At 39.7% G+C, this 120,404-nt stretch overlaps 13 protein-coding genes across 16 annotated transcripts; 8 read left to right on the top strand and 5 right to left on the bottom strand.

Annotated features, from left to right (window-relative positions):
- Window positions 1-503: 503 nt before the first annotated feature.
- rps24 (ribosomal protein S24) lies at window positions 504-5,258 on the bottom strand. The gene is given in 6 exon segments (XM_055030267.1): window positions 504-584; window positions 1,935-2,048; window positions 3,951-4,160; window positions 4,246-4,311; window positions 5,128-5,216; window positions 5,219-5,258. Coding segments are annotated over 6 exon segments (522 nt in total). The 3' UTR covers window positions 504-581.
- A 94-nt stretch (window positions 5,259-5,352) lies between these two features.
- Window positions 5,353-10,339, bottom strand: eif4ebp2 (eukaryotic translation initiation factor 4E binding protein 2). Its single transcript, XM_055030216.1, has 3 exons — window positions 10,023-10,339; window positions 8,396-8,575; window positions 5,353-7,152 (listed from the first exon to the last, which is right to left on the bottom strand). Exons 1-3 carry the CDS (start codon window positions 10,153-10,155, stop codon window positions 7,121-7,123), a joined length of 345 nt encoding a protein of 114 aa, XP_054886191.1. The 5' UTR covers window positions 10,156-10,339; the 3' UTR covers window positions 5,353-7,120.
- Window positions 10,340-11,229: 890 nt separating this feature from the next.
- On the top strand, window positions 11,230-15,848 carry ppa1b (inorganic pyrophosphatase 1b). 2 transcript variants are annotated; one of them, XM_055029816.1, is made up of 11 exons: window positions 11,230-11,380; window positions 12,165-12,229; window positions 12,575-12,628; window positions 13,808-13,927; window positions 14,023-14,109; window positions 14,195-14,321; window positions 14,428-14,555; window positions 15,001-15,086; window positions 15,198-15,273; window positions 15,363-15,402; window positions 15,513-15,848. In XM_055029816.1, exons 1-11 carry the CDS (start codon window positions 11,320-11,322, stop codon window positions 15,542-15,544), a joined length of 876 nt encoding a protein of 291 aa, XP_054885791.1. In that variant the 5' UTR covers window positions 11,230-11,319; the 3' UTR covers window positions 15,545-15,848. The 2 variants fall into 2 exon arrangements, with proteins under 2 accessions (XP_054885791.1, XP_054885792.1); XM_055029817.1 differs by lacking the exons at window positions 11,230-11,380; window positions 12,165-12,229 and adding an exon at window positions 12,444-12,490.
- Window positions 15,849-16,371: 523 nt separating this feature from the next.
- sar1ab (secretion associated, Ras related GTPase 1Ab) lies at window positions 16,372-20,776 on the top strand. The gene is made up of 7 exons (XM_055029822.1): window positions 16,372-16,443; window positions 17,379-17,449; window positions 18,887-19,006; window positions 19,095-19,160; window positions 19,263-19,366; window positions 19,449-19,580; window positions 19,693-20,776. The coding sequence occupies exons 2-7, from the start codon at window positions 17,392-17,394 to the stop codon at window positions 19,807-19,809; spliced, it is 597 nt and encodes a 198-aa protein (XP_054885797.1). The 5' UTR covers window positions 16,372-16,443; window positions 17,379-17,391; the 3' UTR covers window positions 19,810-20,776.
- A 940-nt stretch (window positions 20,777-21,716) lies between these two features.
- Window positions 21,717-24,268, top strand: tysnd1 (trypsin like peroxisomal matrix peptidase 1). Its single transcript, XM_055029807.1, has 4 exons — window positions 21,717-22,936; window positions 23,378-23,508; window positions 23,591-23,776; window positions 23,864-24,268. The coding sequence occupies exons 1-4, from the start codon at window positions 21,906-21,908 to the stop codon at window positions 24,064-24,066; spliced, it is 1,551 nt and encodes a 516-aa protein (XP_054885782.1). The 5' UTR covers window positions 21,717-21,905; the 3' UTR covers window positions 24,067-24,268.
- A 2,174-nt stretch (window positions 24,269-26,442) lies between these two features.
- spock2 (SPARC (osteonectin), cwcv and kazal like domains proteoglycan 2) lies at window positions 26,443-55,103 on the bottom strand. Its single transcript, XM_055029811.1, has 10 exons — window positions 54,687-55,103; window positions 38,567-38,612; window positions 32,464-32,578; window positions 32,026-32,131; window positions 30,512-30,620; window positions 30,217-30,351; window positions 28,846-29,064; window positions 28,609-28,671; window positions 27,949-28,080; window positions 26,443-27,483 (listed from the first exon to the last, which is right to left on the bottom strand). The coding sequence occupies exons 1-10, from the start codon at window positions 54,873-54,875 to the stop codon at window positions 27,338-27,340; spliced, it is 1,260 nt and encodes a 419-aa protein (XP_054885786.1). The 5' UTR covers window positions 54,876-55,103; the 3' UTR covers window positions 26,443-27,337.
- Window positions 55,104-62,668: 7,565 nt separating this feature from the next.
- Window positions 62,669-64,020, top strand: LOC129359883 (DNA damage-inducible transcript 4 protein-like). Its single transcript, XM_055029821.1, has 2 exons — window positions 62,669-63,067; window positions 63,255-64,020. The coding sequence occupies exons 1-2, from the start codon at window positions 62,902-62,904 to the stop codon at window positions 63,761-63,763; spliced, it is 675 nt and encodes a 224-aa protein (XP_054885796.1). The 5' UTR covers window positions 62,669-62,901; the 3' UTR covers window positions 63,764-64,020.
- A 1,173-nt stretch (window positions 64,021-65,193) lies between these two features.
- On the bottom strand, window positions 65,194-72,258 carry dnajb12a (DnaJ heat shock protein family (Hsp40) member B12a). The gene is made up of 9 exons (XM_055029812.1): window positions 72,099-72,258; window positions 71,598-71,772; window positions 69,423-69,568; window positions 69,173-69,343; window positions 67,440-67,519; window positions 67,240-67,349; window positions 66,984-67,156; window positions 66,717-66,859; window positions 65,194-65,808 (listed from the first exon to the last, which is right to left on the bottom strand). The coding sequence occupies exons 1-8, from the start codon at window positions 72,229-72,231 to the stop codon at window positions 66,738-66,740; spliced, it is 1,110 nt and encodes a 369-aa protein (XP_054885787.1). The 5' UTR covers window positions 72,232-72,258; the 3' UTR covers window positions 65,194-65,808; window positions 66,717-66,737.
- A 593-nt stretch (window positions 72,259-72,851) lies between these two features.
- trmt2b (tRNA methyltransferase 2 homolog B) lies at window positions 72,852-75,573 on the top strand. Of its 2 annotated transcripts, XM_055029809.1 has the most exons (3): window positions 72,852-73,371; window positions 73,474-73,912; window positions 74,651-75,573. In XM_055029809.1, exons 1-3 carry the CDS (start codon window positions 73,055-73,057, stop codon window positions 75,257-75,259), a joined length of 1,365 nt encoding a protein of 454 aa, XP_054885784.1. In that variant the 5' UTR covers window positions 72,852-73,054; the 3' UTR covers window positions 75,260-75,573. The 2 variants fall into 2 exon arrangements, with proteins under 2 accessions (XP_054885784.1, XP_054885783.1); XM_055029808.1 differs by having other exon boundaries at window positions 72,852-73,912.
- A 1,140-nt stretch (window positions 75,574-76,713) lies between these two features.
- scdb (stearoyl-CoA desaturase b) lies at window positions 76,714-85,638 on the top strand. The gene is made up of 6 exons (XM_055029815.1): window positions 76,714-76,846; window positions 78,140-78,372; window positions 80,360-80,490; window positions 81,746-81,951; window positions 82,458-82,690; window positions 84,251-85,638. Exons 2-6 carry the CDS (start codon window positions 78,144-78,146, stop codon window positions 84,448-84,450), a joined length of 999 nt encoding a protein of 332 aa, XP_054885790.1. The 5' UTR covers window positions 76,714-76,846; window positions 78,140-78,143; the 3' UTR covers window positions 84,451-85,638.
- Window positions 85,639-89,548: 3,910 nt separating this feature from the next.
- wnt8b (wingless-type MMTV integration site family, member 8b) lies at window positions 89,549-98,328 on the top strand. The gene is made up of 6 exons (XM_055029813.1): window positions 89,549-89,619; window positions 91,111-91,144; window positions 92,065-92,203; window positions 94,521-94,646; window positions 94,747-94,889; window positions 97,189-98,328. Exons 1-6 carry the CDS (start codon window positions 89,549-89,551, stop codon window positions 97,756-97,758), a joined length of 1,083 nt encoding a protein of 360 aa, XP_054885788.1. The 3' UTR covers window positions 97,759-98,328.
- A 4,901-nt stretch (window positions 98,329-103,229) lies between these two features.
- On the top strand, window positions 103,230-112,957 carry hif1an (hypoxia inducible factor 1 subunit alpha inhibitor). Its single transcript, XM_055029814.1, has 8 exons — window positions 103,230-103,649; window positions 108,133-108,383; window positions 108,791-108,939; window positions 109,587-109,732; window positions 109,823-109,929; window positions 110,811-110,874; window positions 110,963-111,073; window positions 111,368-112,957. Exons 1-8 carry the CDS (start codon window positions 103,470-103,472, stop codon window positions 111,422-111,424), a joined length of 1,065 nt encoding a protein of 354 aa, XP_054885789.1. The 5' UTR covers window positions 103,230-103,469; the 3' UTR covers window positions 111,425-112,957.
- Window positions 112,958-113,406: 449 nt separating this feature from the next.
- Window positions 113,407-119,106, bottom strand: cuedc2 (CUE domain containing 2). 2 transcript variants are annotated; one of them, XM_055029819.1, is made up of 9 exons: window positions 118,977-119,106; window positions 118,312-118,400; window positions 117,665-117,808; window positions 117,506-117,567; window positions 117,286-117,410; window positions 117,013-117,180; window positions 116,417-116,481; window positions 116,274-116,334; window positions 113,407-116,194 (listed from the first exon to the last, which is right to left on the bottom strand). In XM_055029819.1, the coding sequence occupies exons 2-9, from the start codon at window positions 118,383-118,385 to the stop codon at window positions 116,048-116,050; spliced, it is 846 nt and encodes a 281-aa protein (XP_054885794.1). In that variant the 5' UTR covers window positions 118,386-118,400; window positions 118,977-119,106; the 3' UTR covers window positions 113,407-116,047. The 2 variants fall into 2 exon arrangements, with proteins under 2 accessions (XP_054885794.1, XP_054885795.1); XM_055029820.1 differs by lacking the exon at window positions 118,977-119,106 and adding an exon at window positions 118,557-118,906.
- Window positions 119,107-120,404: the final 1,298 nt, after the last annotated feature.

The following is a 120,404-nucleotide window of genomic DNA, read 5'->3' as shown; positions in this document are numbered from 1 at the left end:
ATGGCTTGGAAAATGTTCCGGTTGTGCCACTCCACTGTAGCTACAGATAGGAAATTGTGCAACAGCAATATTCTGGTTTCAAATCGTGGAGTCAGTCATAATAAAAGCTTTTGGCATTTTCTTTTCCCAGCACTCTGTGACCTTTTTGCACCCTGAGCACACATCCCTTAAAGTTACAAGGCTCAGCTGCAGTCAGTTTGTCCAACAGCATGGATATTTCAGGAACATCCGAAGTGGGAAACTCTCATGTTCGGGAATGGTTTTAAAGTCAGAAAAATTGAATACATTTAGCTTCTTAAAGTGATATACACAAGTTTATACAGCAATGCTGTTCCTGAATTCCAAGAAATGTAATATAGTGATACCCCTAAACAACAAATTATGAAACAAGTGTAACTTTCTTTTTGTTATTTTACATAAAAACAATATATCAAAAACATGATGTGCACTGAACTTAATTACATAACTGTGAAAAGACAACATAAATGAAGAGTCACAGGGAGTCTTTTTTCCCAAAACTTTATTTGATGACAATATACAAGACCATCTTGAGCACGAGGACACCCGCTGGCCGTCTGGGCTCACTGCAGGGGAAAAGCAACAGCATTAGCGTCACAGCAAACTGAACTGCTAAGAATGAGAGCAAGGTTTCTACTTTCATTATTTTGAGGTTAGACTAACAAACAGCAAAAATAAAAATAATGATATTATTAAACAATAACGTTCTTCACAGGTTTTAGACTTTACATTTCAGAGAAAATGTTTCACACACAAGCAATCTTTAGATTCAGATACCCCAGCCCCACAAACACACACCACAAAACTTTCTACCAACATGCGGCTCTTAATCTTGGGTTCAGTTAACTTCATGGTCTAATAAAAGCAGTTGTGTTTAATTTTAAGTGAAAACAGGGGAAAGCCTAATAGATAATCCCACTACATCAGAAAAGTCTAAGACACAGAAGAAGAATCACTGAAGGAAAGCTACTGGGAAAAGTAGTGACATGCATGGCACAGCTCATGGCTACCAGTTTAGGATGTGCAACACAATGGCACACCATGCTTTACTGCTTTGATACCTGCAAAACTGAAAACTTCACTTCTGCAAAAGAAATCCACGGGAAGCCAAGTGAAGAACGAAAAGTGGAACAAAAATAAAGTTGACATGTTAAGAAGTTCAAATGTGGAATAGAAAAGATTTCTGAATGGACCTGCATCACATCCAAGAGCTACGACAATATACACAATATGTTAGAATATGTTTCTTAGTGCTACTTAAGCAACCAGCTTGAACAGCACAAAGCCAAGCAAGATTTGTAAATCCAGAGTTTAGAGTTAAAACACGTGGATCACAGACTGATGCTACAAGGGTGAGGGGTAGGAATATACACTACGAAAACTGCACCAGGGGCTGCAACTGGTTAGTGCATCTGTAAAAACACATCAACTAGTGAGAATCTCCTTTTACCATCATCACTTTTCCAAAAAATAAACATCTACTAAATTAGTTTTACTGATTAGTACTAGGAGGAGGGAGCAGACAGCTCAGTAATAATCCAAGGCTAAAACATTGGATGCAGAAAATACATCCAAATAGGAAAAGTGTTATGGCTTCTCTGTTAGGCCAGAGTACAGAGGCAGGAGTTAGCTGCCGTCTAGGACTCCAGAATGATCAACACGATGCAGTTAATCCTCTTAAAGACTACATTTACCTTCTACAGTTCCCGAAGACAATGTGACAAAGTTGGAAAGATGAGAAACAAATTAAAATGGGGAAAAGGAGGAGAAAGACACAAGAATAATGATGTTGAAAAAAAATAGGGTGCAAGGAAATGCCATAGAAGATTACAGGTTGTTTGTAAAAATATTCTTCTGACAAACTTTCACCGGCATAACCATTTTGATTTCATAAATGTGCTTCAGTGTCACTGTACCTTTTTGCCAGCAGCTCCAACACTGGCCTTCTTGATGCCTCGTACTTTCTTCATTCTGTTCTTGCGTTCCTTGCGTTGTTTCCTGGAGGTCTTCTTTTTCTCATACAGACCATGCTAGAGGAAAAGACGGAACATTATTACTACTGCAGCTCTTTATTATCAGCATGCAGACATGCAGCTGTCAAAGTGCAGACATGTAGCTGTCAAAGTGCAGACATGTAGATCATGAGAGGTCAATAAAAATCTACTTTAACACAGCAGGCCCTTGGAGAGATCACACCCAAAGAGTTGCTGTTTTATTAATCACCAACTACTAATCTCTCAATTAAACTAAAATGTTAAACCTTCAGAGAGTAAAAGTTATCCTGAGATAACTTATTCTTTGGAGAATATCTATGGACAATTAATGTGCTGAATGACTAAAAGAAAAATACATTTTTGCTTCTCCCTTTGTTGTTTTGATCTGTTTAAGGGAGAATAATATAAACCATATGTTACTTGTACTTCTAGGTACTACAGGCAGGATATCCATCTGACATCTGGTCATTTTTTCACATTTTATAGTTGTTTAAATCTCTCTTTTTTTCACCCATTTTGACAAAAAAAAAAAAAATAGAAGATGCTTAATAACCTTGATGTATGGCTCTGATCTCTTTAGGCCCCACCCTCCCTCATTGCACATCATCTGCTTTGCTTAAATCCATTTAACATTCCAATTTAATCAACTTGGAGTTTGAAAAAATGCCTAAAAATGATAGTCAAACGATTCACTTGCCTAATAATTGTTTACATGGTACTATATGAATTATGGAGAAAACAGTTAAAAATCTCAAATCTCAGCTTAAATTTTGTTGTATATAAAAAGTTTGATCACATTTGGCTCCCATTTATTGTGCATCTGATTCCTGTTTGGACCAGTCGACTGATGAAATACCACAAATTATGATGAAAATAAATGAGTAACTCCTACTAATATGTATGATTTGAGGGTAATTACTTTAAATCACTGCTTATCAATGCAAGATGTCTCCCTAGCAACAATGATTTGATACACGATTGAAAACTAAATTATCAAAAACCTGCAAATGTATGAAATGGGCAAAGGCAAACATAAGAAGCAGCTGTAATATTTCCATAAATAAGAACATTTAACACAATTTAAACACTGAAGAATGTACAGCTTGGTAACTTTGAAACATAGAAATGAAAGAAACTGAATATATGACCAATACTAACGGTGCACTTATGGTGACTAAAATCTGAATTATAATCTTCAGAATCTTGTAAAAATATATTCATACTGTTACAAGTATGAATATATAAAAGTATGAACATAGTTTTACATATATTCATTTATGTAAAACTATTACATATTTGTAATATACATATATGTATATTATATACACACATGATTGTGTGTTCAAGGTTTTGCCATCAACAAGCCCCTCTCTGCGCAGACCGAGCCGCTTTTTGCTTTAAATCATATCACACTGATTTTACTCTGATTTGATCCGTAAGATCAAATCGGAGTAAAATTCGTGACTACTTCCCCAAGATGGATTAGAAGTATAAAAACCAGAATGGCTTTTGGGACAAGATTCAAACCGCTTCAGTGCAGTACCGACTACTGCAGGACACAACCCTAGGAGAGGCACATGGGACTTTTGAAGCAGCACTCCATCACCAAAACATGAAAATACAAGGTGAAGGTCTGCAAAATGTGCTCACAACAAAGAATAGTTACACATTTATCAATACACACGCTCATGCTCTGTTTAACTACTCCTTCCAGCATAGGCAGCATAAAGGAGACCCACCAGAAAGTAATTTTATTGCTACATACAAACTTTCTAAGAAACTGCATGCATGCACAGAATTGCATTATTATTCTGCTGAATATCAAACAGGGGAGCATCAATAACCTATATATTAAAAGTTGGGCAAGAAAAACACCAAAAAGTTGTTTCATTTTTCTGTTTCCTCAAATGTAGAGAAAAAAAAAAGTTCCACACTCACCCTGGCAAGTCTGTGTTTGGGTTCATTCTTCTTGGCATAGTCTAAAGAGTCGTAGACCATAGCAAAGCCTGTTGTCTTGCCACCGCCGAACTGAGTCCTGAAGCCAAAGACAAATACAACATCGGGGGTGGTCTTGTACATCTTGGCAAGCTTCTCCCTGATTTCAGTCTTTGGGACTGTGGCCTTGCCAGGATGGAGGACATCAACAACCTACAAAGACATTAGAGCACTTTGTAAACATCTTTGCTTGACAAGACTAACTACAAAGATGGTGGCAGAACATGTGAAAACTTACCATCTGCTTCCTCTGAAGCAGTCGGTTTGTCATAAACTTGCGGGTCCTGACTGTTACTGTGTCGTTCTGTAAATGAAGGAAAAGATTAACTACACAAGCTGTAGGTGTTAGCTGAAAGGTTTACTGGTGAGGGACAGCTCACATATTTTGATGCAAGTTTCTGAGGAAAGTGTCCTAACTCAAGTACCTCTACAGGTAAGATGTTATATGCATGTGAAAACCTACCTCACCTGTCATGTGAACAGACTGCAATTTCAAACAAGCCAAGTGAAACTGTTCATTTGTCTATGAGACATATTGCCAAGCATGCAACTACCATACTCCAGGCATTTGGTTGAAAGTAGCAAAAATACATTTATATCCGATTATCTGTTTCTAAGCCAAAAACAAAAGGTGAAAATCTGAATAAGTTTTAACCTAAATTTGCTTGATTTCTATCTTTCTAATACCCCGGTTTGGCAGTTAAGTGCATTTTACTGTCTTCTCACACATGCACCGCGTTATTAGCATATTTAGGGAGCGCATGCTAACGTTAGCGACATTAGGCTAACAGTTTTGTGTTTTACCAGTTAAAAACGGCACAAATTACAAAAACCTTCGTTGACAATGTCTGACCACAAATACGAAAAAAAGAAAAGTAACTGATTCAAACTCATTTAAAGCAGGGAAGACGGGCGTGTGTATCTGTCGGACAGGTATCAGTTAGGCTAAATTGTGAAATATACTGTGTAACTTAGTCAAAATTTCGTATTGCTGATTGATATTGCCAGGATCTAAAAAAAGGAAAAACAACGTGTCCATTAATATATGGTACGAGTGTGTTGGTGTACGGATGGCTTCGATATTGAACGGATTTTAATTGTATTTTTCCCCGACACTCACCATTTTGACGCCGGCCTCGCTCAGGGACGTAAAAGAGAAAGAAGGACCAGCGGCAGCCCGGATTATTGCCTGCACAAAATGACGAGGGAGTGTAGCGGGAGTGCCTGATGTAAAACACGCATAATAAACATATCTACCGTACTGTACATACCTAGTCTAAATATTCGTTAAGCATTTTCGTAATAATTGAATAAAATTAAATTAAAAAAAGACAATGACACAAAATCTGTTACAGAATTTTATTGATCTTGCAGCAACAGTGTCCACTGGCATTGGAGTTTCATTTGAAATAAAAGTTATTTTAAATCTGAACAGAAGGTTACAGTAAATTTGTGTCCAATCTCTTTCAAAGCAAACTGTTTAACCCTCATCAAATCAAATGGATTGGAAATAAATCTGCCACATGGATTGCAATACCTTAATAGCCTTGTCGGCCAAAGGGTGCGATGCAAACATAATTTTAAGCAACCTGTGGATGAAATTTTCAACAGACTTTTTCAAATATAATTACAAAGCTAAAAGAAATGAAAAATAATATTTGACAAACATCAGTCAGTGTCTCCTGTCAAACAGAGAAAGAAAATTGAATGAAAAACACAATTACTTGTTTGCCAAGTAGCAGAGAAGAACTTTAGAATAAAACAAATGAACATTGGATTAAAATGAGTGAGTGGCACTTTTACCATGTTGTCATGTAACACATCAGCCTCACATGCGCAATCACGCTTCCAAACTTTATACCAATCCGAGGAAGAAAATCATCAAGAAAATAAAATACCTTTTGTTCACTGACCAAGCAAAATATAACCTGTTTTAACGCTACTGTGAAAAAATAAACATCTGTCAGAAAATACAAATAGATGGCAAGGAAACTAGTCACTGCATTTCATGTTGAATAAGGCATGGGCAGGCAGGATGCATGGAGATAAGAATATTAATGTCAGATCAGTTTATGGAGAGCATCTATCAAGCCCAATGCGCACATTGTTATCCGTTTCGTTGACATAAAATCTAAAGGGCTTGGACAGAGTTAACGCCCCGGCAAAGCCTTAATACTAAAATTGTACTCAAATATAATAATAAATGTTTAGAAAACATTTAAATTGATTCAAGTTTTAAAATGGATTTTGTGGCATCCCACAAAATCCTCCTCCTTAGTCTTATTTGCCATTATAACATATCTGAGAAAAAGGCTGGGTTTATATAAAGTCTTAAATTACTTGATATTATTGTACTTTGCTGAAATTAAATTCAAGAAATATTTTAAGCTAATTATGTCTACGCTTCATTTGATACTCAATTATCTGATGATTTATATCTGTTTAATTTTGCCCTAAATTTGTTTGTAAGCATTTTTTCCTGGAGACTCACAAATAAAATATTGCAGCAAACTGTTTTGGGACTAAAATCTTGGAATGATGTTAGGTCCTTTCCTAATAGAAAAGCAAGAATAATACAGCATTTCTTCAGGTACCGTTACTGGAATCAAAGCCGTCCCAAGTGGTTATGGATCCTGGAGTAACTGCAGTAGTTTTAATAAAGAAACAAACAGAAAACCAGAGGTCTTTAAAAACAAAGACAGAGGAATATCAAAGCTTTTTAAAATGATTCCAAATTCTTTTTTAAAAGTACTTCTTCTTGGTCAAATGAGTTTATATTTCCAGTTTGGTCTCACGGAAAGCTGTAAAATGAGCACTAAAACTGATTAATTTTTGGCTGCAAAATATTTGGGTCCCATTTACTGAAAATGGTTGAAATTTGTACTGCGATCCATTGTTACACAGATAACCGTAGTTTTCGGACTTTGCTGCTCTGTATGTGCATGTAAGGTATACCGAATCGCCCGGGGGTTTACAAACATTACATCCAGCAGTGAGACAAAGAGCTAACAAAGATGGCTGCCATGAGGGCTCACAACATTGGTTTCTACAAGCCAAGCCACTGACACACACAGTGCCAGGTCATTTCCTTATGCTGGTGTGACTCCAGGTGGTTAGATGTCCATTTCAAACTGGGCGTCGTCACCTTAAAGATAAAGGAAAACCAGAGAAATTTGTCAAAAAAAAAAAAAAAAAGAACTACAGGAACACTTTTAATAATGCACTTGACTAAGAAACAAAAACAGCAAGTAGTGATCATTTAGAGATTTTCAACTGAAATATTTCTTCTTCTCGACGTCAGCAAATACTTTAGCTGGTACAAGACTCGGTTTTAAAGACAATTGTTTTGTTTTTTCCACGGGTAAATAGCCAACGTGTGCCCCCTGCTGGACGTCACATGAAGCATTTCTGGGCCGCTTCGTTCATCAATTCAGCCCTTTGTTGATTTACATGGATCCTTTGACTCTTGTGACACTGAAAAATAAAACCCCTCTTCATCTTCTGCTTTCTAGTAGAAGCCCTGGTGCTCTTGGTCAAACTGACCGGTTGGAGAACTGGTAACTTTTGAGGCCCAAAAAAGGTCCAATTTGTTCTTTTTGGCAATAACATGTTCTCCCACGAGGTTTTAGGAGACTAACTCTAAAATATATTTACAGGATCTACAGGAGCCTCTCGCTTCTGTTAATATAGAAGGAGGAAGTTTTAACTCTCAAGAAAAACAAAAAAATATACTTGGCACGAGCAAACTTTTTCCAGAGAGAACATAGATAAAAACCAAGAGATCTGGAACAATGTTCTTTGGATAGAGGAGGTAAAATTGTATCTGTTTGGCCACCATAACAGAAGACATGTTTGGCAGGAACAAAATACAACTTTTAATAGATTGTATGGTTATAACTTATAAATCTCTTCATAAATTATCCAATAAGTATTTTTGGTTTCATAAATTCACCCATCTTAATACTTTTTTTTCTCTGTGTGATAATTACATATACAATTTATAAGAACAATGCCTTACCGTTCTTACATGACAAAAACAGCTATGCTGCTCAGCTGGTTTCTATATCTGCATAATCTATTACATCAGGTTTGGCCTGAATGGTTGTAACTTGGGTCTTTGTTCCCACCTCATACTGGGTGTTGCCATTTGTTTTCTGAAGTATTTTTGATTCTTGCCAGTTCTTTTTCCTCCTGTCATGTGTCCAAAGGCGTGAACGTCACTTAAAAAGCTGCAGATTTCTGATCTTGGTCTGTCCATGTAAATATTGCTCTAATGCTAGTTGTGGTTTTGTGGCAGTCTGGCTCTAGTTTTCCATCTAGATCCCATCACCTTCATAAATAAATAACACTTATTGAAAACAAGCACAATCTTTTTATGTAACTCTGACCTGTAGTGGGTTTGCCATCATGGTTGTTGATGTGGTTGTTGGCTTCGTTCTTCTGGTTCTCAGTCAGGATATGTTGGCTGGTCACTCCAGGGATGACAGGCAGATGTGCAGGAGGAGTCTGAGCGATGGGGGAATTCCGCCTGTCCAGCAGAAACTTGCGGTCGTAAATGATCCGAGTTCCTTCAATGAGACGCAAGTAGATTATTTTCCTGATCTTCCCTCCAAGTACCCTGAGGGATACTCTGAGTGGGTACAGCTAACACTTGTTTACACACATTTATGTGTCTTCAAACGCATTGAATTATCCCATATGGAGTGTTCAGCAGTAGATGCAGAAACTTGATGATCAAACACAAACGACAAAAATATTCACAGGAACAATATGCCTCAAGTGGATTTTTGCATGCTTATTTTTTCAGATGTCTCATGCAAGATTCTGTTGTGACTAAAAGGTACATCAGGTTTAAGTTTGAATACATGAAAGTCCTTTAACTTCAAGGCTCTTAAAAATGATCTCTTGTTTCATTGTCAAATTTTTGGTTAAAGCTTAATACTTTTACCATTTTTAGTTTTAGTAGTTTATTATCTTTAGAATTCCTTTATCTTCCTCAACAAGTAAAAAAAATAAAAAATGCAGTTAGGAATACATCGCTAAGTTCGTTGCAAGCACGAAAAAAAAGATGGAATCCTTCATAAGTCAATATGCATTAATGTAAAGTTCTTATGTAGAGTTCAGAAATTACAAAGTATTTTTTACATTTTAACCAGTAGTCAATATGCTTGGAGATTATGAGTATGGTATTGTGAAACAGCAACGCATAAAGTAATTTGCTTCCTTGTATAAAATAATATGTGCTACCTGCATAATATTTGTGAGCATACAAGTCGCAACTTGCCCTCCACTAATCGCTTCCTAATTCCTAATTTAACAGAATCACTTATCAGATTCTATAGCTAGACTAGGGGTAGTCATTTTTCATATCATTTATTGTAATAAACTTCCTATTACGATAAGAATTTATTTATTATTATGAGAAATTCCAAGTATTTAAAAAAAAACCCAAAGCTCTCTGTATTCTCAGAATTGTTAGTTTTACGATTTTCTTCACTTTGTTCAATGAATATCAGCAATTAGAAAATATGATTACTGTAGTTATTGTGCGTAGTTTAGTGACGCAAATCACGCATCTTTATGTGACTGTCCTAAAGTAGCGCACTGAATGTTTTTCAACAGCAGTATATGTGTTTGTGAGGTTATATGACACCCAGGCGCATTCATACAGTTATATCGAAAAGAAGCAATAATTATCGTTTTTATCGCCACATTTATCGTTATCACAATAGCTCAACTAAATATCGAGATGAAACGTTCAGTCTATAATACCAACGCTACTAATTTAGACCTGTGCAAGTCCAATGTCAGGTAACGCAACCATGAGACGCTCTACGACGTTAAAAGGCCAATCAGGAAGCAGCCAGAGACCAGAGGGGTGGGTCTAATCTTTGTTTTTGTTTTGATCAGGATGACAACCCGGGCTAGGCCACGCAGATAGACAACATTACCCGTTAAGTGAGACCGAAACAAACACATTTGATTAAACCGCAGAGGAAAAGCAGGTGTTCTCACCTCCAGGGGTGGTGGAGAATAAAGTGCCTCCAGGAGTGGTACAGTAGTCATGAGGTAGCTGCGTTGTGTCGTTGATCAACACCGTCCTGGTCGGGATGGCCCTGCTCTCGCTCAGCTGACGACTGGTCGACATTTTTCGGCGCCTGTTCGGTGACAAATCCGAGCGGCTGCGGAAAACTGCGGTGCTTATCTCCCGACGGACGGTGGAAACCCGGGCCGTTTTCCACTTCTTTGCGGCTTCCAGAAAGCTTTCTCGGCTCTCCGTTCGTCCTCCCAGCCGTCAGCACCGTCCCCTCCCTCAGCAAGGCAGGAAGCACGACGGGCTGAGGGGGGATGTGACGTAGTGAGCGCTACGTCACCATCTGTTTGGGAAAATCTGAAACGGTTGCACGATATGAGCTATTGCTATCTATCAATTTTCTTCTGCTTTGTTCGGGTACAAACATTTTCTGATGTTCAAGGCAATTTATTTAAGAGACGTCTGTGTTCATGACATTTGTCAAAAACAAAAAGATCACTCACAACATGAGAGACACTGATAACTCATAAAAATAAATATATTCATTATCTGATATAGATGACACATATTCCCAGAAAACCTTTTGAATGTGACTGGCCTATGAGCAAAAGTATGAGTTTTTTTTTTTTTAAATTCAATCTGAAAGTGTTCATTATACTAACACGACGCATGTCCCCAGTTAAATCTTACAAGGCCCTGCTTCTATTTTTAGAAATATTTTTTGGAAACCAAACATAATAAAACATACAATTGGGATAGAGAAAGAAAATCAGAAAATATTTTAATAGGCCAAAAATTTTCAAAGTGGTAGTTATATATATATAAAAAAACTATATTTATTTGTTTTACTTTTGTAAAATTTTACTCCATAATCTATTATTCTGAATTAATTTACTAACAGTATTTCTGATTAGTTCAAATTTCATAGGAACTGAGATTGAAAACTCAAATATGTTAAGAAACAAAATTTAAAAGATTTATAAATGACCTAAACTTGAATTAGACTGAAGTTGCTATTTTTAGACAAGTATCAGTAATAAATATTATCTCTTTTTTTCTGCGTTGCGTTTATTTCCTCAAAATTATTTCAACATGTTCGAGTCAAAACTTTCATAATCTTCATTATCAAACATTTCCAACAGCTCCTGAAGGCACCATAAACGAAAACGGCAGACGCATGCGCAATGGCTCCAGTTGCTTACCAACCGGGGTCTGCCGTGTTCTTCCGCCGTCATCCTCCATCCGCAAGCAGGCAACTTCAGAAGCCCACACTTCAAAATGAACTTCACGGTCGAAGAGAGGGGAAACGCGAACTCTCTCAGCTACCGCTTGTTCTTTAGTAAGTAAGCAATGAGTAAAAATAGCAGAGTTTTATCTTTGTTTGCCACTTTGGGGACACTGTTGACACCGCAGGCCAGCCGCAACCTCCCACGTGTCAGTAATTCATTTATTCTCGTAGGATTTAGCGCAGGGGAACCTAAAGAAATGTAGAGATTCTGTTTTGTATGTCCTGCGGGGCGACGTTTGAGTCATCCTCACGTCTCAGATCTATTTTGTTGTTGTTTTTACAAAGTTAATACAATTTAGCGATCCTTCTTCACGTTTTATATGAATTTCTCAGACATTGTTCTGTAAAAGAACACCGCCCATTCAACTTTATTTCTGGAAACCTCCCAAGGTGTTTTAACACGTCATGTAGAAAGCTAAAGGGGCGGGGCATCATTCTCTGTATACAATAAGGGCATTGATAAATGTGATCTTTGAGACAAACAGCTCTTTGTGTTTTCTGGTAGACAAATGGTTAAATGCCAATTTTTGTGCCCAAACTTAAAGAATTTCTGGTACAATATAAGTTTTCAAAAAGAGTTATAAATGCTGATTCCAGGTATTCCAGTCATAAAATGGAGCCCAATATTGGCAAAGTGTAATTGGTAGGAAGTAGTTGGTACTTTTTAAGTAATCCACACAATAATCTGAGGCGTTGAAGTGAAAGTAAAAGTTTGGGACATTATGTGTCATTTCTTTTATTGTGTAGAACGCCTGCCTGCTGATATAAAATGTTTCAGATTCCTTTGATTACTTACCTGCTGTGGTAATTGGTGTTCAATCTGACTACTTCACAGAAAATGCGGAAGGAAAGTACATCTCCCCATTCCATGACATACCAATATATGCTGACGAAAGCCAGGTAAGGAAGCGATTTCACCCTTTGGACAAATAAATGTGCATATTTAAACTTTTATGCACAATTTAAGGCCACACAGTGGTTCGGTTATAGCAATAATGCTGCAGTAAATGCATTTCTCAGGCTCATCTATCCCAGCACACAACTGCTTTGGATAATACTCTGCACAACATCAAGGTCATAGTCTGTTTAGAAAGCTGCACCCTTTACTCTTTGCTTTCCATGGGCTATGTCAATATCGCTCATGGCTGCCGATGAACAATTGTAAGATTACAAAACAGTTCATTTAGTTAATATTTTTAATGCAGAAGGTGTAATTGAAAGTGAATGTTTTCTTTCCTCTCTTAGAACATCTTCCACATGGTTGTTGAAGTACCCAGATGGACAAATGCAAAGATGGAGGTAAGAGACTGTCTTTTTTACGCCCTAGTTTGTCAAACTATAACAGATTCTTCTGTATCACAGAAATGCAGACCAAACACCAAAGTTTACATAAAGAAAATGTTTATTGTTATAAAAAACTACAGTTATTGTCATGGGGTTAAAGTGCACAAGAAACATCTTCTGTAAGAGTTTAGTGAGCTCTTATCAACACCTTATCAGGTTTTTATTAAGATGTTAAAGTTCTTGCACCACTCTAAACACAAATTTGCGGAAAGTAAATGCATTTATTTAAGTGTTGCACAGATATGAGCTATTGCTATCTATCAATTTTCTTCTGCTTTGTTCGGGTACAAACATTTTCTGATGTTTCAAGGCAATTTATTTATACAGCACCAAGTCGCAAGGAATGTTATCTCTGGGCTCCTAACTAGACAACCTGGTCCACCTCCTAAATCACTGTCCTGCCTAATTCATGCCCAATTACAGAAAGTCTGATTTGATTATCTACTAATGATGATGAATTATTTCCCTTGCAACAATCCCTTCTATTAAGAAGTCGCGTGGATACAGCAGAGAGGACGTGTCTCATTTTACAAAAAGAAACTTGCAGCAGAACAAGGCTCGGCGCTCTGACGTTTGTTGCAATGTGATAAGAATTGAGATTGCAGGAAGGCAAAAATCACTGCAATATTATTCTTGAACTTCAGGATCTCAGAACGTACATCCTCTGTGGACTTCAAAGTGTCAGCCGGCCAAATAAATTGATCAGTCCACGAAACGGATCGATCAAAGTTCATTTTTGATCAATCAAAAATGATGGACTGATCAATCAATCATTTACAATATAATATACATCCAAATATTGATTCTAAGCAGTCCATTGCTTTTCAAATTGCACACACTGATAGTGTGATAATGGTGGTGAATCAGTTTATTGTGTTGCTCCAGAGGACAGGAATAAAGTGCTGATCATGACTATTTTATGTGATAAAGAAAACGAAAGAAAGTCAGTGCAGCAGTGGCTCCATACTCATCGGATTCATGTGATAACTGAAGCTGAACCTGAAATTCTGGCTGTAATTATTACTAACGGCTGCAACATCACACCTACCTATTTTGATTTTTAGCCACATTAATGACACATTTTTAACAGACAATTACATCTCTAATTTTAAAATGTCTGATTTTGTTTTCCAGATTGCTACAAAAGACATTCTAAATCCAATAAAGCAGGACGTGAAGAAGGGGAAGCTACGCTACGTGGCTAATGTTTTTCCTCACAAAGGCTACATATGGAACTACGGTGCAATCCCTCAGGTCTGTGTGCTCCGTCATTATTTTGTTGTGTGCGTTAGTTATCACCATGTAACAGTAAACATTAAGTGGTAATACGTTCCGTTACGGTGTTTCAGACTTGGGAGGATCCTGCCCATAAGGATGGAGACACTGACTGCTGCGGTGACAACGATCCCATTGATGTCTGTGAAATTGGAAGCAGGGTACATGTTTCACTTTAACGTCTGTCTGTACGTATTCCTTTGACATTTTATAAATGATTGACAACCTGAAAACTTCCTCATGAAGGTGTGCACCCGAGGAGAGGTCATCAAGGTGAAGGTGCTCGGTATCTTGGCCATGATTGATGAGGGAGAAACTGATTGGAAAGTGATTGCAATCAACGTAGAGGACCCCGAAGCCAAAGACTTCAGCAGTAAGTTTTCTCCTCTTTTTTTTTTTTCTTCTTTTTTTTAAAAAATGCAACTGCTCTCCTGAATTGGCTAAATCATGATTGCTACACCGTCCTTGTCGATGTTCAGACATCAGCGACGTCCAGCGCCTGAAACCTGGTTACCTGGAGGCCACGGTGGACTGGTTCAGGAGGTACAAAGTGCCAGATGGGAAACCAGAGAACCGCTTTGCTTTCAACGAGGAGTTCAAGGACAAGGTTGCTCATGCCAACACACCTCATTTATCTTCATTTAAGCTGTTTATAAGGTATTCTGATTAAATAGAAGTTGTTAATTAGGATTGATCATTTTCCTTCTGGGCATCTTCATGTTCTGCCGGGGGAAAAAAAAAAAAAGTTTTTTTTAGCAATATTCAGAAGTTCCTACATAGCCTGAAAAAGTTTGAATCTTAAACATTATTCTGTTTTAAATAAGAATGAAAAAAGAAATTAAGAACACAGTTAGGATATTTGTATTTCCAGACTGTATCACCTAACTCACTGCCTATAAGTAGCATCTATTGATCCATCAATTGTACCAATCGTTTAGTAGTGAAAGTTTCATATTTAACTTCTGACCACTGTAATATTGTAATATGAAGGTAGCTTGAGGCTTGTCTGGATGCTTCGCTCCCACATTGATGATTTCTCTTTTCTGTTTTAGGACTTTGCCATTGAAGTGATCAAGAGCACTCACAGCTTCTGGAAAGCCCTCATTGGCCAGCAGACTAAAGCTGGTGAACTCAACTGGTAAACACTGCAGTTCAGTTGCTGTATTGATTTTAGTTTAAGCAACTGAATGTGATAGATTCACATTCATTAAAATGTCAACTCTGTGTTCTAACACTGTCTCACGAACAGCAAAAACACGTGCGTCTCATCTGGGGACAGTCCGTACTGCTGCTCAGCAGACGAGGCCAAAGCTGCTGTTGGTGAGGTAAGATTTCTCTCTCCTGATTCCAAATTGCAACACAGCAGAAGTTTCAACACAGAGACTCATAATTTATCATTTCACTATGATTTCAGACATGTCCCTGTGGAAAAGGAGACCCTATCCCAGCATCAGGTAGAGATTTTTAAATACTCCTGTCTCTAATGGAAAGATTGTTTTAAATTCCTGTTGAATATTATTGATATGTTTCCTGTTTTTTTTATTTATTTATTTTACATTTCCAGTCGATAAATGGTTCTACTATGAGAGGAAGTGATCCTGGAGCTGAATGGTTTCATGAACAAAAATGATCATCTCTGACAGTCTTACTAAAAGATGAATTTAAATTGGACTCCAGTGAGAACTTGGGTGTAGGACCTCTGTCTTCCTGTAGATGGCGTGCTAGTGGTACTGACTCAAAGATTTCATCATGTCGTGAAAAACAACTTTTGTTTTCCTAATTTAAACAAAGATCTCTGTGGAGATGTGCTGTCTGATAATGTACTGGCAATGTGCCTCATAAAAATGTGTAATGCTGTGAGATGCTGGCCTGCGTGAATAAACCCTCTCTGCTTAATGTACTGAGTGTGTGTTAATAAATGAGTAATAACACTAAAGTGGAACTGTTGTGCCATGATTACGTACTTAGTACTAAATATTCCCTATTTCTAAAAATGAATATCTTAAAGATTGTTAAAATAAATTTCAATAAATGCTTCTAAGCTGCTTTCAAAGGTTGATTGTAATAGAGAAAATAACATGCTTTCTATTAGCCCTACGTGGCTCTTTTTTTAAATGTTCTTATGGGATATTCTTACCTTAAATGTCATATTTTCACTGGCTATCAGCAGAAAGTCACAACAGAAATAAAGGCTCAAAATTATCAGTCTTGTGCAACTTATAGGCTCCTTGGTTACGTAGTGAGACAAATAATCTTCTCACTAATATATAAATTTGAGATTTACCTGCATTTCTAACGTTTTTTTTAACTGGGTAAATAACGCTTTTGGTTTGACGGCGTAAAAATACCTGAAATGACGTTTTAAAAAAAGTGAACAAGATGCATTTGAATGCATCATGACGTCATCGCCGCCGACCATAAAACGCCGTATAGAAGCGCACTTTCTGGACCAAATCTAACGGACGACGGGGGTTTCACGACTTCGCTGGACCAAGGTAAGGCTGAGAAACAGTGGAAGAAGTTCCGCTTCCACGTTTATCTGTTGAGGTTTTTTTTCTTTTTAATTATCTCCCCTGACAGAAAACATTGACTTATTTCGGCCTTTTAGCATCACTTCCCACTCGTGTTTTCCAGTTAGACAGTTTATTTGCTGACAGCTGATGCGCTACAAACCGACAGACAGTAGTTATTGAGAAATGAGCAAAACAAGTAGTCGCGTTTCTTTGTATTATACGTCTTTTTGCGCTGGTGTTTTTAATAATAATAACAATAAAAGTTGCGGCACTTCTTTTTCAAGGCAGCAGCCATGTTAGGCTTTAAGCAGGAGTTCCATTTCTCTGTTAATCCACGCAGGACGGACACAAACATCGTGTTTGGTAGCTCTCTCTTGGCCTCCCGGCTTCAATAATCAACAGCTGGGGGATTTTCTGGAAGCCTCCACGCACCGAAAGTCTCCATTCAACAAGAACATTGAGTTACCAGAGTGACAGGTGCCGGTGTGTCCACGAGGCAGAGGCAGGGGACACTGTCCAGATCAAATGTCTTTCTCCAAACTTACCATTAAAAATAGTCAGGGGAAGATCAGTGCCGCGGAGAGAGGCAGAGAAACAGAGACAGAGAAACACAGGGAGAGAGAGAAACAGACAGAGAAATAGAGAGAGAGAAACAGAGAGAATAAACACTTGGCTGCTTTCCTTTCACGTTTCTAAAACTTTGAAAGTGATTACTCAGAGCTTATGCATACCAGTGGGGTAATCCAGGGCCAGAAATAACAATTACCAGTGAGTCTCAGTGCTGGGCTCCATAGTACAACAAGGCCTCTTAAATTGCTAAATATTAAATTCTGGTTTTGAATTCTAACCCAAATTTGAAATCCACAGAAATAACTCTGCTTCTTTTATGAAAGTGTAATAGTGTGTCTTCATTTTAGATTGTGAACAGAGATGTCTTTTATATTTGACTGGATCTACAAGAGCTTCAGCAGTGTCCTGCAGTTATTAGGTATTGTATCATGCAGAATTGCTGTCTGTTTCTTTTCAACTACTTGATCCCGACCTATTTAAGTGTGTTTACATGCATGCGTCCAACAAGTACTGTGTTCTTCACATTTAGTTAACTTTTTTTTTTAGCAGATTTATTTATTTTTATCTTGGCCTTTCCTAGATAAAGTGACATATTTTGGAGACTAAAGCTTAAAGTGGGTCTAAGAGCATACTGCTTCCACTCTAATATTCTCATAATGTGTTTATATCTTGCTTTGTAGTTGTTTCCCCCCCAACCCATCCTCTGATTTTCACTTTTATGATATTTGGCATTATGGACTTTACTTGATTGGTTTGCAAGGTTATAGAAACCCTTTACACTGAAATTAAGTTCTAAATATTGCAATTAAAATATTGACTATTTTGCCTCACTATACTTTTACTTTCACATCATCTAAATGTTCTTAATTGTAAACCTCAATTTTCTGATGGACATCACTAATAACTATTTAAATAAATGACTTATCACCAATAATGACTAATAACGACATTGCTAATAACAATTCATCACATGTGAAGAAAGTGCATCAAAGTTGAGATATTATCTAAGCAGTCGTTTGCCACTGCATTATTGGACAACGTGAATGTAATAAGGGAAATGATCTGATACGTTACGTCGCTCCAGCTCCCATTTGCTTCTAGTTTGAAGTTTAAAACCACAGCATCCATGCACAGCGTGACAACAGCTGGGTCACTGAAAAGCATCCACTGCCAATTAATAGAAGACATAACAGGTGGCAACCGCAGCCCGAGATAGAGCGCGTGTCTCTGAACGCCTGAATCCATTCCTTCCTGCTTTCCTGAATCTTTGACCAAATTTGAATGAAATGAAGATTTAATTTAACAATAATCAAAGTATTTCCCCCCCCACCCCCCTGTCGTCATTTCACTCTGACAAAACAAAATAGCTCAACGAGTCCAGAATCCAATATTAAGGGATTCGTGGCAATGTTGGGTTTGTGTGTGTGAACATTTTGTTGTTGTTTTCAGTTGGAAATAGTGTGGTTTTCATTTTTTACTTCAGCATTTTTAACAATTTTATGCAAATACATCATGTAGAAATGTTATTGTGATCCTCCGGTAACTCAATTCTGCAGAGTTAAATCAACACTATGCCGAGTCTATTTGGTCCTTATCAGAATCGGTGTTCATTTATCTCTTTTCAGAGTTTTTTTCAACAAACGTTTGAGTAGTTGTAACTTTTTCAAGTGTTAAAAGCACTCAGTTTCTTGTTGAAATAACTCCGAAAAGAGCTAAATGAACACCAATTCTGATAAGGACCAAATAGACTCGGCATAGTGTTGATTTAACTCTGCAGAATTCAGTCTTCATAATGTTTGGAGCAGGAGCTGCACTTTCTTAAAATATCTGTTTCCCATGTTCTTCCTCTTGTTAGGATTGTACAAGAAGAGCGGGAAGCTGGTTTTCCTCGGACTGGACAATGCTGGAAAAACAACCCTTCTGCAGATGCTCAGAGACGACAGGCTGGGGCAGCACATGCCAACACTATACCCAAGTATGGACAGCCAAACTGACGTGCAGTCCACATTGTGTTTTATGCTTTTATCCCTCTTCAAACCGTTGTGCCTCCTCTCTGCTTTCAGCGTCCGAGGAGCTGACCATAGCTGGGATGACGTTCACCACATTCGACCTCGGCGGTCACACGCAAGGTGAGAGTGCAGAATATGGTGCTGAAGTGAAGGTTTCGCTTCAGAGAAAGAAGATCTGATGCGTTCGCGGGACGCCACGTTAACCCTGAAATGCCCCCACAGCCCGGAGGATCTGGAAGAATTACTTCCCAGCAATAAACGGGATCGTCTTCATGGTGGACTGTGCTGATCATGAACGTCTAGCAGAGGCTAAAGTAGAGCTGGATGTGAGTTCATCACAAAGACGTGACCTGGTTATTTCTGCGACTGTGAGTGCTTGTGTGTTCATCTGACGCTTGTTGGGGATAGGCGCTGCTGACAGATGAAACCATCGCCAACATCCCGGTTCTCATCCTGGGGAATAAGATCGACCGTCCAGAAGCCATCAGCGAGGATGCACTCAGAGGAGTGTTTGGTCTGCATGGACATACAACTGGAAAGGTGAAGGACATGGAATACGTCTTACTACTTGTCCATGCATGATGAAGCTGGACTGCGTGAGCCAAGAATTCAACGCTTTTCCGATTGAAATATGTTCTCTCTCTATTTTCAGGGTACAGTGTCACTGAAGGAGATGAATTTGAGGCCGATGGAAGTGTTCATGTGTAGCGTCCTGAAGAGACAAGGTTACGGAGACGGTTTTCGCTGGCTCTCTCAGTATATTGATTGATTACACTTCCTTTGAAAAACAATAATTGGACTTCTGTTGATGCCTGTACACACAAAAGCATATTTAGCAGAAAACCACTTGCAGTATACATGTTTCATTAATATGCCATCGCTGGTAGTTTGACCTCAAGTGAGAGAAACGTGTAAACATTTGTTTTGTTCTTATTTTGGACAAATAGAAATCTATGTGTCATACAGCGCATTGCAATTGCTGATCTCCTCTCTTCAGATTGAATGTGGAGACAAACATTCATGCCACAGTTTTGTTTTTTTGTTTTTTTTGAAGCGTGTTGGAACACGTGCCAGAAACATGTCGGTGCTGTGACTCAGTGTCAGAGCTGGGCTTATATTTGGCTGCTGGTGTTGACTTACTGTAAAGGGCAGTTTAAGTTGATACATGGTTGAAGAACCTCCCGCTTGGGTTAAAATGTACAGTTAATCCATTGTAACTGTGAAAATCGATCAGCTATTTCATGTCAGCTGATCGATCTACTGACTGTTTTGCAAAGAGTTTCTGATGGCAGAATACTACATTAATGCCATCTCGAGTTCATCAACTGACTTTTTAGTCATAAAGCTTTATTCAGTACAAATGCTCCAGAATTGCTAAGTAATGTAAGAAACTCACAGAAAGAAAGATGCCAGTCTACAATAAATGTTATGATGAGTTACACCTGCAAAAAAAAAAAAAAAAACCTTGAGTACTTTGTGACTAGTTGCTGCTAACAACATGCAGTGATTTTATGAGAGTACTTGCACTTGAATACTTAAAATTATGCACATTTATTTCTGAGAGTAACATTGCAAAAGATGCATGTATATATATTTTGTCTAAAGTATCTTATTTATGTTTGGAATAAATAGTTTGACATTGTAGTATACGTGTTGCACTGAGACATGAAGTGAAGTCTGTTGCACAAATGTGATTCTAGTGTGGAATGTAGCACAATAAATACTTTTGACAATTATTCTCAGTTATTGAACAACTGTCATTTGTTTTTTGTTTTTAAACGACATATTTATTTTTTGCCCAGTTGAGAAATTTTTCTAGGTGATAAAAATCAAAGCATTTTTTCCTCCCCCTCATAATTATTTCAATTTAATGGTAATGATTTTAGTGTTTTTTTTTTTTCTTGGCCTGACATTCTGCGTGCTCGGCAGTCACAGTTTAGAAAGAACAAGGACATATAAATCCGACTAAGAAAATAATTAAAACATACAAGAAAAAGAAGAAAGTATAATAACTTCACAGACAGTAAACGTAGCTTATCACGGGCATATCTCTTTACGTAACATATTTTGTCACATCATTGTGTTATTACAAATGCAATAACTAAAACAACAATGCAGAGATCAGATAAAGACTGTTTAAGTTTTATTAAAACCATTTGTGATTTTAAAAGTGACAGTTAGAAAACTTAATCGAGTCTTAATCATATTTGACTGTCGAAACAATGTTTACTTAGACATTGTTTTTTTTTGGCTATGAATAAAACGTTAATTCTGATATACCAGTACTCATGTTGGAGTCCCCTAAACATGCTTAGTCTAATCTAAAGCACCAGTTCACCTGAATGCACCATGCTGCCAAAGCACAGCCGTAAAAAACTGTGTTAAAGCGCAACTCTCAAACTAGGGGAGGAAATTACATTTCAATAAGTTTAAATGAATTTTTTTGTCTACAATTTAACGTGTGAAAACAGTTTTAGATTTTGCACTAATATAGAAAACGTCATAATGTATGGAAACACAATGACATAAATACGTAGGAGCAAATTATTATCAGCGCACCGGCATTTATAAGGACACAGCTCCTTTAAACTGCCGCTCTTCTCCTTCTTGTTTCCTATTGGCTGGATCATATCAGATTTTCACCAATCGTGTTGAACATTGAGAAATAAACAGGAAGTTAGACGGTTATTGGAGTTATTTGCGACTAAGCAGTACTTTAAATTTTGATTGACTGTCATATTTTACTCTGTAATTTAAGCTCATCTTGTTATCCCATCATTGGACTGTAAGAGTTTGAAGTGCGCTGCTTTTTGAGTGATCTTTCGTGTTACTTACTACGGTAAAGTCGATCCACGCTGCAGGAATATGGAGCTGAAAGATGTGGAAAAGTGCTGCTGTGTGATTAAAGTTTCTGGGACAGCAGGGAGGAGACCCGTCAGCTGCAGTGGAGTAATCATCCACCCTCGGTCTGGTACTGTCTTATGCACCGGCCTCCCGTTTTGCCGGTTTGTTACCGACAGAGAGCTCCTCTCCTCGGACGCCGAGGTCCTGCTTCCCCGTAGCTTCAGCGACACGCTGAAAATCCGCGTCTGCTCGTCGGCTTCCGGAAGGAGCGAGCCGTCCCGTCAGCGGGAGGTTTCAGGCCAGCTGCTGATGCTGCTGAACTGCGTGGAGTTCAAACGGACCTTCATGGGAGTTTTCCGGGAGGCAGACCAGTGGCGTTTCCATGGTGATGATGAGGATGCTGAGCTGATCAGAGATGCTCAGTCCCTCAGCTGGTTTGCGGTCCTCAAGACGAGTCTGGGAGTGAACGACAACGCAGACGCGGAACGTACCCCCTGGCAGAGCAGCTCCTCGCTGCAGAAAGGCTGCCCGGTTGTTGCGTGCGGCTCTCCTTTCGGCTCTCTCTGCTTGGACCTCTTCATCGGCACCCTCAGCCGAGGGATTGTCAGCAACCTGGCTGGAGAAGACAATGCTGTGATCCTCACAGACGCTCGCTGCCTGCCCGGCACAGAGGGTGGAGGCTTGTTTGTGGCGGAGGCCACAGACAGTGTCCGTCTCATCGGCCTGATTGTTTCTCCATTTGGCTGGAAGTCAAATGAGTGGATAGGCCTCACTTTGGTCTGCTCTGTTGACGTGATCTTCAGGAGCATCATCCGTTGCACAGGGGTCCAAGATCCGCTTCATGGGGTTTGGGAGCAAAAAGAAGAGGCAGATCTCTGCATGACCAGAACAGCTCAGGGGTCAGAAGCTGTCAGGCACCCCACTGTGTGCTTTGTGGACAGTGAACAAGCCTGGGGCTCAGGAGTTGCTGTCAGCGCAGGGCTGGTGGTAACTTGCCGGCATGTAGTCGGTGAGAAGTCTGAAGTCACCCTGAAGTTTTATCAAGATGGCAGGTGATTTCATTGTTTTACTCGTCATCATCTGGTAATTGTTGCAAAAAAGCTCAACAAGTGTAAATACTTTCGCGTGACACTGCATGGTGCAGAAAAACCAGAAGCAGGATGGTAGTTTAAATGAGACAATAGATGACAAGTGCAAAACAATAAAACATGTGCAGAAAGTACTGGGAAAACAAATGGAGTCCCACAAAATGAGAGGGAGAAACAAAATATTTTGATTTACAAGTAGATCACAAAGTCAAAATGGGAAATCAGTCAAACAATGTAAAAATACTTCAATTGGTCATTTATCTCCAATATATTGTTTTCAAGTCTGGGCAGACAGAAAAAAAAACATAGTCGAACGAGCCAAAGCGATCTACTGAACTAAAGCAGATCATTCGTGAGCTTAATATTTATTCAAAAACTTGTTTTCAATTTATTTCCTTTTTTCAGAGTCCGAGATGCTGTGGGCGATGTTTTGTTCTCCACTAAACCATCGTCGCCGTATGATTTGGCTTTAATTGAGCTTAGAGTCCCCGTCCCAGAAGCTGTGATCCCCAGAATGTCAAAAAGTTTTCACCTGGGTATGATTTTGGCTTTAAACTGAAAAGAAAGAAGCACTAACTTACCTCAATATTTAACACTCGGCTGATATAATGGTTTCAGGTGAAGCTGTGGTGGTGGTGGGATACGGCGGACTGGGCCGAGTCTGCGGTCCATCCCTGACATCTGGTGTCCTCTCCAAGGCCATCAGCTCGAATGGCCAGCTTGTCATGCTCCAGACCACCTGCGCAGTACAAGCGGGAGCCAGCGGGGGCGCTGTGGTGCAGAAACAGTCGGGAGAGCTGCTCGGTAAGAAGCCCTGTACCCTTCTCGAACAGCAGGGGGCGCGCCACCCCCACGAGAAAGCCTGTCTGTGACGCACGTGCTCTGTCGCAGGGATCGTGTCCAGCAACGCGCGAGACCTGGCCGCGAGCGTAACGTATCCGCACCTCAACTTCGTCATCCCAGTGCCCGCTTTCCAGAGGCCGCTGCAGGAGTTTCAAGAGACAAGAAACGTGGACGTGTTCAGTGCGCTGAACGCCGCAGAGAGGGACGTGAGGCGGGTGTGGAGGCTGCAAGGCGCACAAAGCAAACTCTGACCTGCGATCCTTAAAACCTTTGAGAGACGACAGTTTCCTCTTAAACTCTTTTAAACAAACATTAATATACACATGAAGGCATTGTTTCCTCTAAATTCTCACTGAATTATTAGAATATTAGAAAGATGATGTTAATACCCCATGTATTATTTTATTCAGTTTGACTACAATAAACCTTTCTGTATTTTTGCTGTTTACAGTTGCACGCCTTTTCGAAATGATCCCTATTATAACAACTGTATTACACAGTTTTGCTCATCTTTATCAAGGATGCCACATTTATTGGCATCCCTGATAAAGATGTTAAAGCCCCAAATTAAATGTTTCTTCTATTGCAGTAGCCTAATCTCAGAAGAGAACATCTATAAATGAACCTTTCATCTGAATATATTTAACCATCAAAGGAGAAGAAGTCCTGACATAATTTTGATTACGCATACCTTTGAACCATGAGGCAGTAAATAGGTGCAATATGTTAGAAGGAGCTGCATTTGATCCCCTCTTGTTCTACAGTTACAGCATCAAGGGCACTATTTCTGGAAGCATTTGTGAGGATTTAAATCTGCTTCTGGTGCATGAGGTTTATTATTTTATTTTTTTTACAAGCTGGAGGAAGATTCAGCATAACAAGCTGGCAGGTTGCAGAAAATGATTGGTCCCTCTGGGCAGCTCGAGACGGCTGCTGTGTGTATATATCAGGTATTCAGACATCTGTTGGCAGGAACATTCACTCACACCGGAGGTTTCGCCCGATGGGACGTTACCGGTGCTGATTTCCATCATCGCAGAAATACGAAACCGTGAGATGACATTTCCAGAGATTGGTTACTGTCAGTTTTCACAATGCAACGGCAGACGTTCCTGGCGTGAACTCTCAAAGACAAGGAGCGCTGCATACCAAAGGGGTTTCTGTTTCACTGTTCACAGAGTGAATCGTTAACAGAGGAGAGGCTTAGGCAGTGTCCCGAGGAAACGCATTTTTCTGTAGGTGCTGTGCTTTAAGAGCTGCTCACATGCAGACCGAGGTCTATATCCAATTCCCACTGGTTTCCCTACAAGCCACGTTTCACACAACGAGGGAAGGCATAGGGAACGTAAGACGGCAACCACATTGTGTCAACACAATCCGCTCCACAGCGAACAGGTCACACAATGAGGAGATTTAGAGATTTGCGCTGGTAATTTTTCAAATTGAGCTTCAAGAGGGGGGACTGCGTGACATATTGTGGGAGACATTCTCAATTTTCATGTCACTAGAATAATCTTATCTGAGCAACGTTCCTGAAAAAGTGTTGCACCTGTGAAATATTCCTGAACGGAACCAGAATAATGCCATTTGTAAAAGTGTCCGAATTCGGTACATTTAGCAGATTAAAGCAAACAAAGGGGTCAAAAATCTAATTGTGCTTTCAATTGTAAAACGTAACCTGAGTAATAGTCTCACCTTTAGGCTTCTTGCTGTGACTACCAGATGTTTGATGCGTTGCTATTCCAAACTAGGCATAATGAAGCTGCATGAGAGCAACTGCTTTAAATGAGCTGTTTCTATGAAGATTACAATGAGCTGTTTGTTTTGGTATCATTATTCTTCAAGAGGGTACCGTAATTGAATTGTTAAAATCGCCTCTTATCTCCTTCCTCTGATCTAAACTTATTCTGCAGATGTCTAGTTTGTGCCTTTAGCCTCTTTAAATCTTGTTTAGCCCATTTTCTTTTGACTGATGAATGTTTATACTGATGTGATGAGATGTAAAGTTCCCTCACGCGTTTGGACCAGTTTGTGCACACGGTTTAAAATAAGATGTGGCGAATGATCGGTGTGAAATGAATGGTTGTTATGGAAGCCTGCTGACCTTAAGATGCTGCTCTTTGCTGCAGTTTTTTATTTTTATTTTTTGTCAGCAAGCTTCACAGATTGATTTTACCCTCCATCGCCATCTTTTTCAGGGGGAACAAAAGTGGGAGCCTTAGTCGTTTTAAACATTTTGATTGTAAACATGAAAACAGGCAGATCATAGCCCGCTAAATACAGTTTTAAAACTGAATTACTTTTTTTTTAAGAGCGACTCCTCAACTCAAACGTATCAACCAGATTTGTGCCCCAATACAAAAATGCCTTAAAGACTTTCATTTCTCTTCTCACTGTAAATTATGTCATGAAAAAAATCAAATATCAACCATGACTTTGAACAAACTGTTAACAGAGCCGCTCCTGACTGAAATCTGACAATGAAAAAAATGAAAAGAAGAAAGAAACACATCACTGCAGACAACTTATCAAAACTTCATCACATGGACAATTTTTCCATTGCTGGTCACTTTATGCACTAAAATGGAGGGTAGCAGCAAAAAAGAAAGACTTCTCAGACTCAGAAGCACGGTGACCAGCTCAGCCACATAGATAAGATTTATTTGATGTTTTTTTCTTTTCTTAATTAAACACAATAACCGATGCACATTATATTACGATGTACACTTGTCAGCTAAGCCGTAAAGCTGCCAGTCTTTCAAGGCATTGACCAGCAGGTGACATTCTGTCTTCTGATGCACACGTTATGTACAAGCTAAGGGGTGAAGTGTGAGAAACGTCCTAATAAGTCATGAATGAGACAGAGCATTACTGTCACATATGAGCCAAAGCGTATGAGGTGAAAACAATAAAACCAGAGGGCGATTTTCAATACTCTACCAGGTTTCCTTTCCTTTATGGGCAGATTACAAACTAAAATCGTAACCGGTTTCCATCTGCACACATAGAAGATAAAGAAGACCACTCTAGATTATTGAAATGCACCCAAACTGGATATATACATATATAGATTTTTTTCTTAATGCAAGCACCTGCCGCTTCTTGAAATCTCCATTACACATCAGCTAAAAACAGCTTGTAGATAGTTCAAAGGACATACAACAAAGGAGAACAAAGAGTCACAATTAAAAGGACAAGATTATTATTTTTTTTACTCCCAAGCCCCAAATTTCTGAATAACATCTCCCATTTCCTGTTTCCCAAGATAAGAACACCCTGAAACAATAAATACTCCCATTAGCGTCTGACCCCCTTCCAAATCACGACATTCCCTCGTGTTTTTCTAACCCATTATAAATCTGAGTGGAGTGTCTTTAACACATCCATCATCAGCAGTATCTATGTGTGTGTGTGTGTGTGTGTGTGTGTGTGTGTGTGTGTGTGTGTGTGTGTGTGTGTGTGTGTGTGTGTTTGGGACCGTTAAATGCTCCCACATAGAGGTTGGGATAAAAGCTGACCCTTTTACCAGATATACCCCCCGTCATCCACCTCTCCCACCTCTCCCTCCTCCTCCTCAGCCTCCTCTGCAGTCTCCTCAGCTTCCTTCTCCTCCTCGTCTTCCCATCCAACTGCGCTGCCAAAATCTCCTGAATATGTCATTTCAGAATCTGCGAAGAGAGGCATGCAGAGTAAGTGAGTTACAGCCACTGTGAGTGTCCTTTCTGTTTCAGAATATTGACGGCGGTGACAGCTAAGGGGGACATGCGTTTGACTTTGTCTGGGTTTTAATGGCTACTTCTAAACTGTGCCAGGGGAACCATTCTTATCAGACGCAGGTTCCGTCCAACCAGCCCCTCTTCCCCGCCCCCAATTTATCTTGAAAGACTTTCCTCACAGCGACAAGCAGCGCTTTAGAATGCCAATGAGTCTGGACACTGAAAAGTGGCACCGGTTTGTAAATTAAGCTGTGTTCCGGCGGAGCTAAGTCCTTCAAAACAAAAGAAGGTTTTTATGCTAAAATGCTTGCAAGATTGCAGGGAAGAAGCGGGTGGATATGCTTCGGATATTTATATCAAATCCCGGCATCATTTCATAGACTGCCCGGCGGCAGCTGAAACCTTGTCGAGGCTTACCGCAATCCGGCTTGCCACGAATCCTAGACCCCGCAACTTCTCCTCCGTTTTGGTCGACGCACCAGCACTCGCCCCTCTCGCACTGCTGCCTCCGGTAGTAGCCGTCCTCGTTGCAGCTGGGGATGAATCGGCCTGCACATGCACAAGCTCATATCAGTGAGAGTCTTACGTTTTATTTTTGGCCTGCATGATTCGCGCACAAGCACAGAAAATTAAACTTCTCGTATAAGTTCAAGACGGGTTAAAACTGAAGTATCCCACAGACTAGATATTTATTACATAGCTAAAAATAAAAATAAATAAAATCCAAACAGAGACTTAATCCAATCTTTCAGGGGAACATCTGAGTGTCTTGCTGGCAGGCAGCTCTCTGCTTGCCACTCTGTGTCCTTGGAGAGGCCTGACTCAGAACCCAGTCAGCCAACCACCCAAATTCTGCAGTTCAAACACATTCTCACACACTGATACACAAATCTGGATGCTTACATATTCATCTGCTTGCACACGATACTGAGGGTAGACAGAGGGTTGTGTCTTGTGTTAGCATTACGTAACTCATAGAGTGGATCGTGGACTGACACCCATCTCTAACAGAACCACCAGATGAAGACATCCACAGCTAAACGTGTTGGGATGCAGCTGCAGAATATTAATACATACCAAACTTTTTCTTCCCACCGTCCAGAACTTGAATCCTCTCTAGTTCTGCTAGGCAGGGCGGCTCTTAAAAAAGATAAAAGAAGATTGTTTTTACAAGAAGAGGTGGAACCATTTTACCTGACAAAGTGACGCAAGGCTGAACTGTAAGACTAGTGTTACTGGAGCAACAGATAGCACACAAGCAGCAGAAAGTCACAGTATAGAGCCAAAGCTCCCATCAGCCTCAGAAATACTCACTCTCCCTCCAGAAGCAGAGGCACCATTCAGCCGTGGAAACCTTTCCATCCCTGTAGGAGTCGCAGGAGTTGAAAAATGGCCGGATGCAGACCTCGTATTTTTCCAGGTTGATGGCAGCCAGCTCGGCCTGATCCAGGTAAAGGTCGTTATTGGTGTCGAGCTTGGAGAACATCCAACCTATGGAGTCCTTACAGCTGGCGACCAGGCTCCTGTCCAGCACTGCCAACACAAATTCATTTATTCTTATTGTCCAAACAGCTGCACAAATAATACATACAATATAGTACATTAAATCAGGTCGATGATCTGAGGAGGTACACCATCATCCACACTTATTAGTAAAATGAGTACATTTACTCTACAGGACAAAAATACCAAATTAGCACTATTTCTCTTTTTGACAAAATCACTGATGCCACTCTTACTGACAACTTCTCATGAAGTTCATGTGACTTAGATGCTGCATTACATGTATGTTAGCTCCAGATGTTGCAAAATGCTACATACATAGCATCACAATTTAATGCCTTGAAACAGGGCCTAGTCTTTTTAAAAACTCTGTAACAACGCTGCTCCTTTATAAACCCTTTAGCAATGTTTTTACCAGTCTTTTTCTGAGAAGTAGTTCATATAATGAGCTCAGAAGCTGCTTAGTTCCACCAAGTGTTTGCCAGTTTCTGCTGGCTAGTCTGAAGGAACTGAGTGGGGGATTTGCAGAGGAGGGGTTAATCCAGATTTCCTGCGCCTTTTATCTTCTACACTTCTTACGAACAAAAGTTACCAATCTCAAATGAAGCTGCACAATATACCAGGAAAATATTGAATTCCAATACTTTTATTAAATGCTGAAATGACAGTAGAAATTATGATCAAGATTTTTAAAAATCTTTTTCCACAATATTGTCTACCAGCTTTAACTTCTACTGAAAATAAAACATCTGATGGGGTCAAGAGTAGCTAAGTCAGTCCATTGGGCCAAATAACTACTGGCATGCAATTTGATACATTGTGCTACTGCAGTGTAATACTATATGTTGCATAACATTATCTCTATTGATAAAGTATTACTAGCATTAACAAAATGTCTGTGTCATCTGGTGGAAGCAATAAGTACAGATCAGTTTTTGTTTGTTTTGATTAGAACAGCAAAAAAAAAACATCTGGATGGAAAACCTTTATGAATAGATAGGAAAGCAGTCCTACTAAAAGCAAGGTGCTCATTGGTCACATCAGCAATTTGACTGTCAGAATTTTCTTATGTTCTCTTAGAAATGTAATTAAATAAAACAAGTCGATTTTGAGTTGCTGAAAACCCAAACCATGTAAATGTTTTCATAATGCTGTGGTGATTAATTGAGAAAAGGCTCTAACCTGACGTAGTGCTGGCTGCTGGGGATCTGGCCCCTTGCTTGCTGTTATTGTTCTGCTTGGCGTTGGTCTGCAGGAGCTGGAACCAATCCTTCAGACGCTCGCCGAGATCAGACAGATCCTGCCCGGTGCAGCTCTCTGTGAAAGCCAGATGGAGGGATACGCATGACGTATTTTCTGCGCGCAGAGGGCATGTGTCAAACTATTAAAAAAACGCAGAGGCTGATATAAAACTGGTGTGGTTATCACGCTTGTAGACTATGCTTATTAATTATTCTGCCACAAATTTGGATCTCACCGTGGTTCCCCTCCCTGGACGCAGGTGCAGCAGTTGGGCAAGGACACAGACCTGAACACTTCAGGGTGAGAGCTTTCCCAGTGAGACACGCCTGCTGCTCTAGCTTGCACTGCAACACACACACACACGCGCACACACACACAGAGGGGATCATTACACGCAGACACACAAGCCAACAGCGTCGACAAGGGGACACAAAGGTGAACCAAAATGAGTTTACTGCTGCAACACAGATCAAATATTCGTGAGGTGACTGGCTATAAACCCTGATTCAAATCTGAGACCTGCTCCTAAATGTGTCGACATCCAACCTCTGCTCACTTGCAAGGTCAGGAACAGGGATCCACGAGGCAAAGCATGAATCAATAAACACACAGGACCCTGTCACCGCGAGTTGCCAATTGGTCCCTATGAGGTAGCATATCATGGCTCTTTGTCCTGGGTTTTCCCAGGAGACGCTTCTCACACGGCTCAGATCAGAATGTTCTTCTGTTTTTATCCCAAACTACACGGCACACTGTCAGAATACAAAACAGATTTATCGCTTTTAATAGCCGTGTGTGTGTGCGTGTCTTCACGCAACATATGCATGAAGACACGCATATGATAAGGTGATGTTTAACCAATGCATTCGTTTCCATATTTTGTACTGCCTCACGAAGAGGAACGCAGCCAAGATTTTTTTTTTCCCCCCTTTAGATTTTACGGATGTTCAGTGATTATTTCTGTTTAATCTTGAGTAAATAAAATATTGTTTTATAGCCATCTGGAAAGGACAGAGGTAAATAATGAGTAATACGCAAATGAACACATTATCATCTCAAGAATACATAGTAAACAGGAGTGTAGGAGTGGATAATATGATTCAGTGGAACTGAGCTAACTCGTCATATTCAGTAATAGAATATTTTGCTTGTTTATCAGATCAAAAGTAAAAGAAAATACCTTCTAGCACGTATTAGACATACTTTTCCTTAAGCCTTCATTTCGACATCGAACATGTTTCTTCTATTTAATATAATTTCTTTAATATTCTAATATTAAATATTTTATTTTCATAAGCTGCATGCATAAAGTCATCATAATTATGCAAAATAAAGGCCTTAAATCACCACTCTGTAATCACATCGAGTTACTGGTATAAATGTACTTTTCAATGATATTCTAATGTACTGAATGGGCCTGTCAATACTGAGGACTTTATTATTTTGGATTTCAACTACAGAGCAAAGTGAACAAAGTACTAAATGTAAAAAAGGCTCAATGACCAAGACCTTCACAGAACAGGACAACAACTCACAAGAACAAACAAAAAAATCTCCCATCAACAATGCGAAATCTGTTAAACATACACTAAACAGTACTCAAATGTTACACTTTCCATTGTGTTCTTTCCCAAATTTTCTTGATGCTTCACTGTTTCATATTGTAACAGAATTAGGGCAAATGTTTTCAATGTGCTACTGGTTTAGTCTAGAGAGCTTCAGCATTTGCACAGACATGGGAAAATGTACCTTTGAGGCGTAGTTGTGTCCGTCTGATCCACACACTGGCCCGGTGGAGGAGATGGGACATGGCTGACAGTTCCCATCAGGAGAGCGCAGAGTGGGCTGCTTCAGTCTGTGGGATAGGGGACATGCAAATACTTCACCCTTACTTCATCAAGCTAAGACGGCCACTGCCAAATTAACTCAAGAGTCGAGACTCAGCAGCTCCAGGCTGGGCATGAGATCACGATGCAAACAGCCCCTCCATGTTGTCTGAATGTATTAGCTTCTCATTACACAGCAGGAGCCTCTTATTGTTCCCACTCTGGCCAGCAGCAAAACACATCCCACTCTAGCTGCAGTGTAGACTATCAGTGTTGACCTCATGTCACTGTGCTGGAGGAAGTTTTCTCAATCTTCCTGTGTTTGGAGAATTAGTCAGTCAGTCTTTCTACACACGCTCACCTGTGCTCCAGCTTCTTGCGGTTGACGCACACGGCTTTCTGGTAGCCCTGGGCGATGCACACCTTGTGTCGGCTACACTTAACCTTCTGACAGGGGTCCTTGGTGGTGTCTACATCTGGGAAACAAACAGGAAATTAGACGCAAACGGTGATGCTTCCCCAGCTTCTTTTTTCTGATAACAAGTAGATTCCTCTGGTTATAGTTTTACATTCGGCTTCCAGCCTCAGCTCCCACGTGGCTCAGCTTGGCTTACTCAGAAAGACCTGAGAGTTGGCCTGAGTTATTACATAAGCGCAGAGTTGTTGTTCTTTTGACGTTATAAAATTACATTAAGATCTGTATTGAACTGAAGGAAAATAAAGGAGGATGTTCTTACAAATAAAAGCTTAAAACACTTTGAAACAAAATATTTTCCTAAAGCTTTGTTTTTGCTGCTGTGACAGAATTGCACGTTTTGTCATGGCTGCAACATCACTTTCTGTTTTCCTCGATGCACACCGCCCTGCATGTTTCAGGTGTTTCCCAGCTGCAACCATCTAATTCCAACTGACGGCTGATTGACAGGCACTTGCTGAACTGCAATCGCCTGAATCAGGAATATTAAAGCAGGGAAACATCTAAACTATGCAGGGCAGTGTGCCACGAGGCCCATGGCTGGGAAACACTGCTCTAGACTACAGCATGCCAACGTGAGTAAATCTTCATCAGTGAAGACAGTTTGTTTGCATAACGTAGTATGAGGCTGCTGCTGCAACATTTATGCAGTGCTTGTGTAAATATTGCAGCGATGGCAATGAAAGCAGCATACAGTATGTTTGTACGCCAGTAAAGCGCAAGATGTGTAGCACTTTGGAAGTTCCTATGTTCAAAACGGAGCACTTTGTCTTGAGACTTGAAGCTGTGTACCTGCTGCCTACAGTGCAACAAAAGAGCAGAGCCTGTACCAATACAGTAAGGAAATATTTGTTTTTCATGGCCTGTTGCAGAAGGAACATGCCCTCTGCTGTGATCTGAGGACATGGTGGTGTCTTTTTTATGCTTGATCAGTTTGCAACAAACCAGTCTGAACCATATTGTGTTATCTGTTCCAACCTTTCTGCCACCATGGGTAGGAACAAAGTCGTACCAAAAGACATCTGTGACATCATATTAGATGTGCATAAGCCTGAAACGGGCCTCAAAGCGATCAGCAAGAATCTGGTTGAGTTATTTCAACATGGAAGAATTACACAGCCATCATTCACTTCCTTTGTCTAGGGCTTCATGAAAGATCTTGTTATTGGTACACATTTTGTACCAGGCTGTCTTAAATTTGACATTGAACATCTAACTGATTCCAGAAGGAATTAGGAGAAAGTTCTGCAGTAAATATGAGAACAAAACCGGACTATCCTGGCTCAACTCAGACCTGCTGTGAATGCCCAAGTGCAGAGTCCTCACCTACTCAGAAAACTAAAATTACAAAATTATTGGGAAACATCTGTGTATGTTCATGGACCAAAAAATCCTGGACAAGAACCTTCCTCTCTAAGCCATAAACAACAAAGAATGACAATGGCTACTCTTCTTTTAGTGCTACATCAATTAGTCACTTTTTGTATGAATGTGGTGGAACTGTAAGTCTCTTTGATTTATTTATGGACATTGCATACCAAACTTTAGCTGACTCTGACAGGGAAAAGCTTTTTGCTACTTCAACTAAATTTAAATTGCCTGCTCGGTGTGTCTCCATATCACTCACTCTTGAAGCAGCTAAAGCTGGACAGTGTGTCAGCCTTTCTCTATATTCTCATCTGTCACAGCTATCTACTCCAAACAGGCCTCCCAGAGCCTGACCTGGAAGTGGCCTTGCCGTCCTTTTTCACACCGGGCGGTCTTCCATTCATCTGCATGTCTGCCTCTGTTTGCTGCCAGAGCACAAAAAGACAACTCATCTGTGCGCCTGTAAATCATACTCGAATTCATTTTCTTCTCTCACTGAGTGCCGTTTCTATATCTATATTATCATTAAGCAGACAGGCTTATCATCTCCTCTCTTTTTTCCCCTTCCGCTGAATATATTAATGCGGCAAATTCCCGTGGATTATTGTAGCCGTCGGACAGATATCTGATTTTTAGAAGCAAATCCAAAACAATACGACGAGCTGTCGAGACTGAGATTGTTACGCAAGTGACAGGCTGACTGCTCCGCTGCAGGAACTGTGAACGCCCAAATGCAGACTCCTCACTCAGAATATCAATATTAAAGCCTTATATTTGGTTAACTTTCTGTATGTCTCCCGCGGTGCCACCAGCTTCCTCTGCTCTCCACCCTTTATGTCCATTTTGTCTTTCTGATGCAGGTCTGTTGTTCAATACCCACCAGAACGCAGGCAAAATACAGCACCAAACTCAAAACAGCTTCATGTATACAAAATGTATTTTAAGCAAATCTTTTACTGAAGCAATGAAGAAACAAAAATAATCCTGCCTTCTGGGACGGAAACGTTTCTGATGAAATTTTGTCCCCTGTGAGCAGCTAGAATACTGGCACAGCGTTGTGTTGTGAGTGCAGAAGCATAAGGTGGCTGCCTGAGCCTCATGTTAACTTAACAAGCTTCCACGGATTAAAGCAGTGCCTGCAATGATGACGTTTCCATAGCAACAGCCTCTCCGTGGTCTGAGAATCATTTCTTGGTCGACTGTGATTTGCAGCTCAATCTGCTGCTTCTGAGAATCCTCTCTCTGGATGTGTTTGAAACCCGCGATGTCCGACTGTTGCACAAATCGGCATCTCTTTCAGCTTCTCTTTCCTTCGTGCGGCTTCCAACGTCCGGATCATGGCCTCTCCTTCTGAGTGTGCACGGTGTGTGCTTACTACTTCCACCATGCGGCCGTCCTTTCTGCATCTAATTCCTGAAAGCCACCTTCTTTCTGAAAGGCTCTTCTTTGGTATTAAACTAATGCCTGCAGAGGAAAACCTCTCCTAATTAGGCCTGCCAGTGCTTTTGTCTAATCCAATCCAGATTTGCATGAGGTTTATCCCATCAGATTGAGGAGAGTTGGAACAGAGCTAAGGCCACATCCTTATCATCAACTCTTTTATCCTCTATTTACAAAGCCGGCCAGTAACGTCTGAGCGATGCGGTCTACAATTGACGCTATGCAAAACTGTCCGTTGTACTTTAAACTTCACCACATTTTCCATCTTACAACCTCTAGATTCTGGGTATTTTATTGAGATTGTCAGTTTTGATCCCTGATTCAAACAGTTGCATTTTCATGCGATCAGTTGCTGCAGAAAGTTACTAATCATGTTTTCATTTAAATCAGGTGTGCAGCAGCAGGGAAATACCGAAAAGTAAAGAGTATGTTGTTTTCTATCATACATCACATTTTGCTTGTTGGCTTAAATGTGAAACTCATCTGGCCAGAGCATCGTTTGCCACATGGTTGGAGTGTCTCCTACATCTTTTGAGGGATTTGACAGGATTTTATATGACTTTCTTGCAACAACGGCTTTTGCTTTTGTATAAAAACCAGATTTGTAAAGCCCACTGATGTTTTCTAGTCTAGCAAGTCATTGAGGTCTTCACAAGAGAGCCATATTTAAACTGAGATTAATGGTAATTGGTTAAAGGTTTATTCAGGGGGTTCATTATAAATCCTCATCACTCCTTTCAGATTTTGAAAAGATGATCAAGAATGAATGAAATACTGACGCAATTAAGTGAAAACAGACTCAATAAGATGGATGATAAAAGCCTAAAAAAAAGGTACACTGGGTTTAATTTGAAGCCGTTCCATTTACAACCCCACAAGTAGCAAACGAAAAGGCTGCATGAGAAGTGACAGCCGAGAGATTATTCTTAACTTGTTTTCAAAAATAACAGAATTTTTCCAGCAAAAACACAACTAAGCTGCTGGTTCTTCATCTGATGCAGAAATGCAGAACCTTGTTAGTAACCTAACAGCATCAGTGTTTGTGCATTTGAAGTACCATGTCACCAATAATCTATCGAAAGCCTCAAGAGGTGTTAAACTCCAAACATCAGAGTGTGCACTCAGCGAGTTTTACTATCTTCTTACTGTCTGCCATTGATCTGAAGCCAATGATTTGCCACGAAGTCTCTATTCACCATTCATCGGACCTTCTGATATCTGTGTCTAAGGATCCGATGTAAACTGGATGAGGTCTTTCCGCTAGCTGTGTGCAAGCCTTGGACGTGCTAGTGTGGGTGTATGTGCACACTTGTTTGCTCTTAGAAGTCTAAATTACAAATGCCCTGGCTGCAGTGTTTGCTGTCTCAAGAGCGGGGTGATTCAATCAGCAGCTAGATTGATGAATCAACTGCAGAAATCAGCTCCAAATTACCCTGACATCTCCCTCGCTCAGCACACTGCTGACTTAAGAGCAGTCAGCTGCTGCCGCGTCTGAATGCAAATTCGAACATCAGCTTGTTGTCTGCGTTGGCTTTCTAACTCTGAGTGTAAGGAGTGTTGACAGTTCTGAAGCTCTGCCTTCCTGTGCAGAGACGCCTGGCTGAGAAATGACGCCCGCAGGCGCAGCGCTCCGGAGTAAAGACATCAGACTGATTTAGGGATGTCTCAAAGGGACAAATCGCTTTTCACTTCTGCGCTTCATTAGGCCACTCATAAAGGAAGGCAGATCAATGGTAGGAGGTAGAGGAGTCCCATCAAAAGTGAGGAAGGGAAGTAGATTAAAGGCTTGAAACTGCAGAAAATCAAAGTCGAAATCCTCCTTTCTGAAGCGCAGCCGTAATCCTCGCAACATTACTTGATGAATTCTGATCAGTGACAGTTCGGTTGGCTGTGAAACCAAACAGCTGGTAATTAAAGTGATCTCTGATGCTTAATGACATCAAAACAAGCCAAATTTTGCAATATTTGACATAGAAACAGGTCAAAATGAAGACATTCCAACAATTTATCATTATTTTTTTTGCAACGTAATTTTTTATGATATCTCGTAATGTTAAAAACATGCTATATTTCTGATGTAAATAAAGTTTGCCTCCTGAAGTAGCTCTTTGGATGTGACTTAATGCGTTTGTTTACGATGCTAATGTTGAAGCAGGACAGGAGTTAAACTGCTGCCCCGTTGAGTGAACTTAAAAATGCTCAGTGAGAGAAATTTGGGTCAATGGAAGAAAAAACAAATGTGACTAAGAAAGGATTTGCAAGCATTGAAAAGAAAGACTGTTGTCTTATATTTAGCAAGCCTAATGCAGACGTCCTCCCTTGAACAATGAATCAAAGTACATTAACTTCCACCCTCTGATCTTATGCCGCCACCTCTCTGTCAAGGTTTTTATGACGGAGTATAATTAGTCTTTCATTAAAGCTCTTGGAAATTGTGCTAATGTACTCTGCTCTTCAGCTGACTCCACTTAAGCTGCAAATCGGCCAACAAAAGACAACAATAGCTGACAACTCAACACTGTGTCGGGACTTTGCTTTGCGGGAACTCAATTAGGGCCGCAGTAGCTGCAGGAGTCGGGAAGGTGACCGCAGAGAGCAGAGAAAAAAAAATAGTAGGAGGAAACAGAAAGGGGTGCTGCTAGGTTGAAATTAAGGCAATTCTGTTAACACTGGAGGGCAACTCACTCGTACAAATAAAACAGAACACTAATATCTTTCAGAGGAGTTGTTTTTATGAAAACTGCCTCTCACTACACAGTTAATGGTGAGCTCTCAAATGGAGGAAAATCTGGCTTTGCCTTGTGTGTACCTTTCAATTTCTTTAATGCATCTCTTAGACTTATGTAGGCTTTATATTAAATTATATGCATAAACAACGGCTTAAAAATACGCTTAGAGATAGTGATGGGTGGTAATATTACCATCCATCAAATGTATTTCATAGGTTAGGAGAAAAAAAAAATAAACAATGTAGATGTTTTGAAAGAAGTGAAGAAATGTCTTGGCCATCGCTGCTTAGTGATTGTTTGTTCCCCCTAATCAAGCTCCAGAGCAAGCAATTCCCCTCCAAAACCATTGGTGGCAACTTTGTTACAATACTGCCGACAACAAAAGCTCCTTGTTTGCTTTCAGGAACTGAATTAACCACACATGCAGACAACACAGGGAGTGTGAGACTTACTGTCATTAGAGTCTTGGTTTTCATCCCAGGTTCGCACATAATCGTCCTGCAGAAACATTGATAAAAGTAAGTGGTGTGTTTAGCAGCTGCAAGGAAAAAGCAACAAAGTGTCACAGGTAGTTTGAAAGGTATAACATCCGAGTATCACACAGCAAAAGAAATGTGATTTCCTTTATCGCTGCACACCGACTATGACGTGAAGGCTGGCGTGATAAGTGACTGTCAGTCGGATAAAACGGGTCCATTCTGCTCTGCATGTTTTATGTAAATAAGTTGAACAAATCTGATAAGTGGGACATATGCCGTTATTGGGAGCATGTCTTTTAACTAGACTTCTTTTCCCCCCCCGCATTTTAATTAGAACATTATTCGTTCTAATTAAATTGCAGCAGACAGGTGAAGTGGGGGTGGGGGAGAAGAAATAGCACACAAACTTGTAGTAAAAGACAATGAATGGAGAGAAGAATTGTAGAGAAGCAGTAGATAAAAGGAAAGACAACTGACCTCAACCTCCTGGCGAAACGAGAGCAAAAAGAGAGAAAAGTCAGTTAGTTTCAGCAAAGGGGAAAAAAATAATTTCAAGTTGAGCTATAAACTTGCATTCAGTGATGTTACAATTTGATGATGGAAACACACAATGTGCTCCTTCTGCATAATTTAAATATGTCAAAAGGCAAGAAAAATGCAAAAAAAAAGGTTAACCTATGAGGACATTCCTTACCATAAGACTCGTACTACTAGCAGTCAGATTGAATATAAACATGGGTTTACATTTCAGTCTGAAAGAAGCCTAGAAAAATCATTCGCACCAAAATCTTGAAACACCCACAGTTGCAAACGTGTTAAAGCAAACGTGATTAAATCTGCTTTAGATCAAAGAACCCCCTCAGGCCAGACTTCATATGTAAAGCTTTTAGTGCATATTGCCGCATCTGATATAATACAAATATGAGTCATTTCAAAATATTTCCTGTTTAGCCACACAAGCAATCCTTAAGCAATGACTTACTCATCATTATAAACATTTACTGCACCGGAAGCAAGAGCCAGCAGCTCCTCGGGAGGCGATAAAGTCCCAAACAACATGTGAAATAAACAGGCTTCATTGAAGCAGGGATCGTTGCCACGACTTTTTATATTTATACACAAACATGGACTTAAGCATTACTCGCCTTAAGGTGCATTATGGAAATTTTCACACCTTTTGTATTTTACATAGTTAGTTTTCTTCCAACCTCTAACTTCTATTTGTTTTTTAGGGATTTTTATGCTGTAGATTAATACAAGTTACTTTAGCAAATGTAAATCTAGAAACTGTGCTCGTATTCAGGTCCCCAAAGTTAACGATTAGTAAAACTAATTTTCATTGCAATTACAGTGACGCATCTAGAATTTTTTTTTCATCATGATTTGAAAAAACAGCTGAAGTTCAATCAGATTGGATGAAGATGATCTGTGAGAAACTAATTTCAAGTTTTGCCACTAATTTTGATTTGGATTTAAGTCTAGATGTTGACTGGGCCACTCCAACACATGTAGCCCAGTGTTATACCGAGCTTTCTAATAACTATATGTTCGGATTAATAAAAGTTTTAATAGGTCACTACAAGACTTGAAATAAATGTTTATTTACTAAAAAATAACCCTTTTGATAACTAGGGACTACATAATCTTGTTTTGACAGAAATATATTAGTATTCTTCTTTAATATTTAAATAATATAAAGGGTATTTTATTTGGCTTTGCCATGTGATTGGTTATTAATACAGTCCGACTGGGGCGTGACTCCTGATTGGTGGAGAGAAGGAGAGGAGTGAGGAGAAGAAAAAAATGGTGAATAGCGGAGGGTGAGGCGAACCGATCAGAAAGAAAGAAGAAAACAGATTTGAGCGAGAGAGAACGGGAGAGAAAAAAAAAACACACTGGAGAAGACGAAGTTCGGAAGAAGTTTGAGGGGCTTAGGTCGCCGCGAGAGGGACTGAACAAGAGGAGACAGACGGGAGTGGTCCGGACGAGTTCGGCTAAGCTAAAGAAGCTAGCCACTTCAAGCTAAAGGAGCTAGCCGCTTTGGACAAGGGACTTCAATGCACTGAACACGAGTCCAGTGGATTTGCAGCGCTCTCAAAGTTTTTGTGAATTGCAGCGCTCTCAATGTTTTGTTTTTTCCTTCGGGACTTCAACTCTTTGTTTTTGTAACAGGCCTGCAACGTTTTTTCACACTCTCCTGGAGGTCGTGAGTAACCAACTGCCAGGGTTACATTTGTTTAAGACTGTTGTTGTGTTCTGGTTCATTGGAATCAAAAGGTGGACATTAATGTCTTAATATTTTTGCCTTATGTTTATGTTTTGTAAATATTATTGAATGGTCGTTCAACTTTAAAGTTACAGGGGTGACTAACTAATAGGTTTTCTGTCTCTTTAGTTTAATAAAGTTAGGCTGAACCATTTCGCCTAAAATTCTGAACTTTCTCTGGGTCATATTTGTCATAAATTAGGTAATTGGTGCCGCACAACAATTGGGGTACCGGAGGTACATGGAACCCAGCACCCTCCATTTTAGTTTCTTTACATAGAATGGAAGAAGGTGCTACACACATATAAATATATTCAGATCTAGAATCACTCTTGCTGTGTGCTTTGTGTCGTTGCCTTTCTTGAAGGTAATCTTCCTCTTATCTCAAGTGTTTGGCAGCCTCTATCAGATTTTCCTTTTCTACAATTGCCATGTGTTTAGCTTTTTGTCTACTTTGAGCAGCTTCCCTTTCCAAAGATACTACCACCACTATGTTTCACTGTGAACTTTGTGTTTTCAGGATCATGCGCTGGTTCAGGCACAAGTAGGGTTTCAAAATGTTCAGGACCACATTCTACCATGTTTGCTGTGTCCCCTTCAGGGATGGTGGGAAAGTGCAACAGTGACGTCTTTCCTCTCGCTGCTCTTTCACAAAGCCCAGATTTGTGTACAACTAATAGTTTTCCTGTCAACAGATTCTCCCACTTGAGCTGTGAATCTCAGCTTTCACACTGTTTCCATGTGTCTCTTGGCTGTTGATTAATATTCTTCTTGCCTGGTCTGCCAGTAAACTTGTGCTTGTATCATCCTCCCCTTTTAAGGTAATGGACTGGGTATTATGCTGCAAGATGTTTTAAGGTTGAGATACTGTTCTTATGATCTAATTCTACCTTATTTTTAACCAAATCTTTATCCATGACCTCTCTGCTCTCTTTCTTATGTCTTCATGATGCTGCAAGTCCACTAACGTTCTCTGACAAGCAAAGACGAGATGTGTATTTACTGATATTAGAAAGGGGGTGTTCTTCTTACATACTAGGTGACTTCTGAAGGCAGTTGATTGCGAATGAAGCGGGTTAGATATAAATGTGTGTCACACTTTCCACGTTCTTCCTTGTAAACATTTAGGAAAAAAAAACATTTCCCGTGTTCCTTTCACTTCACAGCATCAATCAATCACGTAAAATCCCAGGATACATAAAAGTTTGTGGTATGTGAAAGACATCCAGGGGTATAAAGTGTATCCTCCGCCTGCTGCAGTCCTTTATATCACCAAAGCATACACCTGCAGTGAGCTGTCTTTGTCGGCTGAGCTTCATGAGTGATTGTCAGCTATGTTGTTCAACCTTGTCGGCTCTGACGGAGGCCAACGTTGCAGCCGGGTGAGACCTCAAACAGTTTACGACCTGGCCGTTAATCTGATGCCTCCCATGCCTCCTTTATCGATGCCGCGGCTCCTGCATTATTTAGCAACCTTTCTGTATTTGTGCTCCTGCCAGCACAGATAAGGAAACCATCCTGCAGCACTAACAGGACTGAAAATCGATGATTTTTGTAAAAGAGAGGCAGCACAAAATGTATTTGGGGAAGGAATAAATTCTCCGAGCTGAACACCGAGAGTGAGCTCGACGCATGGAGAGAGGAGACACAATGGAGAGGTTACACCGCGTGTATCTTCACAGACCGAAATGCAGGCGCGAAAGACGGCGAGGTTTAACACTGAAGTGATTAAAGGAGAGATAAAAACACCGAGCTGTGTCCGGGAGCCGTAGGATCAAGCTGATAACATCGCAAGAAACCGAGAAGCTTAGCATCTCTAACAAAGTGCCAAAATACTGACTGACGGAGAGACCCAACCTTTGTGATGGAAAACATACAAACTCAGACCAAAGCAAGGTATTGACAGACAGAAACTGTCGTTCAGCTGCAGGAAAAAAGAACAAACAGTCAGGTGGCTGAAATGTGAGAATACAACTTTGTGGGTCTGTTTGACAAACCGCTTGTGTCGCTGACAGGCACTTCTGAGCAAATGTCAGCTGTCAGCTGCAGCCTGTGTTCACCGGAGGGGTTTGCGCATAGTGCGCCGCTGCGTCATCAGCAGGAAAGGACACAGTAATAACCCTCTTCTGTAGCGATCTGCTGTTACCAGATGAAGGTTCCCACTCAACCTTTTCTAGCAATTACTGTAATATTGTCCTTTAGTGGATTCATTAGGCGCAATCAAACATCTCATCGGGAGAACAATGGTTGAATCCCAGGGGGCGATGCGATTCATGCATTGTTTTATTTTATGTGTGCCCGTGAGACGACAACACAAGCATAAGGGTTTGTAATCGCTAAGGGTTTCCAACCTTACTAGGATTAAAAACAATCACTGTCCTTGTCCAAAAGATTTCATACCTTGGTCTCTACACTAAAAATACTGAGCAATTTATACTATATTTAGGATTATAATCATTTTGAAAGCTTTATGTAACCCTGAGTGGTTCCATCCTTCCTTCTGTCAGTCAGCGTTAGTTGGAACATCACTTTGCTTCTGTCCCACACTCTGTGTTCTCATGCAGCGTTTCATAATGCAGCTGGACTCCCAGCGAAGCGCTTTCGTTCCTTCTTTCTGACAACACACAACCGACCGAATGTGGGGAAAAGAGACTGCAATAAAGCCTGATGGGATGGCTTATTAAGCAGCATTCCCTGCCTCCAAAACCGTGCCATTGTTTGACTGAATCACCAGAGACAGGAGCTGGTCGTTACTCGGTCTCTGGAGGAGCCAAGTTTACATGTTCAGCTCACAGTTGTGTGATTGACTGCGAAAGATGGTCAGACGGACATGTAGCAAGAAAAGCAAAAGATGCTGTGTATTTCTTTCTGTATCATAAGCCACATATATTCCTAAGTTGGTCAGCTGATAAAGAACAGCAGAAGTCGTCTTGTATCTGTGAATTAGAAGATTAAGTTTGAACGTTCATGCAAACTTGTATTGTCTTGTTCAGCTCACAGTTGTCAGTCAAGCATGCAGTATTTCTTTAAAAACCTAATGCCATGAACCCTCTGGAATAATATACCAGAAACTCCATGTTAATTGTGCTGCAAAACCATACAGGGAACAACTTCAAACTAAGTATGTGAACATCACAATAGAGGACGACTAAAATTTGTAATATTCTGTAAACAATGAAGGCATAAAGCTCCCATAACCAGACAAGTGAAAGTAAACCTGAAGGCATGTCTAAAGTTCCTGTCAGTCAGCGTCTGTTTGACCTCATTTTACTGCCAAGCTACTTATTTAAATCTTAATCTTAACTCTTGAGTCTTTGGCTCTTGAAGATTGCAGAATACTATCCTCTATTACACCAGTGGTTCCCAAAGTTTGGGGTGCGCTCCCCTAGGGGTGTGCAGTGCCATTGCAGCAGGGTGGGGGAGGCAGGAACCAGCATACAAGAATGACAAAAAACAACAAAACAAAAAATAAAAACAGTTACACAAAAGTGTACTGAGAAAACTCCAAAACGTCAACTTAACATATGTGACTTTTGAAACCAAACGACAAGGCGTTTTATTTTTACTTAAATCAACATTCATAAAACAAAAATCAACCAAGTTACTATTTCAGGAGGCTGGATCAAATGACTTGCAAACAAAATATACTATTCATTATTTAAAGAAAAACAGAAAGTCAGTCTGAGGTTGTCGGCACTATAATATATAATGCTGCATTCAACATCACTTCAAGTCCTCCCATCTAGTGTTTCTCATAAGCAGTCACTAGCTGTTCACAGCTTCTCTGGCTTGGTGTCACACAGAGCATGGCAGATATGAAACAAAGCTCCCTCTCTCACCAATATTCTCATTCCATACATTCTCTCATCTTCGGTGCGCACTGAACTGCAGGGCATGAGACACAAACCTCCTTATTCCTGCACGCAGGAGGACTCCAAGCGGACGCTTCGCGATCACAGAGCATCAGCATGAAATAAAGAGGGGATGGAGGAGCGGGTTATGAGTGATGGGTAAATGAAAGGTGAAGCAGAGGTGAGAGCATTCTGGGAACTGATGAATACTTAAAATGAGAGCGAAGGCAACAAAACGCCTACTGTTTTCATGTGAACTCAAGTTCTCGACAAGAGCAATTACATTTTTAATCTTGTATGCTTATGTTATTTTTTCTCTCCTATAACATTAAAAATGTCTAAAATGGGACAATCTTGAATAATGTGACCACTTTTGAATACATTATTTTCCTTTTGAAACATTGTTGCCCACCATTGAAACACTGAATGGGAACCCTAACAATTAAAAAAGTTCAGCAGATGTTTTGTGAAATTTGTACTTTACTTTATTTGTGCTATATTTTGTCGCCTAGGCAACACTCTGCTGTATATTTGACTGGAAATATTGAATGATTGGGATTTTGTTTCATCCTGACATTGTCACAGTTTCTGAGTGAGTTGGTAATAACACTCCCAGAAAGAGGGTAGCACCAAATATGACTGAAAAAAAGAACGACAGGTCATGCAACAGGCAATTTCATAAGGAACTATTTTTAGGAACAAATGTGCTTTTTTCGCCAACATGGATGGTCTAACTTTCAGGGACAACAAGGACACACAAACACAATTGATAATTGTCATGAGAAATGATTTTCTCCTTTCTTCTAAGTTCTTTTCTTCTTCTCCCCTTCTGTTATTATTACATCATCACTCTCCAAGACAGGCATGAATATGTCTGTGATTGCTCACAGGGTCCACAGAGAACCTTCCGTGTGATGGAAAACAGAGGTCCATTTCTATTAACCTCTGGCCACTCGGCTGGACGAGGAACAATATTTATTTGCCACAGAGGCAGGACAATAAAATAAATCTCCAACCAAGAGTAGCATCTTGTGGTCACCAAGTCACGTGACATGAATTAAGACGTTATCTGCATACTAGTTGGATGTTTTGGAAGTGAAGCTACAAAGAGAAAAAAAAAATCTGACACATTACAAACTCAATGAATTCATTTTGTTAAACTCCAGTGTGGTTTTAAGTAAAGCAAAGCGGTTTGATCGGATGAGGCTTAGGTTGAACTTTTCAGGGATAAACACTCACAGGTGTGCCTGTGAGTGTTTATTTCACTGAAATAAACCAGTGAAAGCCATCTGAGATGGCTTATAAGACAAGCCATCTTATCTCCATGAAGATAAGATGGCTTATCTTCATGGAGATGAAGAAAAGCCCTTCATGCTTACTCTAAAGTATGATGCGGACGTGTCTGTGTCCAGGTGATCTGGAAAACTTGTTCATGTAATGCTAAACAAATATTTCAAATACATTAGACTAAATACTTCCAGGCCTTGAGAGCCACTGTTCTGCAATTTACAAATATTTTTGTTCGAACACAGAATGAACAGCCCATTACCAGGCTTCTGCAAAATGTAATAATGTGATATTCATGTGTGGTGGAGCATGAAAAAGTCACAGGACATTGTCTGTCAAGACTTGAATTAGATGTTCTTGATGTAGGGAGATTGTGCAAAGATCCCTCTGTCTGCATGCTCCAATTTTAAAATGTTATTAGAGAAGTCTAAAGGCAGTTCTGTTCGCAAAATAGGGTTTTATAAAGTTTTATCACCAAGGTTACCAACAAGTGTGGCAGGAAAAAATGAATCATTTTCATTTGCCTAAATGCCTAAAAAAAACCTACTGACATAGTTTAAGCAGAGGATCGAATAGGGATAGGTCAGTTACTGATATAAAGGTATACAGATGGTTTAGGGTTTCTATATCCTCTCCATCACCGTCTCATTCAGCTGGATTTAAGTAGGTACCTAAATGTTTGCCTTGTCATAGAAAACATGAGGAGTTATTGTGTAGACATCATACCTCAGGCAAAATGGTGGTGTGGTTATCAGTACCTATATGCTTCTCTGATTTCAGTCTGGTCTCCCAAGGCTTCACTGGGCTTTACATGTTCCCTCTGTGTCTCTAAGTGCTCAAATCTTTTCTTACAGAATCAAAAGAAACATGCAGTTGGCCGAGAGTGAGTCTGCACATGCACGGTTGTCTCCGTGTTGGCCCCGTTATGGATTTTGAGACACTCTCTTTGACCTTGCTGATTTGCAGACCACACAAACACGCAGAAACAGCCACAAAAATCCCACTTGTCCCACAAAATGTCTGTGCACTCAGGCAGGCCCTGTACTCACTGTCTATAAATAACAGTGGCCCTTGTGCCCCTCAGGGCCCCTGTGGGGAATAAGAAAACAGTCTGTAACTCACAAGAGAATCAGGTACAAACAGCAAGACCCTTCACACTCCACTGGAGACACCAGGCTCGATGGAAAACAAGACTTGTACGGCAATGGAAAATCAATGGAGTTGCCTAGGTGAGCGATACGAGAAGGATGAGAATGATTTGAGAGAGAAGCGGCAAAAAGAAGGTATCTGAATAAGAGGCACAAATAGAGCCACGCTAAGAGGGCTAAATTTGGCTCCTTCAGAGGAACAGCAGCCTGGGAATGACATTCATTGAGATACTGGTGGAATTTGGGCAGATAACAACACAAAGAATCCACAAACACCAACATATTTTTATAAAGTCCCAAACTGGATGTCCTTGGTTCCCGTTTATGCCTATTTAAAGTTGTCCATTGCTTGTCTTGTTTTAGCTTAGAAAAACACTTTCCTTTTGCCCTAAATTTAGCTTAGACAAAAATGCTTAAAGTCTGGCTTTATTAGAGCATTTGATCAACCAGGGCTATCTTTCTGTCCAACATTTAGACATCATTAAACATCTATAGGTAGATGTAACTGATACATTTCAATCTTTACTTATTCCTACAGCTCTCATTTCTTTGTTGTCGTCTATTTTTAACTGTGGTGATCTTCCCAGCTTTCTTAGAAAACATTTGTCACACTTTCATGCACCCCTTATGTTCCTGGAAATCTCCATCTAATCCTGTCTGCTAGGACACCGACAACTCAAGTGCTCATCACCTGAATCCCCACCGTGAGACAATGTGATGGCAGCATCATTCTGTGGGGAAGCCCACGAAAGACAGAAAGTCTACTTACAGATGCATTACATTTGATGACCTGAACCGGCCAAGATAAGAAGGGAAGTAACTTCAGAAGCAAACTGCGAATGTCCTTGAGCTGCACAGCCAGAAGCCGGACTTAAATCCACTTTGGCAAATGGCCGTCTTCCTGTGCTGCCAGTCCAATTTGACTGAGCTTAAAAGGATCTTTAGAAAAAAAAAGCAGGTGAAAAGAACATCCCACAACAGAAGTGTCACATTGGGGAAAACATAACCAAGAAGACTTTAGACAAATCTTCAACAAAATATTATTCCATGGGTGCAAATGCTTATGAAATACTGAATTCACAAGCTGGGCAAAATGAAATTTGCACGGCTGTTTCTGTCTCATGGAAGAACAGTGTGTATATCTTAGGGAAAAATACTCAAATGTGTTTTAGAATGAGCCTGAAATGGAAGTAAATCTGAAAAGGTTAAGGGATCATAACCTTAAGGAAGATGAATACTTTCTGGTGTTGCTGTATATACAATATATGCAGAGTTGCTATGTGCATGTGTCTAACTTGTTTTTTTCCTGAGTTATATTACTGTTAACACATTCCTAGCAAGGGTTCTCCCCGAGGCCCAAACAACTGGGTTGCTGCTGTTATTTGATCAAAACCTTTTGCATCAACAACCTGAATCTGAACTCACACTGGCTGTTAGTCAGGCTGCTTCGGGCCAAACATCAGTAATGGTAGAGACAACCGCTGTGGCTAAAGATATTATGGGAACTACTGCAATGTCTGGTTTAGCATCCTTAATTTAAATCTGCATAACACCTCCAACTCCATTAAAATTACATTAGAGTTTTAATACTGATAAACAAAGCTGTCCCACAGCATGAGAGGACATAAAGACCCTCAAACCAACAGTAGCTATTTTCCTCTTTAAGAGACTTTACTGTATTTTACTTTATAGTGTGTAGTTCTTTTATATTTTGTAGTGGTTTTCGTTGAAAACACTAGAAATTCAGTAAATCATTACTATTATAAATACTTCATCTGATTAAAATATTTTATTGTTTAGCCTAGTTTTTTTGTACTCCACCTTTATTCATGTGAATATCCAATAATAAACAGCAGAAGTTGTAAATTATAAAGGTGCACTAAATGTGATGTAGGCAACACAGCAATACACAGCTCTGGAAAAAATGAAGAGACCTCTGCAAAATTATCAGTTTCTCTGATTGCACTCTGTACAATTACATGTTTGAGTAAAATGAACCTTGTTCTTTTATTCTATGAACTACAAACAACATGTCTCTGAAATTTGTATTTATTTGCAGAAAATGAGAAGTGGTCAAAATCACAAAAAAAGATGCAGTGCTTTCAGACCTGAAATAAAACAAGTTCGTGTTCTTTTAGAAACAACAACACAAATGTTTTAACTCAGGAAGAGTTCAGAAATCAACATTTGGTGGAATAACCAGGAGGTTTTCAATGGGGTTCAGTGCAGTGGGCTCTTCATGTTTATATTTTGGGCAGAAACTTCAGTTTGTGTCTGACCTGACCAGAGAACCCTCTGCCATGTGTTGTTTGTGCCCCCTACATATGAGCAGAATGCAAATAAATGCTACGTTTTACATTTACACCAAACATGCATCATTTTCCTTTCACTTCACAGCGATTATTGTTTGGGTTGTGTACACTTTTGCAAGGCACTGTAGTTACCCTTATGCTTGCATACAAAAAGAAATGGCACACCAATATGATAAATGTATGATGTTCAGAACATCAATTTGGATCTACCAGCTAATTTAAAATCACTGGCCTGTCTTTACAACGGCTGTGCCTTCAGCTGTGTTTTAACTCCTAATGAAAGACTGCGTCTCTTTGGTCTTCAATGCAATCACAGCCCTGCTACACCCCTCCTACCCAGCCAAGACACCCCACAGAGCCACCGCTAGTCATTTCAAGCCCTGAACAGTGCTGAACGGACCCGGACCCATGCCCGAACAGTCGGACACGATTATGATGCAGTCCATCTGCCTTTGCTGCAGAGTTTCTGGATGTTCGAGGCCGAAATAAGAACCTAGAATATGATAAGGAGTGACTCATGGCCAGGGCAAAAACATGGCTAGGAAGACTTAATGGGTTTCACCCATGTTATTAATGCATCTGAGGGAGTCTGGTTGAACATCGGGGAATACTGGGTGGCTCAGCCAGACTGGGTTCCATTGCTGATAATTTACTGCTACTAGAGTTTGTCTTTAATGGAGTACTTGGCTCTGTTGCTACAGATGCCATTAGCCACAATTATGCTTTGCACACTGTGGTGTAATGATGAAACACTGTGATGAACATAAATGCATAGATTTATGAAGTCCTAATGCCAGTAAATGCAAATGATAGGCAAGAAGAGAAAAAAAAACACTGTAAAGGTAAAAACAGAAAAAAAGGTAGCGAAATGTAAACCAAACAAATATCACATTTTATTCATAACTGTTAAAAGCTTCAGCGACTGCCACCTCTTTGCACACTGACACTGATGACGGGTCTGATGTCTTTGTTTTCAGGCACAAAGGATTTACTGCTCATTAACAACAAACCTGAATGGAGGACAGGTGCAGTACGGCTCGGTGCTGGATGCTTCCCCGCCGCCTGACTGCTGGGGTGTGCCTTTTCAGGATAAGGATTTAACAAACACACCCAGGTGACACCAAACCCTTTTGTTTGACTCTGTGCTAGCATGTGAGATGTGTGAAAGTAAAGATGACCTGAACAATCTAGCATGTCGCGCATAATGAGCGTTCTTTTGCTTGCACTCGATTTGTAGTTTAATCTTAGATCCGGGGAATTATTACGGTAAAAACGGCGACCTGTCTTCAGTGTACTCAATTTTACCGTAATGCTGTCTGTAACGCTCCTTGTATGATAATTTATGAGGCATTTGCAGGTCATCCAAAATGTTTCTGTCAGAGAGAACAGACACCAGAAAATGGATCACGTCACCAGCCCTGAAATGTTTGCTGGCTTCCTGTTTGATAAATGTTGAAAAGCAGGTCATCGGCCTTTAAGGTACTGAGCCGACATGTGCTTAAAAATATTTCTGAGTTGCTTCTCGGGTATGGACCATGACGAGCCCTCAGTTCTGGTCCAGTATTCCCAGGACCAGAACTAAACAAGGTGAGGCAGCATATGGTTTTGATGCCCCTCAATTCTGTTTGAATCTCCCTTTGCATTTGTTCCTTCATTTTTCTGTCAATTATTTCTTTAAAGTTTATGGAAAAATAAGAAAATTTGGTGTGATTTGTTAGTTGCAAATATTACATGTTTTTAATTTAAAATTACTATTTTTATATTTTATAAGCATCGAGAAATTGGCCTATTTCACATATGTGTATGTATACGATATATAACACAGTGAAGGTTTGTTATCAAAGAAAAAGAAGAATTTTAAAGTTTGTCATCTTTCAAGCTTACTGTGGGACTTGCCCTGAGAGAACTCACTTCTAATTTAGAAAGACTAAAAGGAAATCTCACAGCCTCAATGCACTGCACAGGAAAACTGCGCCGAGTGTCACAGAAAAACACAATTTGTGGCCATTATCAGTAAATAAATAAAACAGCATTTGGTTCCAGGCGTGCAATGACCATACATCACTGTTACTGTTATTTAAATTCGAACTGACACTAATGATGTTTTTGTGTATAAAATAAAGTCGTGGATCTGCATTCATTTCCCACAGCCGTCTTTCCTGTTGCCCGCTTTATCTTTTCTTTTTTTCCCCTCAGGATTTAGTGCATTAGCGGAATGAAATGTTGAGTGCACCTGTCAGATTAAAGGATTGAAGGTATCCCCCTTTATTATTTGTTGACTGCTACAGTTAAATTTAATCGCCTTGTCTTCCTGTGAAATAAATTGCATCGGAGCGTGGGAGCTGTTTTTTACTTGAAGAGAAAGAGCCTCTTATCCCGATTCTGCTTTTACATCCCGCGGAAGAATAAATATGAAATATTTACAGTGCGCTCTGCACACAGTCTGCAGCCGGTGCTGTGTGTTTGTGTTTATCTGAGTGCATACATGTGAAAGGACGGCGTGGCAGAGCTCCTCTTGTTGTGTGGCTTTTGATTTCTGCTTCCTCGACTTGGATCTGTAATATTCCGGCTCTTAATATCTCAGAGGAATATGCGCATCAGCATCAATTTATTTCATTATATTTGTGTCATTGGCAGTAATTTGCACATCAACACACATCCATGAGCTTAAACTAGTTATTTTCTGATTCTTTATCTTTTTTTTTTTTTTTTCGCTCAAAGGCCAAGATGAAGCACAGCCAATTAAAGGTTCATTACATTTACTGCAAGGCACTGCTCATTAAGAATAATGATACAAGCGGTGTTATTTCAGCAGCGGAAGTTCGCAGTTTTAATGATTTGAAGAAACTTAACCAAAATGGTGTTTTTTTTTTCTTCTTTCTCTCCCTGAAGCGAGGCTGGTTAAGGGGATAGAGTCATCAAACTCCCAGGGATCTATCCTCCATCTCAGTGCAGGGGAAGCTGTTGCTACAGCAGCCAGCTGAAATCAAAGTGGTTTCCATCCGCAATTCCCGCGGGAGGTTTAGCGCCTCGCTTCTCTGATGTTTTCCCCTGTTATCTTTATGATCACCAGAGACGCCACCACTCTTTACTGCACAGGCCTCAAAATCCTGTTTATACGCTTGCATAACTATTAACGGTGATCACATATCCGTAAGCATCTGAATGCATGCGTTGAAAGTGTGCCGGTCGTGAAAGTGATGGCTGTCAGGGTTGCTTGTGTTGAGAAACTGAAGACACAGGTGGAAGCAGAGCAGGTGACATCTTTGTGGTGAAAGGAACATTTTTAAAGGGTTAAATTTGGTTTTAGAGGCTCAGTTAAACCTTATAAGTGGTTAATGTCATACCTGCAGTAGATAACTGGTCTGATTTCTTTGCTTAGTATAAACCCAGATTAGTTGGGCAAGGGATCTGAAGCTAACCCCTTAAAACAGTCTGCTGTCTTAAAACAGCCTCGATCTCGGTTTATACAGAAGCTATTTTAAGACCCTTTAAACCATTGCCATGTTTTCACTGGACCGTTATTTACACAGACACTGATACTTGCACAGCTAATGGAGGGAGGAGGCTGTGCACTGCCAGTATGGGTCCTGTCTGAAACATGTCTGAAGAAAAGAAGTGTTTCCTTTCAGAATTGCTGCCTGATATAAAGAGAAAGGTAAACATTTCTGTGGTCTAAGTAAATTATTTTATTTATTCTTACACTGCCTTCTTTTTTGTAAATTAGATAACCAGCAAGTTGTGACACTCTCATAGTATTTACTAACTCTTCTTATCTCATCTTGTAGCAATGTTTCCTTTTTCTAACAAATAACTGAATCTGATAATAACAGCTTACCTTCCTCATTTCAGGAAGAGACAAATGACGTCTGATGTCAGAGGCGCTCCTCTTTAAGCGTAAGAATAAAGCGGCGTTTTATGTTGCGAAATCAAGTGCGACAAGATTCTGTTGCAAATTAGGTAGTTAATCTGACTGGAAACATCTTACATGTTCTTTTGTCCTTAAATGTTTCATGCAGGAAGATTATTGGTGCTGCACCGTCTTTGTTTCCTATAAATAATTCTATAAAATGTGAACATGCTCCAGTTGTGATTGCCTTTCAATTGGCCCATAGCTGTTTTTCTCTTTGAATCACCAACCAAGCTGTGCTGACTTCAGAAGGTCATTGCAGGTGAGCCAAACATTTCAGATCAAAACTGTTTAAATATAGATCGGCACCCAATGAGTCATAATCCCACTGTAATTCCAATTTAATCTCCCCCATGTCCACAATTTCATTGCTTTCTCGTAGTCCCAGAGGACATGTGTTAATCTTTAGGTAATTACAGTGAATCTAAACCTCTCTCTTTGTTTCAGGTCTTGGTTTCCAGGAGGTTTTTTTCCTAAACTGACACTACAATCTTGCTGGCATAAAAAGACGCCTAGGCATTTCCCTCACACACTCTCTGCTACTTCTATATCTAATCCAATAATAACACATTTCACGTGCAGCATGCAGTCTCTCAGGATCAATTAAAACCAAATTAACATTGGCCATATGCAACCTAATCCAGCTGCAACATACTGTCCAGATCCTGCTGGGGATCATTAGTAATCATTTCGCAGAGCTGGAAGCGGAGGTGCATCCATACGTCCACAGACACAGTGATTTATCACCAGGCGTAGCCTGCAGGCTTTAATCAATTCCAGTAACCCAGATCAGTCCGTTCAATAACTGCATGTGTGCATGTCAACCCATCAGTCAGGTGCACTATGTCTTAATTGTTAAATGATCTTGTTTGTGAAATCCCTGGAGCCACATCTGAGGGGGAACCTTTAACTGGGAGGAGGCAGTATGATGATTTGGGCCCACACTGCCAGGCAGATACAACTTAATTGCCTATTATTAGAAACAAACAAACACAAAAACATTGCAGGAAGTGAGAGGATGATGTGTGTTTATAATATTTCATAGGTTTTCTGACAACATCCAACTTTGACTACCCAGATTTTTCCTGGGATTTTTTTAAAAATCTATAAATACTCCTCTCTCAAAACATGTCCCTTCCAAACAAGCAAGACAACCAGAAATCAAAATGCCAGCAGCTGAACCAAACTCTTCAACAGTCGTTCATTCGTGTTCCTGGAGTGTGTCTGGCTGCAAAACTGCAGAAAGAGCCAAGTTTGCGTGAAAAGACGGGAGTAAACATGGCAGCGCATCATCCACACCGCATTCACTCGACACTTACGTCTCGGAAGCGGTTCCAGTGCTTGATCTTGCGGCTGTACTGTGAAATGGTGGACAGCCACTGCTCGTCTTCCATGAAATTCCCGGATTTCTCCGCGTCTCGGACGCTCCTCACGTCCGCCTGCAAGGTGGACCCCGCGAACATCAGCAGCGGGGCGAGAAGGCACACCATACCCGACATTTCCACCATGTTTAACCGGAGAAGTGGGAGGGAAAAAGGGTGTGTGAGTGTGTGTGTGTGTGTGGGGGGGGGAATAAAAAAAAAAAAAAAAAAAAACACGCACGCAGGACACCTCCTCGCACGAAGCAACGGCGTCTGTCGGCGCTCCTCTTCGGGAAGGCGGCGGATGCTGAGGCTGGAGGGGAAGCGCCGCCTGATGAGCCCGAGAGATGCTGCTGCAGATGGGAGGCAGGCGGACGGAGTGAGGAGGGGAAGCTGCTCTGATGGTGGTGAATAAAGTGAGTCCGCCCTCAGGCTGCTGTCAGAGACGCCCTTTTCGTTATTTCTCGACGTGAAAGAAAACTTTAGGTTTGTGCGGACTTTCTTTAAGAGCCACAAGCTGGTCAATAGCTGGACTTATATACACGTTTTTATTTGGCTTTTTTTTTTTTTTTTTTTACAAAAAGAAAACCCCAAAACGTGTTGTAGCTATTTGCTTGCAGCGAAAACCAAAGAATTCCCACACATCTTTCCAAACTTACTGAAGCTCATTCAGACAGGATGGAGAGCACAGTGCTATTCTTATTCTTAATTGGATTTAGGTCTAAACTTTGACTGGGCCATTTCTACAAATTAATATGATTGTGATAGCTCTAAATTCCCTCTGTTTTTTTTTTAAAGTCCCTGACATGTTCTTTGGGTTTTATTAGTCTTGGGATGTTTTCAAACTAAGATAGTCTGGGGAACTCAGGCAGAATTAGGCGAGGACTGTCGAAAGACCTCCCGTCTTCACTTGGTTGGGTTTATTTTCACATTGAATCAAACTGGATGTCATCCAGTTGCTCCTATGAGGTGCTGTCACAAGTAACTGGTTGGTATGAGCAGCAAGAGAGGCACATTACTCTATGGAGATGGGTTGTATAAGTAGTTACAGAGATGACAGCAAAGACGGAGAAACTACAAGACATCCGAGGTTTAAACGTTTTTAGTTCACATGTCATGTCCGCATCTCTTCCAGGGTTTGCTCTGCATTTCCTTTTGAAGCGAACAGCTGAGGTGTTTGTTGTCAATTGAGCTGAGACTTAGTTTTTCAGGTGGATGAGTAACAGCTTGTTTGGTCTGCATCACCAGAGTCTGGATGAGGTTTCACACTTGCCCACTTGAAGTTGACCATCAACACCAGAAAATTTTGTTTTCAAACTGTGGTTCACGCCTTTGGGCCGATGCATTCTTTTGATTTCTTGCACCATGGGTCTCACTGCACCATGTTAGCTGGCTCTATGTTCATCCATGGAGAGCCCCACCAAACGACAGCTTGTTACTAAAGCGCCGGATTAACTGATGCCATTTGATCCCCGGTGGAGTGTCTTGAGCCTGTCCTAATGAGGGCAAGCGCCCAACAAGGGCTCATCTAATCTTTTGGCTCAACCCGATCAAGTTCGAGGAAAGATAAGGAGACGAGAAGATGCTTGAGCTAAGTATGTATATGTTTATTCAGCAATAGCAACAATGACAAGATCACCTTCTGGCTTGTCTTTGTGCACAGATGTAAAAGTCTTACACGTGTTTGCTCATTAGTCATGTTAAATGGTCAGGTGGGAAATGAAATATTCACATTGGATAAGAAACCATGATGCAGTTATGCTTTGCCTTTCTAGAAACGAATTCAACGTGTGGTCTTCCGCTGACCTATTTAAGACTATCTCTGCAGCAGCTGCAACCTGCTTTGCTCCCAGAGATTTTATTTAAAAATAATCAGTCAAAGAAAAACTTTTGGGGGTTGAATGAAGTAGTAGTCTGGTTATGCTTTCGCAACAAAAAAGAAACAACACAGCGCAGCAACAATTCTCATGACATTCAAAAAGTGTCATTATAAACGCTGTAATTTTAAAGGATCAGACCCAGGAGTGGTTTTTATGTAATGTCGAACAAAACAAAGAAATCTCTACAAGTGTTGCAGTGCAGATTTGGTTTGACTAACTGGCTGCAGCTTGGTTAACAGAACTGAGTGTGACGTCTTTACCACTGATAGTTCAGGTGTTTTATCCCAGTCTCTCAAAATGTGCCACAGTTCATCACCCAAGTTCTCCTCTAGTCACACATATGCCTCGTTTCCACTGAGTGGTACGGCACAAGTCAGTGCAGTTCGGGAAGCTATTTTGCTGACCTGCGCCGAACCAGAGGTCGGCAAAATTGCCATATTGCCGTGGAAACAAGGCATTAGCGTGTTATCTCTCGTTTTCCACTTTCTGCACCACAATAGTTCTTATCTCTTCAGAGGGAAATTATTCTAAGACTTTCTGTAGGTTCATCTATTTATATTAATTGTGTCACATATTTTAAATTTTTTCAGCTAATCTTGTGAACCTGCAATGATTTTTAATCTTCATACAGTAACAGTCAACTATTACTGCAGTGGTAGGTTTTATGTTTGAATGATTTTTCCTAAGTACTATTTCTGTAAGAGCTGTTGAGACATTTCTGGGGTATTTTATGAAAATTGTCTTCTTCTTCTTGAGGATTGGTCGTTGAAGGGACGAGAAGAGTTTTTATACCTGGTATTGTGCTGGGAGTGGCTCTGATTTCCAGAAGGAAATTAGAGAGAAGTGACTGACCATCCTGACCCCATCATCAGTCAGTTCACCAAACCGTCACCAAGCTAAATGTTTCCCAGGAGGTCTGATTGTCTGAGTCCAGTGAGACTATTTTGCGAAAATCCTCTGTTTGCTTTCCATCTACGTTGCATGTCTTTGTAGTCCTGCAATGCAAGAGGACGTACTTTTTCTGTGCAACCCCTGACAGACTGTGTTTTCTATCATTTCACTGGGAGCCTCTCTCAGACACAGCTGGAAAATAAACCATATTGTTTTCTCCTTTTTTCTCGGGGGAACAGGCTGATACTTTGGGTTCTGTGGTGTTTTGACAGAGAAAGAGTAACATAAAGCTAGCTCATTTTTTTTCCGCCTGTTTGCTGGGAGGTTCATATCCAAGCAATACGTTACTGATGCTTCCAGTCAAACTCGAGGTGACAGACGTGAAGGAGCAAACTTGGATCCTCACCTCCTTTACCCTGAAAAGTTGGCATAGAAATCATATAAATATGAGAGAAATGTTCCTCTTAAAGTTTTTGAAAACCCAACAAAGTCAGATTAATTAAAGTCTAGTTTGTCAAAGAACTAGAATTAGGTAAGTGTTTCTCACCAGATACTTACCAATTTTAACTCCTATCAGTATAAGTAGATGTTCTAAATTGATTTGACATAGACACATAAATAGTATGAATTTATGCTGTGTTGGTTTTTGCAACATTTGCACAGGGCTGCTAAAGAGAATGGGAGGAAAAAGCAGCCAACTAAGTCCTGAGAAGCTCTAAACCATTGCACCAATACTGAATAATGCAAATATTTCTAAACTGGGAGAAAGTAGTTCACTTAAGGACAGACAGATATGTGAATACCTTGTAATTATTATAGGATTCCTTTTCTATGTAGTGATGTTTAGTTACCCAACAGAGGGTATATCAGGACTCTTACTCTAGCCAATGTGCCATCAGCATTTTGGCTTGTATTATTAATGAAACTTGTTCAGAGAAATGGCAGTACAAATACTACGAATCCATCTCCTCTGGGATTTTGACGTTACACTGGTAGAAAATGCCTTGTGAAGTAACTGAAGCTTGTAACTCCTTCAGTGAAGTCATCGGTGTCCCCGTGGCCTCGCTCGCCGGTCTCTTTCTTGCACTGCCCCCAAGTTTGTGAGGACGGCCTAATCTAAGCGGATTTTCACCTGTGCCATATTGCTTCCATTTCTTTATGATGATTTAACTAAATTCCACGTTCAGTGCCTTGGAGATCTTTTGTATCCATCCCTTAATTTAAGCTACTCAACCATGTTTCCTCTGATTTGCCTGCGGCGTTCTTCTGTCTTCACGCTATTACTTGTCTTTGTACCACAACAGTCACTGGACTCAAATGTTTTTATTTAAGGGTCATGGCTTTGCAGAACTTTTGTACTTTAACATAAAAGGTCTTTTTTTTTCGATAATTTTGTTTGACTTATTTGTGGAAGCAATGAAAAAGGCAAAACTTAAGGTGGTAACATTGTGTTGTTACTTTCACTATAAGATTGTTATAGTATTGTGAAAACCTTTATGTTTGAGCTTATATTTTTAAAAATATAGTGACATAGGAAAAAGAGAATATTAATCTAGAAATGGGCTAATATCTGGAGTGAAGCCCGTTTGAAAATGGCATGCAAAAATGGAAGGGCTCTGATAAAGAGGAGCATACCTCAGCAAAAATTGCCAAACATCAGAGTTTGGCCTCCCCTGAGAGAGCTGCTCTCTTTCTGCTTCCTCCAGCAATAAATCAAAACCTACATGTAATTCTGTTCGAGCTGCATCTCCGGGTGATGCAGACTCATAAAGCTACGGAGAGTCTTGAATCCAGCGTTGAAGGATCCGATGACAAACAGGAGAATCATATAACAAAGAAATGACATGCTTACAAGATGAGGTATTTTGGCAAGGAGACAGAAAGCTTCCCTGTCATCTTTGTTGGAATGATCCCCTCATTACTACAGAACCATGTCATTGCTCTACTCACAACCATCAAAAAACATAAAAAGCACTGAAATCTGAATTAATGTTGGCTTTTTTGTACAAAGGTGGAAAAATAAGCCGACATATGGTGCAAAACTTGCATTTATTTCTTTGTTAAGTTCAGGTTTGAGTAAATAACTGCTTAGTAGAAATTGTCTTTATGCATAGCCATTTAGCTGGAGATCCAGAGCAACATAAATTACATCAGCTCAGGCTGCCCAGACCAACAGCTCTCCAAGGCTGATATGAATTGTAAAACAGTCTCTCCCTTTTCACGTTTACATTTTTTTTTCTCATAACAGAATGAAGGTAAACAAAGATAAGAAATGTAAACTGGTAACAAGGTCTGACCTTAATTAAACATATAAATTGGATGATAAACCTGATCATGACCTCAGCTACTCAAAACAAAACAACAAGGTGCTTCAAACGTAATCAGCAAGCACTCCATCGCCACCTTGTGGTAAATTTGCCACTTCACCCATCCCATCTAAGATATTTAAGAAAGCTGGTTTTTAAAACACAAGTGTTTTTATTTCCCTTCCGCCGTGTTTAATGTATATTAATTCACAAGATTGTTGCTTCTGAGAATGAGAGATTATAGAATGATAAATCTAATATAAATCTCTAAAATTCAAGATAAAAAAAGAAACAAGTGATTTGTACACATATGGGTTCTGGTGTTATTTTTCTTTTAAACGTTTGATTTGTGTGGTGTTTGCACCGCGTAGGTTTTAGCAATCTTTTTTTTTAAGATGTGGATGTGGAATAAATTCTATCTGCATTTTTCTCCTGCTAAGAAAAGCACATTACTGCTTCGGTCATTGGCCGAAGCAGTAATAAGACGATTTTACATTATTTACAGAAGAAACTTCCTGAAACTCACCATAACTTTCTTTAATCCAGGAGGGACCCTAAATATAAATCACCAAACCAGCCAGAGTTCACCTCCACTAATGCTGCTTGTCAAAAATCACACCAACATCATGGAAGGAGATGAAAAGCGGAGACGTTTGACAACTTATTAGAGAAAATAAGATTGAGCACATTGGTGGTGTTTGATACCATTCAGTTTTTCCTTTCAAAAGCTAATACAAGGGCTGTGTGAGTATTTTGCTGAACAACTTAGACAAAAAAAAAAAAGCCAGCGGATTGATGTCAGCTCCCTTCGCTGTATCTTTCCTTCCATAAAGAGCTGACAGGTAAAAAGACCTTTCAGTCCGGATTTGAATAGATTTGTTGAAATCCCCTCAGGGCAGGAGTGTCCATGCTTCTTATGTGGTCCAAAATTGTCAAAGAAAAGAAAAACATTTGTATTTTTTTTAATTTAATCAAATAAAGCTTTTGTGATTTGCATGAGCAAATGTTTAGACACCCCGAATGGCTACCACAGGAGATTCCTCAGATATGCATCTAAGAACCAAGGCAACAGCCCCAGTATGTTTTTGATAAGGGAAAATTGTTATAACGTGATATGAAGCTCCAAAAAGTACATTTTGCATAATACCCCTTCTTTAAATTTTTAAAGAACATTTACATTTGTATATAATATTTTGCCATAATTAAAAAAAAAAATGGTAACACTTTATTTGACAGGGTGTGCATAAGACTGACATGACACTGTCATAAACATCGACATAACACATGACATGAATGTAAAATGTGCTTTAGTCTTCATGAAAACATATCAGTTTTCATGAACATCTATGACTGTGATTCTGTAAATAATGACACTTTTAATGCAAAGTTGCTTTAAACGTTGCATTCAAATTTCATTAAAAGTGCCAACTTTGCATTATTTTGTAAACAATGATACTTTAGTGCTATGTTGGCACTTTTTATGGACTTTCAATGCAACTTTTAGAGCAACTTTGCATTAGAAGCGTCATTATTTACCGAATCACACTTCATGTCGTAGACTTTCATAAAGATTCCTTCACGTTCATAACAGGTGTCATATCATGTTTATGACAGTGTCATGTCTTTATGCACACCCTGTCAAATAAAGTGTTACCAAAAAATCTTAACTGCATCAACCCCATGTACTGGAAGACAAGCTTTGCATCATTTTTGAATTGCAGTCGGAGTTTAAAGAAATCAATCCAGGGGCCACAAATGGCCCCCGGGCCACACTTTGGATCCTGTTTTAAGACTTTAGGGCTCCAAAGAACCACATTGAGAGCTGTTATGGATGAAACATTGAAACAATGGTGAGCATCTCAGGAGCTGGAGGCCTACCTAAATTTCTGGCTGATCAGAAAAAAGGAGGACCATGTTATTTTTTTTAACTACTATATATAAAAAAAAAAATAGAAAAAAAGAATGTTGTATTTTCTAAGTTTGTCTTGGCTTGAGACAAGACACTTGTTCGCCGCTCTGAAACAACATTAAGAGCAAGAAAGGAATAAATCAGTGAGCAGAAACATTTTTACAGCAACAAACACATTCTTCTGCAGTGCATTAAGTGTGAAAAGTTTCAAGCAATTCCCATGAAAGCAGAAGGGAAACCCATGTAAAGTAAACAGGTGGAGGAGGGAACTATCCAAACAGAAGCGACTGAGTCTCAGTTTCTTGGGGGGTTGAATGGAAGTACGTGCTAAATGACAGGAGCCAGAGGAGTTACTCATAAAGTTTTGGTTGTTTGGATTAGAAAAGCTCTCTGAGATGACATGTTTTCATTTATGTTTTGTTTTAACCAAAAATAAAAACTAATGACGTAGCCACAAAGACTGCAGAGCCTACTGGTTTTCAAGAAAGATTTGTACTTTCCGGATTATTCTGGAGTAATCTGTCCCTGCAGTGGCTTCAGTCTTTATTGTAGACTGAAATAAAGACTGAAGTAAAGGCTCCTGCTTTACTTCAGAGCCGTTTGTAAACGTGCAACTGAGCTGGTTGACGTTTGCCAGCAGAAAGGCGGAGCCTCTCCTCCTGTCCATTAACAAAAAGACGGGCTCTACGTGCAATACGTGCCTCGCTCAACTATTCACAACAATTGGTTCGTCAGCTGCGTGTTCCGCCGTGTTTTAATAGTTCTGCTCTGTGCTGATCTGCACCAGGCAGCGTCTGTAAACTCGCTTTCCACTGAATGTCCAACTATAAAGTGGACATTATGAACTTATGAGGATGAGGTTTGTGGGGGAGGGTATCTCAGCCCATCAAAGGGGTAGCAACGGTAACCAGGCAGGATACTGCGCTGAGGACGTGAGCTAAAACCTCATTGGCTCAGAAATCAGATGGACGGGGCCAGCGTGCGTGGGTATTTAAAGCTTTGTCCCTTTGTTAGAGAGCCTGTTTTCCAGCTGATCGGACTCAGGAGCAGGAGAAGGACCAACTGTGACAGCCACCATCTTTCGTTCTTTCTTTTTTTGTTTTTGCTCTTGTGTGCAATCAAAGAGCAGCACTTTCTTCCCCCCCGCCCCCTCTTGTTCTTTTGGAAATAAGGCATTTCTTTTATAAATGTCTTTTTCTTGCCACCAGTCTCTCGATGGCAGTTTTCCTCCGTCCCCAGCGGAGCGCCGGAGGGCCCAGAGGCTGTCCTGGAGCAACCTGCTGCAGAAGCTGACTGAGCTGAAGAGGCTCAATCAGAGGCCCTCAGCAGACCAGTACTGCAGGAGTGAAACCGGTGAGCATGTTTAGTTTTTATTATTACTTTCTGGAAAAACACAAAAGCAACTAAATGAAACCCTTTTGCATCTTAATTATTTTTTTAAATTCATTCTAGTATATTCTGCATCTAATTTCAAAGCAAATTGCTCCTCGGTGCTCAATAAAAATAAATTTGATCTAATCTATTTTTCTCTTTGTCCCAGGATCTGTGGCAGACCTGTCCATGTCGGAGTCCGACTGCAGCTTCTTCTGTTACCCCCTCGAGGAGACCTTGGCTGCAGAGGTGGTGGGCACAATCACACAAAGCCTTAACAATGCGTCACCCATCCTGTGCTGCTCCAAACTTATTCTACCTGACCATCTAATGTACAACATCAGCCGAGAGCTGCTCCATCTGGCCGTCAATGAGCCCTGCGGACTGAGGGGGGCAATGATCGACCTGTGTGTGGAAAGGGGGGATCAGGGCTCGTTGTGCACTGTGGATCAAATAGCAGTGGATGCCAGCCTGGTCCCGACCTTCCATGTGACCCTGGTGCTGAGGCTCGAGTCCGGAGGACTGTGGCCCAGGGTGCAGAAACTCTTCAAAGGTGGAAAGCCTCCGTCGGCAATGTCTCCGAGGCACCACAAAACCCTGAGGCTGAGCAGGAGTTTCAGGGCCATCAAGAGGAAACTGTACAGCTCTGGAGAGCTGCTGATTGAAGAATGCTGCTAACTCAAGAGCACTAAAGTGCTGACATCACTGACATCAAGGTCCTTAAACAATTGTAATATGTAGTAAATCGAAGGACCAAACTATCTCATGGCAGCTACTCACCTGATTGCAGGTGTCTGAACACAAGTCCTTTTTCTTTTATATGATTGTGTGGATTTCCACTTTTTTAGGGAATGTGTCAACGAATCTTACATATTACCAGCCTGAAACTGTTTTTTACCTTAAAAGATTGTGAGAGAATAAACTATTTTCTATTACTCTGAGGCTTATTTGATTTCTTTGTTCACATCATTTTATTTCAGGATTTACTACATTACATTATGGGTCATTTCCAATGCTTACTCTCCTGTGTTCCTTTCCTTCAGGTGGAATAATCAGCAGCCTTCAAAATGCACTTAGTGTACATAATTTTGAAAGGGTTTCTGCAAATGTCAAGACTAAAGCACATTTTACATTTAAGAACTCACTTAGTATCCTATATTTACTTTGCAGAATACTTTTATTTATTGAAAAACTGAATAAATAAATGAAAACAAGTAAGAACTGCCCTTGCAGTTCTGGTCACACCGAAGATATAAGTGGCCACATTTATGTCTTCATCTTAGTGTCCCAAGGATTACATTTGGGAGACTAAGAACATTATGATCTACATTTATATAAATAAATCTATCATACTATGGTGAATTTAAGTTAAGTCTTAGAACCTCAAATGACAATGATTTAATTTTATATGCCAAATATTTAAGACTGACAACCAAGGAATGAAAAAAGTATATTTACAACCTAATTTAATAGGTTTTAAAATTTCAATTTTTTAAAACCTTCAAAGTGAGTGATACATTTTAAAGGACTATTATGTATTTCACAAGTCCAGTGCCATTTTATGTAACAATCAAATAACTTTTACCTTCAGCTTAATTAAAAAAAATCAAAAATCAAAGGTGACTTATAAACAATTTCACTTTGTAATTTAACATCTTGTCTCTTTAAGAAGCTCCTGTTCTTTCAGAGACTCCAAAGTTCCTCCATTAAGCCTTTAACAACGTTCTGAGAAACGTACTGGGAAGTAGCTTGCAGGATGAGCTCAGCAGATGCGCAGTTTCACCAGGCGTTCGCTAATTACTGACGGCGCTGGCCTTAAGAAACGGGGAGGTGGAGTTGCGGGGAAATGATGCTCTGTGAGACCACAGCTCCAACTACGAGCTACGCGTGGAGGGAGGAACTCAGTGAGAGCAAGCGTTCAGGTAATCCAGGTAACAAAACATGGATGAAAGAGTCAGGCCAACACTCCAGGAATGTTTATGATGAGGGAATAACATTATAACATAAAGTAACAATAAAAAAGTCTGTTTTACATAATACAGCTCTTTTAAGATTATGCTGAAGACCCACTAAAAAGTCTCAGTTTACAAACAAACGAGACACCAATCAATGATTGGACAACTTTTATTCAAACAAATGTATAGAATTTTAGGTTGTTAATTTAATAAATATGCTTTCCTTTTATTTGTGCAACAATTGTTACTAGTTATGATCCAACAGGCTACAAGCAAATTCACAAAACAGTTTTGTAAATGACTACCATCCCCTGCACTGTTAAGTAAAATGAGTATTTACATCGGTAAGAACTATAAAAATGACAAAAACTTTATTCCTCTAGAGTGGCTCAGACTGTCTTATCAGTGAAGAAAGGCCTTCAGGTTTCTCCAGGAAAAATAAAAAATAAAAAGATCAGGACAGAGGAAGCTAATCTCAGCAGCCTTCTTTATCACTCAAACAGATAACAGCACGCTCAATTTCCGCCATGACGCCCATCGGACTCTCACCACTGGTTGAGACAGGAGGAGAAGCAAATGTCAGCAGGCAGCTCAAAGCTTCTCGCAGCTCTACAGGAAGTGGATGGAGTGACAGGGAGGCCCCTTTAGAGGCGCCTCTGCACACAGAGTGTAAGGCTTGGTTAGATTCTCTTGGTTTGCTGCAGAAATATGCTCCAATTAGAGTGGGCTCAGACTCATTTCTTCCCAGTAGATTCAAGTACCGACGAACTATAAAGACAGAGACACCAGAAAGAGTTAGATATTTACCTTAAAATACTGATCTGGAATTTTGTGACAACAGCAATGGCACAGTTAGGCAAAACAGCTACAAAAGAAATAAATAATAAAATGCCTTTTTTTCTACCACATTTTTTCCTTCCACTCTGCTTTCTATGAACATGTTTGAGACAATATTAAAGGGTCAGCTCCCTGCAATGACCTATAAAGGCTTGCACTCCATGTGGAGGGTGTCAATGGACAAAGGTCAAGGCAGCAGTCTTTACCATGATTATGTAGGCCTATAAAAATAGTTTTATTTGTTTTAATTAAAAAAAAATTCTCTTGCTGTAAGGCAATTATCAAAACGAACAGAAATAAATACTTGATATATAGATCAACATATGTGTTTAAAGAATCTAAATAAATTTAGCTTTTTTAGTCGTACTGGAAGACAAATTCATTTTCAATGATATTCTATTTATTTAGAGGCAGCTTTAACAAGCAAACATCTGGAGTTTTATTCTTCAAATAACAAGATGCTACTTTTAAAGTTTTATAGGTTTGTAAACTTATTACTTAAGTCAGAAGTCTGTTTTCCAGAACAAAAAAAAAAAATCCCCAACAATCAACCATTTTGCAAAGATGTGACCTTTGCTCAAGATCCATGAGAGTGACGTATCAGGTGACGTTTTTCCTCTGAAAAACAGAGCTGACCCTTCAGTATCAGGAGTCAGTTCCTGCTTGCAGCAGCATTAACAATAGAAAAAAAGCTGACTGAGGTGTTTTAGTTAATTATGGTGAATGGATAAAATAAGAAAAGGCAAATCAAAGAAGAAAAAGCTTCTGACTAACAAGAAAGTGGGTTAATATTACAAGCTATTTCTTAGGAAAAAAAAAAAAAAACTGAGTGAGCATACCCATGTGTGTGCAAGTCTCTCCTAGCCATCCAGTATGACCTGAATCTCAGATAGTCTGGAACAGCTAGGGGTCCCCATTCTCTGGGCCCGTTGGTACAACTCTGAGTCCCCAAAGTAACGAGCACGATACAGCAAGCCTTCCTCTGAAAGACCGGAACAGCATGTCAAAGGTACAATACTCTGTCAGCAGTCCAACAAACCAAGTGTCCAGACCTGGTATTTCAATATAGTCATATTCCATCCACACCAGTTTTGTAAAAGACTTACTCTGCTGCTTTTCCTTCCAGCAGTTGTTTCTTAGGTTAGAGATATAGTCTTCTTCTACACTTCTTTCAACAGTCTTCAGGTTATTGCCTGTAAATTCTTCATTGAAACGGTCCCCCACGTAGAAAGGCACCTTTAGGTGTGACGTTTGCCTTTTTTGAATATGTCCAGCTGATCTGACAAACAGAAAGCAGGGAAGGTCAGACAGATGTTGAAACACTTTTGGTGTAACCACCAGCCCCCTCCCCACCACACTTACGGACGATAGCTAAGGCTGTACGGAGGCTGCGTGACCATCAACTGGCTGAGAGCAGAAACAACAATGAGAATTAAGATGGGCATGAGCTGGACCAGCAGAGCAAAGCCGCCCTGTTAATAGAGAAAAAGAGATGGCGTTTAATGACAAAGAATACGATTATTTAAACCAGGCGTTACTAAGGTGTAGCAAATCCAGCTTACATCTCTCTGCTGTTCTCTTCTTTCTTGTCTATTCTGGTGTGCAAAATGCATTCTTCCATTCCTGTAAACATGGACGTTACCTGAGAAGAAAACAAACAAACAAAAATACAGTTAAACATCATCATCATCTGACTGAATAACAAATATTCATTTAAAGAAATCTACAGGACTTCACTGCAACTTTTGGTTTTACTGATTTGAGTGAAATACTGCATTGCATATTTAGTATTTTGTTGTATATGCAGAACATCCTGCACATGTATTCTGCAGAACACATGCATACAGCAGAACAGTAGGCCAACCAGTCATTATACTTTAAATATGTATCAAAACAGAACAGGCCAGTAATGATAAAGTTTGCTTGACGTTAAATTCTCCCACAAATTATTGAAATAGATGATAATTTTGCTATTTTGAGACAATTTCAACTAACATAATGGCAATAGCATTATAAAGCAAATACATCCTCTCAAAGATCAACAAAACCATAATTTCTAAAATATGTGATGCTAGCACTGGAAGACATTTTTAATATCCAAAAGATCTAAACAAAACAACATAAATAAATCAATGAAACTGAAATAAAAACCTCCACACAACCAAAACAAGAAATAAAATTGATTATTAAGTCTCTGAAAACAAAATGTCCCATAGAAAAACATTAATCATTGGTCTCAGATGGAGAAAATAGGCAAAACTGCCAGTTAGGACTTTTGTAAACAACAAGTGCAAACTAACAACAGAACACTGCACATGAAAAACTCAATACGAATTTCTCTGACTTGCTACTCCTTGCAGGAGTCTCATGCTATCGGACCAGGAGCCTGATGCAAGAGTTCACAGCTAAGGCAATAAGAGGAAGAGTCAGTCAAGACTCATGCACCAGAGCAAAGCCTTTTATCACGTAGTCTGGTAGAAAGACAGACAGGAGGAGAATGGCGTAATTTGATTTATCGCTTATTGTGACAGGCTGAATCATGCAGCAAAGTTGTACCAAATCTCTGAGCTGTCATTACGTTACAAAATATATATATTTGTAAAAGAAGAATTGCTTCAAAAAAGATCAAAAATAAACTCTAGCGTAATATTACTAGAAGTCAAGCGATATGTTATATCCCTTAAAAGGGGCCATCATACCAGTGACCATGTGTGATTCTGTCAGACGTTAATGCTCTACTATGCAAATCAGGAAACAAACAGGAAATATAACCAGCAGTTCTACAGCACTTCAGCAAGTTTGCTGCTATTTAACTAAAATCCTAAACTCCACCGACCACAATAGGTTTGTTCAAATGTACTGATTTAAACCAATGTGATGATAGCTTTAGACAGACTTTTTTTAAATTTTTTATAAAGAATGACACATATAGTCTCACTTGATTTGATTTCACTTTGAGATATTTCTTGGAAGAGCATCCAAATACAAAAACAACCTTTGAACTTAAAAACATGAGCTGTTTATTGCGGGGTAGAGTTTGACTGTGCAGCACAGCCATAACACCTGCACTTAGAGCTGTCACCATGTGTCATTAGTGAGTGTAAGCAAGTTCTTATTATGTACTGAGAGACGTCTAGTGCCAAACGGACATAGTTTTTACGGGGAAGAAACGTGTTCAAAAACATGTTTTTGGAACTGTTTAGTTGTAATACCCCACTACCAGAGAACACAATGAATTTAGAAGCAGAACTGAACATCCCTTGCATGTTGTTAATATGATTTTGCCTCCACTCACTTGTTGGGAAGCCTCCACCAAAGAACATGTTAAAAAGGTCCTCAGGAGAAATGTCTGCTTCAAAATCGTGATGATGTCTGTGTCTGCTTGGTTGTGCTTGCTCCTCCCCATACTGATCATACTGTCTTCGTTTTTCAGCGTTACTTAGAACAGCGTAGGCGTTGCCAATGGCTGAAAGAGACACACAGAGCAATTGTTATTACAAGTTTGCAGAAACGGCACAGAAAACACATGGAGACACGTAGCTTACCTTTGAAAGCCTCCGTAGCTCCGGGCGCATGATTTTTATCAGGGTGAAATTTCAGGGCGAGCTTCCTGTAGGCCTTCTTAAGGTCCTCCTCAGAAGCTGACTTTTCCACTCCCAGAATTTGGTAGTAATCTTTACAGCTCTTAATCCTAAATTAAACATAAAAGTCTCTGTTACAACATGAACAGAATTTACTTTGAAACAAACAAAAGAAAAGAAAGGAAAAGTGCAGCGGTCAGGGACAAAGCACCTCAATGGACTAAGGCCACCACAAGGGGTGTTGCAACCACTCTGGGAACACACTTCAGTTACCATTGGAAAATTTATACTGGGATGTTGCAAAGAATAATTTAGCTGACAGTAAAACCTATGATTTGGGACAAGCAATCTGGCTGTCTTGACCTGGTCACTGAATAGATAATATTTGACTTTGCACAGAGTAGAGCTGATTAAGGAAAAAAAAAAAACAATAAGAATTATGTTCACAGTTAGTTCATAGGTTTTCATTGGGTGTGAATAGAAGCCGAGTCTCAGCTCAGTGTTAATTTCCATCATCTCCTCATTTTATTTAGAAACATTTGAGAAGTTAATACATTCCACTGCCTAGAGCCAAGGTAACAGATGAGGAAAACTTAAATAACAAAATAGTGTTAAGTTATCGAAATAGATAGGACACACTCAATATAATATCTTAACTAAAATTTTGAAAAATGATTAGAGGTCTCTAACTCAGCTATGTGAAGTTGACACCCCACCCATGTCAAAAAAAATCCAGCAAATAGTCAGAGTTAAATTTTTTGTTTGTGTAGCTTTGGTTTCTGAGATATTAAAATGATTTTTTTAGGTCATCCAGAGTTCACCATCTTGCTCCAAAACAAACCAAAGTGGACTACTTTATGAGCACTCTGTATAGATTTGTGCCAGTAAAACTACTGCAGCGAACTTGTTTTCAAGTTGGATATTGGATATTCGCGCTCCGTGCAGTGAGCAGTGCCTGTCTCAAGGTTCATCCAACTTATTTACGCTAATTTCGGCCAGCCGTTCTCTGCCGCTCCCTCCTCAAGCGCTTGGAGGTTCACTTAGGGAATGTCAACAAATTTCCCAAGCAAGCACTCCTAAGAAACAAATGTAAATAGATATCTTGCCGTGTGACCAACTGACACAAAATGTATGCTGTTACATGAGTTGCACTGTTCTCTAGTGAATTTTTAAGTCATACTCAATATTTGTAGTAATTGTAATATTAAAAAGTATGTATTTTTTACATATACATTTCTCAACAAACCTGCACAAACAGAACACTAACCACTCAGACTATTTGCTGGATTCTTTGATGTGGGACGGGTGTCAGCTTCTCTCAGCTCTCAAAGCTCAGTCCTCCAGTTCTGCAACTGTTAAACAGCATTCTGAGTCCAAAACAAAAACGTGTCCCAGTACCAGCAAACCTTAATTAATTGTCATTTGGGATTAAAAACATATTTTAGAATTGAATTAAAACCACAATTAGGGTCTCTCCTGTGTCCTCTAAATGTTTAAGATTTACTTCTTTCTTTTTTTTTTAAACCACTAAATATACAGACAGATCTTTTTTTAAAGAATGTTAAGCATTTTTTTGTGATGTTTTGTGCTTTAGGATCCCAACCATTCAGATGTTTCAGAGTGAACTGAAGAACTAAATCATCCAATATTTAAAACTATTTAAACACTTGTAAGTTTAATTTGGGAAACTGTGGCTGAGTGGTAGTCTTACAATTGGAAAGTTGGGGATTTGATTTCCAACTCTCCGATCTTATGTCCATGTGCCCCTGAACAAGGAACTGAACCCCAAGATGCCTACTGATCTGCCACTTTGTGTAAAAATGTGTGTGTGGGAACGGGTGAATATGCCTGTAGTGTAAAGGGCATAGATAGGTCGGTATGAATGGAAAAGGCACTCTATAAATTCTGTCCAATTTTTCTTCTACATACATGATCAGATGAAAAGGTTTGATCTGAATCACAACTCTTTTGCAAAAAACTATCGCTTATTCACCAGGAAATGGAGTTCAACATTGTAAATCACTAACACGAGAATAAACGCTGCACATTTGTCAACATACATGTCAATATATGACCAGGCAGCTTGTGATTAAGACAACGACACACATCAGAAAGAAAAAAAAATGAATGTGCTCTCACTTTCTGACCGCCTCCAGCTGCTCTGCTGTGTAAGATTTGTCGGACTCCGCGGGGCCCTGAGACGCATTAGCTCCGTCTCTCTCGCCGCGGTGTCTCAGGCCGGGTCCACCTCCGTTTACAGCACTGCCGTTCTCGTCTGGAGGCTTCCCATTCTGCGCTAAAGACTCCAACAGGTCTGCAAGAGGGCGCAAATTACCATTATACTGTCGTTTCAATACTGCCTTTTGAGTTAATCCGCTGCTTTAGTACGCTAACATTTAGCATCGTTACCGTTACAGGGAACTTCAGCACCGGCACTGAGTAAGTTAAGCCCGATTTAAGGTCATAAACAAGTAAACATATTAAATAAGAAATTGGTGGTGGCTTAAAAAAAACTACAAGTACCAGTTACGGCCTGTATCTATTACTGACGGCTATGTTAGCATTAGCTTGTTCGGTCTCCTAGCTCTGGCCCTCCACATTAGACAGCATCGCTAGCAAACAGGAGTTTATTCGACTTACTTTTGGCCTTATCTGTTGGAAACAGGCGCTGAGCCTTCTCCAGAAACTTTCTGGCTTTGTCCAGCTGATTATTACCGACCGCATTTAATGCTATTTTAATGCAACGTTCCGCTTCGTCCTTGTTTGAGTCCATCGCGACACAGCGGAAATGTTTACTTGCCCCGGGACGCAAAGAAATGACGTCGACTCACGTCCGGTCTGGCAAAATACACGTAACAAAACGTTGTTTATTCCACAATGGAGTTTTTTTTAGTTAGATAATAAAAATCAATAAATTAACGCATGAATTAATTTATTGCATTAATAAATAAAGCATTTTTTAAACAAAATTCTAGCTGACACAATATCAAATGTGATAAATATATTAAATTAAGTGTTCATAAGTGCTTTAGATTGATTAAGGGTAATCAAATTAGCTGCAGCAAAATGAACCATCAAAACAATTGTTGTTTTTTTAAAAGGACAAAAAGGTTTCATCACTGATGCCCATGTCACATTTTTTCCCCCACCTTTTAATATGGTGAATGTGGGTATTTTCTATTTCTTGCATGTTACAAGAAACAGATAAATGGAGCGTATCAATACTAGTTTGAAAAAATCTTGCATAGGCATATGCGAATTTTAAAGGAAAAAATACAAAGGAAATTCAAATATACATTGGGCTAGTTATATTTATGTCTAAAGAAATGCTGATGATAAATTAGAGTTGGAGTCTCTTTAATTTAACAACGTAAGATTATTTTACCAGGAGAAACAGATGTTTTCCGTTTTTTTGCTCATCGTTCACACTCCAATCCAGCAGGTGGCGTTAAAAGCGCCGAAAGGTGACTTTCATACAAGAAAGTTAGTGTAGATCTGAAGCGTGTTTTTCGAGCTCCCGAGAGTGTCATGCAGTGCTTGTTGTGAGTGTTGCACTTTCATTGTGTCATAGTCTCGCATTTCTTTTTCTCGGAAACATGTCTCTAACCGCGAAATGCTGCAGGTCAGTCATGGCGGTCAGACCAAATGTATTGTATTTGAGGAGATCCTGCGTGCTGTTTTCCACCGGCGTTAGTCCGGCTGACGCAGGGAGAGCGGGCTCGGGGTCACAGAAACAGTGGAGAAGGCGGCAGAAGAAAGCGGCTTGGACAGACGACCTGTCCTGGGAGGAGAGGCTGGCCAATGCGGTCACTCCTCTCTGGAGGCTGAGCTATGAGGAGCAGCTGGAGCTCAAGCAGGACAATCATCGGAGGATCCTGTCTGAACTCTCAGGATCTCTTTCAGCTGATCTCAGGTCAGGTTCACCTGCACCTAAACTCAACTTCCCTCTCCTGCCTGTCCTGCCCTCCCCAGTCAGGGATGGCTACCGCAACAAATCCACGTTTTCTGTCAACAGAGGAGTGGATGGGAATCCAAAAACAGTTGGATTTTACCTAGGAACGGCCAGTCGGGGAAGCATTGTCTGTGTGAACGGAGATCACCTGCTCAACATGCCGGAGAAGCACACACTGGTGGCCAGATGTTACCAGGACTTCATCCGCCAATCCTCTCTGGAGCCCTGCCTGCTGTTCCACATCGGGGGTCATTGGAGGGAGGTCACGGTGAGGACCAATGTGCAGGGACACACCATGGCCATAGTGTATTTCCACCCACAGATGATGAGCGCAGAGGAAGTGGCTGTTCATAAGGCTGAGCTGGTGGAGTATTTCTCAAGGGGTCCTGGATCAGTCTGTCAGCTCGACTCCCTGTTCTTCCAGGAAAGCACCATGACTCGCTGCACGCATGAGGAATCTCCCTACCAGCTGCTGCACGGTCAGCCATATTTATATGAGGAGGTGAGATATTCTCTATTTACCCAGAGTCTGGAAGTTTACTCCTCAAACTCTGCGGTTCCTTTCAGAAGTATTCATAACCCCTGAACTTTCCACATGTTGGCACGTTTACAACACCCAACTGAAACATGTTGTAATGGGAGATTATATGAGTGTCACATAATGGTGAAGTGATTGGAAAATAACTCCTGGTCAAACTGTTATAGAGAAGGAAATACTTGAGAAAATCATTAAATATATTTCCTGAGCAGTCTGGATATGTATATAATGCATATTAACTCAGATTTTGTTACCCCATAAAACTTAAATATGTACACTAATTTTTTTAACTTTGTCATTTTGTGAAAGTTGTACAAAACGCTCAAGGCACAAAATTAAAGATGTTTATTTTTATTAAATTAAGTACAAGATGATTGTACTTAAACCTCAAATGGACATCTTATTTCATCATGACATTAGCATCCTTGCTTGATGATTTGGCAGGTGTCTCTACTATATAACCAATTACACACTGGTGGACTTTGAACTGAGCAATAAATCCATTATAACATTTTATTGAGGAAACAGAAAATTCTTTTATCAGGCTTCAAAATTCAACTATGGCTGCTGCAGAAAACTTATGACTCTACACATTTAGATCGCAGGCCACATTTCGACTCAAAGGTTCTCTTCTACTTATTAAACACTGAAGAGAAAGTATGGCCGATCTGATGTGTATCTGTTCTTGAATGTCTTTTGCAGGTCCTGGGCTTCAAGTTCCGCATATCTGCCGATGCTTTCTTCCAGGTGAACCAGGCAGCTGCTCAGGTGCTGTACAACACGGTCAGAGACCTGTGTGTCCCAGAAGCAGCACAATCAAAAACAGGAAGCACTTTGCTCGACGTGTGCTGCGGCACAGGCACCATCGGCATCATCTCTTCTCCCAGAGTGGACAGGGTCATCGGCGTTGAGATCGTAGAGCAGGCGGTGAGAGATGCCGCCCACAACGCTGCTCTCAATAACGTAGAAAACTGTGAGTTTCTCCCTGGTAAAGCAGAGGTGGTGCTCCCTGCTCTCATGTCTCAGTTGAGCTCTGCAACAGGAGCCCTTACCGCCGTGGTGAATCCGTCTCGAGCGGGCCTCCATCCCAAAGTAGTCAGAGCGCTGAGAAACCAAGCGGCTATTCGCAGACTGATCTATGTGTCCTGTAAGCCGGATGGAGAGGCGATGAGGAACTTCAAGGAGCTTTGCTGTGCTCCTAATCAAGAAAAGAAGCTCACAGGAGACGCTTTTTCTCCCACTCTGGCTGTCCCTGTGGACATGTTCCCACATACTCCTCATTGTGAACTGGTGCTTCTGTTTGAGAGGTAGCGCGTGTCATTGTTTTGTACTTCCTGTCTTAACTAGCCTGACTGGAGTTGATTAATGCTAGATTATGGCAGATTAATTTAATGCTACATTATTTTAATATGTATGTTTTCAGAACTGTGTGGTGATGCAAAGATGCTTTAAGTTATTATGTTTTTAAATGAAGACATTATCATGTTTGCTCATTGATTTGGTTTTCTTGCACATGTAAGCAAAGACAAGTACGGTGGATTTCCTTCTTATTTCTAGCCCAAGCTTCAAAACTGGTAGACAGACATAAAATAAAAATGAACCTATTGTTTAGGTTTTTCATCTCATATTTGTGATATAACTTGCAATATTCATATTCATGTTGTATCAGCTAATATTCAGGCTAAAAACAGGTGAGTTTTTATTCTTGATTTAAACAAACTCAATGTTTCGGTTGTTTAGCAGTTTTTTGGAAGTTTGTTCCAGATTTGTGGTTAATTGAAACTGAACGCTGCTTCTCCATACGTGGTTATGCTCATGCAACTAACAGTAATGCAGTTAACAAAACGTAAAGCTGATATAACTTTTAATGTCTTGTTTTCCTTTAGCCTCACTGATGCAGCATTAGCAGCAAATACAAAATAAAGGGAATAAAATGGCATTGAACTCTGCTTCAGACAGGCAGTACCCACATTTATACAATAGAGGGTGCCATTACCTCTTTAGATTTTTTTCAGTCACAAGACTCACATAAATCATCTGATTCATGATTATGAGCGCATCCCAGGTACTCCAGTTCACCTAAGGTCAGAACACAAGCAGGGTACAGTAGGACGGCAAGATGTGCTCTCCAGAGGTTACCTTCGTTTATCTGAGGTCATGTTTCTGAACTAAAGTTGCCTAGTTTTGCTGGATGAATGTTTTCAGTGTCTGCACATGGAAAAAGGACATGGAAAGGGACTTTTTGAAGTTTGTATGAGCACTGGCAGAGTAAAGGTTCAGAATAAGTCAAGGTCTAGAGAACCTTTGCAAGGTTTAGCATTTAAGGATGTATTTCTTTGGATTGTTTTTAAGTTGCATCATGCAAGGCAATGTGTATTTTTATTTTTTTTTTATCTTGGTTGCAAGGTTTATACTAACTATTTTAAGTTCAACTGGAAGGTAAACCAAATGGAACCGAAATGAGTTTTCCACATTCCCCATGTATCCCAGCAAAACATTTCTGAACTTTATTTTTGCAAAAAGAAAAAAAAATCCAAATTGATCTGTGAAGCGGGATAAATTGCACAGGTATGCTATCATGCTATCCAAAACCAGAACTCATTGCTGGATGACATCATGGTGTGACATGGAAGACCTTTGTTTGCAACCTCTTGCAATGATTAATTCTGACAACATCAGACTGAGATGCTCGAGAAGATTGGGTAAGAGCTCCACGTTATATAAAGATTCAGTTGGAGGGGGAAAAATAGTTAAACATTGGTGAAGCAAACAGCCAATAGAATGCTTACCTGCTGACACATCTACAGCAGGATGTTGCTTTAAAACCACCTCAGGCCAAGAGAAGAGTTGCATCTATCACTGTTGCATACGTCTGACCTGGTGCAAGAAGAACAAACGGTAAGAAGTTTCTCCAATTGCAATCATGTTAACAGCAATTTCTATTGTTCTAATAATTGCTCTGAAATATGTGTCTTATCAATGAACTTGAGTCTGAATGTTTGTTTTCTCTGTCGCTCATTATTCTCCAAACTTTCTGGAAAGAAAAAAATTGTGGCAAAATACTTTTTTTTTTTGTGAATGTCTCTTCCGTTAATATTGAGTCAGATAGTGTTTCCCGACCCTGGTCCTCAAGGCACAGTGCCCTACATATTTTAGGTATCTCCATGCTTCAGTCCAGCTGATTTGAATTGATGACTGATTAACAGGTGTTTGTTGAACTGCAGTCAGCTGAATCAGCACATTAAACCAGGGAAACCTCTGAAACATGTAGGACAGTGTGCCTGAGGACCACGGTTGGGAAATTAGCACATACAAGTGGGAGAGTTTTCTAGATGCTGACAGATCTCAGTTTATTTCTTGGCTTTTATGCTTCTTTTTTTTTTAAATCCCTGAACCAGGGAGTCAATGGACTGCTTTAGTTTCCACACCTATCTACTGTGAATTCCAATGGAAATGTTAAAAATATATTTACTAGGGAGAGACACTGACATGTACAGTGCTTGTTTTCTGTTTTGTGTTGATCTTAAGGAAAACATCCTGTTTAAGTAAGACAGATGCCTGTTGATCTCCATAAGGCAAGAAAAAAAAAACAACAAAAAAACAAAGTTTTAAATGATCAAGCCATACATTTCTATTTCCCTCTTGAATAAATGTGACCCACTTCTTATTAGCCACTCTTCTGTATGGGAAAAACAAGAGAACATAACATTAAAGTAACAGGTGGGAGGATGATCTACACCTTTTTTTACACATTTTTGTTTGATGTGCCAATAAATATAAATTATACATTTCCTGAGCTGACGGATGACTAGTGCAAAATATTACAAAAATATAAGGAAAGATTCAAGTGAAATTGATGAATAATAAAATAAAAAAACATCAGAGCAAACTGGCAAAAATGACATAAAAATCTACTTCTAAGTAGACGGGCAGGTCGTTCATAATAATCAGGCAGAAAAACATTGAGTGCAACGAGAACGTTCCCGTTGGCGGCTGCGCGTCCAGCTGCAGCTGCCCGCTGTGGGCGCTGCAGGAGCTGCAGGAGCTGCAGGAGCGCATGAGCGCAGCTGCCAGCCGCCGCGCCGTCCTCTCCCCTGTCTCCCCTCTCCCCGCATCACGCTGCGCAGCGCATCAGACGGAGTAACACGGTCCCCTTGTTCTGTTCGCGCTGTGCTTTCCCCGCCGCTGCAGAAACATGACCGAAACCGGGATTCATCGCGCCGACAAGCAGCAGAACGGAAACGCCATGGCGGAGACGTCGACCGTGGACGACGTTTTTGACGACACCTACAGAGAGAAGGAGGGGAAGAAGCCGCCCAGGATCCTGGTGTGGAGAAACATCATCCTGATGGGTGTCCTGCATGTCGGAGCGCTTTATGGACTGGCTCTAGTCCCTTCCGCATCGTGGTTAACTCTTGGATGGAGTGAGTATTTGCTGATTTCTGCCTGAATAGAATGCGCTGATGCTGTGTGAGCACTGCGAACCACAGAGCACACTGCCTGAGGGGATCAAGCCTGTGGGAATAATGGAGAATGAGTCACTCTGGCCTAATTTTAATGAGAGGGCCTGTATGAAGGGCTTCAACCCACTGATGGTGTTTATATATATAACATCCATTTCTATAATCAATTTCATTTTCAGTTAAATGGCACCTTGACTAAATATAGCTAATATAATCTATTTCCAAATATAAAGACAATCACATTTACGCCTCATGATGTTACAGCTATAGGCTACTTCTTTGGAAAGTTTTCTAAGGTGTTATAAATGGGTGATAGAATTTGCTGTCTGGTGCAGGACATTAAAGTGAAAAGGGAATAAAGGTTGCAACTGATTGAGCCTATCTTAAATTAATTTTAATAAATAATATCTATATGGAAGACTATGGTTGGAGGACGAGAGATAGATCTTTGTTGTTTTGACCCAGTTTTGGCTTGGTGCATAGAAACTAAACTGAATCATTGTAGATTTTTGGAGGCCTAACCAAAACATTCAGGATACATTTTGGGCCCCATGGGAAGTGGACTCTCCTTTGTTTGAGCCTGAACTCAAACAAAGAGCGAGTACAGGCACAAATTGTGAGACACAGTTTTCCTAAGGATAACTTTCATTTGTAGCATGGCTCTGGATCAACAATAGGTCTTCAAAACAATACATGCTGACATCTTTGTGTCTGATAGATGAATTTAGCATGCTATGCACTAAATGTAGGTCTGGACTTTGACTGGGGCATTCCAGAAAATAAAAATGACTTGATCTAAACCGGTTTATTGTTGATCTGATTGTGTGTGGGGTCAAGGTCCTGCTGGAAGGTACACCACCGACCCACTATAAAGTGTTTTTCTACAGGCTGTAACTTTAATAAATAATCTCTATATTGTTTTTCTATATGGTTTTTAAACATACTCTTTTCAACTCTGGAAAGCTTCCCTATCCCTTGTGAAGAAGCACCGACACAGCACTGCTAGTGGCCATTGTATGTTTCCTTCCTTTGTAGCATACCTCCATGAAAATGAAGCAGTACTGGATAATCCATGACTGACCAACCAGTGGTGTTTGCACCATTGATTTGGATGAATTTTCTTCAGTTTTCAGCACACTGCAAAATACTTTTCCAAAATGCTTGAGACTGTGATACACTTGAGATAAATCTGTATATTTGTGGCTTTGGGGTGAAGACACCAAATCTGCATTTAATTTTCTTCCTCATTTGAGCCCAAGTTGTAATATCTTCTATTCTTTTTTGTTTCAAAGCTAAAAAAATATTTCAGACAAAAGTTTCTCAAGGTTGGCATAAGAAAATTCATACAGGGTACACCGGATGATTGAAAAATCTTCACTGCGCAAATCTGAAAGATTCCCTCCACATTTTCTATAGCAGTCCAATCCCGGTGCTTCTGGAATGTCTCGAATTAGAAATATTTTAATTTCTGTCGTCCAAACAGTTTGCTGATTAATTTGTGACCTATATATGAGGACTGTTGTGGCGTGACTCAAGTCCCCCAACAATCTCTACTCTGTTTCTACTCTGGCTCTGCGTATTTTTTTCTTTCTCTCTTTTTTTGCCGTCTTTTCCAGGCTTAGTTGCATATTGTTTCACAGAAGACAAAGCACAATCACTTCCACTCAAGACATCCCATTGTGAGGCATTGCAGCAGAATGCTTGTTGCCAGTCAGCCCCCAGTTCTCAGATCCTGGCTAGTCCTGTCTAGGCCTCACAGAGACATGCGTTCATCAGTTTTCTAACAGCCAAAGTGTGAGGGCTGAGTTGCACACTCCCAGTGTTTCTCTAAAGAAGCAGAGGGTTATGAAAAACAATATGGTAGCCTAGTGAGTCAGCTTTTATGGGTGTAAAATGTATCTTGATGTAGCGCAGTTTCCCTGTAAGATACCTCTCTCTGTCTTTCCAGCTGCCGTGTGCTACATGATAAGTGCTCTTGGTGTGACTGCTGGTGCACACAGATTGTGGAGCCACAGGTCCTACAAGGCCTCTGTTCCCCTGCGAGTCTTCCTCGCTCTTGGCAACTCCATGGCATTTCAGGTAAAACATGCAAACATGTAAACATAAAACATTCAGCTGTAGCTGCAAGTCTTTGCAGAATTCTTTTCTTTTTTTAACCCTTCAACCTTTTCACATTTGCCAAGTTACAACTTCAATGTATTTGACTGGAACAATGTGTGATGGAGCAAAACAAATAAGAGCACAATTGTGAAGTGTCAAATTTCTCTTGATCTTGAGACTGACTGTGTTATAAATTCTTTTTTTTTTTTTTTTTTTTTTTTTTTCAAAAAAAGCTCTGGCTATAAAAGATTCCCAACTGGTTGTAGATCTGAACTTTGAATCAACCATTACAGGAGCTGGCTGTGCTTTTGCACTAAAACATCCCATTGGCTATTTTTAGTTTTTCTTCCCTGCTGGGAGGTGAACCTTGATCTTTTGCTGCTCCTAACAGGTTTTGTTCCATGATTGCTCTGTATTTAGCTCCATTAATATTCCCATCAACTCTACTGAAGAAAAGCAAGCTTGTTTTTTTTTGTTTGTTTTTTTTTTCCAACAATGTCAGCTTTCATCCCGTATAACAATTTGCATGTAGGCCAAACAGGTTTGTTCTTTTCTGTCCAAAACACTTTATTCCATATTTTTGCTGTGTCCCATGCATGGCTTGTAGGCAAACCTTTCACAGGACTTTTTCTGTAAGCTTTGTTCAACACTGTGTTCTTCTCACCACTCCACTCCATTAAGGCCTACTTTATGGAGTGCATAACCAAGACTGTCCTGTCAACAGTTTTTAAATTTCTTCATCTTTTCCAGAGTTAAAATGATTAATGCACTCCTTGCGCTGCCTATCTATATCTTGGTGGGTTTGTATATTTGTTACATGTTTGATGACAGTTTGAACAGCTCTCTGCTTCAGACTCCTCTTCTTCATCGGCGATCTCTCTGTGCCCCTTGGTCTTTAAAAAGCCGGTTGACATCCAAATAACCACCGGTGCATTTTATTTATACTGAAGTGAAATTACATAAGTGCATTCTGTTTATGAATTAGATGGTGCTATATAGTTGAACTCGTCTGCCATAAAAAATGTTCTGAAACAGCTTTATTCTGAAGGAAAAAGCCTGTGGTTTTCGAAGTGTGTAGTATTATTATCCATGGAAGGACACTGCATTTGTTGTAGCATGAATATTTCAGTAAAAGTCCTTGATCTTGTAAGCCCTCATGAATCTGGTGGTCTGAGACCTCTGTGTGCATCTGTCAGTGATTTTCAAAGTCGCTTTTTTTTTTCTCAATGTAAAGAATGACATATATGAGTGGGCCAGGGACCACCGTGTCCACCACAAGTACTCAGAGACAGACGCAGACCCTCACAATGCCAAGCGGGGCTTCTTCTTCTCCCACATCGGTTGGCTGCTGGTTCGCAAACATCCCGATGTCATCGAGAAGGGACGGAAACTGGAGCTGGGAGACCTGAGGGCAGACAAAGTGGTGATGTTCCAGAGAAGGTAAGGAAAAATTCAACTGTTGTATTGCAACATGTAGTCCCCTGCTAGCAGGAGGCAATACTTGGTAATGCCTTTAATTCACTACATCCATTAGCTATAAAGATGTATCGTACATTTATGCAATGCAGTATGGCTTTCGAATGATGCTGTAATTCATGTGACAACTCTTTGTCTGGCTAAAGTGACCAATGTGATAATAATGTGACTATGACAACATTGTTTCCACTGACTGGATATTTGTCTTCATCCTTGGTCAGTTGGAAGCAATCCCAGAATTTCAGTAGTTTTTCAGGAATAGTATAGCAGTATAAATGTTGTTCCAGCCTCTGTCTCGGGTGGCTCTTATACTGTGGACTAGTCTTGCAGTAGATACTTTTGTGAGCATATAACTTTTTTCTGCTCTTATGATACTTATTAGCTTCACATTGTTCCAGATTTGCATTTTTTTCCCCCTGCTTATGTTAACACTTTGTGACTTTTGACATGATCTCTTCGCTCTCCTTTAGGTACTACAAGCTGTCTGTCGTGCTGCTCTGCTTCCTTGTTCCCACGTTGGTGCCCTGGTACTTCTGGGGCGAGTCCTTGGGTGTGGCTTATTTTGTTCCTGGACTTCTGAGATACACTGTGGTGCTCAATGCAACTTGGCTGGTGAACAGCGCAGCACACATGTGGGGCAACAGACCATACGACAAGACCATAAATCCAAGGGAAAATCCATTTGTGGCCATTAGTGCCATAGGTGAGCATTCATAAATTATTTTTAGCTTTTCAGTAATGATTTTGTGTCTTGATGCGTCTGAAGGTCGACACTTTGTCTTTCAAAGTCACCCAGGCTGGGGCTCCGCCAAAAGCATTTGCATATTGTCATTTGCAAAAGCAGAAGTCTGCTACGTTTTTCTATTTAGCTGTAGCTGAACCACCTATTGAGCTCAAATGTGCAGGAATCTTCCTAGAGAATTTATTATTAAGAAGACTTCAACCCCTTTTCAGTTGAAAAGTTCTTTGTATCAGGATTTTTTAACTCTTAAGATATTTACATTTGAAGGAAAGACACTGTCAATGGTGAATTTTCAATACTAGATCTACATTTGAAAAAAAAAAGCATGAAGATGTTTCAGTAGTCCGATCCGAAACTAAACCTCAACCCCAGTGAAATTCTGTGATGTGACCTTTGCAGTGTTGTGCAGAAACAAAAGTTAGCAGGCCTCAATGAACTGAACCAACAGACAAAATTCCTCCACAACAATGTGAAAGACCAATAAAGTCAGCAGCTTTTGCTGCTAAGAGTGGCTGTGCAAGCTAGTCAATGGGTTTTTACACAGCTCTTCCATTTTGTCCTCATCTATCCTTATGGAGAAGGCAATGCATTTCTGTACATTTGACGTTTGTAAAACTTGGTAAAGACCAGAGTGTTTTTTCATTATGTCCTAATATGTAAAGACCTTGGATTTAAATGGAGTATATTTTTATTGTAGTTGTTCTTCAAAATAATAGCTAGAAGCTCCTGCATCACAACAACAAACTAAAGTGAGCATAATTTGATAATAAAGGATAAAGGACGCCAGAAGCACTAATTGAAATATTTATGTACAGAGGTGTAACTGTGAGATTATTAATCACAAAAGTATTTTCACTTCTGACAGAGTTACCAAGTCATCAAAGTGACCATCTGACTTCACATTTATCTCCCATCACGCTGGAGGAATCTTGGCTGGGAGGGTCACAGATTAACTCTGAGATAATCTAAATCTGATATAATATGTTAAATTAGATTTGGGAGGCTTGTGACCATCGTTATAAAACAATCCACCATTTTTGACTTTCCAGATTCTAACTTAACTCTCTGAATTGCTTCAAATCATATGTCACATGGTGCGTTTTATCCTTTTTTATTTATTTATTTATTTAACAAATAAATTACATTGAGAAATGGATTTTCATCCTTGTTTCATCCCATTTTAACCTAAATTGTATGCTAATAGACAATGATGCATGCAACAAATTAGCCTGTTGATTTTAAAATCCTTCAGTTGGATTAAGCTACACAGCTTCAGGTCCTTTTTTTTAAGTTTTCTGCTGGTGGAAGAGTTATTGTACAAAAAGGCCTTTTTCCAAGTTCTTCACTGACTGAAAGATCTGTGGGAGAACATCCTTTAGGTAATGCACAAGAAACTGGATAGAGTGCCAATAAACCAATTAACTGAATAATGGCCCATTCTGAAACCTCTGGACTCAAATTTCATCGTCTACACTATTAAGGATTGAGATATTATATGACATCATTTGTGTTTTCTCCCAGGCGAGGGCTTCCACAACTACCATCACACATTTCCCTTCGACTACGCCACGAGCGAGTTCGGCTGCAAAATCAACATCACCACCGCCTTCATCAACCTCATGTGCTTCTTGGGTCTGGCCAAAGACTGCAAGAAGGTTTCCAGAGACATGATCGCCGCTCGCATTCAGCGAACAGGTGAAGGCAGCTTCAAAAGTGGCTGAGTGCGAGGGTGAAGCCGCACTACAAACTGTCAGAGTGAGCCGACACAACTGACCGAGATGGAACGTAGCAACAAGTGGAGCAGCAATTTCACTGGTGCGATGGCGATTACCATGCTTCTTTGTGAGACTAATATCAGCTTCAAAGAGTTGTTTCCATTAAAAGTTGTGAACCTCTTTTAAGTTTTGAAGTGTCTTCACCAAGTGTTTTTTGCAACTAGTAGAGATTTGACTACATGTGCAAAACAACTTTTTCATCATAATATTAAAGTGTCATTAGAGAATGGATGTATTATTATTTTGTTTTTGGACCAGATGAAAAACGACACAAACAAAAATATATAAATATAAAAATGTGTGTAAGTTATGTCTAGAGGCAGTTATTAATTACAGAATGATTTTCTGCACATTATATTTCTACATTTACTTGCTGGTGATGAATTGTCTTTGGCACTTTGGAAGCTTTATTAAAACCTTTACGGTTTCTCTGCAAGCAAGAGTGAAGTCACTGTGCTTTAAGTCAGTGGTGCTTTAATGCACCCGAGAAAATGTGGCTTAACAGTACCATTAGCCTGTTTATTTAATTTGCTTTTGGTGATTTAGTCTGACTAACCAATAGGCTGGCATGTTAAAAATTAAAGTCAGCTCAATCAGGCCTCCATTTGGCTGTTGCTTACTGTGGCCATAGAGTAAGACTTCCCCAAAGTACTATGTAGGGATGCTTTGTCATCCGTGGTGTCAATTTTTCTTCTCATTACGGAATAAGTTATCTGACATGACTTATTTTTTCTCTCAGATAGATAAAAAGCCACATCAGACTCCACATTTAACTCTGCCCTGAGAAGTGGACCTTTCTCTTATATTAACAGAAAATACTCTTTCAGTTATTAATGTTCTTTATTTCAGTAAAATAATGATTTTTTTTTTTCTCATATGTTAGAGTACAGAAATGTTTGGCCCAAATGCCTTATGATGGTTGTGCACCTCCTTGAAGCTCATAGTGATTTATTCAAATAAAGCAGGATGAATTATTACATGTTTGGTTTCTTTAAGCTTTAATTTTGCGATTATAGCCCCTGTCATCCTTGTTTGTTTAAAGTGAAAGATAATGAATAATTCAAATAATCTATTCAGACTTTTCTTTCACCAAACAAGAATTTGTCTGAGATACAAATAAAACTTTTTATGACATTTTTGAAAGTACCATTGTAATATTTGTCAAATTTTCTCTATAACAAAGCAACACTTATATTGTGTTGGGAAATGGCACTTTTATTTCAAATGAATGTTTTGTATCTACTGTATGTAAGATAAATAAACCAAACTTTTATGCAACAAAATTGTGCATGTTTTTTTTAATGAGCCTATGTATTAAATTTTTAAATATGCGGAACAGAAAAAAATATTCATACTCCCACTCCATTTGTCAGAAGCCACAGAATAAAAGTGAATATGTAAAGGACCTGGATTCCTGCATGATGGAGATGACGGTAGAAGCTCAAGCTCTCTCTCTTTTGTGAGACAAAAGAGAGAGTGAGGAAGTGTGTGTGAGGACCAGGACGCCAGCCTCACACACATACATCGAAGGGCATGCAAAAAAAAAAAGCATCCTATCACCTGACCCACACGGCCACATGCACATGGCCACAAAACCAAAAAGTGCCACAATGCAAAAATAAAAAGTCAAATAATTATAATGATTAAAAAAAAAAAAAAAACTCATTCAAGTGTGCTCAATTGTCCATAAATTAAGGTAACCATTTCTCAGAGTGGCAGGTGAAGGAGTTTGAATCTGCTTGTCACCTTGCATCAGCTCTGTTTGACCACTCTCCAGCACCAAATCCTCTCCACTTCTTGGTATTTAAGCCTGATTTGCTCAGAGGTGGGCAGAGGTGGAAGATAATTCCCTTGCTGGGGTCAGCAAAGAGGCTTTGGTGTTTGCTATCAAGACTGTCCAAACATCTGAAGAATTTTTAATCTTGCTCCATTTGTTTTGGGACTTTATGGCAAGTGGGCAGTACTACACAGTCCATCCTCCCTATGGTGTGAGAAAGCAACCCAGCCTGTTTGCTTTTTGCAACAGTTTGCCTCTTTGTGAGTCTCGTCCAAATCCACTGTAAGAGGAGTCACCACTGCTGACCTCTGTCATAGGAGTCACCACTGCTGACCTCTGTCATCCTGACAGTGACATCAACCCCTCCGCTCATTGGCTGCTGAATGTCAGACCACTCTTTTCATGCCATGCAATACCACTGGCAATTCCCACAGGCAGACAGTTTCAGAGGGATACTGGTGAACTTGTGTAAGAAGGCTTGTCAACTAATACCAGTCGATGTTTATCTTGGAGAGGACTCTAACTCACAACAGAATTTGAACTGCAGTTTTACAAGATAGCTGTAAAATAGAGTCCTGATACTACTATTACTATCACTAAAAATAATAATCGATATCACTGCTTCCTTCAAGAAGGTCCTGAGTTTATATTTTGGTGTAAGGCTTTTCTACATGGAGTTTTTATCTTCTCCCAGTGTGTGCCTGGGCTCTCTCTGGCTTCCTCCCCCAATCCTAAAAGGTGACTGTTGGGTTAATTGGTTAATTGGTTTGTATAAATTGTTCTTTGGTGCGAGTTGCATTGTTGTCTATCCTGTGTTTCTCTATGTTGCCCTGTGATTGACTGGCAACCTGTCCGCCATGTACCCTGCCTCTTGCCCAGTAACCTCTGGAAATAGCCACCAGCTTCCCTTACAACCCTGCAAGCACAAGCATGTTTAGATAATGGATGGAAGTATACACTGTTATTATTGTTCCTTTCATCCACTGGTGGGTGTCCTGCAGGGGTTTGAGCGGGCCTGGTGCCTATCTCCAGTCGTCATCAGGCAATCGTTGGGGTATGCCGTGGACAGGTCATCAATCCATCACAGGGCAAATAGAACAATTATAGTCAAAGTCATGCTGTTGATAATTCTAATTATTTATTCAATAGAAGGGGAAAAAAATAGTTTTAAAATTTTTGCACCGGACCAAAGTAAGTGGCATCCATAAGAATTCGCATAGAATAAGTATGTCTTCTTAAATGATCTAGAATAGTCTGTAAACTTTTACTGGTAACATCTTATTTTTTCCCGGAGATGTGACACGGAGGTGTTTTGTTTAACCTGTTCTTCAAAATGGAAAAGGGAAAAGATCAACAATTGTTTGCCTCAACTTGTCCTTACCCGAGGTCAGTGAATTAAAAATTTGTAGACATCTGGAATTGTGGCAGAGAAGACTATAGTGAGGATCCACGTTTAATAAGAATAAAATATTCTTACTTGTTTATTGTTTGCTTTCTTTTTTCCCCCACTTATGTTAAAGTACCAATACGAGACTACACTCTGTAAGTAAGATACAGAACTGAAAAATAATGAAAAAATGAAACTTTATCCAAGAAAATAGATTTTTGATATGGAAATTGCTTTTATTGATCTAATATTAAAGTGAAACTAATGTTGATTTTCAAGAGATAATTTGTTGGCTGTTCCACCAGTTCACTATCTATTATGGTTAATCACCCCTTCAGATATTTGTGTGTGTAAAAATTGAAAGAACGTGTGAAATAATAACAACTGCAAAAAGGAAAACACATGAAACCATCCGGGAACAAACTGGTCTATTGGTGACTGCAAATAACAATCTAAACATAAAAAATGGTTTATTGAACATCTTGTTTCTTCATTCTGCTGCATCGCCATGTTTTCCATAAACTTTGCGCGTCAGTACACCCACATTCCCTTTGAAGCACTGCCTTAGCATCTAAAACATGTCTTTTGTAATGGTCAAGCAGCTGAGAGGATCTTTGACATATTTTAATGCACAATCCTCATACATGATGTCTTTTTGCCATTTGAGAAATTTGACAGAGAGCGATTAGAAATTATTTATAAAGGATTTTTGTTTTTCAACAAAGACTGCAGGGGTCTGTCGTGTGTTCTCTCATCTTGATGATCGTCTCTCCTTAAACTTTAATCCACAAACATCACCTAGAAATCCCCCATCACCACCTTCCAAATAATCTTTTTTTTTTTCTCTCCCTCTTTCTCTGTCTCTCTCTGTCTAATCCTAATTTTCACACAAGAAGTTTGCAAAAGGCCAGCCTGAGCTGAAAGGAAAGAGACCTGGGGGTCAGACGAGGTTACTGGGGAATAACCCTTCATCCAGTCAGGAGAGGTTCGTCTGGATTAGTGATGGAAGTGGTTCCATATCTGATCATAGCTTGGACTTCGCTCTGTTATACTTTTTTTTTTTTTCGAGAGCACTCAAAAGAGGCGCTTTAATACATTTCAATAAACTTCATTTAAAAAAACTCTCAATGTAGGTTCAATTAGAAAAGAGTAACAATTTTTTATTACTATGTAATTGTCTTCTTTATAAATCGCTTGCTTGTCTCATGGCAGGAGGCAAGAAACCATCCGCTCAGGTGCTGTCTGACGCGTAAATATGCAGAAATACTCTTTCTTTCTTTCTTTTTTATACCCGTTTTCGGTAGTTTATTTCAAGATTTAAAATACCTTCTAGCAAATTTTGTGTGAGTGGTTGCCCCTGAGTTTCGGGGCTGTACGCCCTGAGTTCATTTCCTTTGTCAAAACCTCAAATTACTTCCTAATTACAAATGTATAGGTCTCATCATTTCCTTTTTGCTATCATCTACTAATCCTAGCAATCAGCTCTGCAATAGATATCTTGAGTAAACTTTTTTTCATGAGCAGAATTTCGCAGGGACCAGTGTTACCCTTTTCCCTATAGGATTAAACTGATCTTCCTCTGCTGCTGGATGGAGGCAGGGGAGCCATCGTTGCTCGGCCCTGAAGGCCCAGGGTGCCCTTTTGATCATTTCAGTCTCTCCTCGGTGCGATACCTCTGATTGGCCAGGGAACTAAGAAGTGTGTGTGAGGAGGTGTGTGTGGGGGGGATCTTTAATTAAGCAGATAATCTCTTGTTGGGACGAGAGCGGCTCCATTTCAGAGCCCCCTCCTTGAGTCCCGATTGCTCCTGGTGGAGATCCGTGCGCCTCAGTCTCCCGCATCCCTCGTTCTGTCCGCAGCTGCGCGCCTCACCTGTCAGGATGTTCGTCCACTGGGAGGTTTTCTTCTACGTTTTTATTCTTTTGACTCACATGAGGTCGTACTGCTGCTGGTAAGTTTATTTTGCTGTGTGATATTGTTATGTCCCCCCCACCGCTCATCCAAATATTCATTTACATTTAGTGTACTGGAGAGATGTATGGGTTTTTGAATACCAAAATAATGGAAATTAGATTCAATCATTGATTCAATTTTTCAATAATTAAATCAATAATTCAATTATTGAAAAATTGAATATAAAGACCATATTTGCAGGTAAATACAAAAGCTAAGCAAATTATTTTGGGATTTGCAAGGTTGTAGAATACTGCTTTCGTGGTTGCATAAAAAAACCAAACAGACTTTAGAGGTCTATAAATACTACGTAGTCTGTCTACATCATGACTTCTCAGAAACATTATGAACTAAAATATAATGATGGAATATTGGTTGATCTAAAAACAAATAAATATTAAGAAGCATATTTTGAGTCATTGCTAATAATTCAGTCCAAGTTGAATAATTTTAGGTCCTGTGCTTTTTGCACTTGTCTCAATTTAATTTGTCTCAACTTTTAATTGGCTTTCCCAAATAGACTAAAAGTTTCAAATTGATTTTGTGACCTCAAAATACCTGAAAGAATCTCTGTTTGGGGTTGAGTAATCAGTCTGAAGACCAGTAAAAGTACTGAAGACTTTGAAGCAGAAATAAAGTGCAGTCCAGACTCCTTAAAAAATAGCTTTTTTTAAATTATTCATTTCATTTCACAAGGAATCATAAGCTGCTCACATACCAGCTGCAGTGATAATTAGCAACGACACAATTAAATGGAGGCACCTTTTGCGTTTGACATTTTTTACGTCTTGGGGACTCAATCTTGTGCTGTCCTGAGCTGGAAAGCCATATCAGCTTCCAGGAACTTTAAATGTTGGTGAAGTTTTTGTCTTTACAGTTTTTGACCCTCTTCTGCACCACAGGATTTGATGAAGTTGTGACAGAAACAGTTTGGATTTCGGAAAGTTATATCACCCATATCAAAGTTACTTCTGTTGTTAGAGTTGCTTTCTGATTTAGATTATTTAATTATATATAAATTATATGAAAACATATGTAAGGATATATTCTTTATTATTGTAGTTAATGCAATGACATTTGTTATACAGTGGTGTTGTGTAAACAACACATTGAAGTGTTTAGTATATAAAACCAACAAAATCTATAAATTTATACTCCATTTGGCCAAAGTTCAGCTGATCTATGTGACCTCTTCAATGCAGACTTATGTGAATTAGAAATCCATTTATTTGCAGCTATAAAATATAATTGTGATTTTTAGCCATTATGAATACTTAATAAAAAACCAATTAAATGGAAACATCACCTTTCTCTAAGCGCTTCCTAGAATCATCTGAGTTCATTGCTCAGTGCCGTTCACCAAGATTTGGATGCCCACATGGTGTCACAGTTTCACGTGTCCTGAAACACACTAATGAGAGATGCTAGTGGAGGATTTCGTGGTGGACACTGGGCTTTCCCGACTGAAATAAGCTGTCTCCTTTTCCAGGTCAGTGAATAATTTCCTGATGACCGGACCCAAGGTAAGCCTGGCCTCTTTTGATCTTCCCCTCCTCTTTTTTTTTCTCTGGAGAAAGAGGGAGTTAAACCTCGCTCCTTGTGTATTGACAATCTCTGGGTACCTGTCTGTTTGCAACAAAAGCTCTAAATCAGTGATATTCTTGGCCTTTTGTGATTTTTTTCCCCTCCCCTCTTGGTACACTTGACCTTATTCAGAAGCGCTGTGTATGTCCGATGGTCGAGTGTGTTAAGAAGCGAGGGCAGGCAGCACTGTTGTGGGTGGTCATCATTAGCGAGCCGGATCCCTGTGAAAGAGGTGGTACTCCATCTCCCTGAAGGCCACTTGAGACATATTAGTTATATTATCATTCATGCAGTCTGAACAGGCTCTGGAGCAGCAGGCGAAAGCCAAGCACAGAGTGCAGGGCTCTGACAAAACTCATCAGATCATAGTAGAAAGATTTTTGTGTTTGTAATATATATATATATTCTCTCTCTCTCTCTCTCTCTCCCTCTCTTTTAGTTTTATTTCTTATTCAATAAAATAAATCCTGAAGGCAAGGCTGTTGCTTATAAACACCCTTGCTGTAAATGCTGTAAATGTTTATAAGTCACATGTTGTGAAGATAACATGTGACTTAGCTTAAATATTTTATCCCAGATCTGATTTGAACTGCTAATTATTTTCTCTAAGGCAAAAGAATGAAAATGTATTCTGAAACCTATGTGAACTCATTAAAATTGCAAATCTAATTGTACTATGCTATACATGATGTATGATCCGAAAGCAGAAAGCTTAGAAAACATAAAACCATAAAGTAAGTCCTCCTTAAGGAGAGCACTTTTGTTCTTCACAAGCATTAAGTTTATTCGGTTCCTTAAACCTGCATCATTTACTTGTGCTGTTATTATTTGGGTGCAATATGTCATGTCTGTGCTGCAGGCATACCTAATCTATTCGAGCAGCGTGGCAGCAGGGGCTCAGAGTGGCATTGAGGAATGCAAATACCAGTTCGCATGGGACCGCTGGAACTGCCCTGAGAGAGCTCTGCAGCTGTCCACACACAGCAGCCTGCGCAGCGGTGAGTGCCCACAGACACTTTGGAAACTTTTAAGTCCAGCTCCAGTGTCTGTGTGGAGAAAGAAAAATGGCATGACTGTATTTGTGTGTGTGTGTGTGTTTTTTTTTTAATGATTCTATGGTGTGGTTGTTGTATTTCCTGTTATTAAATAAAACAATTTTGCTTTGTCAAAATATATGTTTTTAGCCTATGAGGTCGATTTATTGAGAATTTGAAAAACACATAGTCATGTGCAGTCACTAATCTGAATTCTGTGTCTATACCTTCACATGTTGTAGTCCTAAACAGATTGTAGAAAGCTTACCAACAGTAGAAATGGACCAAATGTCCAAAGTTGCAATAAATATTGACAATACAAAGCTTCAATTTAGTGAGTTCTTTTTCTGAAAAACCTTAAAGAGAAAATTATATTTTAAAGACATAAAACCTATAAATATGGAAAGTCTATAACGTCAATCTGAATCGGTTTGTTTATATTTTTTGTGTATTTTGTACAGCAGAAAAAGCTTCTGAAAACAGGAAGCAAGTTCTATATATGAAGGATTAGCCTACGTGTTATTTAGATCCAACGTCCAATGGACTGTTGTACATATGACTATTTTCCTGAAATATGTTGAATATGCGAGAGACAATATAAAAGGATGGAGCTGAGAGCACAAAGATCCACAGGAAATGTGGGGAAGCTAAGATAACATCTTGAGGAGGGAGTGAACCAGACCACTGAAAACTATTGTTAAAAGCATAAGGTTTATCAGGAAAGAAAATCATTTGGTTTATAGCTGTTTTTATGTTTTATGTAACCTATGTCATCACAAAACACCTGTTAATGTATATAGATCACATTAAAATAATAGCTGCTGTTGATTAGCAGAGCTGCTTAGCTTCTACATCTATTTTTTTTCTCCACATCTGATATAGGTCAACTATAGTGTTTGACTGCAGTCTAATTTTATGCCAGTATTTCAACATTTCTTTTGCCCATCATATGTGTAGCTTTAAACTGAGGTCTTTTGGGGGACCAAACAGTTTGTTATTGCAGTAAAACTAACTGTAGACAGAGTGACTGACTTTCTTAGAATAACATTGAGACGGTTTTATTACTGCAGCTCAACCCTACTGAGTAAAACATGGTGCGATTATCTGGTGGCAAACTAAGGCCTGAAGTTGAACTGTTGATATGTGTGTTCATGTGACCGAGCCGAACTCTTGAGAAACCCCTTCTGCTACAGTGTGGTATATTATCATATGGGTGGTTTACCCCTGTATGGTAAACAGTGATCATGGCAGAGAAAAATCGACTATTGCGAGTTCACGGGTTCAGATGAGGAGGAAATAATGATTGACTTGCTGCAACGTCTCAGTTTAGTTTCCATGATGTTGGGGGAAAAAGTACAGAAAACGTTGGTGGATTGTTTGTCTGCTGTATTGGACCAGAACTGAGCAAGACGTTTTGCATGGAGAGGGTGGGGAAAGGTTCACCAGAAGTGTTGCAGCAGGAAGTGGCAGAAAACATGGCTGAGAACAAAATAACACGATCTTTGTCATGAAACTATGCCAGTGAGAACCAAACTCAGCAGTTCGGTAATCTAATGACAACGTTGTTAGTGGAATTTGCTGAAGTATGCCTGGGTAAAAAAAAAAACAACAACAAAAAAACAATGCTGCTAGAGCAGAAATTATATTCATCGGAATGTTTATATTTTTTGTCAAATGCAGCAATTTTTCACAGTGGTTACTTGTGGACTTACCACAGAACACTTTCCAAATCTCAGTACAGGATCCCTGTTGGCCAGATCTTTTCCGAAGGACAGATTTCTACTCATTGCTTAACTCAAGATATAAAGCTTCACTTTATGACCTCATATTAGAACTGGACACTCAGCTATGACTATTAAAAGTGGATGTTGTGTTCTGCAGTAATGCCCAGATTGGAATCCCAAACCAAGGAAATGTCCTTTTTAGGCTACTTTTGACTGTATTCTAGTGTTTCTCAATTTTAATTTACTTGAAATAACTGTATATTTTTCATCAACAGAAAATTATAAACAGGACATAAGACAAAGCTTAAGGATATCCGTTTGACTTTAGTTCACCTCTCTTTCACATTTTGTGACATAGAAATGATACATAACAGCTACAACAACTAAAATCCCACATAATTTCAAGCACTTTTTGCTTAGTCACTACAGGAAAGGCTGATAATTTGGAGTAATCACATCATAACATAAATGACATTTCTGACAAATGAAATATGTGGCAAAGATGCTGTTGATGACACTGTAGGAGGCAATTTTCAAAGAGCTTTTTCTGTTGACAGCAAATCGAGAGACTGCATTCGTCCATGCCATCAGCTCTGCTGGGGTCATGTACACCCTGACCAGGAACTGCAGTCTCGGAGACTTTGACAACTGTGGCTGTGATGACAGCAGGAATGGACAAAGAGGTCAGAGACTGATAAACGTATACAACACTTATCAGCTTGAAGAAGATTTGTGAAACTTAAACTAACAATGATTGATATTGTTCATTTTCTTTCTCCTCAGGAGGTCATGGCTGGCTCTGGGGTGGATGCAGCGATAATGTCGGCTTCGGTGAGGCCATCTCCAAACAGTTTGTGGACGCGTTGGAGACCGGACAGGATGCTCGGGCGGCCATGAATCTTCACAATAACGAAGCTGGGCGGAAGGTAGACCTCTGTATTTACTCCATCAGTTCAAAAATCAAGGATGTGCCCACGGCTGGGATGCTGAGTGATCCTTAATCCGAACCAGGCTGTGAACTGCGTGGTAACCTGGTTGAAATGTTGCGGATCTCTCATGGCACTCCAACTGCACGCACAGTGTAAAGCAGCCTTTGAATCATTTTTTTCATCCCTTCTCAGCGTTACGCTGAGTGTGCCACCCAAGCATCCCTTTCAGATCTCTATAAGTGAGGTGCCACTCGTCCCCAATAATAACAGTGTGTTCGCTGTACCAGAAGGGCCTATTTACCAGTGCTGAATGCTCTTTATGACAATACCTCAGCTCAAGAATCTCAGGATGGCTGGTGGAAGCTTAATTGGAGATCCTGTGGAGCCAGACATTGCAAAGCATTCTGTATTATCCCACTTCCTTAAAATAAGTGTTTTAGTTTTTATTCTTGCAATAAGGATCCCACATTTATGTTGGTCTTTGTGTGGCCCCGAGGGAGCCTGAGGGGACCACAGGCGTGCAGCTGAAGTGCTCTTTGTTTATGGTGCCTTTGCTCCCCCCTGTCGGGCCCTGGGATCCTTATGGCACCTGGAGCATCATTGTAACAGAAAAAAATGGGGACAGAAAGAGAGAAAAAAACTCCCTTTTCTTATTCCTCAATTCAATGGGTCTCTCCGTTGGGTCCCCACTCACAGGAAAACATGTTGACAAGGAACATGCTAAATAAATAGTCCTATTTATTCTAGGAGGGACAATGGGACTCGATGTGAAACTTTGATTCAGCCTCACCTCGGTGTAGAGTTCATCACCTCTTCATGAAAAGAAAGCGCCCTTCCTTTTTAGCAGACATCTGTTTTGTGTCGGGTAAAGTCAGGAGACACAGAGGACGACAAAGACACTTAGTTCATAAAGCTTTCACTCATGTCGGAATCTTTAACAATACAGTTAAGTTAATTTGACAAGACATCAATCAACGGACTTGAGCAATTCCAGACTCACTTGTATGCTTACCTTCACTTGCATGTGGACGTCACACTGAGGTATGAATCTGTACAGTACCTTCCAAATGTATACCGCGTTGTCTAACAACAAAACTCGATTGATTTAATTAGAATTTCATGTGGCACATCAATACACAATTGAAAAACAAAACTCTGAAAAATGCACTATTAATTTGTATTCATCCCCTCTGAGTCAATAGTTTGTAGAAACAAGTTCCCCCTCAATAATGGCTTCAAGTCTTTCAGAGAATACGTGTACATTGAAACTTTTGTCCATTCTACTTTTCAAATAAATCTTAATTTCAAGCACGTTGGGCTGGCGACATTTGTGAACATCAGTTTGCAGGACTTGGATTTTGAACTGAACTTTAACTGGACTGCTTTAGCACATGAATAGGCTTTGATTCAAACCAGTTTGTCCCCTCATGGCTTTCTTTCAACAAGGTCTTTTTTTCCTTATCCATAGCACAACTAATAGTTGTCCTGTCAAAGGTTTCCCCCACCTGACCTTCAGATCTCTACTCCTTACCCACTCTGTCAGTTTGGTTGGAGGCTCAGGTTTTGGTTGGTTCACAGCTCTGCCACAATGCTTCCATTTTTAGAAACATTATGGCAGTGGATTGAACACTGGGATAACAGTGACATATCCCAAGCTTTGCGCATCATTCCTAAACATAACACCTCTTGAAAGATCTCCACAACCTGTGTTCGTTGGTCTTCATGATGCTGTGTGTTCACTAAGGTTCAAAACCCGTGTCCTTAACTGTACGGCTATATTTTCACTGAGATTATTTTATTTAAAAATATCTAATTTGAGGGAGCTAAATGTAAGTGAATGACACTTCATTTTTCACTTGAAAAATATATTAAAGCCATGGATTCTTGTCCCATCTATTCACTTTATGCACTAGTTAATGTAATAAAATATTTGGAAGTTTATGGTTGTGAAATGGTAAAATGTGAAAAAGTTCAAAGGGCAGGAATACTTTTACAAGCCACTTGTCCTTTATAAAAGAATCGCATGTAAATCCTTGTTAGACATTGTCACTCATAAAGTTAGGGTAAACTAGTATGTCTCACATCATGAAAGAATTGCGACAATGAGATTTATTCTGGAATAAAGTGTGTATCTTCTTAATTTTCATGCAAGTTTCTTCTGAACATCTCACAAACCTCAATAAAAATGAGTTTTTAACTAAATCATTTCATCTTTATGGGAAAGTGTCTTGTGTGAAACCTAGTGAACCTGAGGTGCATAGCCCTGAAGTTAGTGTTTTCTTGACGCTGTTTGCAGGCTGTGAAGGGGACGATGCAGAAGACGTGCAAGTGCCATGGCGTTTCAGGAAGCTGCACCACTCAGACCTGTTGGCTGCAGCTGCCAGAGTTCAGGGAAGTGGGGAACTATTTGAAGGAGAAGTACCACAAGGCCCTGAAGGTGGATCTCCTCCGGGGAGCAGGAAACAGCGCGGCCAGCCGCGGCGCCATTGCAGAGACCTTCAACTCCATCTCCCGCAAGGAGCTGGTCCACCTCGAAGACTCGCCTGACTACTGCCTGGAGAACCGCACCCTGGGCCTGCCCGGCACGGAGGGCCGCGAATGCCTGAAGAAAGGCAAGAACCTGAACAAGTGGGAGAAGCGGAGTTGCAAGAGGCTGTGCGGGGAGTGTGGGCTGGCTGTAGAAGAGCGCAAAGCCGAGATGGTGTCGAGCTGCAACTGCAAGTTCCATTGGTGCTGCGCGGTGAAGTGCGAGCAGTGCAGAAAGACGGTCACCAAGTACTTTTGTGTGAAGAAGGGAGGTCAGAGGGGAAGGAATGAGAGCGCCGCCATCCGCCGAAAGAACCTCAGGCTGAGGAAAAAGCACTGAGCATCCCCGCCACTCCTCCACATGCATCCACGTTTTCCTGTTTCTGCAGCTCAATTAAACATCTGGATTCTGCAGATGACGTGATCTGGACAAAACCTTCACATTTCATCTTCACATTAAATATCTCTCACACATGAGCACAGAGTCTCATGACAAAACAGGCAACTTCGTAGATTGTTTTTTTTTTATAGCATAAATGTATTTAAGATATATTTTTATATTTTTTTACCACATTTTGAAAAGTGTCGCGGCATCGAAACGGTTGTCACTGACGTTAAAATTCTTCACATTATTTATTCTTGTACTTATAGAAAAAAAAATTGATAGATAATCTGGTGCAACACTTGTTCTTAAACCCCTCACAGTGACCTGTTTTGTTCTGAAATTATTTTTGGGAGAATGCTCGCCACGGTTTCAGTTTGTATTCCTGTTTCCACCATCATCTGGCTCACCCCTTCTTTGCGCTCTTGATGTATAACTGTACATAAAATGAAGCACTTTGTACTGTATATTGTTAATTTATTGCACAGCATTTTTTTCCCCTAGTTTTGCTTTAGTGTTCTTTTTTTCTTTCTCTCTCCATTAAAATGTAATGAAAGAATAATAAATCCTTTAATCGTGCATATAATTCAGGCTGAAGAAAGTGCTCATCCTGCTTTAACATACTCTTTGTGACATGAATACTTCATGGTTCGGAGCAAACAGACTCACTTTTTCACTCTGCTTCCACTGTGGTGGACCAAAGAGAAAAGAAAGCCGTCGAGCGAACTCTCCTTCATTCACGCCTTTCTCAATTACACCCCAACAAATACCTCCCGTTCTCTCCTTCATCATGGTAATCCTCGCTGAGCGCTTGGAGGTTTCTTCACTGTTTAATACTAGTTTAATTAACTTTGTCCAGACAGAGCAGGGTCGTGGGGGAGGAGGGCATGAAGCAAGTTGCCCCTAAAAATCATTCTGCCTCTAATTTTGTATGCTAATCTCTTTTTTCACGCTGCGCCTCCTCAGGAGTGGGGGAAAGAAATGTTGGGAAAACTTTGGGTCTGCCTGTGCAAAGGCTTCCTGTGGCTGTTTTCTTTCTGGGCCCACCTATTTGGATCCTTTCACTCCTGTAGGGCCTTCCTTTGCTCAATTTAACAATGAATGCAGAGCTAATCAGCTCTCTCGGAAATGCACCACTGTCGAAGAAGGTAATCCCTTCTTCTGTCCTCTCAATGGGCCGTCGCCTCCTAAAGAACTTTGGGAAAAGGCTTTGCACAGATTCACACTGTTCCCTCAAAAGAAGTTAGTTCAAGTATTGTGCCCAAACAAGTGAGTTTTATAAACACATGCTTGCCAGGACACTCACCCCACCTGCGAGTAAGAAGTGCCAGTCCAGGCAGACCTGCACATGGCAGCCAAAGCTGAGACCCTTCAGATGAGAAGGGGGCATGAAAGGGGAGATTAGAGGTCCCATTGAGAAGAGGGCGTTCATTTCTGCACCTTCCTCCTTTTACACAACCAAGTGTCAAGGAAACACCTTGTTGACATCTTATTTACCAAATAATGATCATAATTGGAACTCGTCTTTCCCCTGATGACCCCTGTGGGCCGGCTGGATTGCTCTGCCAGGGAAACAACAAAGGAGCCATGCAGAACGTAAAAAAACGGTTGCGTAAGGGAGGACAGCAAAGGAGCCAAAACGTCTTTCATTGCCATGAAAAGCAATGTGTAACTAAAGTTAGGTCAGACATTTTACATCAAACTTCAGTAAATACAAAAATGATTATTTAATTTATGAAGAGAAAACACCTGCCTGAGATAATCTTGCTCTCTATTAAGAACCTAATAACATCTTGTGCCTTAATGTTGGCAGCAGCATTTACCATCAAACATTTCCAATAACTGATAAAAAGTATATTACGTCACTGGGGAAGAGGTGATTAAGTTTTTGTTTTGGATAGCTTATTCTCATAATATATTAAATTATAATATGAGAATTGCAATTTTGTATTTTGCCAATAATTGAAAGAAAATGTGAGTGCATGCCATTTTTACCCAGTGAGTTGATATGTAAACTGCATCCTACTAATTTTTGTCATAAAAATCTGCTGGTTCGTTTGTGACGTAGTCTATAACACACAACACTTTTATAGATTCATGTAAAGAGAACAAACTGTGGTAGTTAGTGACAGATTGTTGTTGACAAAAGGTAAAGTTATCAGTAGACAAGATATCAGCTCATACTTAATACACTTTGAAATACCTAAGGACTGTATAAAGCATGATTTGATCTTACTTGAACATTCCAACAAAGCCTGCTTCATGGGAAGTGAAATATTAAAAAATTGTGTCTTAAGGCTTTTGCACATAACAGTACCTGAAATAATTTTGTTTTTAGCTTCTGGAAAATGAGTACTGGTATCACCTGTTGGTGCTGAAAACATTTGTTGACTTACCTGAGATGAAAAAGGGGCCATAATCCCACCATTACAGGTAATACACACTAGCCACGAGTCTTTCTTTGCTAGTTTCTTTAAAACTTTCTTCTCCGTTTTATGTGGTGAACAAGGTGGATGATCATGTAAAACGGCACATAACGCCAATCATGACTCAAACGCACAATCTACCCCCACGCAGAGAGTGACACGACCTCTGACCGTGGGGCCAAAACTTCCGTTTATCAGGCCGACTCTGCCATGTCCAATCTGTGATGACACGTTGGTGCAAGGTGATGGGAGGAGAGGTGACAAAACCAGAGGAACGCCGGGAATTCAGGCAGATGAGTGTGCTAACAGATTTGAGTAGCAATTTTAGCCTAACAAGCAAAGAAATAACTGATGTTAAGTTATTGTCCTACATAGTTCAGAATATCTTAGTGACACTATAAAATATCAAATGTTTGGTTTCATTTTTATGAGTATTCCTTTAAAATGTAAGATCACACTAAAAAAGCCAGAACTTTGTATCAGGAACTGCTATGTTTCAGCTAACGGGTGATATTTTGTGTGCCTGAAGCTGGGAAAAAGACTCATAATCCCTCTCAGAATCCTTGACTAATAGGATTTTTGACTTGGAGGTTTTAGACCCACAACACCTAAAGGGGGCGAGGGTCAGAGAGAATGTGAGAGAAAGCAGATGAGTACAGATGAAAAGGCACTTGAACGAGCAACAAGCTACAAAATTCTGAAAAAGTTTGGTGCCACTTGTATTTTTCCATTTATGTAAGAAATTTCATCATTAATAATGAAGAACGTTTGCTTTTCATCAGTTACACAATTCTTCTATGGAGCATTCAGTGGCTCTCGAAGAGATGCTGTTTCAGCAGATGGAAAAGGGATCGCAGGGGTAAATGGGTGTATTGGAATCTGCAGAAATGAGATCTAAGCTTCTTGAGGCTCACTGGGGAGTCCTACCTCCTAGTCACTGGTATCTCCAAAGAATGGGGCCGAGAGGTGAGGGTGAAGGGGATCAGCTCTGCTCAGGTCACCTCACTGATCTGCACAGGAAACACCAGGCATGGGAACCCAACAGGGAGCCTCACCCGGTGCCTGCAATTTAAATCTGCCCCTAAGTCCTTATTTAAGATAAAACACACATGACCGGACAGGAAATGCTGCTGAATCACCAAAATGAAATGGGGCATGAGATCAAAACTGCAAAATGGCAATGATCAAAGTGACTGACATGAAGCGTCACATCTACATCAAAGCCAGGGTGATATTTAAAGCAAGTCTTCATTAGTTAATCAGTGCACAGGAGCAAGGTACAGAGCGCACTCCTCTGTGATCACATGAACAGCGATTGAACAGTAATGCCAGGACTGTGATGACCACAAGTAAATATTAGTTCAGGATTATCAAAGGTGTTTGCTTAGTTTTTTGTTATCCAAACATTTTCATCCAGAAATAGACAAACCGGGTTGCAACCTACCCTTCGAAATGATTAAAACAAGACAACGTTCTGTCTCATGTGATGTAAGTCCATAATTGTATTACTTTATGTTCTACTGGATCAAATAAAATGAGTGTTGGCAGGCTCGTGCTCCTGCAAAATTGTGATGGCAAAATTCTGGTTTTATCCATAGAGTATCAAAATTGCATTTTATAAAGTCAGCTATGTTTGATTATCTTTTGAACCACTTTGAACCTAATTTTTCTGGATAACAAAGCATCTTCTCTACAGCACATAAGATGTCACTGCTATTTGCATGTTGTGGGATTTGACTGAGATCTCCTGCTTTTGTTACAAGTCTCTCTGTTTGTGTTCCCTGTCCCCTTTACACCACTGCTTGTGCTATGGACTTCAGTGAGATTTTAGGCAAAGCAAGTTAAATTTGTGCTTTACATGATGGAAATGTGAAATACAAACAAGCAAGAAGCATTACCTTGCAGAGATGGAAAGTGGTGAAAAGTTGGAATACTGACTGCAATTAATGTTCCAGTAAGTAATTGAAGGTAAGGCTACCCCAACACAACTTGGTAAATCAAATTTAGGATTTTCTTCATAGGAAATTCTAGATTTTCAAGGAACGATGAAAAGGTGAAATGGATCAAAATGCTTTTGTTGTGAAAGTACTTTGTAATGAGACAGTAATTTCCAGACTTTTCCAAAATGAAAACCTTCATTTTAGGTTGTCATATTTTTTTTTTCAAATTTCAAAATGTATAGTTTGTTAATAATTAATATATATATTTTTTTTTTTCTATTAATGAGATTTTCTTCTTGATTGTTCTGCTCACATGCATGCTCTGTACAGTTTTACTGTCAAAGTTTTTCACATTAATAACAGTAAACTTCAGTCTTTTTAAGCTAAATTTAAAAGCATAAATACACAAGTTACGTTTGAAACATGGCAAACCATGCAAACCCCTCCCACCCATAAAAAAAGAAAACAATCAAAAAACTAATTTAATACTTTTCCAGGCATAGTGACCTCACAATGAAATTATATATCATGGCTCAATATGTTTAAAGACTTCAGAGTTTTATGAAGTAGAGTTTCGCCATTTATATTAAAAACAAATATTCATTTATATATTATACACTGCTAAAAAAATAAAGGGAACGCTCAAATAACACATCCTAGATCTGAATGAATGAAATAAATATGAAAATAATTTCCACCTGTTGTCTATTCCATTTGCACAACAGCAGGTGAAATTGATTGTCAATCAGTGTTGCTTCCTAAGTGGACAGTTTGATTTCACAGAAGTTTGATTTACTTGGAGTTATATTGTGTTGTTTGAGTGTTCCCTTTATTTTTGTGAGCAGTATATATATCTTAAGTTGAAATCTTTTGTTAACCAGCACATTGCAATATTAAATTGTGATCCTGTGGTAACTAATAAGGAAAAACAAAGAAATTGCTCCCTCTTGTGGCAATAACATGCTTCTGCAATATGATCCATAGATGTACGTCACCCCGGACGCCAGGTGTCGCTGTACAATATACAGTGCCTGAATTAATCCAAACGGCTGCTCACCGCCTGTCACCACAGCGTGTAAACATTCACACACGGTACAAACCCGCGGTGAAACGCTAAGAGGTTCTGCAGAAGCCCTCTTATTTTGTTTTATTCATCAATAAACCTGAGCAGGGAGGGAGGCTGCCCGGGTAGTTCCGCTGTATGTTTACATGAATACAAAAAACAAAAAGGAGAAGCTGGTGGACGCTTTCATTGTGAGGTGGACCGAGGTACAGCAGCTAAAGGGGGGCTCGCCGAACCGCGATGGCAGCGGCGACTGTTGTGGAGGCCGATGCGGCGACAAGCGACGACGGAGCGGGTTTCTCCGACGTGCACAGCCGGGGATGGGATGAGTCCCAGCTCCGAAAATACTCGTTCCCAACCAAGCCCATTCCCCGGCTGTCTTCCACGGATCCCAGAGCGGAGACGCTCATGAACAACGAGGTAACGCGGCTGCAGGGTTAGGTCACTGGAACTATATTTTCATTTAAACAAACCTTTTCATTATAATTGAGAGAGTCATCGAATATTTAATGTGGAAAAATGCAAAAGCATAATAAAAGAAAGACGAGAGAGAAAATCCCACAACTCTCCAGACTTAATTCCTCATACAGCTTTCTAAAAACAAATAGAAATTTTTATGTATATTTTCTTCTATCTACACTGAGATGATCTTTTATGCGTTATTTAACTCTTTATATCTTGGGCTTATTATTTTAGAGGTCTGTACTTTCATTTTCTTGTTGAAAAAGGACGTTGTATTCCTGTTTGGAAAAGAAATGCCCCAGGTCCAGTCTCAACCTCTTTAGGTCCACAGCTGGACCTAAAGAGGTCTATTTAACAAAAGACCTGGTTTTTATTGCTAAATAATATATAAACGTAATGGTTTTAAATGTTTTACAAACAGGGAAAATCTGTCACGAGCAACAGTAGCCTCCAAAGCTTGGGACATAACTAAAACATTTCTTCATTCATACAAGTCTAACATGAGGTAAATATGAAAAAAGCATTTTTTAAATATATATGAAACACATAGTTGTTGTTGCTCCTGTGGCATGTCCTCGTGTAACTGGTTTACAAGAAAAATAAATCAGTCGTTGGGGTCATTAGTCTTGTATGCTTTTATACTTATGGGTCAAAAGCTGACACCACCTGTATTTGATGTCACAAATATGGGTGGTGTTGATTTGAGTTAGAAGATTCAGTGGAGAACATACGGACCATAACACCCAAATTATGTGGAGAGGAGTTTCTGTAACTGGTTTGCATAGTGGTGTGTAATTTGTATAAAAGCCTTTTTTATTTCTCTGTTTTTGGTTGCCAGTTTTCACACTGGACAAGTCAGAAATTGTTTACAGTGAATAAGTCTAATTTTAAAGCAAGATTAAGTAGTACTTTTTGTCTTTATTTCATTCAGTCAAAACTGAAGCCCGTTGAGTATCTAGGTCAGATAAATCCAGAGTATTGATCAGCAGCTTGAGTGCACCTGCTGAATCCAGTGTGGAGACAAATGGGTGTTTAGTCCTGAAGAGTTTACCTGGAACAGCTAAAAACAGATCTGAGAAGATTTTTTTTTTACTACTTAGATCAAATAAACCAAAAGAGTCAAGGGTAGCAAATGCAAATGCTTGCTCTTACTGATGAAAGTGTTAAATATTAAGTATTTCTATGTGGTGTAGTAAAATTTTTTCATAGGAACATTTTAGAATAAATACAAGCTGAACATTTCAAATATTTTTTTTATTTCATGCCATTTTATACTATATTTTCGTCCTGTTTTTTTTTTTTAAATAATCCTGCTGAGTTGAGCTTTTTTGTACATGAGGGATGAGGGTGACGCTGTTCTTTCAGCCAGCTGACTAGCAGTGCACATTAACAGATGGAGGCTCTGTTGATGTGCGCTGCTCTGAAACTCTTGATTTCTCTAACTCACTAGAAGTTAGAGATCTGTAAAAACGACATTTGAACACAACAGACATCCTTCATGTTACCGTTTTCACTGCCATTTGTTTTAACAGAAATACTTCACCTGGCAGGACGGACAGCCTTTGTTTACATTTCCCTTTGGGTCTGTCATTATTCATGAATGTGGTGTTTGAGTTTCAAATGAAATTTCGCCCATTTCACCTGTCTCCTAAAGGTTCCAGTGACTTATCTCTCATTTACTTAAGTTGGTGGTTTTCTGGTCTTCCTGGGGTTTTTATGATTCAAAGCTTGGAGAATTCTGGCACTGCTTTGATTCAACATGATATAGCATTAAGACTTAATAGTGCATTCTCTGCAAAGGACATTGTTCTCTTAGGATTTTAAAGAGAGTATGTTACTTGATTAAAAATGAAGTGGCCCAAGTTTGTCACTCAAATATTCACAAACACCCGGCTTCCATGAGCTGTTTGCATTGTCCCAAGGTTTATGTGTTGCTTAAGACTTTATGTTTTGTGTAATCCAAATGCAGATTACACAAAACAGGTTGCAAGAGATGCATGTTGCAACCTGGAGAATCACAGTCGATCCTCAAAAAGGGAGCAGGTTTCCTTTTCCTACCTTGCTTTATATGGCTCTGTTACACAAACCTACCACAATGTTCATCTCCTGAGAGCTGTTTTACAAGAATAGCTTTAATCACTGTGTAAAAGTGAACTCCTTTCTAAATGACCTTCAAAAACTGGCTCAAGTGATGCAAATGCAAACTTGAGCCAGTGCTGATTTAGCTGAATGTGAGCTTTTCCTGTGCTGACAAATGTGTCAAACATTCACCTCTAAATCCTTCCTGTTGGATCGTTTTCATTTGTTCAGACCCAAAACTCGATGAGCGTTTAAAAGGCAACACGACTTTAAATATTAGCAGGAGATTAAATATCAGATGTTAGGCTTGATGAATGGATTTTAAAGCTAGAAGTCAGGTAGTTTTTCCTCGTGGGATTCATTCTCTCTCAGCTGTTTACTTTCGTTAATAATTGAAAGCAGATCCAAGTTGGTATGAGGAAAGAAGGCGTCTTTGAACACCTGGCTGTTCTACATACAGGTTGTGTAAACTCATCACATTAAAGCTACCAGGCTAATCCCTGCGTCATTTCACCACGGAGCAGTACAGTCTGCTTCATCTACTGAGAAGTCGCGAAACATAATCTTTCACCGCCGCAGCTAATAATAAGCTGAAAAGCCAAACTCAAAGCAGACCGGGTGCGTCTGAACAGTCCTCCCTCCAACCCCATCATCTCCTCGCAGCCGCAGAGTTCAGCGTCCTCCGATGAAGTGAAACCGAGAGCCAGCGCAGGCAGCCGAGCCGCGGGAGCGCGCGCAGCCGGCTACGTTCGGTTTGTCACGTAGGCCTCCGAGCTCCGGGCGCGTGCGTGCGACCAAGCTCGCGTCTCACGTGCACGTAAAATCGCGAGATATATTTAAAATCGATTTGAAATCGATTTACACTTCCTTTGCATGATTTAAAGCGTGTACGTGACTGACTGTGTGAGACGGTTGTTGCGCAGCCTCGACGATGGCGAGCCTCATTTTCTGCTTGGGATGCAAAACATCAATTGCTTCAGTTCATATCTGATTATTGGGAAATTGACTGAAAAATAAGCAGCAACACATGAAATGCTTTTGAATGTCCCGTTTTTACAATTCATTGAGTAATTGACATTTGTAAAACAATGTTCACTGTATTTTCCATGTAATGTGCCCCTTATGTAGGGTTTTCTTGCTGCTGCTTTTAATTAAACATGTGTGCTAGGCAGGTAGATTGGAGTTTACAGGTACTACAGTAGAGCATGCATTTCATTTTAAAAGCTAAAGTTTTGGGACAGTTCTTGCCCCTCAGCTTTTTTGTGAAACCTGGAAAAAGTGCTTGAGCCCAAATATGAGAAGGAAATAAAGCTCAATTGCCCCCAAAAGATAAACTTTTAACTGATCTGAACCTTTAACCTGAACCTTATTTGGGCTTAGAATAAATGTGACTTGTAAAATAAATGTTACTTGAAAGTTCAAGTTTATTACTATAACATTTTATTTATCTTTGCATGAATACCAGGCACAAAGAACATTCAGCTTTTAAAGCACTCTCAATATGATTAGAGCAAAAATGACAGAACGTACTGGTAGCCGATTGGAAGAGTTTTGATCTTACAAGCAAGTATTTTTTCCCCCCATACTTTGTCTTATTCCATGCATTTTTGTCATAATTAGAGTAATAATGAAAATAAAGTGCACTAATTAACACCCGCCACCCCCAACAAAATACAATCGCGTTTTCAAACACGTCACTATTACGTGATACAGCGTGTTGTCCTTCAATAGATTTACTGTAAGCAGGTTTATTTACTGTTAACAGAATGTGCTTCAGATTCTTTCTCATATTCAGATGATTAAAAAGTATAACATGACATTAATGTTAGAAGAGTTGCTATTTCTGACATGGCTGCACTGACAGCAGAAACATTATTTCAATGTTTCTGCTCACGTCAGTGTATTTGCTCCAGATGTCACTATAATCTATTACCAGTGTATAAATGCATGTCAATAAAAGTTATCAAGTTTTATTGGACATCTTCTAGACTTAACCAACGTTTAAATGTTTGAAAATAACTTCTGTTATTAAGTAAAGTTTGGCTTTACCCCCCTCTGAGCTCATCTGATATTTCACTGAACTGTTTTCTGTTATTTATGTTTTGTTATTGTTTATATTTTTGATTTGGTTATTTTTTAACGGGAACACAGCCTGTCGTCCAAAATCCATACCTTTTAAGATGGTTTTGTAAGGATGAGAAATTAACTAAATATGCCTTAAGTCAAAAGTAACTAATTATGAAATGTGACAAAGAAAACAACTTTAAAAGATCATAAATTAGATCTTCTTAGCATTGAGGTGTATAGCAACCACCATTCTTTGTTGTAATATTTCAACAAAGTATTCCTGATCTTCTTCCAGGAACCGGTGGTTTTAACGGACACCAACCTCGTATATCCAGCGCTGAAGTGGGACATCCCATACCTCCTGGAAAACATTGGAAATGGAGACTTCTCTGTTTACAGTTCGGAGAACCACAAATTTCTCTACTATGATGAGAAGAAAATGTGTAACTTTATGGACTTTGTTCCCAAGTCTCGTCGAGTGGACATGAAATTCTCTGAGTTTGTGGATACCATGCAAAAACGAGAAGAAGAGGGAGGAGAGGATAGGTAAGTTGTTAGACGTGATGTGAGAAATGCACATTTCTGCGGTTTTAACCGCCAAAAGTATTGAGGAATAGATATGCCTGTGACAGAACCAGTGACTAAGCACTTATGTGATGAAGGCTTATTTCTGTAACTTGACTGATCTGGCAGCTCATACTCAGATCAGATACCAAAGAGACACCCGCTTTTAACTCGCTGACCCTTAAAGTAGTTATTTAGTATAATTTCCACTTGTATTAATGCAATTCCCCCCACCTTCAAGTATTGGCAAACAGTGATTTATTTATTTTTTACACTCTTGTTTACACCATTTTTAATGCCAGCAGGACCAGGGCTTGTTTTTCAGCCCTCTGCATGTGAAACTGCATGACTCATACTTAAAGCATGTCTCTTTCCTCATGTGTTTCAAGAGTCTATTTGCAGCAAACCCTGAATGACACAGTAGGAAAGAAGATTGTTGTTGATTTTCTTGGTTTCAACTGGAACTGGATCAATAGACAGCAAGCCGCGCTGAACTGGGGACCGCTGACGTCCAACTTGCTGCTGGTTGGCATGGAGGGTGAGCCTCTCATTTCCTCCCTATAATCCATAATAGCCTGAATGGCAGAATAGCGATATTGCAGAATACTGGTATAAGTGCCCTGAGTATTCAGGGTGTATTCAGGGTATGTACTCATCGCTCTGAATACACCATGTCTGTCTGTGAAACATGTCTGTGTATTCAGCACCAGGACAGGGAAGTTGCCTAAATCTGAGGGGAAAATGGATGAAGTTAAATGTAGGGCAGTCCTGAACAAAACAAGTTAGACGTTCACCTTCCTGCATGACAGTGACCCAAAACATAAAGCCAGATCTAGATCAATTATTTGTCTGAGAAGAACTCAGTTCTGATGTCAATACAATCCATGGCAAGGCTTGGGAAAACTAATTTTTGCTAATTCTCTCCATCCAGTTTGACTGAGATGTGCAGAGCTGGTAGAAACAGTCACTCAAATGTGTAGGTGAAGTGAAAGGTAGTTTTTATTTGTATATATATATATATATATATATATATATATATATATATAAAGTAAATAACATAATCCATTTTCCTTTAGCTTCTGCTCCATCACACAAGATGCCAAAGATATATCTATTTTACTGTCTTCAAGCCTCATAGGTTTTCTTTTTTTCACATTACTGTATGTGTTTATCATTTTTTTTCAGGCAATGTGACACCAGCACATTATGACGAACAGCAGAACTTCTTTGCACAGATAAAAGGCCATAAAAGATGCATCCTCTTCCCCCCAGACCAGTTTGAGTGTCTCTATCCTTACCCTGTCCATCATCCGTGTGACAGACAGAGCCAAGTAAGTTAAGCTGCTTACGTAATTTAAGGTTTGGCTAATTTTGCTGATAGGCTTGTTCATATTTTTTCACCAACGTTTCTTCTATTTTAGGTTGATTTTGATAACCCTGACTATGAGAAGTTTCCAAATTTTAAAAACCTTGTTGGCTATGAAGCTGTTGTGGGACCTGGAGATGTTCTCTACATCCCTATGTATTGGTAAGATGTGCTTCCCCCTAGATTTAAAAGAAAAATAATATTATCAGAATAGCAGGTTTTCTCCCTTTCACCATTTTTGAAAACCTTTTTGATCTTTGTACTTTCAACCGTCAAAGAGTTCACACGTCAGTTCGTCTATTACTTTATCAACGGAATATGCAGCACCAGATGAAAATAGCCTTCGCTTTGATTGCCTCCTGTAATTAGAGTCTGCTGCTTCCAGTGATGTTACCTGAAACTGTATCACTCAAGGTGGAAGCCATATATCAAACCCAGCTGAGCTCACTAAGCACACACTAACCTCAGAAAGGCAGTGATTCTGTACCAGTTGAGTGCACCGTTTCATTTAGTTTTTCTCAGGAAAACCAGATGTATTGCATTCCTACATGAAGGAGTTTTTAGGTGCACAGAAAACATTTCTGAGAATGTTGGGGTGGAGCACCCTTAGTGTAGTTGACCTCCAAATATGTGGAAATATTACCACTACCTTCCAGGTGCTGTTTTAGCAGGATTGTGCAAACACCAGGCTGTATGAACACTAAGATATTGTGCAAAGTGTTAAAGCTCACTTGTCCTCTTGCAGTCCTGATTTGCTAAAAAGAGAAAACTTTTATTTTGGAAAAGTTGAAAGATTTTTCTTTAAAAATGTTTGAGTATACTCAGTTGTCAGATTATTCAAATTAAATATTGTATAAAATCTTGGTAAGCAAATGGTTACAATTTCTAAGTGTTTTTATGTTTTGCTGTTGATTAAAAGAAATTCTACATTTAAACACACTTGGATTGGTTTTGCAACCTGTGATGTAAATTTCACTTTAAAATAGAAAAAAAAGTGATGTGTTTCCAGTTTTTAGTCAATCATATTTTTCTTGGTTTTGAAGGTGGCATCACATCGAGTCATTGTTGAACGGCGGAGTCACTGTCACAGTTAACTTCTGGTACAAAGTACGTATATTTGAATCATCACATTGCTGTCGCACAATGCATAACTTTCCCACTTCACTTCTTTTGTACCTGCATTTCTTTTCTTTAGGGAGCTCCAACACCAAAGAAGATAGAGTACCCTCTGCGAGCTCATCAAAAAGTTGCTATCATGAGGAATATTGAGAAAATGCTTGGAGAAGCACTTGGAGATCCCCATGAGGTAAATGCTTAGTTTTAAGCCAGCCATCAAACGAAGCTAGAGCTATCATCTGAGCTCCGTCTGCACATGAATGTCACATTGTCCGTTTCTAGAATATTTAAATAGGACCTATATTTAGGTCACTAGTTACATTGGAATCCCTCAGGCATCCTGACCCTCCCAACAACCCAGTTCCAGTGAATATTCATGGCTAACTTGATTTTTGTACTGTGGAAATGCCATTTAGAACAGAGTTACATCAGATGTAACTCTATGATCGTCCTGCTGTGAAACCCTCTGTTTTCTCCCCTGCAGGTCGGGCCGTTACTAAAATCAATGATCAAAGGGCGATATGACCAGGGCCTCAGTTAGAGCTCCAACGTTGTAACTGCTGAATGGACTGCTCCACAAACTGTTTGCATGTGAAGTGTGTGTCTGTGTGTTTTTTTTTTTTTTTTTTAGTGTGCATTCTGTCATTGGAGCTAAGTGACAGTGCGTGGCCGTAATCAGCCATAATGAAATAATTCAGTTTCGGTCTCAGAACACCGTGATCATAACAACTGCGCCGAGTAAAGGAAGAAAAATGAATCAAACCATTGGGATTTCATCCAACTTGAAGATGGTTGTTTTGCTGTTGGAGAGAAGAAATGAGGACACTTCCTTGAATCAGTGTTTCCTTAAGTCTTACAATTTCTGCTTTTGGCCTTAAGTTTTAATATTTGTATCTGCGAGGAAACAGACTTTAGAGAACATATAAAGAGATACCTTCTCTATAAGGAATAAACAGTTGCAGCTCAATATTAAGTTCTTATAGCAAAACAACTTTAGAAATGAGCGTTCTAAGATAATTTATCTATATTAGGTAATTTCGTACTAATGTGCAGTCATTTATTAGCAAGACTGGCCATGATTTCAAAGTATCAAAATCAGTTGCTATATGATGATGATAAATGGCTGAGAAAGAGAGGATGCCTCGGAAAGTAATACTTTTTATAAATGCTTTTGGTTGTCTTTAATTTGTATCTTAAGTGCTTCATTGGATTTGCAGCCAAGAAATCCAGTAAGAGGATTGCTGAAAATAAATGTTGCAACTTTAGTTGCTAGTACTAGTTTCTCTTAAATGGTAATTACACCAAGTTAAAAGGTACAAATAATAATTATATTCTACCAGTTGACTGAACTTGTGAGACCAAGTGCTGGCATGAAGCTTTGTAAAAGCAAATGTTGCGAAGCTTAAAGCGCCATCTACTGGTCAGATTTGAAATAGCTTGTTAAGCTGTCCCATTTTTTTAGAATAGGAAACTAGAAATGTAATCAGTAAGCAATATTTAGGCTCCATTATTGTAATCTTGAAGTTATCAATGATCTGACATACACTTGTTTTGACCTTTTTTTCACAGCCTGTGTAAAGGTAAAGGCTAGTCAGCCTTTAACTTACTCTAAATGTTTCTTTTATGGTCTCTAGGACAGGTCGATACAAGAGTTTCTTTGCTTCTAATGTTTCTGAGAAGTTTTTTGATGCTTCAGATCCGAGTGAAACAAGAAGCATAATATTGTGTGGCGTGCCAAACAAATTGAGCTCCATGTTCAGAAAGTTGGTTGACACAGATTTTCTTGTTAACTGATGGTGTGCATATGTATATTTTACTAATTGCACTCCATTAAATGGTTTTAATTCATGTGTAAAAAATGATCTGGGTGGGTTTTTTTATGTGAATTGTTTACTGAATGCATTTGCCTGATACATGGCAAAAAAAAAGAAGGTGATGTTAAACTTTTCTATTATGGTGAATGTGTTTGTTTTCACTTTGGCATTAAAAGGTGTAAATTTGAAATTGTTACCGTTTTATTTTATGTCAAGTCTATTCAATGATTCAGTTTTCAATATAAAATACTTTTCTTTAAGATTGAGGTGTTTGGGGTTTTTTTTTTGTCAGACAAGAAAAGGACTCAAGATCAGGAATTGATTTAGACCTGCCAAATAAGAAATGAAGTATCTTATATTCAGTTTGTAAAAATAAGTTTTGGTTGGTTGTTTGTTTGACATTTTAGATCCAGCTCAAGAACTGATCCGTTCAAAAGGTAAAGTTGGCTCTAAGACAAACTGTTGGTAAAATGCTTCTTTGAACTTTTGAATAACCACCTTTAATCAGTGAGTCGAAAGTCAAAATACTGATTAGAAGAACTTCACAATTGTGGAACAAATTGTGAGAAACCTTTTTCTTTAATACAAAACCGCATTTATTAAGCATTAATAGGTTTTTGTCATTTAGAAAATGGGAAGAGGACCAAAAAAAAAAAGATTCTGGAAAACAATTTTTTTCAAACTCAATTTTTGTTTTGAAAATGAAAACTGAAAATGAAAACGCAAAATCCACACTTTCCAAGACTACATATGAACCGAACCCTGTCAGATGGCAATATGTAGACTGAAATGGTCCATTCTGATTGACCTAAATAACTTGCATTGAGTTCTGTGAGAACCTAAACAGGAAGCATATGGTACTCTACAAAATGTATTTACTATAAATTACCAGGAGATTTTTGAAGCCATGGTAGAAAAGGAGAAAAAGAAAATTAGTGAACAGTTTCAGATAAGTCCGCTCCATGCTTTACATAATACCATTGCATGATAAATATAACATCACATCACCTGAAAACCCAGTTCTGTTAAACTACATTCAGGGAAACAATATATCACAGGTTTCAAATAGCTGCATATTACTTACAACAAATAGGAGCGGAATATAAATACTAAATCCTGGAAAAGAAAATTGGGTCAGCTTATTTGTCCTAAATGTACAACTAAAGAATAAAAGAGATCACTCATTTTTTACAACAGTCTCGGGTGAAGCAAAATTCACATACAAACACAAATGAGATGAGAACCACAGCAGTATTATGTTTACCTGAAAGCACACAACCTTAAATCCTCATTAATGCAATCCAGTTTCCAAAACGTTGCAAAGAAAGAGAACTAAAATGATGATTTGCAAACCCTGTAGAATCCCCAATGTGCAGATCTGTTTTACATTCTCTTGAACATAAAACTGCTTAGAGGCCAACAACTAGATGTTTGGAGTAGATTATTTTTGTTTTACTTTAAACTACCAACACCCTTCCCTCAATTTAGAATTACCTAAAATGTCTTAACATTTTTATGTGCATCGTTTTTGGATCTACAGTTTAAATTTTTGTTCAAATCTACAAGCATAAATAATTCTCCCTCTTTGTAGCAATTTCTAAGTAAATAATAAAAGCAGCAGTTAAAAATTGCCCAAAACAAACATGGATCACTTTCACATAGCAATTTCCTTTATACAACACATGCAGAATTATCAGTTATGATTATTCACTATAGTAGATATAGTTAATAATCCTATATCCACCAGGACCTTGCAGTAAGAAGGTCCTGGGTTCAATTCCCAGCCCAGGTTCTTTCTGCAAGGAGTTTGCATGTTCTCCCTGTGCATGTGTGGGTTCTCTCCAGGTTCCTCCCACAGTCCAGATTAACTGGTCTCTAAATTTTCCTTAAGTGTGCATGTGTGTGTGTGTGTGCATGGTTGTTTGTCCTGTCTCTCTGTGTTGCCCTGCAATGGATTTACAACCTGTCCAGGGTCAGTAAATGTCTTGCTGGAGACAGGAACCAGAAACCCTCCTGACCCACTGGGGACAAGGGTGTAAAGAAAATGGATGGATCATTAACTGTGTGCTTGAGGCTAAGAAAATCTGATAACACTTAAGCTTGTAGTGTGCACACAAAGACCAAAGGAGACTACATTTTTGCCAGAGAGAAAGTCAGGAATGGAGAAAACCTTCCACAGACCAATGTAGCAGCTCACTGAAGTTATTTTAGTCAACAGGGCTAAGACTAGCAATTAGGGGGAATTTCCAAGTTCCAGTATTTGAACACTCTGTCGGAAAGGACTAAAAATTCAATGGGTGTTTTGTTTTTCACAATTACATATTATCTAAAAAATAAGAAGAAAAAAAAGAAACAATAAAGATTATTTAAATTAAATATGGATATCAAATATGTAATTTCTGTTTTAAAGTATATAAAATGCTTAGGGCACGTTTGCAAATCATTATCCTGCACATCTTATGCAGTCAGCCAACATTTTTTGGAAACTTAGATGCAATGGATTTAAGATTCTGCATATCGAACCACTTATATATCAAAAATAAATATTCTGGACTTTAAAACGAGGCCCATCAGGTTCATATTTCACTATTTGGGGGATACCCACAATCCTCTATTCTGGTATTCTACACAAAAAGGTGTTATAGCACATCCATCTCTAGAAAAATGTATTTACTGTGCAGCAAACTTAGGTATTAATTTTGCTTTCTAGTAAACCCTAAATTCCTACAAGAAAGACATTTTTTTAAATATTTGTTCTACAGTGTGGAACAGTGCAAGAAATAAATTAATCTGTGTGAATCTGTCAGATGTAATAAAGTTTTGGGGCAGCGCAAACTGCGTTTAACCTCAAGGCTTCAACAAAATCTTGATGAAAACTTAAGGAAAAAATACACTAAGACCTGTAATGTTCAGAACAAACTTCAACAGCACCACTTATTTACAAAGATGATGAAAGAAATGTTCACAAGTTAATGTTATAATCATGGATCCACATTTTCCCAAAAAAAGAAGAAAGAAAAAGAGCTGTCAGTGCGACATCAGACCTGCTGAGGTGGCCAAAACAAATCAGATAGGCTGTTTGTTACACAAACAAGAACACAACAGACCGACTTAAAAAAAGAGACAAAAAAGATGAAAAACAACATCGGTGCAACTTAAAAAACAACGGCTTAATCCAAGGCATGATGGTTAGTAACATTTTAAAAATAAGCCACTGCCACACTGAAGAATGCTTCCTAATACTTGGGGGTTTGAGGGAATAAATCAAGTTTTGGTTGAAGGACTTGGATAAAGAAGAAGTAGTGTAAACAATGCTGTCACTATCTGCTCTTACAGTGCTGTGCTCGTCATCAATGGAACCTGTACTTTCGGGCCGGTTTCAGGTTGACGTAGGTCTTCTTCATGTCGTCTGTCTCGTTTTTCTTCACAAGTTGATATCGCTCTCCTTTTGTTGTCACCACCTGGTTACCGTGGTAGCGAACAAGCTTCTTTGGAGCCTGATGAAAGGGGAAAAAAACTGTTTTAGTGCACAATACAAAGAATCGTATAAAAAAGGGAATATTCCCAGAATCATACGTCTTTGGGAGCAACGGGTCGATGGGTTTTGTTATCTTCCTCACTGTCCACTAGCATGTACCTGCAGAATTCAGATGGAACACGTTGATAAGCTTGTGAGGATATTTCTGATCAACAACCATAATGCTAATAGTTTCACTTACTTCTCTAGGATGCTCTCTTTAAGTTTCTGGTCAGCAAGTGAGGAAATGCTCTTCCCTTGGTTTACCTGAAGCGTCAGAATAAGATGAGTTTAGTTGTTTATAGTTCTGTGTAGACATACTCCTGTCTCTTACCAGTTTTTATTTACGCTACAAATAGAAACGTGAATGGTTTTCAAGTTACGGACCGTATTGCATCATTAAGAGTTGAAAATTTACATCCTGATTTCCTTTGAAATTACTGGGAATGGGAATGATTTTCCAGCCAAACTTCCAGGCTGGCCTTGAGCCACTTAGCAAAGAAGAATGTGAAAATCTTCTGCCTCTATATGTGCAAAGCTGGTAGAGAACTTTCCTAAAAAAATATGCAGCTGTAATTTTGGTGAACGAAAGATAACTCAGTAGGCTGAAGGTTTCTAAGCGTCTTTTTCTTTCATTTCAACATTAAGCACAGCTTTTTGTTTGTCTGTCAAAATGGCAATCAAATAACATGACATAATCAATAGATTTATGGGCCATGAATTCTTTTGCAAGCACTGCAGCTTAAAGACGTTAGAAATTGATGAAGCAAAACGTTTCTCTGTGACAGAGAGGCCTACATTAATAGGAGTGGGGCTGAGCTGGACGTCCCCCTCTATGATAAGGCGCACTGCTTCCTCCATGTCTCCTTTGGCGATGGAAAGAGCGCTGCGAGCTTCGGACAAACTGCACTTTGGGAACATCTCCAGGAGGTGCTGCTCTTGGGACTCCCACTCAGATGCTGACAGCTAAAACAAAAAGGCCACATTTATGGTTTGAATTTGCATAGTTAAAATTAAAGAGCTATTTTAAAGCTTGAAGAAGTCAGTGCTAATGTGTGTTGGCTTGTTAACCTTGGCTGTAGCGCCCTCTGTCTGTGGCTTAAGGCACGGAGGTTCTTGTCCTGGTTCTGGCTGACTGGTCAGGGCATTGAGTTTCAAAGAAACCTCTTCTGTCCCTGTCTTAGGCACACTGTTTTCTTTAAAATTTAACATAAGATAAAGTTTAATGCTTTGCTTGTGAAACAGGCTTGCCACAAAGTTATCACTTAGAAAAATAGAAACGAACACTTACCCGATGTCCGAGCAGTGGCCAGTTTTGAAGCCAGACTGAACATCATTTCACAGACTTTGACACTGGAGCGTAAACAAAATCATCTTTAATCAACATCAGTTGTCAGCAGCACAGCTGACCGGTCTTGCTTTTGCATGATCAGAACAGAGGCCGTGTTACCTGTCTATTTCGGCAAACCCGGGTATGTAGGCTTCCAGCATTTCTCCAAAGACCTCCACATCAAAATTCTCCTCAACGCTTTGCTGGGACCCCAGGTCCTCCAGGACCCCAGTGATGTATGACAGAAGAACATCATCCAGTGTGCTGCAGGATTAAAAAACTAAATCTTAGTTTACAAAAAAATATATATATAAATAACCCCCCCCCCCCCCCCACAAATGTAAACTTTCAAATCTAATGGAAAAAATGTTAAACTTCTTGAGTCCATTTGAGAAGCTGTGTGAAAATCTCTAATTTATAGTGTATAAACTATTTTTTTTATTGTGAATTTTTAAGATGAGCTCACAGAGTGAATGAAATTTATTTAGAAGGTTATAGCTTTTGCTGGTAGTACTGCCACATTTACTCACTATAGCTCTGGCTAAATACCATCATTGTTTTTGCAACGTCTCCCATGTCATGGAAGACATTGTTGGTAAACTGGAGAGCTCATTCAGCATCCTCGGTGCTTGTTGTTTTCCCAGTCCTGATAAAGTCTATGGGGTAACCAGAAGCTCAGGGATAATAGGTATAAACTAACACTGCAAATGAACCAAAAATGTGTTGTTGTTGTTGTTAAGCATAGTAAGTCTGGAGAGCTTTCTCACCTGAGATCTGCATCGGGAATGTACGTCTGGATAAATTCGTGCAGGGCACTGTGGATGATTTTGTGGAGGTCCATGCTGTTCTCCCGGTGCTATAAAGCGACACACAGAATATGATCAGAGTATTCATGCGGTACAGCAGCCAGCGACAAAAATAACCAAGCTTCGCGTTGGTCATTTAATTTAAAGTTGTCACTAATCTATCAAGTACGGTTGCAGACTAAGACTTTAATGGAGGTGTTACAAACCCCGTCTTCCCGAAAGCTTTGTGCTCACAGTTTGGAATGTTGACGCTAATCCTCCAGCTATCTTATGTAAATGTCGAGCAGCATTTGAATAACATGATGACCTCTTTTGTGTTAGCTTTGTTGTCCTGTTAGCACATTAGAGAGCTAATGGTCATTACAGCGGCTACGTTATCAAAATATAAACCGCTTACAAAGGTCTCTGTAAATAATATAAGCATGTTAATGGTATTGCACTCGTCAATGTCAAGCAAACAACGTACTGCACGTAAAAAAGCTAAAGATTATATAATAGATATAACGGAGAACTAGCACTGTTAGCTAACAAAAACAAGCAGCAAGCGACCCAAGGAATTGCAGTTGCCTTGGTAACTGTAACCTGAGTTATTTAAAACTGGACGATTTTGACGGTGTAAAACTTACCGTGTCAGAGATTATGGATACATGAAGTTTGCAGTTTCCCCCCAGATGTGTGAAAGGGGAAGACGGACAGTGCAGAGGTTATGCAGGCTCGATATACCTCGTTAGCCCGCACGATTCAAAACGTCGAATACGTCACTTCCTCTAAGTGTAAACAGCGAGGCCCATCAGGGATAGGCTAAAGGTGCGAAAGAGACACACGCACACACACACACACACACACACACACACACACACACACACACACACACACACACACAAACACACACACACACCACACACACATCCCCCCCCTCTCTCTCTCACACACACACACACCTACTAAGGCATGCCACTCGGTTTTACTGACATCGTGGGGATTCCTACACACGTCTACATCCCAGAATAACACAAGAACCAAACTCTTGAAGCACTTTCATCCCCAAAGCTACCTGAATGACCCAAACCAAGAACTTCTGGGTTCTGGAACTCAATAAAAGGATGTATAATTTCATACATAGATCTCTCTTCTGCTTTTGTTTCCTATGTTTGGTAAAATAGTCACATCAGTAAATTGTCTGCGAAAAGAAAAAAAAAACATGAATAATACATGAATAATCATAATAAATGAATAAGAATTAAAAATAATAGTGGATAAATAGCTTAAGACCAAATGCAAAAATGAAATCATATACAAATCTATTAATCTCATGTTAAGTAAATAAAAAAATATTACTTTTTATTTAAGTATTTTATGTCAGCTTGAGTTATGCAGAACAGATCTGATCATTGCTATGGAAACGATCAGAAGCAAGAGGTTGCGGCTGAAGTCCAGTGAGGTCACTGATGAGGTCATAGATGACATTTACATCACAATAGATCAAAGAGGTTCTGATGCTTAAATGATTGAATCTGAAAGCATCAGCCAGATGAAGATACTGGAGCATCAGAGTAGAGCGTCATAATTACACAGCAGAACCATGTTTGGCCTAGCTAAAGCATTCGTCCCTTTTCTCATCCCCCTCGGTTGGGGCATTGGCTATGCTGTTACCACCAGCATGCAGAAGCTCACGGACCAGTACTTTTCCGGGAAGGATTCGAAAGAAAACGCCAATCAACGTGGAGAGGAGGATTTGCTCTGGAAGGGTCCAACACCCACTTCCACAGAACAGACCGACCCGGAGGGGGAGGTTTGTCGTGAAGCGGGTGTGAGTGGGACCTCGGCCTCTATCCCTTCAAGGACCGTCCATACAGAGGACAACACCACTGCCTCTGAGCAAACCTGCCCGGCTGGGGAGGTTTGCTCAGAGCAGACAACTGGTGTGGTGGACTCTGTGCCAGACAGCCCTGAGGGGATTCCGACTGTCGACGAACAAACTGACCCGGCGGGGGAAGTTTGTTCAGAGACGGCGGAACATGAGGGCGAGGGCGCGGTTGTAGAGAAGTCTCCCC

The sequence above is a fragment of the Poeciliopsis prolifica genome, unplaced genomic scaffold (assembly GCF_027474105.1).
Source record: "Poeciliopsis prolifica strain line A6 unplaced genomic scaffold, Auburn_PproV2 SCAFFOLD005, whole genome shotgun sequence".
Taxonomy (NCBI): Eukaryota; Metazoa; Chordata; class Actinopteri; order Cyprinodontiformes; family Poeciliidae; genus Poeciliopsis; species Poeciliopsis prolifica.
Note: the sequence above shows the minus strand (reverse complement) of the source record. Positions and strands in the feature narration are given on the sequence as shown.

Coding starts and splice junctions, on each gene's coding strand:
- wnt8b (XM_055029813.1), top strand. CDS start 89,549: ATGTTCGTCCACTGGGAGGTTTTCTTCTACGTTTTTATTCTTTTGACT. Junction 91,145..92,064: donor TCCTGATGACCGGACCCAAG/GTAAGCCTGGCC, acceptor TCTGTGCTGCAG/GCATACCTAATCTATTCGAG. Junction 94,890..97,188: donor ATAACGAAGCTGGGCGGAAG/GTAGACCTCTGT, acceptor CGCTGTTTGCAG/GCTGTGAAGGGGACGATGCA.
- spock2 (XM_055029811.1), bottom strand. CDS start 54,875: ATGGTGGAAATGTCGGGTATGGTGTGCCTTCTCGCCCCGCTGCTGATG. Junction 38,613..54,686: donor ACTGGAACCGCTTCCGAGAC/GTAAGTGTCGAG, acceptor ATGTTTCTGCAG/GACGATTATGTGCGAACCTG. Junction 28,672..28,845: donor CCTCTGCTTCTGGAGGGAGA/GTGAGTATTTCT, acceptor ATCTTTTTTAAG/AGCCGCCCTGCCTAGCAGAA.
- sar1ab (XM_055029822.1), top strand. CDS start 17,392: ATGTCTTTTATATTTGACTGGATCTACAAGAGCTTCAGCAGTGTCCTG. Junction 19,161..19,262: donor CCTCGGCGGTCACACGCAAG/GTGAGAGTGCAG, acceptor ATGCCCCCACAG/CCCGGAGGATCTGGAAGAAT. Junction 19,367..19,448: donor AGGCTAAAGTAGAGCTGGAT/GTGAGTTCATCA, acceptor TGTTGGGGATAG/GCGCTGCTGACAGATGAAAC.
- ppa1b (XM_055029816.1), top strand. CDS start 11,320: ATGAACTTCACGGTCGAAGAGAGGGGAAACGCGAACTCTCTCAGCTAC. Junction 14,322..14,427: donor CGAAGCCAAAGACTTCAGCA/GTAAGTTTTCTC, acceptor GTCGATGTTCAG/ACATCAGCGACGTCCAGCGC. Junction 15,403..15,512: donor AGACCCTATCCCAGCATCAG/GTAGAGATTTTT, acceptor TTACATTTCCAG/TCGATAAATGGTTCTACTAT.
- eif4ebp2 (XM_055030216.1), bottom strand. CDS start 10,155: ATGTCGACCAGTCGTCAGCTGAGCGAGAGCAGGGCCATCCCGACCAGG. Junction 8,576..10,022: donor ATTCTCCACCACCCCTGGAG/GTGAGAACACCT, acceptor GTCTCATTGAAG/GAACTCGGATCATTTACGAC. Junction 7,153..8,395: donor TGATGGCAAACCCACTACAG/GTCAGAGTTACA, acceptor TTTATCTTTAAG/GTGACGACGCCCAGTTTGAA.
- tysnd1 (XM_055029807.1), top strand. CDS start 21,906: ATGGAGCTGAAAGATGTGGAAAAGTGCTGCTGTGTGATTAAAGTTTCT. Junction 23,509..23,590: donor GTCAAAAAGTTTTCACCTGG/GTATGATTTTGG, acceptor TAATGGTTTCAG/GTGAAGCTGTGGTGGTGGTG. Junction 23,777..23,863: donor ACAGTCGGGAGAGCTGCTCG/GTAAGAAGCCCT, acceptor GCTCTGTCGCAG/GGATCGTGTCCAGCAACGCG.
- scdb (XM_055029815.1), top strand. CDS start 78,144: ATGACCGAAACCGGGATTCATCGCGCCGACAAGCAGCAGAACGGAAAC. Junction 78,373..80,359: donor GTGGTTAACTCTTGGATGGA/GTGAGTATTTGC, acceptor CTGTCTTTCCAG/CTGCCGTGTGCTACATGATA. Junction 81,952..82,457: donor GTGGTGATGTTCCAGAGAAG/GTAAGGAAAAAT, acceptor GCTCTCCTTTAG/GTACTACAAGCTGTCTGTCG.
- dnajb12a (XM_055029812.1), bottom strand. CDS start 72,231: ATGGACTCAAACAAGGACGAAGCGGAACGTTGCATTAAAATAGCATTA. Junction 71,773..72,098: donor TCCAACAGATAAGGCCAAAA/GTAAGTCGAATA, acceptor GCCCTCTTGCAG/ACCTGTTGGAGTCTTTAGCG. Junction 69,569..71,597: donor CAGCTGGAGGCGGTCAGAAA/GTGAGAGCACAT, acceptor TGTTTAATTTAG/GATTAAGAGCTGTAAAGATT.
- cuedc2 (XM_055029819.1), bottom strand. CDS start 118,385: ATGGACCTCCACAAAATCATCCACAGTGCCCTGCACGAATTTATCCAG. Junction 117,568..117,664: donor GGGTTTGCCGAAATAGACAG/GTAACACGGCCT, acceptor TTTACGCTCCAG/TGTCAAAGTCTGTGAAATGA. Junction 117,411..117,505: donor GGCCACTGCTCGGACATCGG/GTAAGTGTTCGT, acceptor TAAATTTTAAAG/AAAACAGTGTGCCTAAGACA.
- trmt2b (XM_055029808.1), top strand. CDS start 73,055: ATGTCTCTAACCGCGAAATGCTGCAGGTCAGTCATGGCGGTCAGACCA. Junction 73,913..74,650: donor AGCCATATTTATATGAGGAG/GTGAGATATTCT, acceptor TGTCTTTTGCAG/GTCCTGGGCTTCAAGTTCCG.
- LOC129359883 (XM_055029821.1), top strand. CDS start 62,902: ATGTCTTTTTCTTGCCACCAGTCTCTCGATGGCAGTTTTCCTCCGTCC. Junction 63,068..63,254: donor GTACTGCAGGAGTGAAACCG/GTGAGCATGTTT, acceptor TCTTTGTCCCAG/GATCTGTGGCAGACCTGTCC.
- hif1an (XM_055029814.1), top strand. CDS start 103,470: ATGGCAGCGGCGACTGTTGTGGAGGCCGATGCGGCGACAAGCGACGAC. Junction 103,650..108,132: donor AGACGCTCATGAACAACGAG/GTAACGCGGCTG, acceptor ATCTTCTTCCAG/GAACCGGTGGTTTTAACGGA. Junction 109,733..109,822: donor CGTGTGACAGACAGAGCCAA/GTAAGTTAAGCT, acceptor CTTCTATTTTAG/GTTGATTTTGATAACCCTGA.